At 38.2% G+C, this 131,776-nt stretch overlaps 1 protein-coding gene across 1 annotated transcript; it reads left to right on the top strand.

The window, feature by feature from the left end:
• Positions 1 to 51,534: 51,534 nt before the first annotated feature.
• SLC15A5 (solute carrier family 15 member 5) lies at positions 51,535 to 130,710 on the top strand (the record flags this gene model as incomplete). The annotated part of the gene is made up of 9 exons (XM_082742395.1): positions 51,535 to 51,895; positions 56,190 to 56,412; positions 67,115 to 67,284; positions 76,337 to 76,557; positions 80,638 to 80,824; positions 93,361 to 93,549; positions 107,577 to 107,705; positions 127,525 to 127,633; positions 130,563 to 130,710. The coding sequence occupies 9 exons, from the start codon at positions 51,535 to 51,537 to the stop codon at positions 130,708 to 130,710; spliced, it is 1,737 nt and encodes a 578-aa protein (XP_082598521.1).
• Between the last annotated feature and the right edge of the window lie 1,066 nt (positions 130,711 to 131,776).

The raw sequence follows: 131,776 nt of genomic DNA, 5'->3' as shown, positions 1-131,776 counted from the left end.
TGATATCAGTAAAATCCAAAACAGTTATCATCTGGAGTTATTTGCAGGGAGGAGAAATAATCTTGGTTCTTGTATTCATATAATGAAAACTAACTCTAGTAGCATCAGTTCAAGAGGTTTTCAAACTATTTTTTTAAGTATAATTCTGTTTTTAAATGAAATCTCACCCAGAACCTTATAATTTAAAATAATTTATACCAAGGTATGGGTTTCTCAGATGGTCCTAAAAGCCTAGTGATTAGTACAAATGTGCATTTCCTTGGTTAAGAAATCCCTAAGTCACTCTCATTCATGACTCCCATTCATTTCAGTCTTGGGGCTTATCTAGTCCAATCCTCTTACTGTACCAGAGAATAAACTGAGGCACAGAGAGGCTATAATATCTGTCAGGATAATTCAGTTGGTAACTAGAACCCTCATTTTCTAAATCTAAGGCTCTTGCTGTTACGTCATACTGCCCTAGATCCTGACTGCAATTATTTTAGAGCATGACATTTCTCTGACTCAATTCTGGATTGTGACATACATCTCAGTCTTCAGCCTTAGATAGTCTTCAGCGTCTAGAGTCCTGCTTTCATTCCAGACCTTAGAGGTTTCCCTGCCAAAAATACCTGATATTCAATGGTTATTTTCTGATTTTCCAGGCTTTGTCTTTAGTGCCAGGCCTGTTATCTGACCAAATGCTCACTGTTACATTACTCCTTTTTTGACAGACACTGAAGATTTGTTTGATCCTGAAGGTACATCTTTTTGTCTATTCCACATTTGGCCTGACTTTAAAGTTGAAAGCACTCTAGCTTCCATCTGCCTACCTCTAAACTTACACCCCCAAGCTGAGCAACACATTTAGATTTTTTCCCTATTCTGCTTTCTCTTTCTTGCCCAACCCATTGGGAAAATCCCAGAGTACATTCTGTCTTGGTCTTCTAAAAATTATTGAAGTGATATATGTCTTTCTATTTTTCTTTCATGCACACAAGTCTACAAAGCAATAGTGTAAGACAACAAATGACTAAGCTTTTCTTTAAGATCAGGAACAATATGAAGGTGTCACACCACTCTTACTCAACATTGTACCAGAAGTCTTAAAGCAGTCAGGCAAGAAAAAGAAACAAAAGTTAACAGAATTGGAAAAGAAGTAAAGTTGTTTCTCTTTGCAGACTACATGATTTTATATAGAGAAAATCCTAAAGACTCAACCAAAAAACCATTAGATATAATTAATGAATTCAATAAAGTTTCAGTATTCAAAATTAACATCTTAATGTATAAAAATCAGAAGTATTTCTCTACACTAATGACAAATTTTCTGAGAAATAAATAAAAAAATCAGTACTACTTACAATAACATTAAAAAAGAATAAAATACTTAGTAATAAATTCAACTAAGGTGAAAAAATACGTATGCTGAAAAGTCTAAGACATTGATGAAAGTAACTGAAGAAGATACAAATAAATGAAGAGGCATCCTATGTTCATGGACTGGAAAAATTAATATTGTTAAAATGTCAATACTACCAAAAGACATCTATAGATTCAATGTAAACCCTATCAAGATTCCAAAGGCATTTTTTACAGAAGTAGAGAAAAACACACCTAAAATTTATATGGAACCACAAAAGGCTCCAAGAGAAATCATGAGAAAGAACAAAGCAGACTTCATACTTTCTGATTCAAGCTATACTGTAAAGCTACAGTCATCAAAACGTGTGGTACTGGCATAAGAACAGATAAATAGACCAATGAAATAGAACCAAGAGCCTAGAAATAAACCTAAGCATATCTGGCCAGCTAATATTTGACAAGGAAACCAAGAACACTCCATGGAGAAAGGATAGTCTTTCAAATATATGATGTTGGGATATTTGAATATTCCATGTCCAAAAAAGAAACTAGACCCATATCTTACACTACTCACAAATATTAACTTAAAATGGCTTTAAGACTTAATGCAAGATCTGAAACTATGAAAATCCTAGGAGAAAACATGGTAATAAAGTCCCCACCAAGGGTCCTAGGAATTGTTTTTTTGGATGTGACACTGAAAGCATAAGTAACAGAATAAAAAACAAATAAGTGGGATTACATCAAACCAGAAAGCTTTGCCCAGAAAAAGAAACCATCAACAAAGTGAAAAGACAACATATGAAATGGGAAAAAGATTGCAAAATATGCATCTGATATGAGATTAGAGAAAAAATATATAAACAACTCATATGGTCCAATAATAAAAATAATTATAGATAACCCAACTTAAAAATGGGCAAAGGAACTGAATAGGCAATTCTCCAAAGCAGATATATGAAAGGCCAGAAAGTACTTGAAAAGATACTCAATATCACTTGTCATCAGAGAAATACAAATGAGATATCATCTCATGCCTTTTAGAATGGCCATCTTCAAAAAGACAAGAAGTAACAAATGCTGGCATAGATACGGAGCAAAGGGAACCCTTGTGCACTGTTGGTGAGAATGCAAATTAGTGCAGCCACTATAAAAAACAGGATGGAGGATCCTAACAAAAATAAAAATAAAACTACCTATGATCTAGCAATTCCACTTCTGGGAATATATCCAAAGGAAATGCAAATACTAGTTGGAAAACAAATACTGTCTGATCTCACTTATATGTGAAATCTAAAAACAAACAAACAAATAAACAGAAACCAAACTGATAGAAAAATAGATCAGACTTGTGGTTACCAGAGGCAGAGGGTGGAGAGAGGGGAAATTGGAGGAAGATAGTCAAAAGATAGGAAAGTACTAGGGACGTGGTGTATAACAGGATGACTGTTTCTAACACTGTTGTATGATAAACGGAAGCGTTAAGAGTATAAATCCTATGAGTTCTTGTCATGGGGAGAAAATTTTTTCCCTTTCTCTATCTTTTTTCCTTTATTTTTCTTTTTCTTTTTCTTATAGCTATAATGAGAAGATGGGTGTCTGAACCTATCGTGTTAATTATTTCCCAATATATATAAATCAAACCACCAAGCTGCATACTTCAGACTTAGACAGTGATGTAGGTCCATTATTTCTCAATCAAAATAGAAAAAAAAAATTTAAAGAAATACATAGAGGTTGACCTGGGTTTAAGGGGAAAAAAAGTAAAATGTTTGTAGAGGGGATTCTTGGAAGATTATTTTCCATTAGAGTTTAAGATGAATTATTTTATAGAGTATATTAGGATAATTTTAGTCACAAATCCTTCCAGATTTCTGCCTTTGATCCAACTCATGTGTGACCATATCTTTCTCTTTATTTATTAGTCATTAAGTGAGCCTTAGGTGAAACCTTGAAGTAAGCAAGAGTTCATCTGGCGATAAAGGTCATCCAGGCTTTTCTCTGCACCTAGAAATATATGAAAATACCTGCAGGGCTATTCTGGATATAATAGTCAGCTGTCCTGGTCCTTTTATGAAACAGCATGGTAGCTGCCTATGACCTGAGGCTGATGTCAAGAAGTTTGGGGTCCTCACCTGCCTAAGTTCTCTCTATACATTTGTTAGATTTTACATTCTAAGTAGAAGAATATTCCATGCGAATTCAATTAAAAGGGATTTATTAACACATAATTTGTTAGTCCACAGGTACATCTAGTTTCCTTAAGGGCTTAGATCAAGTTCTTTTTTTTTTTTTTTAAGATTTTTATTTATTTGACAGAGACCAAAAGAGAGCATGAGAGAGCACAAGCAGGGGGAACAGTAAGCAGAGGGAGAGGGGGGGTAGCAGGCTCCCCGCTGTGTAGGGAGCCTGATGCAGGGCTCGATCCCAGGACCCTGGGATCGGATCATGACCTGAGCTGGAGGCAGATGCTTAACCCAGCACCCAGGTGCCCCTCAGATGAGGTTTTATAAAATGAATTTGGAGTCTCTTTCCATTATTCAGCTTTTCTTGCTTGGTATTGGCTGCATTCCAGGCAACCTCTCCCCTCATGTTTGCAAGGCAGTCCTGGTGTCCAGAAATGTATCAAGTCACAGAGGTGAGCTTTCCTGACCCTAACTGGTGTTAATAGGGTCACGCATCCATCTCTGAAATGAGGTAGATAAAATACACTGAATAACTCACCCTGCTGTGGTGGTTAATTTATGTGTCAACGTAGAAGGTGTTTTTGGATGAGATCAATATTTAAATTTGTGGACCTTGAATAAGTAGATTGCCTTACATAATGTGAGTGGGCCTCATCCAATCAGTTGGTAAGCTAAATAGAAAAGGCCAGTCTCTGAGAGAAAGAAGGACTCCTCCAGCAGACTGCCCGTGGTCTTCATCTCCACCACCAGATCGTCTTAGTCTCTACGCTGCCAGCCCACCTGAAGACCTTGACCTCCCAGCCTCCATCATCATACAAGCCCATTATTTTTTTTTTAAAGATTTTATTTACTTATTTGACAGATAGAGATCACAAGTAGGCAGCAAGGCAGGCAGAGACAGGAATGGAAGCAGGGTCCCCGCTGAGCAGAGAGCCCAATGCGGGGCTCAATCCCCCACATGACCTGGCTGAAGGCAGAGGCTTTAACCCACTGAGCTACCCAGGCGCCCCAAGCCCATTCTTTATAATAATTCTATTTATCTTTTATTATATCTATCTATCTATCTATCTATCTATCTATCTATCCTACTAGTTTCTCTGGAGAACCCTAGAGAGCTAATACAACTAGTGGGTTGTTCTACCTCCAGAGTTGGGGATGAGAGAGAACTTTATCCAAATGTTGATTGGGAAACCAGGAATGGTTTTAGGAAGGACATTGGGAGGCGTGGCTTCTACCAAGACAATGAACAAATATCCACTAGGGTTTAACACTTTTGTTTAATATTTTGTCCTCTCTGCTTCCTTGTGTAGCTCATTCTTCAGACAAAGTGAGTAGGTTTGAATTTCAGTTCAGCCACTTATTAGCTATGTGAACTTTGGTAAGTTACATGACCACTCTGTTCCACATTTTCTTCTCTGTTTCTCATTGAGAGATAATAATAGTTCGTTCCTACCTCATAGGAATGTGATGTATAAATAAATAAACACATGCAAAATTATTAAGCAGGGTCTGGAACATAGAAAGTATGCTATTACTAATACTATGCTATTGCTATTAGGATTATTTTTTATTAATTATAACCTGCTTTGATCCTTACTTGTTCCCTATTTATCCTATTTATCCTTGGAGTTCCTAGTTTCTCCACATTACATCATTCATTTCTCACTACTGAACTTTCCTGACCTAGTTTTTCCAGTTCTTTCTGGCTCTTCTATTGTAATTAACCCATGGCAGTAAGAATTTTATCAATGCGTTCTTTCTGTAATTCATAAAACTGAACAAACAACCTAGAATTGCAGATTTTCAGAATTTGTGGAGATCATCTAGCCCAATAGTTTCCAAAGTAGGTGTACAGGAGTTTTGATTCATTCAGTTCAGGGAGAAATATGTTAGGATTTATATTTTATGTATTTTTAATAAAAAAATTTAAGAAATGAGCTTATTATTTAATGAATGGGTTCATAATAGCATGTATTTGTGTGTGTATATACATAGTATATACTATATATATAAATATATATATCTTATAATGCATATATGTTAGTGGGTAAATGCTTTTTTTTTTTTACTGAAAGGATAGTATAATCAAAAAAGCTGAAAGATCAGTGATCTCATTTGTTCCTCTTCCTTCACAGAGGGGGCAAGTGACCCCAAAGAAAGAAACAACTTACCTAAGATCTCAACTATGAGTAGAAGAATCTGGTTTTCAATGGGAGACAGTGTGAGACAACCATAGCTAAGTCATTTAAACCCATGGAGTCTCAGTGTTCTCATCCTTAAAGAAGATATTATGGGCCCTACCAAATAAAATTGTTATAAGAATTGAATGAAATGAAAGTATATTAAAGAGGGTAGCACAGTGGTTGCCCAGTGTAAGGGCTCAGTTAATGTTAGTTGTCTTCCTTTCGTGTCTCAGGACAGAGGTCTTTTCATTGACCAATAATGCCTTTCACAAACTGGAATAAGTAATACTGTGTTATTTGGTGCTAATAAAGATATACATTACTATGGAAAATTTTTGCAATTCAAAATATTTTTTAAAGGATGCAAACACAGTAATAATAATAATAATATCCTTAGTACCACAAGAGACTGGTAGCTGAGGGATATAGGGGTAAGGGTTTCCTCTGCTACCTTGTCCACAGATCAAACCATATGAGTCAACACTGTTGTTGGTACCTGAATTCTCCTATTGGAGGAGTCGTGGAGCAGTGATCTGTTTGGAAGGGGAAGCCACGGACTTGTCCTAAAGATGGTTGCATAGAGAGTACACTATTTATCTAACGTATATTTATTTGCAGGGCTATTTTTAAGGGGATTGTTCCCTTGCCCATCCTCATCATCATCACCGGGACCCGTCGCATATGCCCAGGTCCTTAGCCTAGCAGTCTTTCCATGCCTTCTCAAAATCCTGTGCAAACAATAGTAAATCTCTTTCACATTCATATGTGTTCTAAATAGCCTCTATCCTATGCGAACTCTTCACTTTCAACTTAATAAGTCTTCCCATCCCTAAATCAAAACTAATTAGCTTTGTTTTTCAAATTGCTGACGCTGGGGGTCTTTGCTATAACAAACCTGTGTGTGATTAGTGATATCACGGTTGGTGCTGAGCTTGGGCAAATATTTATAGAGTAATCATATTGGATAGGGTTGAATAACCTCTTGGATTAAATGAGAGCGTCTGCTAGGCAATGCTGTAAAATTGTGCTAATTTAATGGTACAGTCCATTGTTCTGTCTGCTGATACAACCTCCACAGACCCTGAGACAAATATAATCAGGGATATTAGGGCCCAGTATGGTTCCTTTTATTGGCACCCATGGCAGTAATATGCCAGAAGAATCCAAATACCACTTTGCAAATATAGATCATGTGGTATGTAAATGGAAGCTCACTCGGGGAGAAGATTAAATACACACGCACGTAACATAGTGACAAGCCTAAGGTAAGTAGTCACCGAATAAATGATTGTTACGTTATTTGTCTCCTAGCTACCAAAGGGACAATTTTGCTTTTATTTACTCTCAGGAACAGTAAACAGATCTGAATCAGGCAAGCCAGTTTCAGTGCTAAAGGAGGATTTCTTCTCTATCAAGCTGTACGATATTAATGCCAACTTCTCACCGGGACACAGCAAGTACATCTGAAAAGATACAGTTAATTCTCGAGAGTTGTCCTCAACCTGTAGCCTGGAAGGAGATTCAGACCTTGGGAAGGACAAAATGAAGGCAGTCATTTTTAAAATCGTACAGTTAAGCCGTGGCCAAATGGAGACTAAAATTCCCATCCCCGTGTGTGAACACACTTCCCAGTGTTTTCCCAGCCAGGGCATAGAGACTCATTAAACCAAAATACTATAATCTTGACATACCAATGACTTCAGTAAACTGGGTCATTTCCTTACAAATATGCCTTACTCGTACTGTTATATAAATGTTAATTTAGTAAAGATTCTATATTTGATATATATAGGTAAAAAGAGCTTGCATTTTTTTATTTCCATTAATTAATTGCGATTGCACTGATTTTTAAATACAGCTTAGCTATCTTTCCTAGACACTCCAACTGGTTAGCTATATTTAGATGTGAGGAGGAGGCAGAGTAATTCTTAAAGAGTTCTGTGTTTCTTACAACTGACTTGACTGACAGTCCTTAAGTGCTATTTCTTTCAAAGCAAATATGACTCACAGCCCTTAGGTAGAGTATGTGCACAGACTAGAAATATTGATCTGTCCACATCCTAGAAACATTAAGACACAATAAAAAGAATTTTTAACTTAATTCTGAATAATGCAATAGCAAATACATACGAACGGTACACAATCGACAATGGTAATGTATCTGTAATGTTTTACAATGTGAAGGATTTAATTTAAACTTAAGAAAACAGAAACCGTCTTCCCAACCCAAACTCACCCCCTTCAGCTTCACTGTGACAGTTCTTAGAACAATAAGTGTCTAAGAGGAAAAAAAAAAAAAGTTATTCAAAGATATAAATAAATATGCATTATTTAAGTCATTGGGTGCCAGGTCCCCACCTCATAGTAACTCTAGTCACCAGCTCAAAATTTAGAAATGAGAGCAACCAGGAGGCGGTCTGGTAAGACTTCCCTTTGGAGTTCACTTGATAACGGAATGAGGAAATGGACCCAGTTATTCTGCATCAACACTGGCCAGAGGTAAACGGAGGAAGGGGCAGGTTGCAATAGGCAGCCTGGGACCTGGAGGTCCCCTTCGATAGCTACTCCCCTCCCTGGTGCTTGGAAACCTCTTTTTCCACATGCCCCCGGCCAGCCTTCTTGCTGCAATTATTTTGGGTTCCCACAGAAGGCAGCAGAGAATAATCAATACTGCTGTGGGTTACAAAACATGAAGTTTTCTCAGTTTTGGCTCCAGTGGTTCTCCCAGCCCCGCGGAGGTGCCAGCTGCTGGATTCTTCCTTCCGACAGTAATTCAATGACAGGGTTGCAGGCTTTACTGCTGTCGCTACCTTAAGAGTCATGTTTTCCATTAAAAAGCGGGGGGGGGGGGCTTATTACATAGAGCTCTGTTTCCACATAATGAATGTATATAAGACTTCCCCAGGGCAAGGGAGACATGCTTACACACAAGTACATTATTTGGGGGCGCAAACGGCAATAGATGAAAGAAAAATGGGTGAGAGGCAGAGAGAACGGCTGAGGGTAGGAAGAAAAAGATGGACGTGTCACCAGAGGACAGTTTCCATGCCTGCTGCCTTCTCCTGTTTCCCGAACCTGTCTTTCTGCACATCATCACCCCAGGCTCTCACCCACTCCTTCCCCGTACCTCCCTGCAGTTTGCAATGGTGTGCTTGGCTCTCGCCCTGGAGACCAGAGCATCACTTGCAGAAATGGACACTCAGCCCTCACCTACAGGCCAAGACTTAGCCCATACAATACAACCGGCCCAGTCCTTAGGCAGAAAAAATTTAAGCGTTCATATTTGAGATGATTTATCCCCATGTTTAATCAGTGGGTTTGCTTTCATGACACTATGACGAGTGCAACCAAGTTTCTGCAGGGCTGGGTTCTCATCCCTGTGCCATCTTTATCACCTACCTGGGTTTGTACCTAGTTCGTGCCCCATTCTTGCATGAAGGCACTTGACATCTACTACTGAATGAATAGCTGTTTCTTTGGATCTCTGCCAGATGTCTCTGTAGAGGCAGGCCCCGTAGTAACTACGTGCTCTGTTTTAGGGAGGCACACAAGACCCAGTGTCATCCTACTTCATGTGCCAGATATTTTTTCTCCTTGGAATCATCTCCCAATTTCAAATTCTCTTTTCATATTCACATCCTTATCCTCCCAAGTCTAGAGCAATCGTCTGGTTACAATAGTGTTCTAGAAGCTTCCGTGTGTCTCTGGACTCTTGGTTCTGACCTTCTTTGGTCTGGTTCAACTCCATACACCCTGGAAATTCTGATCCAAACCAGTCTAATTCCAGGCAAATGTCTGTATTCCCAAGAATTTGACTGGTATGGTTATTTGAGCTTTGGCAACTTTTCCAGAACATAATTTGAGACTGACTAGAATGATTGTGGTATCTCCATGTCTTAAATGAGGGAGTAAAGACTTTAACACAGTTCCTGAACTGTAGGAAATGCTTTTGAAGAGAATAAAATGTGTGTTTCAGGCAGTTGCTGATTGTTTTAGGGGGAGGGGTACATTTCAAAACTAGAATCATCCTTTGACATCTCTGGAAAAATCATTTAAGACAGCCAATAATTAGAATAAGGCAAGATTACAGTTTAAAAAATAGGTCAAAGGAAGAGGACATAGGCTGAGAGCTAAAACAAAAAGAAGTCCATGAAACCTGGAAAGGGGGGCACCGAGTTTACTAAGAAGAATATTCTGGCTCTACAAACTATCAATTTGCCCAAAGAGCATTCCAGAATACCTTTTGCAGGACCATAACCTGTAAATTAAGAACTTAAAGGAAATTAAAGGTCCTTGTTATCTGTGGTGGCCATTGGTGCTTTTCTTCCCTGCATGCCGCCGCCATTCTGCAGCTGTGTTTTTTTTCTGGTAATGTCTGACAATATGGTTTGTTACATAAAGCATTTTCAGTCGCTTCTCTTGCTTGACATTCTCCCTCCTCTCTCTGCTGTTTGCAAAAGCTAATCAGGAAACATACCAAAGTGTCCAGAAAAGGGCAAGAATCACATATTAATTCCATACCACAGGTTTATGATGGAATTTTCTTTCTCAGGAAGGCACTGAGAAAGAAACATTAAAAAAAAAAAAAAGCAAAAGGAATGAGCAACTGTCTCTAGCCTGGTCTTATCATGAGAATTGGTTCATTAAATATTTCTGAGGACGGCAGAGTCATCTAACTCAATAGAACCTCCTAGATGCTCCTCCTGACATGTAAATCATCGACAAGCAAGAGAAACCTACAGTGGAGCTGAAATTTACTACCCCAGGACGTGGCCCGAGCTGGGTTGGTTCTCTTCCAAGTGACAAACTCTGCCAAACGTTCAAACACCTGCTATAGTTATCAGGACACATATTCCCTTAGACAATGGAGAAACAACTCATCGAATAAGCCAATACGTAAAATAAAGTGCCCAATATGTCCTCCGCAGAGGCTGATAAAATAAAACATTTAAATAAATTCGACTGAGTACTTCCAAACGGCACACCTGACAGTGAAGAGGATGCACAGTGGCGGAAGCCCCAGAGAGAAGAGCAGTACTGAGCCATCTTTCTCTGATCCTCAAAAGCTCAACCCAGATCTAACCTTCACGCTCCTCCTCCACAGAACCCGACTTCCTGCCCCCGGGGGCGGAGGGGGGGGGGTGAAGAAAAGTGAAGTAGAGGAAAACAATAGCAACAATAGTAAAGTTTAAAATTACACGTTACAAGGGGCATGGAATAAAGAATGCTGTCCGCCCTTATTTATTTAGGTGAAGAATGATGCTTTTCTCCCTTTCCTTGTTATTTTTTTCTTCCTCCCGTACTTAACACCTGTACAAAAGTCCCTGACTTAAGAGGTAGGGCTTAGCTAATGAGGTGTGTCAACACAATTGGAAGCCCATTTCTAAATGAAAATTGCACTGTGCTGCGAGCGCAATCCCTTCAGATTGGAGAGAGCATTTATAAAGCAGCAGGGGGGCTGGCTGGTGATTTTTCTGTAAGAAGGGGCCTGTAGGGTTACCACAGCTCAGGGAGAGAGAGCTTGACCTAGAGCTATGGGCGAACGTGATAATTCTCCCCCAAATTAGTCATATTTCTCCAGGTTACCTTCAGAGATAGTCAGGAAAGGCAGATATAATCCCTCTCCTAATTGTAAACCAGCACCAGCCTAATTATATTCCCATTTACCCCAGATACTCTAAAATCATAGGCTTTCTGTTTGCTAATTCCTCTTATTCATGGTTTTATGACTCCAGAGGAGGCTTTGGGGAGTACGAATTGAAAAACAGTGTAGTGAGTTAGTTCCACATAGACATTAACTATGAAAAAGTAATAGAACAGAGGAGAAAAGGGGTGGGAAGAGAAAAAGCCTCAGAAGTAGTTTCGATGGTCTCAGTCGAGGTTGGGGGAGGAGGAGAAGACAAGGCCTTATCATGGAAGCGTGGGGGTGAAGGTCGCAGACACAAGAGAGCAAAGCCGTGTTCTAGCCATCCAGCCTGTACTTCAAATCCATTCAACGCTCATTCTGGGATACACCCCACTCCCTTTATCTTAGAATGTGTTCATATTTAAGATCTACATAATTGTGGGCGCTTGAGTGGCTCAGTGGATTAAGCCGCTGCCTTCGGCTCAGGTCATGATCTCGGGGTCCTGGGATCGAGTCCCACATTGGGCTCTTTGCTCAGCAGGGAGCCTGCTTCCCTCTATCTCCTTCTCTGCCTGCCTCTCCGTCTGCTTGTGATTTCTCTCTGTCAAATAAATAAATAAAATCTTAAAAAAAAAAAAAAGATCTACATAATTGTGTTCAGGAGAGCACGTGATGTAATAAGCACTGGGTATTATGTAAGACTGATGGGAAAAAAATTAGAACAAGGTCTTCAGTTTGGTAAAAAGCCTTGTACCAGTGTAAATTTTGTCATTTTGATCACTGTTACTGTGGTTATGTAAGCTCTTAACAGGGATGCCTGAGTGGCTCAATCGGTTAAGTGTCTGCCTTTGGCTCAGTTCATGATTCCAGGGTCCTGAGATTGAGTCCCACATCCCGTTCCTTGCTCAGCAGGGAGCCTGTCTCTCCCTCTGCTTGCCACCCCCCACCCCCCCACCCCCGCTTGTGCTCTCTCTCTGATAAACAAATAATTAAAATTTAAAATGTAAATTCTTAACATGAGAAGAGGCTGGGTAGAGGGGTGTATGGGAACTGTGTACTAATTTTGCAACCACTCTATGTTTAGAATTAGTTCAAAATAAAAAATTTATTTAAAAAAAATCTATGTAACTCAGTATTTTTATTTCTGTTTATTAACATTAGCTCTGGGAGGGACCCACAGACAAAAGCTTATGGGGTGATGCTAAAAATCATAAGATGTTAGAAGCTGAGAAGCAAGACAAAGGGTGACTGTCACAGTGGTAAACAAGTTTATTTAAGTCTTTCAAGGTGCTGTTATCTCCATGCTCCTTGCCCCAGTCCTCACCCCATGTGGTAAGTGTGGTTATGTAATGATATGTTGGGAGGAAGCATGTGTGGGGGTAATGGAAGCGAGAGAAAAAGAGAGAGATCAATCTACATAGTTCTTTATTGAAAATGAGTGCTCTTAAAACTGGTTTAAATGCTTTATTCTTCTGTGGTTTTTTGATGCAAGTGAATAATGAAAACCTTCCAAGTTATTGCCAAGATCACACAACATTTATCTCTTGAGATTTCCCAAGGCCACAACAAGAAGGCGATCAGAACACCAATATTACAGGGTGCCACTCTGATGGAAGGTCTTAGACTTCAGTTGGGGAAAAGTCCATTGCTGGTTCACCAGATCAGTGCTAGCTCCAGGATAGAAAAGGAGGAAGATCAAGGTCAAACAGGGCCAAACGAGCAAACTGCCTGAAAGGAAATTTCCTTCCTTTCAGAAACGTGGGCACTTAAGGTAGAGATACATGACTACAAAACAGTGTGGATCTAGTATTTGATCCTCAACTTCTACAGCTCAAGGATTTTAGTGGTCACCTGCCCCAGATGACGGGGAGGCCCACATTTATACCAAAAGCAAGCACCCTCACTACCTTGTAGGTAAGCTGAGAACAGGGAGAACGTTCCAACCATCTTCACACCCATAGCCAGAAGAGTTCCTTCAAAAGAGCTCAAGCAGCATGGCTTGAATTGATAATCCAGTGTAAGTCTAATAATTTCCCAGGAAAATTTTTGCTTTAAAGCAGGCAGGTTGTCTGTGTTTTTGGTTTTTTGTTTCTTATCCATGCTAGGAGACACCGAGAAATTGAATTTAAAATCAAAGGTTGCTTGGTAAATATGGAATCAGAGAAATGGAAATCGCATGGCCTCAAGAGATGATATTTTCACCCAACTATGCAGCCTAGTGAGTCATTCCTCTCCACTGAAGGGTTATGTTTGCCGATTTAATCACATATTTGTGTTCTCTAGTAAAGTTACCCTCTTTCTTTTGAATGCCATTCTTTCCCTGGAAACACATTCATTCTCACCCCACTTTTTTTTCTGGATTTCATAAAAATTCTATTATTTGTATTTATTATCACTAAGCTTCCCATTTTTATTTCATCTTTTTCCCCCGAGTCTTTAGAACATTTTCCCAACTAACTTGTTGATTTTTTGAAGTCTAGCTTGGGGCCTTTCCTGCCTCATCTGCCCTGCTGACATTTTCAGGGACTTCAATATCTGTTTCAATTTTATATACACGACCATCGCAGGTAGGGCAATGGATTAAGTTCTGGAGTGTACATAAACATTTATGAGATATGGTCCTTGTTTTCTTCATGTCACGTCAATGTGGCATTGACGAGTCTTTTTGACGACTTCAGACAGTCAAGGAGTAGGGAGCCCTTGCCCATGGGCTCTGGAACAAGGACTGCTTGGATTCATGCCCTGCCCTGTCACTTGCTTACTTGAGCGTCACTTACTCAACTCCTTTGTGACTGTTCCTTCTACTCTGTAAGGTCCTAGTGACAGCTAACTGAGTTCATAGGATTAAATTTCTTGGAATAATCCCTGGTAAACAAACAAAAACTATGTGCTTGGGAGTTTTATGCTCTGCTTTCTCAGCTGCTAAAACCTTTACTTCTACTTCTTTTCAACTACCTATAGACACAGAGACACTTTGTATTTATTATCGTGTGGGTGGTCTTTGTCTCTTCATTTTCTGACACTGTTGTCCATAATTCTGACATTGTTGGGTAATATTTGCCTTTGTGTCCATTCACTCACTCATCCACTTATGAAACGAGTCTTTGTTGTGGAACTTTGTTGTGCAACTTCTCAATGCCAGGCTCTTTTAACATTAGAGATTCAAAGATAAACAAGATAGGAATAAAGCACCTAGCCTCATGAAGCCCTTAGAGAAGAGAGAGGTTTATACAAAGGAAACAATAAATAGGATAATTATCCAAAATATGTGATACAAGAGCTATGGAAAAAAAATGAAGAGGATGCTGTGGTAGCTATCAGAGCAGGAACACCACTTGTGAACACACGTTTGGAATGCATCGTAAGGTGGGAGGGGTGGCAGCAATCTACTAATGGAAGAGCTTGGAGGCCATGTTTAGGAATTTGGATTTTGATCTAATCAAAACCATATTCTCAGTATGGTCTCTATATTGAGAGGAGAACAGATGGTAGGGGCAAAAAATGAAAATCAGAGTCCATCAGGAGGCACTTCCTTTGTCAAGGCTGTTTAGATGATGAGAGGTAAGAATTTTAAGACCTATTTTGAAGGGAAAGCAGACAGTACACCTTCCAAGTAGATGTATGAGCACCATGGCAGGAGAGGCTGCTATCTCAGTGAACCAAGAAGTGAGGCAGGTGGATGAGAGATTGACTGGGGTGGAGTAAGGGGTGCTTGGAACCGATTTATTTATTGAAATTATATAATAAATTAATTAAGAGAAAAAAATTGGATCTTGAATTTAAATCCACTAACGAGTGATGATACATGATCAAAAAGGTCGTTTCCCGACAGAATTAAAAAGTAGGTAATGTTTGTCCTTGGCTTCACAATCCAGACTTCAAAAATATTATCAATAATTTTTGAGGGCTTACTATACACTAAGTGCCTTTCAACTGCCTTCTCATTTAATTCTAAATGCCTACAGGCATTTACTATGATTATGCTGAATTTTATAAATGAAGCCAAACTGAATCTCAGTAAAAAATCTTTTTCCAATATGATGGAACCAGGGGCAACACAGCTACAACCAAACCCAGGCAGCCTGAGGTCCTAACCACTAAATAGAAACAGTAAATAGAACCGCTATTTTATACCATTCATGATATCTCTGTCTGTATTTCTCTCTCTTTCTCCCCCTATCCCCTTTTATCCCCCCTCCCCCACCAAACACACACACACACACACACCTCTCTTTACAATAAAAAATCTTTCCTTGGGAAGAAACTGTTACTCTCAGTCTTTCCAAACCCACTAATGACCTACAGAGTTTTGATGAATTCCATCTTTCATTTCAATAGCACAATCACTAATTGTGAATATCAAGCTTGAACAAGGCAGTAGAGAGATACTTCTCAGGGAGACAGAGCAGCCTTCCTGGTGCCTCTGATAGCACATCATAGCCAGCACTGTGGATAAATGTGGCCTAAGCCAGGAAAGGATAAATGATACATGATTTGGAAGAAATAAATGACAGGAGTGTTAAAATGTTTTAGGGCATGGGACATTCAAATAAATGCTATTGGATGATTTATTTTCCAAAAGGTGTTATATTCTCTGCTGAAACACACCTATGTGTCTGCCAGAAATGTGGCTGTAAAAAATCTATGTGTATAAAATATTTACACTGTAGTGAGCTGACCTCAACCTTTCATTTACCAAAGCCACTGCCTTAACTCCAAGACCACATTTCCAACTTCCTCCTAGACTTCAACACTTGGCTGCCCCACAGCTATCTCAAGCAGAATGGATTCAAAATTCTGCTCTTTACCTTCTCTCCAGAGGTTTACTATTTGAACTCTCAGTTAATGCATCATTACAGTCGTCACCAATCCTATAAACTCCGGAGTTTTCATAATCGCCTCCTTTACCCTCTATCAGTCCAATCCAATGCAATAGCAAATGCAGGAATTTATTCTCCTTAATCATCTCACACATCTACCCATCTTTGCCATCTGCATTGTGACTCATGTAGTCTGAGTCTTCAACGTGTCTCAAGTGCAATATCTTAGCCCAGGTTTTTTAAAAATCAGAGTTTAAGGCAAAGCAAAAACATGAACATTTTATTGAGGAGAAGGATAAGGAGCAAGGAGAAGAGGAGGTTGGGAAAAAAGAAAAGCAAATGCGAGATGATCTATTATGGAACTGGCACAGCTTCTCAAAGAAATCCAGGGAATTTTTCATTGCGGAGGCAGAATGTAAACATTGCTGGGAAGGATCTATGGGAAAGGATAAGAAAGGCAAGCAGAATCTTCCATCTTTCACTGACCAAAGTCCACCTCTTGGACTTTAACTTTCCCACACTTCCATCTTGATTACTGGATCTGTCTGGACAGTCACTAGAGAAGTTGGAATCTCTAAGGATCCACTCAGTAGGACTAACACTACAGCTACTGTGATGCCCCCATTGCAATGGGTGGCATGACATTTGTGAGGAAGCCCAGACCTCATCTCCTGGAGAAGGTGTAAGCAATTGGTGGTGATAGAAACTAAGGCAATCAAGATTGCAGCAGTGCATGATTTGACCTGTTCCTCAAACCCACCTGGACAGAAAGTGAGGTAACTCACCAAGGTTGTGGTGATGAAACAAGCTGATGTGAGGACACAACTGACCGAGTACGATAAAGCTCACTCAGTGCAGCTCAGTTCTGCTTCCATCCTCTAATAACATATGATCTTACATGTAAACAAGGTATCCTCACTTCTTCCCCCAGAGAGATGTACAAATCTGGTTTTATCCAAGGTTGTGCCAGTTGCCATCTCTTATAACAACTTGAAGAGGTTAACATCCCAAGCTACATTTCCAGCTGCTTTGGCCAATCCTATAGCCATATTTATGTATCATACCTCTCTTCTCCCTCCATTTCAATTTTTTTCTTCCTTGACCAGAACTCTAGCTGGTCTGTATCTCTTATCAATTGGGTGACCAAGACCTTCCTTCTGAAAGGGACTGAGCTCTAATTTCCTTCTCCTTATCCTTGTCCTTGGGTTGTAGTTGCTACAATTGCCTATTCACAATTATAGGGCACACAAGCACCAAGGAAAGGCTCAATAAATCCCCTCAGTTCTACACATGTTCCTTCCTGCTCTCATGCGTAGTAGAAGCTCTGGACCCTAAGAGTAGTTAGAGTCAATCACCCTGCCCTATAGAATAATCCTTTTTTTTTTTTTTTTTTTTTTTTTTGCCTGATGGTCTACTGCATGGAAACCACATAGGAGCCAAGCAGTGTTTATAGATTTCAGTTTTAACCCCACAAAGCCCAAATTTTCTAGGATAAGAGATAAGTGTGAGAATGAAAGTGTCATTAAAATAAACAAATCCTATTCCTATCCTTTCATTCTTCATCCTAAATATTTTTGCTATCAGGGACATGGCTCCACCTACTTGTAGGTACAACAAATATACTGACCTTCCTCCTCAAAAATTGCCCCTAAGCTATTGTCCTAAATATGTCTTCAACAGGCTATGCCGTATTTTATCAAGTTTCCTACTTGTGAATTATGAGGAACACACATGGATATCTGGGGAGTGAGCCAAATATTGTACCTCCCTTACAAAAAAAAAAAATATATCTCTTAGCCCAAAGCAATATCTTGTGGGATGTTGTGTCAGTGGATAAACCTTTTGGTAAAGGACTGGAATGTAATGCCAGTATTGGTACTGCAGGGAAGAAAAATAATCCCAGTATTTTAGTTTCCTATTGCAGCTATCATGAATCACCACAATTAGTGACCTGCAACACAGACTAGTATCTTACAGTTTTGAAGATCAGAAGTGCAACATGGATTGGTCTAAGATCAAGGTATTGGCAAGGTGCATTCCTTTCCAGAGGCTCTAGGGAGGAATCTGTTTTCTTGACTTTTCCACTTTCTAGAGGCTTCCAACATTCTTTTGCTCATGGTCCTCTTCTTCTATTTTCCAAGCCATCAATGTTGAGCTGAGGCCTTTTCACACTGCCATCTTTCTGGTTCTCTTGCCCACATCTAAGCACCCAATTAACATTGGGCCATCTAGAAAATCCAGGATAATCTCTCTATCTTAAGGTCAGCTCATGAGAAACTTTAATTCCATCTGCAATTCTAATTCCCGTTTACCATATAAGCTAACATATTCATAGGTTTCAGGAATTAGGACATAGACATGTTTGGAGGTGGGGAGCATCGCTCTATCTGCCAAACCCACATCCAGAATAATGCATTTGGTTGAACCACATAAAATTGTCTTTTACATAGCACAAGAATGGTCATATATTGAAAAATTCATATGCTTCAAACTGTGACCAGTTCTGGTAAGGATGATTCACTGTCTTCTCCAAAATGGAAGGCGTTCAATGTAATTGACCTATGATCATGTGGCTGGGTCCCCAAAATGGTGGCTTATAAGGGGTGCCAGTCATAGCTGCTGCCAAATTGTACATTTCACCGTGTTAGTTGCTAGATTGCCTTGGTAAGTGGAAGACTCTACTGTTGAGCTCGTCTGAAGAGTCCATTGCTGCCACCATGGTCACTCTATTTATAGGTCTATTAGAGAAATACTGGAGTATCAAAGCAGTGCTAGATGAAAGTCGCAGTATAGCACAACTAATCCACCTTGTATTTATATCTTCTGTTATTATAGCATGAACCAATGGTACATGGAGACTTGGGCTTTGTGGGCAACTTCCCCGGGGGGCCAGGTAACACCACCTAAAGTAAATGGGAAGCAACACCCATAGTATTTTGGCCAAATAAAGACAGAAGATGGGGAAGAATTGGCAGATCAACTGTTTTCCATTTATTTTTTTTTAAGACTTTATTTATTTATTTGACAGACAGAGAGATCACAAGTAGGCAGAGAGGCAGACAGAGTGGGGTGGGGGGGAAGCAGGCTCCCTGTTGAGCAGAGAGCTTGATGCGGGACTCGATCCCAGGACCTGGGAACATGACCTGAGCCGAAGGCAGAGGCTTAACCCACTGAGCCACCCCAGGCTCCCTTGCTTTCTGTTTTTGACAAGTTCTGAGTAGAGCTGCTATTCAGCCTTGCCAGTTAGCTGTGGGGTTTTGGTTTTTTGTTAGACACTATAACCAACTCACCTTACATTGGCTTAGTTTCGTCTCCTGCTTCACTTTCCTTTTCCTTCGCTCCTACTTTCCCAGTCTCTCATGCCTCATCTCCACCTGCTCCCCCCAAAAATGAAACACCAGCATGCATATTTTGCCTCAGTTTCTGAGACAAGCTAGCTCAGCTAGATGAGGGGTAATACGAGGCAGCAGACTCGGAATAGGATTTTGCTATAGAATTGCCCACTGGTCTGAAGTGTACTTAGGAGGATCCCTAGATGCTGGTAGTTTCCGAGTTCTTAAAGCTTATTCCTGGTTAACTGGAAAAAGAATACATATGCAAGAAATGTCTGTTATACTTGAGGCATTCATAATGATGTGGACTGTTATGTAGGCTAGTGATTTCTGAGGGCATTGGAGGCCTGAATAAAAGAAAATGATAGGCGTAGGCACCTACTTACCAAGTTAAAACACACTGTTAAAGACACAGACAGCTTGAAAGGAGGTTTGTATCTCACACAGCTATGAAGGGTATGCCGGGGGCTGGCCTTGCTCCAGAGGAGGCCCAGCCAACTGGTGATGTTAGGAGATGAAATGACTGATTGTGACTGTCAAAGAGGTTCATGAGCCTGCTTAGTGACACTGCTGGGTCAGTTCAGGCCAGGGAGAGAAGCAAATAGTAGAGGTTGGGTTTGGGGACAGATGGAGCCAGGGGGATCTGGGCTGATGCATAAGCTGGGTCTAGTACAATAACCATAATATCAGCCTCCAATGGCCTCCCTTCCAGTCCATCCTTCTGGTCAGAACTGTTTTTGCCAAAACATGTCAATCTCCTACAAGTTTTTCTGAAATGTTAAAACTTTACACGCCTAGAAGCCTACTCAGGGCATCTTCCTCATCTATCTACCTTCCTTAATCTTTTCCCCCCAACTCTACTCTGCTCCCCTTGTCCTATCTTTGAATGCAAGACCTGTTCTTCCTCCTCCCTGGAGTTTCCCCCCAATCTGCCTAGTCTGATGGACTGCAAGTTTGTGATCAAAGTGGCTGACAAATGGTAGTTTTTCAGTAAAACCTTCTAGGACATCCAGACAGAAGAAGTGACGTCCTCTTCTGCGTTTTCCCAAACACTTAACATGGACCTTAAGACCCAAGTCCGAGACACCGATTCAGAAAATGCAGCTGTGATGTAGTAGAGAGGGCACAGGACCTGAGTGGTCTGGGCTAGAGGCTGTATTCCTTTGCCAGATCTACCAAAGCTAGTACCACCAACTGGGTAGCTTAAACAACAGAAAGTTATTTTCTTGTAGCTCCAGAAGCTTGAAGTCCAAAAACCAAAGTGTCAGCAGGGTTGGTTCCTTCTGAGAACTCTGAGGAAGAATCTGTGCTATGCCTCGTCCCTTGTTTTTAGTGGTTTGCTGTTCGTCTTTGGAATTCCTTGGCTGAGAGAGGCATCACCCCTACTTTGACTTCATCTTCACATAGCGATTAACCTATATATGTGTGTCTTCTCCCAGTTTTCCCTCTTTTATAAGGACTCCAGTCATAGCAGATTAGGGGCCCATCCTATTCCAGTATGACCTCATCTCCATTTAACTAATTACATCTGCAACAACCCTATTGCCAAATAAGGTCACATTCTGAATTACTAGGAGTTAGGACTGCAGGATATGAATGAAGGCAGGGGTGTAGGGGCAGAAAGTAGGGAGATAACAATTCAACCTGTAATCCCAGAATTCCAGTGACTTTGGAGAAGTCTCATAAGTTTTCTGGGCGTCATTCCACTTATCAGTAAAACACAGATAATAATACAGTTATAAAGCCTAGATGCAAAGAAGATCAGTAACTATGTTTTGGAGCTGCTAGATAGAATTGCAGAGAAAGAGAAGGGATTAAAACAAAAGAAGTTTTGCCTAACTTAGATAACAGTGTCTGTCACTGAACAATTTGCTATAGTAGAGTAGAACCTGGGGTTAAAATGTTGGTCAGCATATAGAATACAGCGAGAGTAGAGAGTAGTAAGTTCTCCATTCATACCTAGTTTTTCTTTAAATGGTGAGAGAAGAGAGAGCAAAAGCTAGAGCAAGCAAGGAAGAAAATTAGAACATATTACGTGATCTTTCTACGCCTGTTTCCACATCTAAAAAAATGCTTATCTCCTCCAGGTATGAAAAGAGCACCATGAGTAGTAAGCTAGCTACCTCTGGAAATGGGTTAGTGAATAGAGATTAGCATCATTTATTTGAATGTATGTGTTGTTCTACTTCCTCCTCATGCTTCCTTTTCCTTTTTTCATACATATCTTTCATCATACAAGTACTGAATTCAGATTTTCTGTCTGTATCCACAAATACTCTGCCATACTCCTAAATAATTTCCTTAAGATATATATGCATATAAAATATTTCTTTATAAAATTTTTATTATGCAAGTGGGGAACAAAAAAATCTTTAGGGTCAAATAATTCTCAGAAATCACTGGCATTGAAAATAATTTGCATTCATTAATTGATACTGTTGGAAAATTGTATAGTAGAATCCCTAACAAAGGCATTTTGCATTATTCACCAACGTGTAAATGAGGCTGTCAATCTCATTACACAATAAATAAGAAGGTTATAATGGTTTTGCATAGTTGCAACTATTAATGCTTTTAGCAGAGACTGCCTCATCTTAATTTAAATATTTAGAAGACCCTCAAACACACACACATCTACACACACACATACGCACGCGCGCGCGCACACACACACACACACACACACACACAGAAGGAGACAGTAAGAAAGTGAGAGCAAGAGGGATTCTTCCATCAGTCTTCTGGCAGATAACAACTCAACATCTCTCCTATCTCTCCCATCTTCTGCCTGGGATTTTCACGTCTCTCAATATCAACTCTGTGCAGCACTCAGTTTTATCTTTTGTAACTGGTATTTATGGTCTTATGTTATGCAGACTGCTGTGAGTGTAACTAATCCAAACCAGAGTCCCTCTACTCAAGGCTCAGCAAACCAATAAAAACTGACACTGAGCTTTGGCAATGAACAGAGATAGGCTATTTCTTGCTATAACGCCACCCAGGAGAAGGGGAGCTAATGCTCGAAAGTCCCCAACTCTCTGATGACTTGCAAGTGAGTTTTTAAGGGCAAAATTTGGGGCAGAGATCTTCTGAAAAGGTGGAACCCATTGATTGGAGGCCGTCAGGTCATATTAGCAGATGCTCTGGTGCTCCTTTGTCTGGTCCCTGGAGGGCTTTTCCAACTCAGTAGACCTGGAATCTGAAAAATATCTCCATCCTTTAGATTCAAGATTTCATTAGGTACCTCTGGTGACTCTATCTTTAGGGCAGTGTTGATGAACACCTTGGAAGCTAGTGGAGTTCCATTCCTATAGGTTCCTTGATTGATCCATTTGTGCCTGGATGATGTGATCTCTAGGGTTCATTCTTTCATCTAAGCTGACAAGACAGACATTGGTGAGAAAAAAAGACCTGAAATTGAGTACAATAAGAGTCTCTTATAATCAAACAGATGGAAGCATACATGTACATGAATAACAACAATGTAAAACAGAAGACACGATAGAAATCAGTTACAGTGTGGGCTCAAGTAGGGAATGATCTCCCGTAGACGGGGAGGAGGGCGGAGCAAGAACGGCGCAGAGGAGTGTCAGTAGACGGCTGTCCACGAGGAGCAGACTTTTTGAAAAAGACAAAGGCAATAAAGGAGTCAAACTTGGCTAAAGTTGAGCCTCTTTATGAAGTGGGAAGAGACAATGTTGTGTAGTTGAAACGTATAAAAATGCCATTTTTTATGAAGATTTTATATATTTATTTGACAGACAGAGATCATAAGTAGGCAGAGAGGCAGGCAGAGAGAGGGGGAAGCAGGCTCCCTGCTGAGCAGAAAGCCTGATGCGGGGCTCGATCCCAGGACCCTGGGATCATGACCTGAGCCGAAGGCAGAGGTTTTAACCCACTGAGCCACCCAGGTGCCCCAAAATGCCATTTTTTTTTTAGTCAAAATTGCATGTTACCATCAAACTGTAGAAGATCTAAAAAGCCCAAAAAGGAGACTAAGCTTAGTTTCTTAAAAAATCGGCGACCTTGGAGAGGGGGGCATAAATGGTCAATATTCTGAGAAAAAATGCACTTGATAATGAGAGCTCGGGCTGAAAATAGGAAGAGCAGGTAGGAAGCCCTTGCAATGCTGAGTGCTAAGATCCCAAGCCTCCAGCAGACCTCATACCATTCAATAAGTATCTCCTTTTTCTTACATCTACGTCCTATTCCCCTATTTAATCAACATCCTTGACCAATTCCTTTGGCTTCCCCTCCTATCCCTGTCCAGTCATAGGCTTCTTGCCTCTCCATCTGGATAAGTGAAGCCCGGCTCAGCAGGGAGATGGGGTCAGTCAGTCAAAAACTGTAATCACATTTATCCTGCTGCTTATTCCATTTAACCATAATATTTGTTCGCATGTCTCTTTCTTTTCCATGTGACCATGCTCTTCTGAAAGGCGGTCATAACTCCCTGTCTGTGTGCCTAGAACCTAGCAGGGAGATAGGCACACACCAAGTGCTCGATAAATATTAGTTCAGTCAGCACAATACCCACCGTATTGACTTAGGGGGAAAAAAGTGCTTATTGTATTAAAATTTTCCCTGACCTCCTAGTCAACATTCTGGCTCACATGTGCTTCGTAAGCCCAGGGCCCAGCTTTTTGGGGATACCCCTAATCTAAGATATTATAAGTATCTAAAGTAATAAAATATAATATAATCCCTATGAAATGTTTCACAGAGCCTTATTAATGCATTTAGGAAGTTTTCCTTAGGGTTTGTCATGCAGCGTTCTGGTCATATATAGATGTCAATAAGTATTTGTATATTGATTAATTAGAAAAGCATTTTAGAAATATTGATGACCAGTCCCTCAGAACCATCTTATGAAATTAATCTACCATGTAGTCTTACTATGTGAGACACCATAGTAGGTGCCAAGGGGACCTTGGATGGTCTGAGGAATGTACCAGAATCCCAAAAGAAGTTCTTATGGCATCAGCCTGTTTGTACCTCTAACCAAATAAAACTTGAAAATTGACCTGATGAGGTGATCTAAAAGTCTCTTTAGACTCATAATTTTCCAAGGCTCATTATACAATCTCACATTAGAGCTTTCAGCTCTTTAGATCAAAAAGTAATAGACCAAAAACAAACTAAGAGTATAAGCAATATTTAGACCATTGTAGGAAAACTCATCCCCCTCTCAACTAATTGACTGAACCAAAAAGCCTAATTAGTGCCACAATCACTTTACCCTGGAAAGCATTCACTGTACATTAGAACAATCTAATGTTAACCAACATTGTACATTAAACCTAGATCATGTTCACTAGCAAGGAAATCATTTTTAATGGAAAGAATTCAGTTTTAATGTTCTGTAATGGGCCATTTATTAGTATACAAGAGGGTCAGAAGAACTAATTAGAGACTATTTGAGCAAGTGTAAGTAATATGGTTTTCCCAGGTTGCCAATTGGGATTCCAAATCCCAGAGCAGAATACTTACATGCAGATATAATATCAGATTTTACATGCCTATGGGATTATTTGAGTGCCCCAAAGCTCACTTTAAATGCCAGGTTGTGAAAATTTGCTTCAGTAAAGCAAGTTTAAGTCACATTTGTCCTTTTGATTTTTATAAGATCTGAGCAGCTAAAAGCCTACTTACTTTTTTTTTTTTTTTAAATTAGGCTCATGGCATTCTTTTTTCATTTTATGTACTTCAGTATATAAACACAGAAAAGCAAGATCTTTTCTGTTTTTTACACAGTCCAACATTCATGACAATAATTATCTGAATTGCTCAATTCCCACTATGTTGCTGTTTGAATGCAACACACTTTACCAGTATTTCCTCAATGTGAAGCCCTCCTAACAGTTTCTTTTTTCAGCAGTTGTGAGAAAAGCTGTCTGAGGAGAGGGAGTAATTTTGGAATTTGATAGCAAGGCCCCCAAGGATATGAAAACTTGCTCAAAATGCATTGTACAACTGCCTTAGGCAAGTAAGGTATACCCAAGCTATGAACATCTGGCTTGCAACTATTATTTACATAATGAACTCATTCTTTCCCACCCTCAGTATTTACCTCAGGATCCTCTGCTCTCTCCCTCAGGGAGTGTTCCAGAACGCAGCTGAGCCATCCTACACCAATCTGGGCCAGCTGGTAGCCAGCATGGCCCCTACTGCCTTATCTCCTTCTTCAAGATCAACCACATAATTTACTCCTCATGCTTTTCCTTTATGACCTGCACTTTCATTGTTTCCATATAAGGTATTTTCTTTTCCTGAAAGTACAAATTTCTCCTTGAATCAACAACCAACACTCTTTTCCTTTCTTTTTTTTTTTTTTTTAAACCATTCTGTACTGATTACCTCTTTACTTGCTCTGTTTTATTTTGGATCAAGACTAAAACCTCTATAAAACAAAAAAGCATAAAAGTCAGGCTTATGATAAAGTTACACAAAAGAAGTGTGCTGGGTGCCTGCATGGCTCAGTCGTTAAGCATCTGCCCTGTGCTCAGGTCATGATCCCAGGGTCCTGGGATGGAGCCCTATGACAGGTTTCCTGCTGGGTGGGAAAGCTGCTTCTCCCTCCCTCTCCCACTCCCTGCTTGTGTTCCTTCTCTTGCTGTGTCTCTCTCTCTGTGTCAAATAAAAACAAAAACAAAAAATTGTGTTTACCTAAAGTTAAAAACAAATTAATAACAAAATTATTTCCCAGATTAATCTATAAGAACAATGGAATCTACAAATGCAATGGAACAAGATGACAATCTGATTCTGAAGGTAAGATAGAATAGCAAAGAAACAAGACTTTTCAAGGTAACCTTCTATTAGAAGAGGAGGAGAAGGAGATTTGTCCTATCTAACACCAACACTTCTATTAAAGTTATAATAGGAACATGTGGCATTTTCATGGGGTTCTATAAGTGGAATAACGGAAAAGAGAGTGTCCTAAAATAATCCCACACAAATAGCACGAAGCAGGAACTACAGATTGGGGGGGAATAATCGTTATTAAATCAGTGGGTCTAGGACAATTTGTTATCTACATGGAAATTAATTAAATTTGATTCTTAACCCATATCATATCCAGAAATCAGTTACTAGTTGTAGATTTAAGGAAAGTATGAAAGGTAAACCTATGGAAATTATAGAATAAAATATAGAACACCTTTGCAACCTCTGAGTCCAGAGATTTCTTAAATGATACTAAAACGGGCACCAAAACTCTTTTCCTTTCTTTTTTTTTTTTTTTAAACCATTCTTTACCGATTACCTCTTTACTTGCTCTATTTGATTTTGAATCACGATTATAACCTCTATAAGGGGCACCTGGGTGGCTCAGTGGGTTAAAGCCTCTGCCTTTGGCTCGGTCATGGTCTCAGGGTCCTCGGATCGAGTCCCACATCAGGCTCTCTGCTCAGCATGGAGCCTGCTTCCTCCTCTCTCTGCCTGCCTCTCTGCCTACTTGTGATCTCTCTCTCTTTCAAGTGAATAAATAAAATCTTTATTAAAAAAAAGATTATAACCTCTATAAAACAAAAAAGCATAAAAGTCAGGCTTATGATAGTAAAAGATTGGCATATTGCTACAGTGAATCGAAAAACTTGAATTCATCCAAAAACATAAGGAGTTAAAAAGAAAAATCACAGAGGGGTGCCTGGGTGGCTCAGTCAGTGAGGCGGCTGACTCTTGGGTAGGCGCGGAGTCTCGATCTCAGCAACTCGAGAGCGAGCTCCTGCTGGGGCTCCGTGCTCCTGTGTAGTCCGCGGGGAATTCTCTCTCTCTTCCTCTCCCTCCACCTCTGCTCCTCCCTGTGTGCTCTCTCTCTCTAAAACAAATAAGTAAATAAAATCTTTAAAAAAAAAAAAAAAAAAAAAAAAAAAGGAAGACAAATCACAGAACAGGAGACTCTCCCTAAACGCTTTTAACAAAAGATTTTATGGAGAATCAATAAGCAAAAGACAACATGATAGAAAAATCAGCAGACACAGGAATGCGCATTGTGCAGCAAAGGTAAATAGCCCCAAGCCTGTGCAAAGATGCTTGTCCTTGGATCGGTTCGGGAGAAGGCTCAGTTGGATGAGCAGGTTAAGTGTCTGCTTTTGGGGCTCAGGGCTCCTGGTCAGTATCTCACGGTAGGGGGAGGAGGCATAGAGCCCCCTATAGGGCTTCCTGCTCAGCGGGGAGTCTGCTTCTCTTTCTCTCTCTCTGCCCCTCCCCCTGCTCTTGCTCCTGTGCGTACTCTGTCTCTCTCTCTCAAGTACAGTGTTTAAAAAAAATTCCTATCCTCATTGATACTCAGAAAAATGTACATTAAGATCTCAGGAAAAAAGTGAATAATTGATTTTGTGAAAATTAAAATGATGATAAATTTAAAAATAAAAAATTAATCAAAAACAAAGTGAGAATCTCCAACACACTGCTGGTGATGATTTAAATTGTTACAGCCACTTAGGAAAAAGTTTATTCTCACAGTGCTAAGGAAAATTGAATATAGACATAGCTTATAATTCATCCATTCTATTCCTAAATATATATACCACGGTCTGAATGTTTGTGTCTCCCCCACATTCATATGTTGAAACCTAATTCCCAAGGTGATAATATTAGAAGGCAGGTGATTTAGGTCATGAGTCTGGAACCCTCAGTGATCAGTACCCTTATAAAAGAAACTAGAAAAATCTCCCTTGCCCCTTCTGCCATCTGAGGACCCAGAGGAAAGGTGGCCATCACGAAGCAGGGTCCTCATCAGACACTGACTCTGTTGTCACCTTGATCTCGGATTTTCCATCATCCAGAACTGTGAGAAATAAATGTTAGTCTATTAGCCACCCAGATGACAATAATTTTGTTACAGTAGCCCAAACAGGCTAAGACATAACATACATTGGAGAAACTCTTTTATGTTTGAGAAAGAAGACACATATATAAGGATATTCTTAGTAGCCCCAAATGGGAAATGATTTAAATGTCCTTCAACAGGATAAACCGTGGTGTATTCACATGATAAGACATAGGAATGAACGTTAATGAATTACTAGCATATGCATCAGATGAGGCCATTGGCCCAAGGACACTTGCCCCGGAATATTGTCCATGTCCTCAGGGTTGGGACAAGATTACCAGTATTATACCCATACTCCAGCACTTAGGAAAGGGGAAGAAGGTGCAGAGAACAGCAATTTCCTCTAAGGAAGTGACTGGGAAGTCACAGACATCACTTCTAATCACGCTACTAAGAACTTAGTCATTTGAGCATACAATGGCTGCAAGAGAGACTGGAAAACATAATCTCTAGCTAGGCAGCCAAGCGCCCTTTTAAATTTGGGTGAAAGTTCTATTCTTACAGAAAAGAAAGGGAGTAATATGATATTTCCGATAAAGCTATATAGCCTGTGTATAAACTCTACCCAATCCCATTCCCTCTACCCTCGCTCTGAACTTGAACTCTATCCCGAAATTCTTGTTTATCATTCCTATTCCTATGTATGCATCCATGACAATAACTTTTTTTTTTTTGTTTTTGTTTTTAAACTAAATATACATGGTGTCACACTGGATATATATTTTGCACATTTTCCCCATTCATCCTTAAATTCTTGAGGTTTTTTTTCTTTGCTACTAGTTTGCTCAATTTACCTGCTGTATAATGTTCCTATGTGAATGTAATACAAGCTATTTATTAATTCTCCTGTTGGTGAAAATTAGGTGGCTTCCCATTTTTCTCCCAAGTCCAGAGCTCAGAGAAAAAGGTGTTAGAGGTGGTCCAAGATGGGAATAACCACACTCTGAGCTATGTGCTGTGTCAGTACTATGAAAATTAAGAAGGTGGAGCATATTCAGGAAAAGGAAAACTTGATTTTAATCTCCTTCATGGGCATTTTTTCTTCCTCATTTTCATAAATGATAGTTGCCCTCAAAGTTTTGTCCTCTTATTGTTCGATAATCTCCCCCGATATAATATTGTCTGCTCCAGTGAATCCAAGTATATAGACAGCCTTGGCAGGATTTCAGACTTTCTCACCTCTTAGAACATCTCGGTACACCTTCCTTCCCTCCTTGTTCTTCCCTTCCCTCTGCCTCCCTCTCAAACCACCCCCCACGCCCCCACAATACACCAACAGAGAGCAGTTCAGCTCCCTACCCCCACCTTATTTAAATCTATCGAATTTTGGGGCTCCTGGGTGGCTCAGTGAGTTAAAGCCTCTGCCTTCGGCTCAGGTCATGATCCCAGGACTCATGATCCTGGAGTCCTGGGATCGAGCCCCACTTGGGCTCTCTGCTCAGCAGGTAGCCTGCTTCCTCCTCTCTCTCTCTCTCTCTCTGCCTGCCTCTCTGCCTACTTGTGATCTCTGTCTGTCAAACAAATAAATAAAATCTTTAAAAAATTTTCTTAATTTATCGAATTTTTCAGAGTGGGGCATATTTAAAAGCTAAAATAATAATACAATTTGAAAAACTGTATATGGTGGCTTTATTAAGTTCTTTTTTTTTTTTTTTTTTTTTTTTTTTTTAGCCTTCTTTTTTTTTTTTTTTTTTTTTTTTTTTAAGATTTTATTTATTTATCAGAGAGAGAGAAGGGGAGAGAGTGAGCACAGGCAGACAGAATGGCAGGCAGAGGCAGAGGGAGAAGCAGGCTCCCTGCTGAGCAAGGAGCCCGATGTGGGACTCGATCCCAGGACGCTGGGATCATGACCTGAGCCAAAGGCAGCTGCTTAACCAACTGAGCCACCCAGGCGTCCCGACTTTATTAAGTTCTTGACAAAGGCTCTCTGTTCCTCTAGCCTGAGTGTGTTTGCTGTTATTTGTGGCATGTCTCTTTGGGTTGGGGGGCTGGGCAGGGAGGAGTGGAAATGGAGTGGTCATGTTTCTACCTAAACACATGAGGGTATCTATTTGTGACATCCTTCTTTGTGTGTGCATGTAGGAACACTTGCTTTATGTGTCTCCTCTAAGCATGAATTAGCACTAATTGGTTTATATACCTGTTGTGTGTTTCAGCCACTTTCACTCTATGAATCATGGACTTGAATGTAGTTGACAGAGGTAGCACTAATTAATTAATGCTAACTTTATTTTGCATACCTAGAGTAGGGTCTTGTATATTAATGCAGATTTATGTAAAAATAACCAAATTAATACTGCTGTGACATTTCTTTTAATGGGATCAGAGCTTATTTCTAGAAAGAAACAAGTTAAAGTAAACATCTGCCTCTAGGAACTATTTTTCTTCAACCAGGGTTGATTTTGATCTGTCTCACAGAGTTATTTAAGGGAAAAAAGTTAGAAAACCTCTTTAAATATAACATGCAACTTAAATGCTAAGGCAGCAAAAAAACTTTTTTTGGGTGGGAAAACAAATCAGAGAGCAAAAAAAGGATGGATTCTCTTTACTGAATCATAACTTAGCTTGAAACACAATCTAGGAATCCTTGACACCACCAGGTTTTTTATAGCTCATATACTAAATACCACAATCCACTCAGCAGTTCATCTTCTCCTGAGTGTCCTATAGGACCTTAGTCAAACTGACTTCCTACAGTCTTGGCCCCCCAGACTCGTGAGAAATCCATCTGGTAAGGTTAAGGCGGGACACTCCTGCTGGGCTCCATACCACACCCACCTCAAGAGTCCAAAGAATCCATCGTCTTTTACTTATGCAACAAAGTAAGATATATAGTAACACAAAACAAATAATAAAGCTTCACATACGTCAAAAATCAGCCTCGAGGATGATGAACACTTTGGAGACAGGATCCAGTTAATTGGCATAATGCTTTCTTCTTTCACTTTTTGCTCAACGCTCCTGTGCACCCCCAAAACAACATACACATGCATACACACACACATACACACACACACACACTGCTTTCTTCAAGACCTTAGTTAATATTATTGACCGGTTGATTGTAATAAGGGGAGGGAAGGGCCTCCAGAACATATGAGATGACTTTTTATAATGATTCATGTACTTACTATTGATGCAAACCGGCAAGATGGAGATGCCCCAAATAATATTTGAGGATATAAAAGATACACTGGAAAAAAGTTTAAAGGGATTTGTTGGTGAAGAGGAAACTATTAAGGGATGTGATGAATCATGAAGTGGATAATATTAGCAGTAGCAGTAGTATCTTAAACTTGTATGGAACTTTCGATTTAATGACATTTGTAGTAATTTATTAATAATTAAACATAAACTGTACCTTGATTTTCTAACTCTATAAAATAGATTTTAAATTTATTCCAGGTAAATTTATCTACCTTTTCCAACACATCCTCATTGATTTACGAAGTAGAATAGTTTTCTTAGCAAGACTATGGGAAGGGAGAAAGAAATAAAAATTTTATTGAGTGTCTACCATGATACAGCACATAGGTTATTTCATTTAATCCTCACAACAATCTTCTGAGTATTATTTTACCATTCCCAATTTTTAAATGAGAAATCAGAGATTTAGAAAGGCAAATAACATTTTTAATGTTTCACTAGAAGGTAGAAGAATTGGGATTTGAATGAAAGTCCATCTGGTTTCAAATTCCAGCAAGCTCCCTTTCCCCTGTCTTAAACTCCTCCCTAGTGAATGTAGTATGTAACTGTGAAGAGATTTTCATGGGAAAATTCTCCCCCATGACCATAACCTAATTTCAAGAATTATTTTAATGGAGGAAACTGACATCAAGTCTCATAGCAAAGCCTGCTAGTAGCGAAAACCTTCGGAGAAATTCTTTGGAATACTGATACCTATAGGGAGTTAGGCAACAGCTTTGCATCCTACTACTAAGTCATTCTCAGACTAAAGCTTTCACTGAGATGTGGCTGATTGCAAGTGACTTCCAAATCCAAACAAGCATTTTAGGTCTATTTAATAGATCAATACAGCAATTCACTCCCAGGCCCCTGAAATCATTTGTTTGGACCTGATGTCTATGTAGTCAGATTGAGGTGTACACATTAGCATGTGCAGGGAATTACACAAATAACTTGCATTGAAAGATGTTAAACCAATTTAGATTGTGTGAAGGAGGCAGTATTTAACTCATTTCCAAGTGACTGGGATTAAATGGGTCATTATAAAGGCGATGCCTTCAATGAGCATCACAAAGGAAAATAAACCTTTTGGTCAAAAGATACACTCTATCATGTTCAGATACAACCTAGCAGAGGCTAGAGAGAAAAAAGTTAAGAAAACCTAATATAAGTTGAAGGGTTTTTTTTTCTTCTTCTTTTCCTCCTTCTTTTTAATCATTTCTATTTGAGAGTGAAAGACTCTCCCAAGGGAAATAGCAGAGGACCTGTTGCTTGATTCGCTTAAACTCACTGGACAAAACACCAGAGGGGAATAATTTTGCCTTAATTCCCCAGAGGAATGGGGCTATGCGGAACTAATAATAATTTTCCATCTCTAATTTTGATGACACAAAAACCAGAGTTATGTGCTTATTTGATCTAGTGTTGGATTGGATTTTAGCGGCAACATTTCATACCAACTGAAGTCTGTTAATTATGTGTGCTGGGACCCCAGCCAAAAAACTATTACAATAGTCTGAAGGGAATAAAGTAAAAAGTTTTAACATGGATCCTTCCATGAGGAACAGAGAATTGGCAGTAGAAGGAAAATTTCATTACAGCTGAGGTGTGACTCATTTGTCAGGTGTCAAAGTAAAAGAAGATTCTCCATGAGAGAAACAATAGAGATTCCTTTGAAACGAGAGTTAAAAGGAAGTCCTTTGCCGATCAATGAATGAGCTTGCCCATAGATGTAATGCTGATAGGAGTGAAGCCATATAAACACTCATTCATTTATTCTGTCATTCAATAAACAGTTGTCTTATCAGCAAGTACTTTGCCAGATGCTGTCAATTTAAAGAGGAGTAAGACTCCCTCCATGTCTTCAAGAGAGGACAAACTGGAGAAAGGAGATATAAATAGATAGTAATAATGTAATATCTTCAAGAACAGTGAAATAGAAGCACAGAGAAAGAGCATGTCACTTGCCATTGACCGAAGCATAGGGACATCTTCCTAGAGGACGGGAAAGCTGAAATCTATCTGGAAATGTGAAGAAAACTTGAGGATAGTGTTGACAAAATAGGAAACTTCATGGGCCAAAGGAAAGAAAGGCCATAGTTGTGTTAGGAACTGTGAGTAGTTCGATGTTGAAGCAGAAAGAGCCCTGAGGGGAGAAGTAGAGACCAGAATATGGTGAGCAAAGTGAGTCTTCTTAAGGAGCAAGGGCTTCATCCTAGAGAGTGGCTCAGTAAAGAGGAGACAATGGCAGCTAAACAGAGAAGGGACTGTAATGTCACCAAAGTAGAGACAGGGTAATCAATAGGAAATCTCTTACAATAATTATGCCAAGGGATAATAAAGGCTGACAAAGTGACACTAAGGATAAAAAAGAGGAGACAATCTGAGAAATATCTGAAGGTGAAATGGAAGCAGCTTGATGACTGAATGAGTGTGGTAGATGGTGAAAGAGGAGAAAGACCCAAACCGCAGAAGTTTAAATGAGAAAGGGTTAGGGGAAAAATGAAAGGTAACTATGCTTAGCCACAGGGCCAGGACATAAGCTAAGAAGAAAACATAATAAAGACGTGTAGGGAGAGACTACCTGAGTAAACCTGATAAAGCACGCCATTTCCCTGGGCTAATGTCTTCATTTTTACTTGTAGTACTTGCATTGATGACATTGAAGGGATTCTGAGCAAGAATCCCCCAAATCTGGGTTATTTTGACCTGAAGTTTCAAATGGAGATCTTGTGGTATTAAGAGAAACTTTTGCCCCTCTTTCCTACCTAGAGGAATATAAATTGGAGGTCTTTTCCAGATGTAGAATTATTACCAGAGATAAATTTTATCAGAGTGACCCATCTGTATGGCTGAGTGAACATCTAATCACCAAACATCTGCTCTTCTTATCACCCTGTGAATTGCCCTCCTCCCCCTGTGAAGCCCAAGGCCCTTATCCCATTCCTTAGTACAGGATGGCATATCGACCTCATTTTGCCTTTCTGTTTTGAATCCCTAATGGACGTAGCATTCCCATACACATGAAAACAAATTTGATTTTTTTTTTTTTCTGTTAGTCTGTCTCATGTCAACTTAATTCTTAGACAAGCTGGAAGAATCTTTGAAGGGTAAATGAAAAATTTTTCTCCCCAACGCCATCTTAAACACACCCAGGTTTCTTATATTTGTGTTCTGGTGTTTTGTTTTGCTTGGTTTTGTTTTGTTTTGTGTCACTAGGTAACATATATCTGTATGCTACATATAAAAGTGCCTAAGCACATTTTGGTTGATTGAATTTGAATCTCAATCTGCTACTACTTACTGTTCCATGCATGCCTTCTTTAAAGTCAGATGCCAAGCTAGTTCTGCAATGCTCTTTTAGGCCCATTATTTCCTTCTCTTTTCTTTGTTTTTCTATCAGTGTCTCCAACAGACTGAGACACACTGAAAGTTTCTATCCAATCTGATTATCCCGTAGCACAACTCTGATATGAATCAGCATTTTCATTATATAAATCTCAATTTTCAGTTCAAACTCCCTGCGTTTAAGGCATTACATTTGGAAACTCTGACTCATTCAGAGTTTACCTGTAAGTATGAGCTCGAAAAATGATAAAAATCAGAACATAATTCTGGTAGCTATTTGAACAGATGGAATATCAACATGGCCTTTCTATTCTAATTTTTACTAATCTGCCCTGACATATAAATTTTTTCATTCATTTAACAAGTATTTTTTTGAGCACTACTTTGAGGTCATGGAATGTTTCCATGGGTGGTAGGGTGGGGTGGAAATAGCAAAGCATCCTGCTATTATGGGACTTAATTCTACAATAGGGAAATATTCAGTTAAATGTGTGTATGTGCGTGCGCATGTGTGTGCACATGCACACACATGTTTGTGTGGTATCTGTGCAGATGGATGGATGGATGGATGAATAGGTTAAAAACTTAGGCAGTGTAAGGTTTATTGGGCTGAGGGGGTTTCTAGGATGTTGGACCTGCAGTGTTAAAACAGGAAAAATCCCAAGCAAACCAGGACAAGTTGGTCACCCTAATGTGTGAGTGGGGAAACAGACAGAAAGCAATTTTAAAGAGGAAGCCCTGTGCATGCTTACTTGAGAAGGTATCTGAGCAAAGTCTTGTTGGAAGTAAAGAAGTTAGACATATAGATATCTAGGGGAAAAACTTTATAGACCGGAGAAAAAGCTGAGGAAAGGGCCCTACACTGGTGACATGTTGGTGTTTACAGACACAGTGAAAATATGTATCATGAACAGACTGTGTCTATAAGGTAATAAATGTCTATAAGGCAACAAAATTAAGAGTGAGGATTGAGCCAGAAGAGCAATATTCAAATCTAGGATCTACTGCTTCTTAATACTCTGATACTGGACATCTTCAAACTCTCTAGAGGAATAATTATACATTTTTAGAAACATAAAAACAATAAATGTTAGTGATCAGACAAAATCACATTTGTGCTGAATCAACTAAATGAACTTGGACTCAAAATTCACTGTAGCTGTTTTTAATCCCCTTTGAGTCATTTAGACTCTGTCAGTATAAATAAACCCAACATGAAACCAATAGTATAATTTTTCTTCTACATATTTCTGCCTTTGCTTAATAATAAAATATAGGTGTGGAAATCCCAAAATAAATATTTGGTATGATCATAATAACCCCAGCTTTAACCTATAGGAAGACTAAGGCAGTATTTCACTCATACACACACACACACACCCTAGAAACTTGCATTTTCTCATCATTTTAGTTCTTGTTGACAGCTTATCTGGATAATTCACACTGAAGAAAATCTTTCACTGAGAAGGACTTTATATGAATTAGCGCTATTGTTTTCAGTAAACCATGCAATTATATTAAATTTCATACTCATTTTGCATGTTGTGTACAGCATTTACCTGTTCAGCTAGAGTAAATACTTCAAATAAAACTAGATTGACTAGAAAGATCCCAAATCTTTCCTTCCTGGTCATTTTCTACCCAAGGATACATTTTGGCCTAACATGAACCAAATCACAACACAAGTCTCTTTCTTTTCATTTTTTACCACATCCTAAGCAATTCCTCCAAGGACTTCCTCAGAGTTCTCTGCAGATGGGAAAGGCAATTCACAATGCAATAAAATTTATAGCTCATAAAATTATGAATAAGCCAAACGTTAAAAAAGAAAAGTTAAACTAGGTTTAAAATGATTTTTATAATATCAGCCACATGAATTGACACAGAAAATGAATTGCAAATGTAAGGGAAGGCAACAACTAAATGTTCTGTGCTCTCTGGGTGTTAAATGGAGACTGTCAGCACAGCACAAAGAGATTCAGGAAATAGTCATTGATTTCTCTCAGTAGAGGTGGCCAAAGTATGGCCCAAAGTAGATTCTTTAAAGCGAATTAACTGGGTATGACTATCGGTACACAAGCCAAAAAAAGAGGAGGTATTTGGAAATTAGGCAATGAAATGAAATGAGTCAACCCAAATCAGCTGTGTGGCTATTTTTGTTAAAAACATTAAAAATACAAGCAAATAAAGAATGAAACAATCTAAAGGTTTCTTTCTCTCGGTACTGGAAGTTCTTTTTAAAAAGAAATATTAGAATACTTAACAATCTCAGAATAACCTCAGTCTTTCACTTCACTAACCTTCTTACCATGAAGAGCCTTGGCAACAAAGACGTCAGTATCTAGAAGGATGGCTGATGAAAGCAGGTATTATCAATATCTGATCCAGAGTTGTCAAGCCCCTCACAAGGAAGTGTCCTTGGTGGTCTTTTCTGCCTATACTAACACCTTTCCTGGATCACTTTATCTATTCTCTTCACTCTAAATGACAATCTATACATTGATGATTCCCAAATCAACATCATTAATGGCTCATGTTTTTGTGCCCAGGCCCATATGTCCTCCATTGATATCGAGTGTTTTTCAGGAACTTTAACCATATGCCTATATTCAAGCTCAATATCTGGCTCCAACCTGCTCTTTCTTCCATATTTTCTATCCCAGTCAAACATCATTCACCCAAATGTGTGTGGGGACCCAGGAAAGAGGGAGTGAAGTCACCTTTTTTGCATCCTTCTGGAACCAATATCGCTGGCCCATTCCAACCAGTCAGCATATTTGGGCATCAATACAGAAGACATGTCTTTTGAGTTACTCCTCCTGTCCATCTCTATCATTACTTGTTCATTCCATGCTTTTCTCTTACTTGGCTCTGTATCACTGGGGTCTGCCATCTGAAAACTCTGTTTCTGAAGCTCCCTTACCAATTGGCTTCTGCTTCAGCTTGATTGGGGTGAGTGGCACATGTGGAAAATCGGAGGCCTAGAGGAGGACCAGGACCAGGTTATTCCCAGCCACACAGTGACCCAAATATTCCAGGTTTATCAGACTTCAGGGTTTTGCTCATACTCTGGATAGGATTCTTATTCACCATTTCCACAAGCCAAGTTCCTATTTTGTTCAGGCCCTGCTCAAATATCAACAGATTGTGTCCTGGCTTCCTATATAAGCATCTTATACAGGCATCAAGTAACATGCCCTGAGCACTTTTAAACACCTTCAGTATGGCACTTAATGTACCAGTGAAATTGGTTCCTCATCAAAGATATTAAGTCACATGTCACATTTTATCTCTTATCTAACTTGACATTTGACAATCAGTTCCTTTTACTCTATTGTGCAATCCCTCCCCTGCCACCACTCCCATTTTCTTCCTATGTTCCAATTACACAACACTTTTTCTGTCTTAAATATTAAAATTCTCCAAGATGTTCTGTATTGCCTTTGTTTTTCTCTCCCCATCCTTCTTGAATTGCATCAATCACTTTTATGTTTCCCTCTAGCATCAGTAAATAGATGACTCAATCTGTATCTCTGATCCATGTTTGCCTCCACAACTTCAGATATGAATATACTGGATATCTCTTTCTGTATGATCCATAGGCTTCTCCAAAGCATCATAACAAACTTAGTTCATTATTTTCTGCAATCCCATCAAGTTTCCCACCACAAAGTCCCTCCACCAAACTGTCTCAGGAAATATCATCGTGAAATTTCTCCAGCCAGAAGCCTGGGAATCAACAGATTTCTCCTCCCCCAGCACAAATACTTAAATCAGTCAGAAATATTTGCAAATTTTCACTTTTTAATGACTCACTAATGTGTACCCTGTTTTCTATCCCCATTAAAATTCCCTTAAACAGACACATGAAAAGATGTTCACTGTCACCAGTCATCAGGGAATTGTAAATCAAAACTACAATGAGATATCACCTTACACCTGTTAGAATGGCTAGAATAAAAAAGACAAGAAAAAAACAAGTGTTGTCGAGGATCTGGAGAAAAGGAACCCTTGTGCACTACTGGTGGGAATGTAAACTGATGCAGCCACAGTGGAAAATAGTAGGAAGATTTCTTTAAAAATTAAAAATGGAGAGGGATACCTGGGTGGCTCAGTTGGTTGGACGACTGCCTTTGGCTCAGGTCATGATCCGAGTCCCGGGATCGAGTCTTGCATCGGGCTCCCAGCTCCACGGGGAGTCTGCTTCTCCCTCTGACCTTCTCCTCTCTCATGCTCTCTCTCACTGCCTCTCTCTCAAATAAATAAATAAAAGCTTTAAAAAAAATTAAAAAGGGAGAACAGAATTACCAGAGGATCCAATAATTCCACTACTGAGTATTTATCTAAAGAACAAAATACAATTTAAAAAGCTATATGCACCCCTATGTTTACTGCAGCATTATTTGCAATAGCTAAGTCCATCCATAGATGAGTGATTAAAGAAGATATAATATATACATTCTACATCATATATATACATCATATATATCACATATATATACACATTATATATATATATATATATACTATATGTAGTATAGTGTGTGTGTGTGTGTATATATATATATATATATAGTTTGTTTAAGAACAAACAAACTAAGACTTAAATGCAGCAAACAAACAGGTGGTTACCAAAGGGAAGGTGGGTGGGGGGGATGGACGGATGAAATAGATAAAGGAGATTAAGAGTACACTAGTGATGAGCACTGAGTAATGTATAGAAACCCGAAATAAATATAAACTGTATTTTTAATAATACTTCAATACGAAAAACGAAGTCTTGGAGATCCCAAAACACACAGCTGTCATGGGTTGGAATGGGGACAGGGAGAATTTTCCACACTGAATGTTTCCACTGCGGTATCTCTCCAGTAGGTCTGGAGGAAATGAAGCTCTTTCCTCACTGAACATACACTGTAGTCCTCCAAAAGTATGTGCAGGTGCTCCCTAGTGCTCAGTAATGGTGAGTTTGCCTGCCCTCTGCTGGCTTTCAGGCTAAGCGCAGAGCACTCAGAATTCAGTATTTCTGTGGACATGCGCCCTCTGCCTTCTATCCAGAGAAGTGCAGGATGCTCTGGGTTCACCGGAGGTAGATGTGCATCTCCCCACACGCAGCCACTAATACTAATATGTATTTAATATCAAAAGAAGAAAAACACTATGCTGAAATGAAAAGCATATTTTGTATAAATAGATGTTTTAATAATACCCTTAAGTAGACTCTCATCACTTATCACCAAGATTGCTTCTCTACTAACCAGTTTCTATGGCCTCCTGTCCATTCTTCCTACTGTTGCTGGAAAAATGTTCCCCATTGCTCCCTAGAATATAGTTCAGACTCCATCAATACATAGGTGGAAACTTTTTATGACATTCTACTAATTACAGAATAAAATCTATACTCTTTATCATGACTGAAGACTCTCCACAATTTCACCCCATCTAATTTATCTTTCACCACCCCCTTCTTTTCACTGTGCTCTAGTATTATCAAAATATCTGCAGTTCTCAAACTCTCTCTTTGGTTTCACATACCGTTTCCTGTGGCTCACTCCTCCCTCTTCCCAGAATGCACCTCCCTTTTTTCTTTCTTTCCCCCTTGCTCTTCATTGAGATTTGATCCAAGCATACCTCTTCCAGAGAGCTTTTTGTATATAGTCACATTAAAGTGTATTTTATCTGTTATCCCATAGTGTCCTGTGCATACATCTATGAGAACAGTTGTCACTGTTTTCTAATTTTATTTTTATTTCAATCAGACTGAATTCCTTGAAGGCCAGATCTGTGTCTTTTTCTCTGAGTCCTCTCTACTTATTATAGTTTTTTAACACAAACAAATATTAAATAAATATTTCTTGGTTGAATTAAGTAATCTAGTCATAGTGACATATATATCTATATATATATTAGATATCCTATATATACATATGGAATATGTATATATGGAATATATATGGATATATGGATATATATGGAATATATACATATGGAATATATATGGAATAAATACATATGGAATATCTAAATGTAAACTTGTTGGGGGAAATTGAAAGTTAACGATCAGCTCTTACTCACCTTTGAATCCCTAGCATCAAGCAAAATGCAAGAAGTATTCAATATATGTTACATACAACAAGTATTCAACAATTGTTAAATTTTTATTGGTCCTAAAGGCTCTAGACTGAGTTGATTTGGTGCCTGAGTTCACTGGAAAACCATGCCAGTCCTCTGCTCTGTTGTGCTATGCCAAATGTTTGAGTAAGTTAGTCTGTCACTCTGTCCTTTGAGGACCTACGTTAGCAAACATTGTAAAAACCTTAAAAAGTTTGATCTTTGTTCTCTTGGAATCTTATAATCTAAATGTATACATAGTTGCATATAAGCGTTTAATACCAGAGTCCATAATATGGACAAGACACACATGATCTTACTGTTCCTATAAAATAGTTCAACACTCTCCTTGCCCTCCATGGATTCACAGATAACATTGTTCCCTTTTGTGGATGCAGTTTTACAATACAAAAACTTTTCTGCAATCCATATCAAGAGCTAGGAAATGAGTCAGAAAAAGACATCTCACTCTGTGAGATAACTCGCTCTAATTTCCTCATTAGTGAAAACGACATCATCATAAAGAATATCTGCCAACAATCTGATATAAAAATGTACATGCATCATGAAAAATAATTGCTGTTCAATTACTACTGAATTATAAAGCCGTCGTACAGGTGCAATAATGCAAGAGCTTTGAAAGTATGAAAAACTGCTTAGCTTAGGTAATTACATGTGTTCGAACAAAGTCCCCAGAATAAAATTTGCAGAGTTTGAAAAAACAATAAAATCAGAACCAAAGTGCTATTTATAGCTATATATTTTTAAATTTTTCTGGTTTTTTTTCCTCTTGTATAAATTTTGAAAGGCTAGGGATAATAATTTTTAACTCTGGGGTCCAGAGAAAGAGAGCGATGCTGTAGCTCTTCCATTGCCTCCCACCTTCCCCACTTCTCAAATTGGATCCACAGGGACCGTACTATGAAGATAGAAATCTAGCCATAACCAAGGTAATTGTATCTTTTAAAATAGTTAAATCTTACTTATGCCTTCTGCATAGTTTACATATACAAAAGGAAAAATTTATAGGAAGACAATTCTATTACTATTGTGAAAGGGATATATTTCTTGTAAATTTCCAAGGTCTTTAGCAAGGGAAATTAGAATCAGAGAACCAGAAAGGGCCTTAAATCTCATCTACCCCAAGGCCCTTAGTCACTACTTAAGAAAACAGAGGTCCTAAAAATTATCTTGTACACATTTGTGTAGATAGTAGAAGAGCTGGATCTAAAAGAATTTCTACAATATTATAGATAAACTCTATTGTTGCAGGTCAGTTTCTAATTTTCAAAATACTCAAACTTCAAAGCCCTAAGACATATTTTTACCCCCAGCTGCAATGTTATAAAAATAAAATTAGACTGGCAGCAAAAGGACATGAATTTATGGCAGGACAGGCTATTAATTAGTTAAAATAGCTTAGACTAGTCATTTCACCTCTCAGACCTACCATTGTAAAACACTGTGAAGCAAGGAGCTTGGCCAAAATGCCCTCTTCCAGATCTAAAATTATATAATTTTGAAATTAGAGGATAGTTGACCTAAAATTATGAGTGTCTAAAAGGAGATAACCCCAGTCCTCTCTGTGTATCCACCATCTCCAGTCCTCCCCCACCAAGGGTAAAACGTCTTCCTTAAGGGGGCCATCATTTCTTTAAAGCACGTCTGGTCTGTTAACTTATGGCCAAGCTCATATTCTAAGCAAATGATTGGTTTAAGGGCTGGGTGGGGAGGTCGAGGGGGCTTTAACATTCACCATTATTTTAAGTTTTCAAGACCAGTGCTATATGTTAGTTATTTCTTCCTGCATATGTCCCCCAAAGTTGGTGTAGGCAAAACCCAAATCTGAGATGAATGACAGGGAATTTAGTTTCGCCTTCTTGTTGATTAACATAGTACGTGATCCAACTGCTTTCATTTTCCTTTTAATGAAAATATAATCTAGAGTTAAAATAACAGCCACATTGTTTAGTTTACTCCAAGAAATAAGTGGAAGTGACTCAAAGAAATTAAAACTAAATTAAATTCATATTTTATAATTGATTTTAAAACAACTAAAGCATAGCCATTTTCTTATTTTAATAAAAACTAACTTTTTCTTTAAAAAAGGATTATTGTTGTTCCACAGCTTATGTTTAGCATTGGCTACAGTCTCCTACAGCCTCCTTTAGGCCCTGTCTTTGGGGTGGCCAAATTCTCATGAAATGTGAATTAAGAGGTGATTAACTAGAAAGCAATGTTCTAAGCTTTCTTTGCTTTGGGAATGTTTAATATTGTTACACAAAGTTTCATTGGAAGATACATTTCACTGGGGCTCAAAGCAGGAAGTAACTCTTTCCACATGCACAAAGAAAGCAAATTTGATGCCCCTCCTTCCTGGCCTATTGAATATGCTGTTGGGGCCTCAAACTCTGATCTGTCGTGTAGTAAATCAGCTTCCTTTACTCTCCAGATCCCTTCCGTTGTGCTGCGTAACCCCACTATCCACCAAGATATCTATACTAGAAAGCTGCCCATCATCCTGAATGCTCTTAGTTCTTCATGTCACACATCCAAGGAACACTAAGGCTTCGTGTCTGATTTTCTATCAAATCCTATACGTTTTTCCATTTATAATTTTTGCCTAAATTACTATATTTGTTGTCTAGGGGGTGGTGGTAAGAAAAGAAGTATCTAGAAATTATTGGGTCTTGCCAGTACCTCTTCACTCATACTTCTGATCTTGAGTAGGGGGGGAAAAATGATTTGATGTCAAAAACTTTAGTCCTTTATCCTTGCTTTTGGTAGAAATTCATTCTACTCAAATTCTGGCATACAGAAGAAAGATGACTTCGAGAACTGGTCAAAATTCCGCCTCATAAAGTCATTTAAGATCTGTTTTTGTTTTTGTTTTTGTTTTTTTTAATCTTTTCAGCTACAGCACTCATATCTCCCCAAATCCTGTAGCTCCCTGATCCAGACCTTCTGAATCTGCTCCTGCCTCAAAGCATTAGGAAAAGCTTCTTAGGTCCTTCAAGAGTAGGCATTCTGTATTACAGGGTACCTGCTCTGTGAGGAGAACCCTCCCCTTACACATTTCCCCCAAGCTAAATTCTATCCCTCAAAAGAACCCAAGCAGAGTTATTGCTTCAATGGGAACACTTCTGTGAACTTGCTGAGATTGGGATAGAATCTCTGCTGTATGCTCTGAGGCCCTTTCTTTTTTCCTCCATCATGGCGCACAGCTCACTGGACCATAGTTCTTGCTGGATTGTTGATATTCCTTTCTACATTGTAAGCCCCAGGAAACCAAGTCTGGTATTTTGTCCTTATGGGATCTTCAGGGCCTGGCTTCTACTGGGTGCTTAATAAATATTTGTTCAGAGTCAGATAAGGTCCTCTGGTATATAGGAATGCTTCCCTTCATAACATCCCAAAGACATCTCATCCTAAACCAATCTTTCATTTATTCATTCAGGAAGTCAATTACACATTTATCCATTCAAAATGTTTAAATATATAGGCTTCCAGTGGATTTTACCCAGTTATTAGAGTTAAGATCCTCGTAGCAGACTGGGAAAAATAAAGGAATAACAGTCCTTACAGAACTCTGATGGAATCAAGGTTGTGTCTGAATATGGCAAACAGAACAGCCACCCTCCGCCCTTGGACACGTGCTGAAACAACGAGTACATTCCAGGCAGTGTGCTCTGCCGTGGGCGTGGAAGGATAAGTAGGAAACTGCTCCTGTTCTCCACTCTCTCACAGTCAGTGAGGAGAAGAGTTCTGCAAGCTAATTAATATAACATAACACATGTATTAAAAGAGAGAGAGAGAGAGAGAGGTACAGTGTTTAAGAGCACAGAAAAGACTATCTGAGAATCAGAGCCGCCTTGACTAAGGATGTGATGCTTCTATTGAGTTTTAAGGAATGAAAAGAGGCTCCCTGAGTGGAAAAGCGTTCCAGGCAGAAGCGACAGCATGTGGAAAGCATGAGAAGATAAAAGAGCATAGCCTAGTCATGAAAGTGTGAGCATGTCATCCAGCGCCGTGGCAGACTGGCAAGGGAAAGTTCTCGTCACAAGGCGGCATGTTGATCATCAGAGGCCTTATGTGCCAGCAAAGGATTTTTAATTTAATCTCTTAGTCTAAAGGAGTTGTTCACAGACTTTAAGCATGGGAGCAAATGGATCAATTCCCCCCCCCCCCAAAAAAGAAAAAAAAGTTTCTGAAGGGTTTAAGGAAAAATTACATAGAAGATTGTTTCCCAATATCTTGAAAATGGAAATGATTTTAGGTGATACATAGTTTGGACATTAAATAATGTAGAATTTTGTGGGGGGGGGAGTGAATTTTTTACATAGTATCTTTCCATATTTTTATTATATAAAAGAAAAAGCATCTGTTAAGTGTAGGCTCTGGAGTCAGAGCACCTAGGTTGAAGTCTCTGGTCTATAATTAATTATCTTGAATAAGTTAATTTATTCTATGCCTCAGTTTCCATAACTATAAGACAGGATTCATGAAAATAGCATGTACATAATCAAATGGTTTCAAAGATAAATGAATTAATTCTTAGAATGGAGCCTGACCAAAAGAGCACTTAATAAATGTTAGCTATTATTTTTAATTAGGATTATTATATTTAGTTTTACCATCTATTATGGCAACTGATGCCATTTACAGTAATAATTTAAAATGTCCTGTTAAATAGACTTACTTGATTTTAAAGAACAAATTGTTCTAAATAATACTACTAAGGAAATAATATAACATGAAAAAATCAGGACAGGCAGAGGGACAAGAGAGTCCACAGGCATGGCAAATGGGTGAAAATAATGTACACATGATTGAGGTTGAGATCAGAGGAAGCCATACTGGAGTCAGTGAAAAAGGGAGAAAGGTGAAAAGTTCAAATTTATATCAGAGTAGAAAAGGTGAAGAAGAAAAAGATGGATTTGTGAAATATTTAGAAGATTGAATTGACAGTATTCCCCTGCTCTCAAAGTCTAAATAGTGCCTGGCATGTGGTAAGAACTCGATAAATATTTTCTGTGAAAAGGTAGACAAAATAGGTAAGGAAACAATAAAGAAAAAATCTAAGACATCTCATGGTTTTCCAGTTTAAATGTTTGGGTAGATGGTGATGTTAAAGAAGGTAGAGCAAGAGGAGGAGGACCTGGAAAGAAGATGACGAGTTAGCATAGGCTGTGATGAGATTGAGTTTTTCAACAGAACTCTAGATGGAGATGTCCATCAGTTTATCAGAAACTCAGGACAAAGGTCTTGGTTACACACATAGATCTGGGAGCTCTCAAGTCCATATTCTTAAGTACATCTCTGTTTCCCCTCCATGATCAAAACAGAAAGACAAGACAGAAAAAGAGGGATGGTATGGATGGTGTCTATCAGTCAGGGTTTTCTAGAGAAACAGAACCAAAAGGATACACATTTATACAGTAAGAGATTTAAGGAATTGGCTCACGTGACTGTGGAGGCTTTATGGGTCAAAATCTGACAGAGGACTCTGGGAGGCTTGAGACTCAGGAGAAAATTACAGTTCTGGACCAGAGGCAGTCTGCTGGAGATCCAGGAAGAGCCAATACAGCAGGGAAGTCCAAGGGTAATCTTCAAGATCACCTCTTGCTCAGGAGAGCCAGTCTTTTGTTTATTCTGGCCTTCAGTTGATTGGATAAAGTAATCTGCTTTGCTTAAAGACAGTGATTAAAATGTAAATCTCATCCAAAAATGCCTTCACAGAAACATCCAGAATATTGTTTGGCCCAATGATCTGGGCACTGTGGCCCAGCCAAGTTGACAGAGTCAATTGTTACAGAGCACATGTGAAAAATCACTCTCCTCTTACTTTATACAAATATACCTTCTATATAGGGTTCAGTGCAATAGCAAAATTCATAGTAGTCATTAGTGGTATGGAAGAAAATCCCCTCAGGAGTACAATGGCCTTCATTCTTAGTTATCCACAGAAAAAATGAATGGAACATGTTCTGCGTACTTGGGACTGCATGAGATATTACCTGCTGGAGTCTGAAGTGATTCTCCTTTATACGAGATAGAAGGATTGGGGTAGAAATACGTACAATTGCCAGAGCATCTGTATAATGCAAGAGAAAGATTAACACAGAGAACTTCGTTCCTGAAACAAAACTGCAGCCTGAGATGTACCTTTTCATTTCCACTTTGCAGCTTGAACAATGCGACAAAAATTTTACTCCAACAAGTCTCTGATACACCATTTTTAATAATTATAGTTAAGACCAGTCCTTCATGTTCTTGTCAACATTCAAACCAGGTTTTTTACCAAACTTCATAGTCGATGGAATAAAATGGAATTAATAGGCCTAAAAGAATAAATATCTTCAAATGACCTTTGTGCTTATCATATACAGAGAATTATTGAGCTAGAAAAGCCTGTCCCTTAAAAAGCTTATTACATGTTGAGAGGACCTATGAAAAGTCAATCCGCAAATGTACATAAAATTTGAAAGTGTTACAGTAACACATTGCAAGACCATTTTAGAAACTACTATAGTTTTCTCAAAAGTTATAATCAACTTAGAGATTATAAAAATACTTTATAATCCTTCATTACTAAAAACAGCCTCCTTAAAAGCAGGGCTTCCATTTCTGGCACATTCTTGCAGCCCTCACGGGATCTAATGCTTTCACACTCCAGATGCTTAGTAAAAACCATGGAGGATCATAGTTCATCAGATGAGCTCCTGACTAATTTTCCATATTAAATAAGATACATTTTCCAATACCTGTAAGTTTCATCAACACTATTACCCCACACATGATGACTTTTGTTTTGCCAGTGAAGAATTTTAGTGTTGGGGCAACTGGGTGGCTTAGCTGGTTGAGTGGCTCGGGTCATGATCCCAGGATCCTGGGACTGAGCCTGGCATTGGGCTGCCTGCTGGGTAAGGAGCCTGCATCTCCCTCTCCTTCTGCCCTTACAAGCCTTCTTGCTTGTCCTTACTCACTCTCTCTCTCGTCAAAATAAGTAAATAAAGTCTTAAAAAAAAAAAAAAGAATTCTAGTGTGAAGTATAGCCTTTGCATCCTAAAAACAACATACAGTTTCCAATTAAAAAACAAAACAAAACAAAACAAAACCTGAAGTTTGTATTGCAACTGACTTATGTCTGCATGCCTGAAAACTTCGTCACATTCTAACTCCGTAATACTGTTATATACTAGTCTACGAATACAACCTGGGTTTCTTAAATTCTACATAAGAGTGAAATCATATGGTATTTGTCTTTCTCTGACTGACTTATTTCACTTAGTGTAATACCCTCATCACATCACTGCCAATGACAAAATTTCATTCTTTTGATGGCTGAGTGATAGTATGTGTGTATATATAAATATATACACACACCATATGTTTATATATATATGCACACACACACATATATATATATACCACCTCTGTGTGTGTGTGTGTGTGTGTATAAATATACACATACATACCACCTTTTTTTTTTTTAGATTATTTATTTATTTATTTGACAGACAGAGATCCCTGCTGAGCAGAGAGCCTGATGTGGGGCAGGACCCTGGCACCATGACCTGAGCAGAAAGCAGAGGCTTTAACCCACTGAGCCACCCAGGTGTCCCACATACCACCTCTTTATCATTCATCAGTGGATGGACATTTGGGCTCTTTACATAATTTGGTTTGGTGGAAAAAACAAATAATCATAGGGGGAAACAAGAGAAAGGAAAACTAAGAAACAGACTCTTAATAGAGAAGAACCTGAGGATTATCAGATTGGGGGGGGGCGGGGATGGGTATAATAGGTGATGGGGATGAAGGAAGGCACTTGTAATGAGCACCAGGTGTCATATATAAGTGTTGAATCCCTAAGTTGTAGACCTGAAATGAATATTACACCATACACTAACTGGAATTTTTAAAACATGTTAAAGAATATAATATGGGAACGTGGGAAATTCATGAACAAATACCCATTCCAGCATTGTTTATAAGGATGTTTTTTTCTTTTAGATGTGCATTTATAATGAAAAGTTAAAGAACATCTGGCTTATAACTGATCTGAGACAAATGTAACCAACCAAAAATGGAGGAATAGTTAAGTGAGTGATATATCTATTAATATAACCATAAAAATTTATGTTCACAAAGACTTCATAATGGACTGTTAAATTACCTACGAAATGGATAAAAATGCATTATACAGTAGTTGCCTATAACTATATAATTTAAATATTTAAAGTCTACTAATAAAAAATAGTCATGGGGGAAAACATCAAAGTAAATTCTGCAAAAACTTTCACTTTATTTCTATTTCTAGATATTTTCCACATTGGGTCCAACGTACATACATTGTTGTTAAAATGGAGGAAAAATATGATTTTATTAACGGAGGTGGAGGGAGAAAGAGAACAAACCCAAGGTTTGGGGTGGAGGGAAGTTTGGTGAAGCTGAAGGATGCAGAAGCCCGCACTCAAGGGCTCAGGTTTGTGTAAAGATGATGGCATTCAATATTCCCTGTCAAGTGTCATTCTCAGGCAGAACCGGTAGTTGTCTATGCTCCCTCTGAGCCTAGTTTTGAGAGACAGCAGTAAAAAAGAGGTGTTTTCCTATTGTTTTAAATCCACTCCGCAACTGCTGCTGTTCTCCCTGACTCGACGGTCTCCAAACCACAGGTTGCCACTACCTGTGGTCTGTTTGGGGACAAGGATACACACTACGCTGAAGGATTCCAACATACTTAGGATCAGGCCCTGGAAAGGGTCAGGACTACCTAATTTATGATACAATCCTGCGGGAGTCCTTTGTCAGGGGCTGGTTAAATGCATACCCAGGGGCTTGGGAATAACTTTCCCTGAATCTGGGGCAAACAACAACACAAAGTATCACTTAGGGTTCTCTACCAACCACAGAAATCAAACACGGCTACTTCAGTCAATCTAGAGTTGATTGGAAAGTGAGTCCTTTACAGAGGAAAAACTAATCATGTCTCCTGAAGGATAAGAGCCAGGATGGTACTGAATGTTCCATCAGAATCTCTCGAACCATCCCTTTTCTGAGAGTTGCCATTGGAATGACTTAGCTCCCTTGTCCAAACTGGAGTCATTCTGCTCCATGATTAAAATTCTTGGGGAGAAAATGTAAGAGGATGGCCTTGCACCGTGTATTGATTCCTCTGGCCAGAAGAAAACCCCACCAGGATCCCATGGCATAGATGGAAGTTATTCCCTAAAGGGAAGACGTATGTTGGGACTTGCCCTAGATGGTCCCAGTTTATATGTGTTTTTCAGGAATAACTATAAATAGCTTCATTTTCACTCACGGAAGTGTTCGAATTTAGGTAATAAATTGCATGGTCACTCTACGCAAAGGAAAAAAATGGGACATTGTTACCAAAGACGGGGAGGTAATGCTGAGCAGATGAAAATATAATGAAACTATTAGAAGAAACTGAAGCAAAGTGTTTGCTCCCAATCTCTCAGGTCAAAAGATAAGAATCAGAGTCAAAAGCCCTTATCAGTCTTTTGCTTCTGACTCCAACATAAAATTAACATTCCTATATTCACTCCCTGTGTGTTGAATTATTATGACTTTAACCCAATAGTTCCATCTCCTTGTCTTCCTATGTCCTTGCAGCTAAATCCCTAAATGTTCAAGTGTTCTCTTTTGCTGCTGCTTTTTTAGCTTAATTGGTGCCCTCCTGCTTTCCAAAATAGAATGCTAACATCCATTCACCCAGCTGGAGGAGGGTCAGGGTGATACCAGATCCAATATTCCCCAAAGCTTGTGTAGGATGGTTGCTGTGTTCCTGCTGCTGACTAATAATAAGGACTCAAAAATCACCTTTTGATTCCGATTTCCTCCGAGAGGCTGTTCTACAAGCATGGGGTCAACTTAAAGGAAAAGGGTTTTTGTTTAATATTTTCTCCTTTCATTAGTGCACTTAAATTACTTTCTTGCAAACTCTGCTTGTTACCTAAATGTACTAGCACTTATGTTACCTAATTAGCTTTCTTATCAGAATTCCAACCAAAAATAACAAGAAATGTAATAATGATAAGGTATCCTGCCCCCTCAAAACAGATTTCCTTTCGCGCTTTATCTCTTGGTGCTGTTCTGGCTTGTTTAATTAAAGTATCAGAAATTATTAGACTCAAATTATTTCTTGATCTAGTGCTCAAATTCTCCTGAAAAACTGCTTCTTTTGCCTCAGTATTTAAACCTTTATCAGCGTGAGGCAGATGAGTTTCCACACGTATGCAACAGGATTCATGCAATACAATATAAGTTTGGAGGAAGAGCCTAATTAGCCTCTAAATAATTAGACAAACAAGTCAGATTTGGCTACACTGGGCTACCGTGAACATTTAAATACTTGTGTCTCCTCTCCTGTGCTCCCCCACGTTAATGTGCAAAAAAACCCCACGAAACTTTAGCATGGAGTTGTGAAATTCAAAGCAAAGATCTTATTTATTTTTTCATTAGAAGGGTGGGAGTAAAAAAAAAAAAAATCACTAAGTTCAAAACACTGACATAAGTTACATTTAAGGAGAGTAGTCATGTCTGTTATAGACTTTAAAACCACGGATGCGAAAGTATCTTTACATCACAGCTGCGAGAAAGAGAAAACTCAAAGACATACTGGTTATTTCTCTTCAACATATGCTGTGAAAAAAATTCGGGTTGGAATCTGTTTGCTTCTGGTGGAGATGTGTGAGAGGTTCACTTTCTTTGAAGTCGTCTGCAACATGATCCCCTTTTGCACTGTCAAGCTTGGCTATCCCAATTACCAGGCAGCCATTTTGAACTTGTGTTTTATTGGAACTTCAATAATTAGCCCTATGTTTGCGGGATGGCTTGCTGATGTCTGTCTAGGAAGAAACAAGCTGGTATGTGCTTGCTTATGTCTACATTTTCTAGGTGAGTATCCTCTTCTGACTGGATCGTTTTGCAACTTAATTGATTTGTGTTAGGATTTTTACTCTTATCCTTATCTTGCTCTGAGTATAAAATGTGAGAAATGAAGTAAGAATGTTGTCTCAATTTACTTAGTTCTCTGTATTATTGGGGGGATGCTAGTAAATGCATGTGCATGTGTGTGTGTGTGTGTGTATGTGTGTGTATCCTATATTGCTGCACTGATTATATTTTATAATAATTATCTCTTTACATATCTGTCTTCTGGACTCCTTCAAACCCCCTCTCTTTCCCCCCTCCTACCCCAAGCCCAAATTTGTGACAAATACTATGTGTAACAGGAAGTTCATCTGCTTCACAACTAAGATGAAATGTGCTAAAAAGGTTTCTGAAGTTCATGTAGAATAATTGAAGAATGTTTTCATGAAAAGGTGGTTTTTAATTAGTCACAGAGTAATTAAGATTGAATATGGAGACATGATTTCTAGATTATGAACTATGGCTACATGCTAAATAAATGAATGAATTTAAATGCTACACTAAGCTCCCTCACATAGAACAACAACAACAAAAAAGAACCAAATATATCTACAAAACACTGGGAGTGAACATATATCTACAAAACTTTGGGAGAGATGTGCTCGTGAGAAATGGGGAAAAATCAAGATTGCTTGATAAGGTATAGAAAGTAAGTTGATGAACAGTCTAGAATTTTGGGCTAAAAAGTTCAAGTTGTTCTTCTGGACATCAAGGAGTCACTGAAGATACGCTGAAACACATCTGGGAAGTGTTTTTCTTCAGTAAACAGGAGAGGCAACCACAGTGAGAGGTTCAATAGCAGGAGACCAGGAGATCCCAGGAGGATGGTCTAGGAGAAGTGTCAATCCAGGAGAGAATATATGAAAAACTTGGCAACTAAACAAGAGAACAAATATGGTAGAGAAACAAAAATTAACTCCAAGTTTCTGAGCTAAGGAACTTAGAAAGTTAGTATGTAGTTCACCAATACTATGAAATGGAGCAAAAATGAAGGTTTGGGGGGATAGGGGAGGAGATAAACGAGGAAGGGATGGATATCAGGTATTCAATATATCCCCCAGTTTCCGATGATAAATTACCATTCACCACTCATCACTTAGAGTGTGATTCAAACTTATAACTCTTCACTGTGTCAGTTTTGTTAAGTAAAAACAAAGTCTCTGTATGGCAAATATTCACTCAACATTCAACAAATACTCTCCAATGACTGCTCTGTGGCACGCATTCTCCCAGGATCTGGGAATGCAACAGAAAAGAACACAGTCTCGTCTCTGTCAAAGGTGACTTTCTGGGGCACCTGGGTGACTCAGTGGGTTTGGCATCTGCCTTTGGCTCAGGTCATGATCTCAGGGTCTTGGGATTGAGCCCCACACCGGGCTCTCTGCTCAGGGGGGAGCCTGCTTCCTCCTCTCTCTCTCTCTCTGCCTGCCTCTCTGCCTACTTGTGATCTCTCTTTCTCTGTCAAATAAGTAAATAAAATCTTTAAAAAAATAAATAAATTTTTTAAAGGTGACTTTCTGGTATGGGAAAGAGAAAATAAATGAGCAAGTGATATTATGTCAGGTGCTCAGGAGTGTTACAAAGAAATATATAGGAGGGTAAGGGGGTGGAGACAGAGCAGACTAGACAGTGACATGGTTGCTGTTCTGTATCAGAAAATGTTTTCTGATAAGGAGATGTTTAAGCAAGCGTCTGAATGATTTGCTCTTCTTGACTTGGTAACAGGCCATATCCAGGGCACTTGGCAACTTCTTATTTAACATGGCAATTCCTATCAGTCTAAATTCCCATGGAAGCCATCAGACTAGGACTGAGTCCCGATTTTAGAATTTGACAAACAAAAGACCCAAGTCAACTCCATATCCGTTCATTTTCTTACTAAAAACTATTTCCTTGGGTCCCCGCTCATGGCTGCCATCAAATTCCAACCAGTCACTGAGTGTCAGAGGTTCTACCAAAAATGTGTCTTCTGTTTCAAATGCTAATCCTTAGCTCAAAAATGAGGCTTTCTTTTTCTTGACCATTACACTGGCCTACTTACTGGGCTATTGGAGGTCAGTATGACTCCATTTCTATTTACGACACTAAGGATAAACAAGAATAAGTCTATATAGATCTATATAAGTCTATAGAATAAATCTATATGTCGGCTTTATTATCTAAAAAAACAAAATCCAATTTAGTACATAAAAATCTTTACAATCTGTCCCAAATTTAACTTTCTAGACTTTTCTCTCAGTATATGACCTCAACCCTGCTGAACTTTTGCTTGCCTCTAATCCCCTATTTCTCTACTGTTACTAATGCATTTTTTTTTCGATGCCTGAAATTGTCAACCTTCCTTTATCTTCCTACCCCATAGCCAAGACTTGAAAAATCCTGTCCTTCTTTCAAGACCCACATTGCTTAACCACATTCTAATCATACCTCTATAATTTCACTTACCACATTAAAATCTAATTTCCACCTGGTTATCTGTCCTCTTTGATGGACTTGCTAGCTCCCAGCCGAGGCTATGACACATCCTGGTGTTTTATACAAAGCTACCGAGAATGTGCGCTTAATATGCAGTGCCCAATATAGCACATATCAAAGAGGAGACTTTCTATCATACATGTCATAGACTTGTATTTTCATTACTTTAGTTTTACAAGATAAAAATAAAGTTTTGATCTAATGAAATCAATACACTATGACATTTCCTCAAAAGATGGAAGGAGTGTGTCTTTCTAATTTACACAAATGGACCACTAAAAGTGCTTTGTCTTTAAGCATATGGTTTCTGCAAGAAATAACTCTCGGCCCATCCCCTATGGACAATCCTTAGCCTCCCCAGGCCTCACATCATACTTCCAGAGATAGAGAGGATTGAGTGGCAGGGAGAAAGCAGTTGATATCATATCTGGCCAAACTTCATAGGAAATGTTTCAAACTCAGTTATATAAAGGGCCCACATATTTAACAATATGTGGTAAATCTATTTGTTACCACATATTGAGTGCATATATTCTTCAGGTTGTAAAAGCCATTGTAAGGGAGATAAAACATTAGACCCTAATTTCTGCCTTTAAGGAACTTATAGTCCAACTGAGAAAACTAACCACATACAGCCGCCATATAAAAAATCATACCAAAAATATGAAAATAAAATGGAGGACAAAAATAACAGGGAGAAGCCATTTTTGACTAATCAAATTGATCACACACACACACACACACAAGATGATTTGACCAGTTGATAGGAATTATGAAAAGTAGCAGATTATATCTGGGATACTCTATAACATTGGGCAAGTCACTTAACCTCCCTGAACCTGGGTTTTGTTTTGTTTTTATTTTTATTTTTTATTTATTTATTTTTTTAATTAATTTTTTATTTTTTATAAACATATATTTTTATCCCCAGGGGTACAGGTCTGTGAATCACCAGGTTTACATACTTCACAGCACTCACCAAAGCACATACCCTCCCCAATGTCCATAAACTTAGAAGAAAATCTATCTTCTGACATCACCAAGTTTTTCCAAGATGAAATAATATAATACATAAAAATGTTTTACAGAATTCAAAGAGCTTAGCCAAAGTATGGCATTGAATTATAATTTCTACCAAACAAGGAAAATGTTTACGTTTACTCCCTGCAAGATAAAGGGAGAAGAGGATCAACTCTCACCCCTTGTCCCTGCCTGTCTTCCCCCTCCTGCTGCCCAGTACGGAATCACCCACCTCACCTTCTCACCTCTGTGTTCGCCAAGATGGCTCTGCTCAGTGGCCTAAGAAGTGAGAATAGGCAAAGGGATCTATGTTCTTGTTACCTCTATGATAATGTTCTCTGTCAAACATTTTCTTTAACAAGAAAGTTAAAAGTTACTGACAAGTCTGATATGTGACTGAGAAAAAATAACCCTTACTAACAGTGGTTTTCTCTGGGGGGTGAGATGACAGGCACCTCTCGCTTCTCATATATTTCCCAATTTTGTTAAAACGGACATGATTTGCTTATATACCCTGCAAGAGAAGATAGGTCAAGTCTAAGAGGGGAAAAACTAGGCCTCTGGATTAATTAAAACCCATAATGAAGAAAATGTTCACATTTAGAAAAATTATCCTGTCTCCAGAATTGCAGTAACTAACAAGTATGTCAAGAAGACAATCACACAATGCTGCTCCTTTCAGAGGAAAAACCTTATTTAAAATGTGGTTTGGTGATTCAGGTGGTCTACGCCGTATTTATTCTCCTTTTTTCTCTGTCTACAGGCACTGCTTTGTTATCTGTGGTTGCTTTTCCCTTGGGAGATTTCTATATAGGCACTCACCATATGATTAACCATATACCAAAAAAGGAGCAGAAGAGGCTGTTTTACTTAGCGTTGCTGGCCATCTGCCTTGGCACAGGAGGACTGAGAGCCATCGTCTGTCCACCGGGTGCTTACAGCCTTAAGGAGCATGGATCCCAGAAACAAATGTCTTTTTTTAACTGGTAAGCACCACTGGCTAGGAGTGCAATGAGCCTTACAACATTCCTCTCCCTCCTGGGATTTCTCTTGTTTGCCCTCTGGTCCCATGTTGATGGCAGTAATTCAGTGTTTGTTATTGACTGGTCTGGGTCAAGTGACAATGTGACAGTGCCTTGGACAATGATTCAGCCAGTAAGTGTGGGAGCCCATGAGTCAGGTACAGATGAACGCAGCTTACCAGCACCTTCTGGAAGCACGCTGATACATTTACCTTCCAAATAAACCAGTGTGAAGTGGCTTGTCATACCCAACAGAAGGTGGCTTTGGAGCCAAACAGCCTCAACTCTACTTAACGCAAGCTGTCTGACCTTGGTAAAGTCGTTTATTCTCTATAAGTTTTAGTTTAATCATTGTTTTTAGATTTTATTTATTTATTAAACACACAGAGAGAGAGAGAGAGAGAGAGCGCGCGCACAAGTAGGAGAAGTGGCAGAGGGAGAAGACTCCTTGAGCAGGGAGCCGGATGTGGGGCTCGATCTCAGGACCCTGGGATCATGCCCCAAGCTGAAGGCGGACGCTTAACTGAACGAGCACAAAGGTGCCCCCTCAGTTTAATCTTTGTGAAAGCTTATCATAATCCCTCTTCATGGGTTTTATTAGAGGCAATAATATGTGTCTTGCAGGCAGAAAATCTGGCACATAGTAGGTGATCCCAGATGGCACCTGTTCCTAGCCCTGTCTACCCTGTAAGAGGAGAATTGGGCAGAGATTATAAATTCACAGGCAGTGCGGAGAAAAGATAAAAAGGACAGAAAAAATATTTTACAATTTGTGGAAACATAAACCAGCCTTCTGTCTGGAATCCACTTCACCCTTAACACCTAAAAGAGTTTGTACTCCGTGAAAATCAAACCACTTTCCTGGGAATCCGTTTCTCTCCCAGTGAGTTCTTACACAGTTTTATGCAGTTATAAGGAACCAGTTTTTATTATCAAATACAAATTCAAGAAAAATTTTTGATCTTAAGGTAGAATATTTTGTTATTATTCATCAGTGAATGTCAAGTACATCTGAGATACATTCTTTTGTTCCCTCTTCTCTGTGAAATGAGTTGTCAACATTTTTCTAAATATTCTGTCTTTCCACCAATTTTAGCAATGGAAAAAATCAAGACACAGAGAGAATCAGACAAAACGTTTAAAGAAAACTCATATTTAAAGCATTAAATGAAAAAAAAAGTTAGCATAAATAATCCCAGTATATTTAACTATCCAAGGCAGTCCGTTTCTTTCTCTCCTTCTTTCTTTCCTTCTCTCTTTCTCTCTCCCTCTTTCTCTTTCTTTCTTTTTTTCTTCCTTTCTTTCTCCACCCCCCCATTATATTAATATTACAAAGCACTCAGGTCTATTTTGGATTCAGTCCAAATGTCAGAAAATAATGCAGTTTTACCAAAGGTGGAAGGGACTCTTTACTTCCTCATAGTAAATTCTGCCTCCTTGACCTGCCCAAAGGAGAAAGAAAAATCCTTCTTTTTTATTCTATTCGGAGGTTTTAATCCTTAATTAGCAACATCATTTTGATTAAATAAGACTCTGGAGGATTAAGACTGGAGAGCAATCAGTTGTTCTGAAAGATAGCTCTGGAGAATTTATTGTACTATGGTCTTAGTCATTCAGAGTTGTGTTTAATCAAAGTGACATTTCTCAGTGTTGATTACAAAGGAGACATTATATGAATGAAATATTTCCTTTGGGAAAAGGGGGGGACTCCCAGTGGGTTTGTACTTTAGGCCTTTAAAGGGGGGGATGGGGAGTGGGGTGAAAATGAATTTCTGCAGTGCGAGCAGGACAGAATTTAGGACGAACACATTTCAATGTGGTTTTTATTATTTCCTAATTTCACTAAAATCTTTAATAAAAAGAGTCGTGAAGGGGCGCCTGGATGGCTCCGTTGTTGCGGACGTTGTTGTCTGACTCGTTTTTTCTGCTCAGGTCATGATCTCAGGGTCAAGAGATCTAGCCCACAGCAGCTCTGTGCTCAGTGGGGAATGTGTTGAGATTCTCTCTCTCTCTCCCCTTCTCTTCGAATTTCCCCACCACACTCTCATGTTTTTTCTCTCTCTCTCCCCTAAAGATAGATAAATAAATTTTTAGACAGACAGAATGAAAGAAAGAGGGAAAGAATCATGCAGAATTTTTAAAACCTAAAGTTAAATCACCTCAAAATGTAGGGTTCCTGGTTGGCTCAGGCCATTAAGCATCCCAGGGTCCTGGGATCCTGCCCCACACTGGGGTCCTGGATCAGTGAGAAGTCTGATTCTCCCTCTGCCCCTCCCTCTGTTCATGCTCTCTCTCAAATAAATAAATGAAATCTTAAAAAAAAAAAAACACCTAGAAATGTGCATGAGGAATCTAAAGTCAAGGTGTCACTCTTGGATGCAGAACTGTCTCGATGGTAAGCTTCTTAAAGGCTGAATCTGGTTGTTTCAGTTTTGGGGTTTTTTCCTAAGTTTATAGTACCAAGCTACAGGGCAATTTCTATGGGCAGCTGCTTTTTGTAATTTATGGAAAAATATATTAACTCTATTGCACTACATACTTCAGGGGTGGGTGGTTACATGGACAGAGACCTTATGGGGCAGCCTGAAGGCTGACAGGATCCTGGCTCTGTCAAAGAAGTGTTCTGCTTTTCGGCAAGTCCCTTAACCTCTCCGGGCACAAGTCCCTCATCCACAAAATGGGACTATGTGCGGCTGCATAGCTCATATATAAAGGATCCTAGCACATCATAGGTATTCAAAATAGGGTAACTATTGTTATTAAATGACAAATCAGCTAAAATCATTGTCTAAGTTCTGAGTGAGAGGGAACCCATTGAGGAGGCCGCCATCTTTAAATGGGCAGCACTTTCATTTAAAATCTATTTCTCCATGTCAGAAAAACGCCTCTAGAAAGTACAAACTTGGCTAATATAATGAATTTCCATAGTGTCTTTAAAAACAGCATACCACTTGAATCGGTAACCACTCGAAGGCTGCATCCAGTTCTATCTTCAGCACAGATGTCAGATGTTCCTAGTTACAGGACCTTTAATGAGATGTGTCATTGCATCTCTACCACCTAAAGCTTCCTAGTGATTATGTTAAATAGTATAGACTGGAAGTCTCGAGCATTGAAAGCACCACTTCCGAGTAGAGCTGCCAAGTGTAGGTGAGAAAACCACTCCCAGCCAACATTACCATCTGGTACTGGATCTTCTTCAACTATGTACCTTACTGAAAGAATAAAGCTAAACTCCCTGAAAACCAAGAGGCATAATAATCTTCCAACATCCTTGTGCCGTTATCTAGATTAGAACCTGGCTCTTCCAGCACTTTCCAAAATCTAAGGTGTGCAATTAAGAGTCACCATGCTAGAGATCATCTAGGTAAATACACCTGTGCAGAATCTTTTCTGGAAGCAAAAAGAAAGGTGGATAATTAAGTCTGTCTATAACCATAATTTTAAATTCTACTGCAATTAACTTCAAATCTTGCTTCCACATTTCTCTACTTACTTCACCTGGTAATTTGCATCCAATCTGCATATCATTGTCTGTTCCTAACTAGTTACCAGAGTGAATTATACGTGATTGAAAAGTCCAAATAGAATATTGGTAGAGTTCTTGAAAAAAAATCTAGAGACTAACTTATTCTATCCCAGAAATTTTGAATATCTGGTACTCAGATTGACTGTACACAGTATTTGTCCTACACTAAAATATTCTGATGTTAATACTTGCTTGAACTTAATAACTTTTATCTTAGGGAAACGCTAGAGGTAAAAACTTACTATCCCACGGAATGTTTTATCAGAAGCTGTTTTAATATTCAGTTGAGTGTTGTTCGAAAGCAGAAATTCTCAATCCTAGATTGACATAAAAGCCACCTGAGGACTCTTAAAAATACTGATTCCTGGGCCTTGGCATCAAAAATTCCATATATATTGGTATGAGGTGAGATCCAGAGACCAGGATTTTTTTTAATTAATTAATTAATTTATTTATTTATTTAGCTGCCCAAGTAGTCAGATTTAAGGACTACTGCTCTCAAGCTGTTGTCTGGTTTTGAGAATCATTTACAGGCTTTATTTAAAAATGTTTCCTAGGCCCCACCCACAATGGCCAAGATCAGAATATACTGGAAGCATAGCTGGGGAAGGTTTACCACTTTTATCAAGTGCTTCAGAATTTTGAAAACAATTGCAGAGATATAAGGAAAGGGGATACTAACATGGTCTAGAGATAACTTTGAAAAGAAATGGGGGGCACCTGGGTGGCATGGTCATTGGACGTCTATCTTCAGCTCAGGTCACGATCTCTGGGTCCTGGGATCCAGCCCCGTATCGGGCTCCTTGTTGGGAGAAAGCTTGCTTCTCCCTCTCCCACTCCCCCTGCTTGTGTTCCCTCTCTCGCTGTCTCTCTCTCTCTCTCTGTCAAATAAATAAATAAACTTAAATATAAAGAAAAGAAAAGGAATGGAACTGGACATCATTGGGGTGCACATACTGGATATGAGGCGGCTTTGGAAAGTTTTGACAATTCATAGCGATTTTTCATCCCACTTGGAAACCTATCTGATTGAGAAATTCCTTGTGAAGAGAAACGAAACATGAATCTACTTAATTCTGTAATAGTAAAATCATAATTTATAAGGTACATTTCAGCCAACAAAATCAAAGCAGTTCACGGAATAATTGTATTAATTCTCAAAATATCATCTGAGTTGCACACTGAGGAATAGCTTGTAAATAGCTTTAAAAAAAAATCACTAAACCTTCCAAAATTCTATTTCCATGGGCTCTACCCAAGCTTAACAAGTCCTACCCACCCACTCTAATAACAACAGACAACTCCTTCTTTACTTTTGCCAAAGTGGTAAGCTTTCAGGAAATACACTCAGAATTCCTGCCTAACATATACTTGTGGAAACCAAAGAACACTGAGGAAAAAAGAAAGAAAGGCAAATTTCTTGTGCCTTACTGCTCTTTTTTTTTTTTTTTTTTTAAGCCCCGCTTGGTCGTTTTTCAACTTGGTAGGTACATGATTACAGACTTATTTTCATCAGTAAACACGCAGTGATCTAAAGACCTTAAATTGAGGAAATAAAATTATATACAGGAATAACTGTTATGGTTGCAATGTTGGGGGAAAAAAAGAAGGAGGGAGGATCAGAGAGAGAAAGAGAATGATAGTAAGTTAAAAGAAGAAGAGGCAAGGAGAGCAAGAGAGAAAGAGTAAGACCTATTCCCAAATTTCTTGATTAAAAATTAAAAATATACCTTTTCTAGGGGTGCCTGGGTGGCTCAGTGGGTTAAAGGCTTCAGCTCAGGTCCTGATCCTAAGGTCCTGGAATCGAGCCCTGCATCGGGCTCTCTGCTCAGCGGGGAGCCTGCTTCCCTTCCTCTCTCTCTGCCTGCCTCCCTACCTACTTGTGATCTCTCTCTGTCAAGTAAATAAAATCTTTAAAAAAAAAAAGAAATATATATATACATACATGTATATATATATACATGTATGTATATATATATATCTTTTCTAAATCATGCTGTCTGTTCACCAAAACCAACACTCTTCTTTTATTAGATGCCTTTTCTTTATCTGTACTGTTGAAAAAAATTATAGATAAAAAGCATCTAGAACTGCAAAATTTCCACTTGCTTCTTTTTTCTCTAAATTCATGACCACCAGAGTATTCTTTGAAGTACTTCTATAGGTCTATAGTGATGCTGGAAGAAGCAACCATTGTCAACCATGACCCACCAGGAAGTCAGCACCCAAGTGTGTCCTTGACTTTTCTAAACAGTTCAAAGAACAGTTCAGTTCTTTTTGAAGAACCACAAATCCCCTAGTGAATTATCTCAATATTGTTCAATGCAGAGTAAAATAGTTTCCCTGAACTCTGTCCATTGTCTCCTGTTGCCATGAAGACCCAAGAGTTTGCCTTCCCTCTTGGCATCTTCTCGGGTTAAGAAAAACCAGTTTAAACCATTTTCCCTAAAATCACTGAAAATAAATTTGAAGTATGTCAAAATGAGACAGCCTAAGAGATGACAAAGTATAAGAGTGAGTTCAATCATGATTACTAAATAGGTAAAGGTGAATGTTTAAAAGAAAAAAAATCTCAAAAGGATTGCTGAGATTTGCAGCAACAAGTTTTCTTTCCCTTATTTGTATTCAATGCCATAGAATCACGAAGACCCAAAAAAAAAAAAAAAAAATTAGACTTACATGTACTCCCAGTTATTTGCAGTTCCCAGTCTGTATTTAAAAGTAGACTAAAGAAACATATTTTTACTGCTGCTTTCAATTTTCCTTAATCACTGGTATTTATTTTGTGTTAGTGCTTTGCTCTTTGACTTTCTGTGTGAGAGGTGCTTTATATACTCAATTTGCTAGTGAGCTATGAGATGAAAGGAGTCTTAATGGTGAGTTTGAAGACTGTGGGTTTTTATTTCTTTTATTTTTTTACAGTTGATACATATACAATTTCACCCTTAATTATCTATGGCTTATCCTGTCCATGGATCAATAAAGACATATATAAAACATGCCTGTACTAGGTAATTCTTCCAGAAAATTACACAATCAAATAGGTTGGATGGCATTTGTTAAAATACATTTAGTACTTGGTGTAAAATCTCTTCCTATATGAAGCTATTCAACACTATAATTCTTTTGTTTCTAACTGCCTTTTACAAGATTGAAGTCTTGGAATAATTGTAATTTTCCCTGACCCTCTTTAGAGCGATTTAGTTTACATCACCATGTGGTGTTCCGAGGAGCCACACAATGTCCTCTTGGATTTTCTCAGCAATATTGAACATTTAAGAAAAGTGTTTCGTGCCGATTGAAAGAGCTATAACATTGCTTGCAGCTCCAGCTTCTCTTAGTTGCGTGAGCCGCAACTCAAGTGTGCAGGTTGCAACAGCTCGACAGGACGACCCGAGACTGAGCCTAAGAGCTCTATCCAAATGTCCTACAAAACTCTAGCTTTGTGTCTCACTGGCACTGTGACAAGTTTCTGGTGGTGGATTGTAGTAAACCAGAGTCCTCAGCATGGCCATGTTGGATGTTTGATTACTTTCCTAGGTCAATTATGGAAAATGTTTTTATACGTTGTTGTTGGATAATGTGGTTTTTGTGAGATGCCATGTTATTCGTCAATTACTTATTTACTATCCCTATATTGTGATCCTAGAACCATGTTATGTCCTACGGAGACAAAGAACAAGGCGTTCCTGTCAGGAAGCCTGACAGCTTGTGAGAAGACAAAACTAACAAAAGTGAAATCATTGCAGAATGGATTATCTTAGAAGTTCAGAGAATTTCTATTCAAGAGAATTTTGAATAAAGGAAAAGAGACTTGACATGGCACTTTAGTTAAGTGACAAAAGGTGTAAGGATGGGGGTGCCTGGGTGGCTCAGTTGGTTAAGTATCTGCCTTAGGCTAAGGTTATGATCTCAGGATCCTAGGATCAAGCCCTATGGCAGGCTCCCTGCTCATTGGGAAGTCTCCTTCTCCCTCTCTTTCTGTCCCTCCCCCAACTCCTGCACTCTCTCTCTCTTAAATAAATACATAAATAAAATTCTTAAAAAAAAAATTTTAGAGGTGAAAATGAGCAACCATGTTTATAGGACAGAGAAGGCACAGGGGTAGCTGGGCGCATGTCTCCTTTCCAAATATACGTCACAAACCTCTCTCCCTCTCTCCCTTGACTTTGCTAACCGCAGTCCAGTTCACTTCTAACCCTCCTCCAGGCTACAGCAGCTGTGATTAGTCTTACCAGGCCCTGACCATGCATAATCTACATGCGTAGACCTCACATGATAATCCTTTCTTTTTTCCATTTAAAAGCACATCATTTCAGCCCCATGATCAATCGCCTTCAAATGGCTTCCCAGTATACTAAGAATAAAAACCAAACTCTTTACCATGGACTTCAAGGCCTTGCATGATCTGAATCACAATTAGCGCGGATCACGTCTCCAAATGGTCTTTTCCTTGCTCACCACGCTCTAGCTTCCTTGCTCATTTTGTTTCTGGAAACAAGATTGAAGAAAAGTGAAGAATATGACAACGTTAGCTTAGCACAGTGCAGCTCCAGTGTGTGCTCTCCATTCAGTCTTCACAAGACACCTGACTAGAGGGTATGATCCCTACTTTAAAGATAAAGACCCAGAAATCCAAAAAGCCTAAGACACAGATCCTGTGATTATCAGAGTTTTCACTCAAATTCATGTGTTTTTTTTTAAGATTTTTTTAATTTATTTATTCATTTGAGAAAGAGACACAGAGAGAGAGAGAGAGTGAGCCCAAGCAGGGGGGAAGGGCAGAGGGAAAGGGAGAAGGAAGCTTCCTACTCAGGTGGGAGCTCCATCTCAGGACCCCGGATCATGACCTGAGCCAAGGCAGATGCTTAACTGACCAAGCCACCCAGGTGTCCCAAATTCATGTCTTTTTGAGCATCATTCCAAGAGAAAGAAACAATATTTATAATTAATAATATATACAATTTGGCGAGAAGCATGAGTGAAAGGTAATTTCTAATGTTAAAGCTTGTATTAATGAGGAAATGGTGGTGTCATGAACTTGATGATAGGAAAGAAGTGTAAAAAAGACACATAGTCAAGTTAGCCTCTTCTTCGAGGCTGCACCAGAATGAGGGCTCCTACTCATGCCTTTGCAACAATGCAGCTGTGAGAATTCACTTGAAACCGTAAAGGTCTCCAAGGCTAAAATTTCTCCTCTAAAACAGAGATGGAAAATTTTTGTGATCTTGGGTTAGGGAAAGATTTCCTAGATACAACAATGAAAGCCCGGGCTCTCTGCTCAGCAGGGGCCTGCCTCCCCCTCTCTCTCTGCCTGCCTCTCTGCCTACTTGTGATCTCTGTCTGTCAAATAAATAAATAAAATCTTTTTAAAAATTCAATAATAAGAAAATAACCTAGTTTTATTTTAAATGGGCAAAAGTTTTGAACAGCAATCTCACCAAAGAAGATATACAGATGGATAAAAGCACATGAAGAGATGCTCAATATCGCTAGTTATTAGGGAAATGCAAAATAAAATCACAATGGGATACGAACACACATCTATTAAAATGGCTAAAATTTAAGACTGATCATACACCAAGTATTGGCCAAGATGTGGAGGTATTAAAACTCTCATACCTATGTTGTAGTTGATGCAAAATGTTACAATTACTTGAAAAGCATTTGGAAATTTCTTAAAATATTAAATGTTCATCTACTGTATCATCTAGCCCTTCCATTCCTAGGTTTTTTCCAAACCCTAATTGTGTTGTTACATGGCAAAAGTGAAGGGATTTGGCAATGTAACTAAAGTCTCTAGGGGTGCCTTGGTGGCTCAGTCAGTTAAGCATCCAAGTCTTGGTTTTGGCTCAGGTCATAATGTCAGGGTTATAGGATTGAAAACCTTGGGCTCCTTGCTCAGCAGGGAGTCTACTTGAGGCTCTTTCTCTCTCCCTCTGTCCCTTCCACCACTTGTGCACACACTCTCTCTCCCTTTCTCACTCTAAAATAAATAAAAACTTTTTTTAAAGTCTCTAATAATTTGATTTTTAAATTAACCAAAGAGGAGATTATCCTAGAATCCTGGATGGGCCTGATCTAACAAGGTTGGCCCTTTAAACCTTAGTGATAATGTTATGTTCTAAAACTTAGGTCTTATTAGTGTTTACCCAACTGAAAAATTTACCAAAACTCATAAAACTATATATTTAAGCAGATATTTTATTGTATTTAATTTTACCCTAATAAATTTTTTAAATTAATGTTACGACCCCTCCTCTGCCATGGGACTCTAACAGCATGGGCTTAGACCCAATGAAAGGATGAGAGATACAGATTATTTCCCCCAAATTACAAACCAGACTACTGCTATGGGTACGTAGTTGTAATACTATTCATCAGGAAAAGGTACTGAAAGTTTTATTCAAATGACACGCATTTCTTTGGTTTAATGCATGGTCTGGGTATAACCAAAGTATTCCTCAGTTTACCCATACTTTGAAGAGTAGAATAAATAGGAAGATTCAGCTTTTTACCCATGCAGCCTTTCCCAGATTTATTAGGCATGTTTGATTAAGTATTGTTTATGGCTTCTCTAGTGCCACAACACATAGTTGAGCAGTTGCTGTAGAGATGGTATGACCCTCGAAACCTCAAATATTTACTATGAAGCCCTTTGCAGAAAAAGTTTGTCTTTAGATAACACATTCTCTCCACACGTGTTCTAAAAGGAATGAAACAAAGATAACAAAAATGATAAGACTCCATAGCTGATATGTGCACAGTTATTAAGAAGTCTAATAAACAGGCGTGCCTGACTGGCTCAAGTGGTTAAGTGTCTGCCTTTAGCTCAGGTCATGATCCTGCAATTGAGCCCCTTGTCGAGCTCTCTTCTAGTGGAGGAGTCTGCTTCTCCACCTCCCTCTGCTTCTCCCGCTGCTCCTTGTCTCTCTTTCTCTCTCTTTCACTCTCTCTCTCTCTCAAATAAAAAAAAGAATTTTTTTTTAAAGAAGTTTAAAATAATACTGACAAATTCTAGTTCAGCTAACAGGCCACCACTTCATAGCTTACATCTAGATCAAAGCATTAAAATTAACAATTGTTCTCTGAAGTAACTCAATGGTCTTTTTATTTCTGTCTGTCTGTGTATCACAGGTTTTGCTGGATCATGAACCTGAAAGCAACTGTTGTCTTTCTGGGAATATCTTACATCCAGCACTCAGGGGCTGGGGCCCTGGTTCTACTCATTCCCTTTATGTCTACACTTATGGCTTTGATAACCCTTCATATGATGCACTGTGACTTGATTTATCAGCCAGAAAAATGTAAGTAAATCACACTTCACATTAATTATTTGATTTTGATGGTTTTCTTGATCTACTTGATCTTCTTCATCTTTGATCCCCTGTAACTTCTCTTTCAACTCACAGGATTTGTAGAGTCTGCCAGTTGCTACACTTGAGAGCAGTAAAATCTGTAAGAATATCAACAATCTCTACGATCTTTTAGGTTTCCCTTGTTCAAATCAGTTTAATAATTGGGTGTTTTAAACAAAAACAAAAGTAGGACAAAAATCCCGTATGCACTCTCCGCTTCAACTATCATCAACTCCACTCACTCTCTCCCCATCCCACCTGGTGATTTTGAAGCAAAAGGAGGGATGAGGACAAACCACAAGAGACTCTTAAAGATAGAGAACAAACTGAAAGTGGATGGAGGGAGGGTGTGGGGTCAGGCTAGATGGGTGATAGGTTTTAAGACTTGCTCTTACTGGGTTGAGCACCGGGTGTTGTTATGTAAGTGATGAATCACTGAATTCTATTCCTGAAATCTATATTGCCCTTTATGTTAGCTAACTAAAATTTAAATTAAAAAAAATATTATAGCATTTCATTTGTGTGCAAGTGTGTAAATGACATACTTTAAAAAAACCATATTCACAATGTCATTATTACATACACACACACAATGAAAGGGAGAGTAGCGGCTCACTGTTAAAATCTGTTTCCATTTTTGAAATTTGTGTATTTTGTTTACTTCACATCCAAATAGGTCCATACATTCCGAATGGCAGAAATGCCCCTTACATCATCTATATTCCTCTTTCATTTCTATCTCTTTTCACTTTTTTTTTAAAGAAATCTGAACATTCCACAGAGCATTTCTCGTAGTCTGAATTTCATGGATTACATCCACATGTTGTCATGCAAGAGATGTTCCTCTTTCTTAATTCCTTTTAATTGTCTGAAAGACCTACATGCTTGATCAGATTAAGATTTTTTTTAAACAAAATTCCTTCATAGATGGTGTTATGTACTTCAATGAAGAGGAGAGATGTCTGATTATCTGTTTTTACAGTATCAGCACCCACTCATGATTTCTGCCTAAGTCCATACTCCATTGTGGGTTACAAGGCAGTGATAGTCCATATTTATGCCTCCTTCATTAGCTGAAATAATTCTATGAAGAGAAATTTCTCTTCAGTAAGTATTCAGTTATACAGAGGTACAGTTTATATAAGAAAAAGAAAACAAATGTTTAATTCTTTTACTCTATTTTTAGACTTTCAGTATCTTCCAGAGGTAGACCTGTTGGATGATTTCTTTAGAAAAACTATTATTATTAATTTATAGACTTAAAATTTTTAGTAAGTTTCAATCCACCGCAGTTATCAGTGCTCGGATTATTCCATATTTGGGCAGTGAGGTTCTCTTTGAGTTGGTGTCTGAGTCTTCCGGACAAGCCTCTGTTTTTTTTTTCTGGCTTCCTTGTTTTCTGATATGCCAGCATATTCTATGGTCATTATTTCTTTCCCTGAAATTGGAATCATCTCCTCCAAAAAACGGTGTTTCCTTTCCACGGATGTTGGTAATTAGAGACTATAATTTTGGCCATGGGGATGCTCAATGCTACTTAGTCTATCATGGTTCCTAGACTTTTCTGTGGACAAAGCTAGAAAATGTTATTTTTTTTTCTTTCTAGAATAACACATTTTGGATTATACTAATACCTTAATCAAAACCAGTGCTAAAGGATTTTTTCTTATCCTATCAAACTCAGGTCTTTTTCTCTTATTTCCTAGGCCAAGAATCCCAGTTCTCAAAGACAACAATAATCCACACATTTGCTTTATCTCAAAGACTCAGTAATCTTAGCCTGACACTGGCACCCGCAGTATGGTTATCGAAAACAGTTTCAAGATTCTTGCACTTTTTCTTTTCTTTATCTTATAATCCCTAAGAATGTACACCAAAATTATTATGTCTTTTTTTTTTTTTTTATCAGAGAGAGAGAGGGGGATAGAGCAAGCACAGGCAGACAGAATGGCAGGCAGAGGCAGAGGGAGAAGCAGGCTCCCCGCCGAGCAAGGAGCCCGATGTGGGACTCGATCCCAGGACGCTGGGATCATGACCTGAGCTGAAGGCAGCTGCTTAACCAACTGAGCCACCCAGGCGTCCCCAAAATTATTATGTCTTAAAGTTACTCATAGTTTCTCTCTGTGTGGTTGTGTCAGTAACTTTATGTAAAATTAAATGTATTTATTCCATTTTTCTTTATACTTAGACATATTTTTAAAATTTAATTAAGTCTTGGGAATAGTTTCATGTATCTAAAATTTATGTAGAAAACAAAGTCTATTTATATTCTTATATCCTCTCCTATTCCCTTAGGTGTCCATTTACATATTTTAAAGAATTATCTTTCCATTTTTGTAATAAGGGAAACTATTAAAATTTTTTATGTGTGTGTCTTTATGTCTCCATGTATGTATTTACTTCCCTCATTATATAAGCAAGAGCGTATTATTCACTCTTCTCACCTGCTTTTCTCATTTAATGTATCCTAGGGATTGCTTCATAATTGTATATAAAAATGTGCCCCATTCCTTTTTATAGGAATACATTCCTATATGTATGGTTCTCCATTATGTAATGAACCAGCTTCATATTGATATTTATTTTACCAGCCTATTAATGGACATTCAGGTTGGGGTTTTGGTTTTGTTTGGTGGGTTTTTTTTGCCTTTTTTTTCTTTCTCTCTCTCTTTTTTTTTTTTTTTTTTTTGCTTTTGCTTTTGCTGTGTTAGGTAGTTTCTAATGAATAGCCTGCTGTAATCCTCTCTTTGTAGGATTGTTAAGTGAAAAAGTAATTATACACACAACTTTGCTATATTTCAACAAATTTCCTTCCATAGTGGTTGTATTGTTGAGTTTCCACCAAAAATGTATGAGAATGCCTGTTTTCTCATAGTCTTTCCAGCAAAGTAATTTTGTCAAACTTTTGGATTTTTGACAACTTGAGGGTGGAAAATGGCATCTTGCAAAAGTTTTAATTAACATTTCTCTTATTATGAGAAAAGTTGAACATCTTTTCATTGCTTAGAACAATTTGTATATCTTTCAGCGAACTACCTGTTCATACATCTAGTCCATTTTTTTTTTTTTTTCTGTAGGACTGTGGACTTTTTCTTTTGATTTTTTTTTCTAAGATTTTATTTATTTATCTGACAGAGAGAGATCACAAGTAGGCATAGAGGCAGGCAGAGAGAGAGCAGGAAGCAGGCTCCCCACTGAGCAGAGAGACCGATGCGGGACTCCATCCCAGGACCATGAGATCATGACCTGAGCCAAAGGCAGCGGCCCAACCCACTGAGCCACCCAGGCGCCCCTTTCTTTTGATTTTTAGAAGATTTCTTTATATTGTAGATGTTAAACTTTTATTTATGATAAAATTTGCAAATATTATTCCCCATTTGTCATATAGTTTTTAACTTTGATTCTTGTGTTTTTCTTCTACACACAAGATTTTTAAGTTTTGGTTTTTTTTTTTTTTTGATGAGGGGTTATGCTTATAATAAAATATATCAGTTGTCTCCCTAATTACGTCTAGATTTTGAATTATGTTGGAAAAATTTTCCTTACTCCCAGAATATAAAGATATTCACTCAAATTTTCTTTCAGTACTCATATTCTTTCTTTTTTTTTTTAATCTTTATATCTCTGACCCATTGGAAATTATATTAAAATAGGTTTTGGGGCACATGAGTGGTTCAGTCGGTTAAGCCTCTAACTCTTGATTTTGGCTCACGTCATAATCTCAAGGTTGTGGGATCAAGTCCTCATCGTGCTCCAAGTTCAGCACGGAGTCTGCTTGAGATTCTCTCTCTCCCTCTCCCTCTGCTCCTCCACCTACTCTCTCTCAAATTAATTAATTAATTAATTAATTAAATCTTTTTTTAAATAAAACAAAATAGGTTTTAAGAATGAACTTAATTTTATCTTTTTTCAATGTAACTGTCAAGTTATCCAAACTCACTTATTTCAAAGTCTGGATTTTCCCCACTAATACAAGATGCCACCTTCATTGTACACAGACACTTGCATTTCTGGAGCTGTTCCTTGGTTAGTCTATTAATCTATCTTTTCTAACTCTGACCTTAATTTCTCATATATTTTCTTTTTACTACTACCACTGTTTCTACTACTTCTCTATACAACTACTACCATTAAGAGTGATGTGATGAGCTGTATTTTTACCAGTTGAGGGTCTTCACCAATGTTACCTCATTTTCACCCCCAGCCTGTGAAGTAGGTAGGAAGGGTACCTTGTATCCTTTTATAGCTCGGGCTCCATATGCTTTGCTCTGCTTCTCCGGCAACTTCAGCATATCATTTATGATGTTTTTTTAAATTTAAATTAGAGTTAGTTAACATACAGTGTAACATTCTCTTCCAGAGTAGAATACAGTGCTTCATCACTTACATACAGCACCCAGTGTGGAGCTCATTTTATTATAGCACATTCGGAAGTATGGAAAATTTCATCCATAGGAACATCTGCCTCTATTTCTCAGAGCTCTGTGGTATGTGGATCACAGCTAAGCAGTACACTTCTTCCTGGCAATCTGTGGAATGGGTTCAATATGCAGAAAGTTCTATAAGCGTTGGTCTTTGTCAGCCCCACAGAGCAAAAAAGAGAAAATTGTAAAGCATAAAATTTCATGGAAAGACAAGTTTAGTCATTTCTGGAGTGTGTAATTAGCAAGTAATTCCAGGGTTTTGTGAATATAAATTCATAATTTATCTATATAAATTATTTCCTATTTAAGAATATATTTATCTGAATAAAGAGATACAATTCTTCATGTAATACAGACATATATAAGCTACTGTTCACCACCAACCTATTGTAGCCCTTATGTTACATATTTAAATATATGATGAAGTAAACTTTCTTTGGAAATTCATGAGAAAGAATTTTATAATTGTAATTAAAAGTATAATAGAAAATGTTCTGGAGTCTTTTACTCTACACAATACTCCATAAACGGAATACTTCACAGTTTTCAGTTTTTGTTTTGTTTTCTATTTCCAAGTAATAAGATCACCCAACTACAATGAAGTAAAATGCTGTCTTCCCTCTAGCCAAGTATATAATCCTTATTTTGGCTTCTTCCTCTCTGATGACTAAATTGGAAATTCCTCAAAGCTGTAATTCAAAGCCATAGGTGACCTTAAAGAAATGATTTTTTATATGCTACCTTTTATTTTAAGGTAACTTTTCAAATGTGGACCATGCATTCCATTATGTTTAGCTGTCAAGCACGGCCTTCATTTGCATTTCTTCCCACTGCTATAATTTTGAGAACTGGCAGGTGACCAAAGAAGAAAAAATGTGCATCTACCATCTAGAGTGCAATGTAGGCTTTTTTTATTATAATTAAGTAGCATAGATATTCATGATTAGATCAAGGTCAGAGGAGCAGAACATCAGAGCCAAGGACTTAAAGGTACAAAGAATAGAAAAATTGCTTTCTAAAGTTTTTTTTTTTAATAGTAATAGCTACAATCTTTAAGTATTGCAATAAAACATTTAAAATAGCTCATCTGTTTCATTTTAAAATGTACACGCCTGGTGTGTTTGCCATCCACATTTAAACTAGAGCTTGAAGTCTCAGTTGCATTTTCATCCCTTTTTTTTTTTCAACTTCCCATTTCTGCTCCTGGTGCAGAAAAGCAATTTAAAAATCATAATGACAATAGATTTTTTAAAAAGTGAAGTCTACATGACACCCCAAATTATTTGTATGGAAGTCATGAATTTTCTATTAAGTCTAATGGATTAATCCACGGAGGTGGTGTGATGTTTAGAAGGAGATGTTTTCAACAGGGTACCAGGCCCCCAGCAAACTCCAAGCTCCTTACTTCAGCCCATGAAGTCGGATCCCTGACCAACTCTGGGACCTCACCTCCTTCCAATCTTCTAACTGAGGTACTGCCTCAAATTGACCTTTATGGATACCGAACCACTCTCAGATTCTTTTTTTTTTTTTTTTAAGATTTTTATTTTATTTTATTTGAAAGAGAGACAGAGACAGGGGGTATAAGCAGGGAAAGGGCAGAGGGAGAGAGACCAGCAGATCCCCTACTGAGCCAGGAGCCTGATCCGGGGCTCAATCCCAGCACCCTGAGATCATGACCTGAGCTGAAGTCAGATGCTTGAAAAATTGAACCACCCAAGTGTCCCTCAGCTTATTTCTACCCTGTGACATATCTGGCATATGCTTCCTCCATGTCTTTTGCCTATTTCCAGTCATTCGAACCACAGTTCAAATTTCAACTCTTTCTGCTGTCTCTATACTCTGTCCCATAATGGGTGTCTATCTTAGAAGTCCATTTTGCTTTCATCATTGAGCATGTCTTATATTTTTCTGCTAAAAAGTGTCTCCCCAAACACAAGGAAAACTCAGAAATTTGTGGGTCTTGTTCACTATTATTATTCTGAGGCTCAAAAAACCTTTGGCATATAGTAGGAACTTAGTATGCTGAATGAATGAAAGATTATATATTCACAATTGTTTGGAATCAATTATGTGCCCTCCCTATCCTAGCTAAAATTTTAGACCTCATTCATGCTCAATCATTTCTTGTTCTTAACCATTGTTTTTGTTGTTTCATATCACTCTATCAAATATAACTTTATTTGCTTAAATAAAATTCACTTTTCAAAATGTGTATTTAGTTGAAGCCAGTGCTACTCAAAGCCTTATCCATGGAGCACTGCTGATCAATTAACTGTTTGTTATTGGTATGCAACAAAATAAATACAGACACTGAGAGAAAACATGTAGAAACATTTACTGAAAGTTAGATTCTATGTCTGTTGAATCTAATAATAAAAATATCAGGACTTACATTATTTATGTCTTTGTTTTATTTTATTCTTTAGGTATTATGTTTTATGATTATTTTAAAAATGTATTGACCATAATGGTTCAAACTTTTTTTAAAAATTTTTTAACACAGCTAGTTTAAGAAGCAATAATCCAAACAATTCCTCCTTAGAAAGAATATGATAAAGATATTTAAATATTTATTAAGTTTGCAGGTATCACTTTACCATGCATTAAGAGCAGATGACAATTCACCTTGCAACAAATGGTGATTCACTCAAACAAAAACAGAATGATGGGTTCAAAACATATATTCAACATAGACACCTGAATTTAAAGAAAGAGAGGGGAAATTGGGGAGAATATCTTTGGAAATAGTCTTTCATCCTATGAATAGTCATCATTTCATCATAAAGCCTATTCAAAAGCATAGAGTAAGTTGGATTAATGCCAATAATAACCCTCCATCTACACAGCACTGTTTTGCAAAAGTTGAGCAGAGAACAGACTGATGAGCAACAGAGACAAGTTCATAAAGAAATGTCAGGAAGTTAAGCCTCCTAGCCCAGACCTGTTCAAATTCAGTTTCCAGACTGTTCATCAAGGCATTCTCAGTTCTCATTTCACTAAAGTCTTAAGTAAACTAATTGAAATAGCTAGGAAAGTCTCGTAATAGAGCAGTTCCTCCTGCAATAATAAAAAGATGTCCCTCTTCTTTCCTAAGAGACACAACCACTCACTGGGGCTTCTTTTCCCTTGGTGTTCTTAGTCCCTGGGCTTTCCTCTGTGTTCTGGCAATAGTGACTAAGAAGAAGCAATAGTGACCACAGGTATGAGCCCATAGGAGATGCAATTATTTCAACATACTTCCACTTGACCTCAACATACTTCACAGAGGCCGCCAAAGAGCCACTGCTATAATCATTCTTGGTCACTACCAATTTGGGCTGGATTTGATTCAGTGACTTAGGGGTGAAAGGTTCCATATTCAATTACCAGGCCCCCAGCTTCTTCAATTAATCAAAGGCTGACATAATAGGTCTATTACAACTCTTAAAAGAGATCAAATCAATATAATCACTCTATAACCATAAAAAGAAATATTAATAAATATTCTTTATTTAAATATAAAAACCAATGCTTGACCACATTTATATGAATTTGTTAGAATGTATTTCACGTGGAATTTTATTATGGGAAATTTGAACATAAGCAAAATGACCATCAAACTATACTTTGAATTTCTATAGTGACCTTCCTTGGAGAAACTCAAACATTTTTACATTTATTATACCGTTTATCCTGCAACCATGGCTTGGTGTCTATGTAATTTGCAGAAGGACTTCTTTGGTCGAAAAAGTACTATGAAAAATTGTAACAATTATGGTGGCACAGCTGAACTGCTAACTCAAAGGGGGGGAAGTGTCACTTATCTGTCATTGTATCAGGAAGTCCTAATGGAGTCAAAGAAAAGGTGGTATCTGAAAGATCATGAAAGAAGCAACAGTGAGGTTGCAAATCACAAGCAGTAAGTGACTGCTAACATCTTAGGCAATAAAATGCTTTGGGTGCTGAAGTGACAGCTATATAAACCCAGAGGAAACTACTGGAAAAGTCAAAAGCCAGCTAATCCAATCTGAACTTTTAGTGATGCTATCAACATGTATAAAGTCATTTGAAGAGTTCAAAGTTTAACCTTACATCTGAAATTCAAGGATAACGTCAAAGCAGAGAATACATTTCACTTCATCTCCATGTCAAAATAAGAAACCACTCTCCACCTGACAAGTGAGGATTATTGATATAACCATTTATATTAAGAACTAGTCCTAGTCCTTTGTGTTAAGACTGTAAAAGAAAGTTTTGGTTGTCTCACTCATTAATGAGTTAGACTTCTAAGAGATTGTGGAATTTCTTACTTTGGTGTTTTATTTTGTCACCTTTCTTCCTTTTTTAATATGTTTCCATTGATCTTACCTTTTTCATTTTTTACATTAGCTGTCAGCCATCACCTTGGGCTGGTCACCAGGATGCCAGAACCCTTGTCAGGAGCATGTTCCTTTGAATTCAACCCCTTGGGTGCTAAAACCTTCTCAGTCACTTTACTGCCCTTCATCCTGGCAATTGTCATCTTTCTGATGGACGTCCTGGAAAATTGAAGAACAATTCCTTTACTAATACATAATATCTCAAATTACTTGCAGGTTGTTCCCTCCTGACAACCTTTGGGGTGTTTATTAATGCTCTGAAAATATGCTGTCTGCGCTATTGCCATCTTGCTGGAGATGTGACAAGCTGGTTAGACCATGCCAAGAAAAAAAATGGCGGTTGCTACAGTGAGCTCCACGTGGAAGATACAAAATTTTTCTTCACCCTTCTCCCTCTCTTCATTTCTCAGCTCCTTTACAGAATATGCATTATGCAGGTAAGGAAGGTAGTGAGTACTATCCCATGATAGTAAAGTGATTGTATGTGAGCATTACAAGTTAAATATTTATTTTCACCCCATCAAACTCTTCTCATACACTTTGTCAGGGAGTTATCCTATAAATGCTTCTCAACATTACAGGCTCTAATTTCAAGAGACAAGAGGGGTCAGGCAGAGAGAGGCATACCTGAGGAGAACCTAGTATGCTGTTTCTCTTGTAAAACTGGAAATGTCTTTCAGAAGATGCAGACGATATTTCAGAATGCATAGTCACAAGGCATTAGAGCAATGCACGAAAATATGCAATCTGTGGGCGATTACCCAACCTTTCCTTCCTCCTTCATTAAACCTTTAAAATCTAGTACTAACACGTAGTTAACATGACTGATTTAAGTACCACCTCCCCTGTACTGAAGTATATGTTCTAATGAGCAAAAGATTATTTCCCCACCCACCCTTAGTTCCTTGGTGAATCTGTCCCTGTGCTGTAGAGAAATTAGAGGGAAAACAGCAAGTCCAAAGTACCTTTTAAAACATATGTGATTAAAGAGCAATTTTAATATGATAATGTTCAAAGACAAACTTACAAAGAAATACAAGTGACTATAAAGACTTTGAAGAAATTCAGGACTATATTTGCTGCTAACTTGGAAATTAGATGGTTAATGAATGAGGTAGATTTATAAATCTCAGAGCAGCAGAGCTGAAAAAGAAACTTAGAGATTAATTTACTCAACTACTTCATTTGTTGAAGAGGAAACTGAGGCTAGAAAAATTAAGTGATTCTGGAAGGACAGCTAAGTCACACCGTTAATAATAGCAAGAGGGAAGGCAAATCTACCTGCTGACTCTTAGGACAATGCTTGCTCTAATTGGCCAGGGGTCAGCAAATTACTGCCTGCAGGCCAAATCCAGCTTGCTGGTTTTTTGTTTTGTTTTGTTTTGTTTGCATTTCCTACCAGATAAAAAAGTTTAAAAATTTTTATATACTTGAAAAAAATCAAAAGAAAAAATATTTTATGACATACGAAAATCATATCAAATTCAAAATTCAGGACCAATAAATAAAGTTTTATTGGAACATATCCATTCTTGTTTATTTGTCATACTGTTTCCTGGTGCATGAAAACAGCAGGCTTGAGTGTTTGCAATAGAATCAGTATGTGGAAATATTTTCTATCTGGCCCTCTGCAAAAAAGTTTGCCAAGAACCCTTGCTGTAAACGTCGCACGAAAACAAGGTTAATCTGGCAGATTCAACTTCTTTCCTGACTGCACTATAGCAGCCAGCACAAAAACACAAAAATATTACCTGTATATATAATCTTTAATATCATAAGGAACATCTTAAAAGGGCAAAATTAATAGTAAGTATAAAATTACTAAGTAGTCCATAGCTAGCCTCGAACCTTCTGTGAAAAAAGCACAAATTCCTGACTCTTTATTTTCGTAATGCAGTGACACTTACTATTTGTTTTGACTAAATTTCTCTTCTGAAAACTGTCATAAATTTTTTAATTTGACATAAATTACCATAAATTCCAATAGACTGAATTTTAACTATCTCACCAACTCTAGATGCCCAGGTATTGCAAAGAACAAAAATTGTTATTCATTGATCACCTATATGGTCATAACTCCTAAAAGATGACTTCACCGTATCTAATTTAATCCCCACAGCAAGCTTACAGTGGTTGTTATTCTGATCCTAAATATGCGTCTCAGAGACATGCAGGATTCTGTAATTTGCTTGCAGGCACCCCACTAATATATGGCATCCCAATTTAGTGCTGGTATAAACACCCAGAGTTTACTACCCACAATGTCTCTCTTGCAACCGGGTTAAAAATCCCTGATACAGACCTATAGGCTCCAAAATTATGCACAGTAATGTTGTGCCAGACAATCCCCCCCCCCCAAAAAAAAAGTTTAGAATGTGCTTCTCAAGAGAGGTAGAAGAAACCTCCAATGGGATAGGCTGAAAGTAGATTTTTACCTTCAGATGAAATACTCACCAGCATAAAGGCGATCAAAGTACCAAGAATAAAACATCCTTGAATTCCGTATTTTAAATTTAGTAGCCTTTATTGACCTTCAGTTCCAAGACATACATTTAAAATATGTTGATATTAAGGCTGATGATGTTACCATTTGACATTACTGGCCACTCAAAGGTGAAAATGAATCTCTATTGACAGCAATTATTTCTGAATACTCAGAGGCTTGTATGAAATAAAAGTATTTAAAATTTTAAAAGGGGATGATTTCAGAACTTGAGGCAGAAGCAGAAATGATTTCAAGCTTTCAAGACACTAGAGCCTTTTCTTAGATTAGGCAATATATTAATATTGCTTCACTAAAGATTAATAGTACATTCGCCACATTATTAAGTTAACAGGTTTCTGTGTCTGTGATTCATGCCGATAATAACTTTATTCCTATTAACAATAATTCTCATTTGAAATCAGTAACAGAAACTTCCAGGTTCTGCTGGGAGCCTTTCAGTCTTCGAGCAGATCTGCTGCCAGCACTCTTTTTTAAAAGCATCACTCATTTTCCTCTGATTGGGGGATATGTGCTTAATAATTTTACTGAAGTGAGGCAGAACTAGATAATGTTCCCTTCAGTCTTGCTATCTGCCCCCAGCAAAGCAATCCTTGTTTATAATCCTAAAGGTCACATTGAAGACTGGAAGATGAATTATCACCAAGACACATTTTGGACAGATAGAGAGAATGTCTGTGAAAATGTGGTCTTTCCCTGGGTTTAGGTAGTTAACATAGCAAGAGGCTCATTTTACAAGCGATGGGTTCATTAACTGCTGTGCTTATGACTCAGACCCTTCTTATACCCTCTCCAATTGTACGATTGACAGCAGAGGAGTCGGTGAAAATACTCGAACAGGAAGTGATCATCTGGATGTTTGAGGTGGGCAGCTCTCCCAGTATGGTAATAAGGCACAAATCCTATCGTAGTTCACGCACAGTGAACTACGGACAAGACTCAGGTTGACTTAGCAGTTTTGTGCTCCACTGGGAATTAGAGAAGTACTAGGCTCTCTGACTGATAATCACGAGTGACTGCAACCACATTCACATATAGAAAAGCAAGTAGGTGCCCTCTTTCTTGTGACCCTGTGCTTTTTAACAAGAGGTTTGGAATACCTGAAGAGTCTCCAAGTTCAGGTTATGCTTTTAGTTAGGATTAGAGTTATTTTAAAAATGAAGAAATTCTGACACTACACTGAGGATTTGGGATGTGGTAGAGGTCTTCTTTGTTTGGGCTTTTTGGTTTTGGGGGGATTCTGTTTGCTTTTCATTTCTTATCTGTTAGTTTATTATGCAAACCTTTTGCACACAGCTTCCTCTGTGGTCCACTAATGTCACACACTGAGTTTAAAATGAGGTATAAACACAAGTGTATTTTGTTTCTCTTTTTTCAATTACTTGGGTCATTTCAGAAGTGAAGCCCATCCAATGAGCCAACAAAGACAGCCTCGGACAAGTATCGTGTTTCTACCCTGGGCCCCTCTTCTTAGTAAAAATCTTTCTTATCTATTTTGCCATCACATTAGATGCCATACGAAGGATTTCTTTCTTGCCCCCAATTTTTTTTCATCGGGGTAAAAACAAACATCCTTAATACCTTCAACTGGTTTTTAATTTAGGAATTGATTCAATTAATTAATTAATTAATTCAGGAAAATTAAATTTAATTGATTTGAATTTAATTAATTAATTCAGGAAAAAGTCTGTTTGCTTATACACAAAGCTGTATTTTTTCAGTAAGTTATTTGACTTCTTAGGTGTCAACCTAAGCACAAAATGATGGCCACCTTTACTTTGCATAGGAAGACACAAGATTCCTCCATAAAGAATCAGTAGTATTGTCGATAGACTCCACGGAGACAATACTGCCCTGTGCCAGCTCATAACTGGGACGTGGAGGATCAGAGGAACATTCTGTTCATCTGTCACAGACAGAGCCCTTGCAAAGGGCAAGGCATCTCCTGCAAGATGCTTCCTCCAGAGTTAAACCACACTCTTAATGCCTGGCTGCTTTCCCCCCTCAACTACAGATTCCTTCAGGCTATTATGTGCAGACCATGAATTCTAACAGGAATTTGGATGGATCTATTCTGCCAGTTGCAGTAATGAATGTCGTCAGCACCCTGCCATTATTAATTCTGGCGCCTTGTATGGAGTATTTGAGCACCTTCCTCTTTCCCTCGAAGAGAGATGGATCATTTCTGTGGCCATGCATTAGTAAGTACAACTTAGCATCTCAAGTGAACTGTTTGCAACTTTTTGCAATAAAAAAAAACACTCTGCTAAGATCTAAGCTAGCTATATTTTCTGGAGTAGAGACCCATTTTGACAAGTTGGGAAGAAAATGACTTTGAGAGGAAGAACATCCAGCTCCTCGAGTCTTGATGCAGACACGAGTGGCCCATTTTCTTCCTACCTTCGATGCTTCCTCAGAGGACGCAGCTGATATAAAGACCCAGTGAAATTTCCAGTGCTACCAAATGGCCTATCTTTCCTCAAGGGAAGTGGTCCTTACTCCCAAGACAATGCTGAATATGTTCTTGAAAATTAACACAGGTTAGGGCATCTGGGTGGCTCTGTTGGTTTAGCATCTCCCTCCGGCTCAGGTCATGATCCACGGGTCCTGGGATTGAGCCCCGTGTCAGGCTCCCTGCCCAACCAGGAGTCTGCTGCTCCCTCTGCCCCTCTACCAGCACTGTGCTCGTGCTCTCTCTCTGTCTGAAATAAAATCTTTATTAAAAAAAAATTAACACAGGTTAATGAACCCCCAAAATAATGCCTGACTATACTTGAGAGGTATTAACTTCTGAACCAGTAGTACATTTACTAAACATTAGTACTGTGATTCAGTCCCTACATTATACTTATTCATACAGTAAGGTACATAGCAATAATTTTCAAGCATTTTTTTCCAGCTTTATTGATCTTCCAGCTTAATTAATGCTTAACATTGTGGAAATCTGAGGTGTACGATGTGACAATTTGATACAAGTATACATTGCAAAGTGTCACCACATTAAGGTTGGTTAGCACATCCTCAACCTCATGTAATTGGGGCTTTCTTGTTACGGTAAGAACACTAAAACTCTACTTTCATTGTTGAGGGGGGAAAAATTAGGTCACCTTACTCAGAACACAGGCAATAGACCATAAAATAAAATTTCTCCAGTTGCAATGGCAGAGAAGGAGTTGAATCCCATTCTGACTATACTCTGCCTCAGCCGGGCAGAGATCCCTCAGACACCACCATGGACCAGGGGACAAGTACTGGTACAGCCAAACCAGGCTCAACCCAATAATCAGAGATCTGGGCCTTAGCCTCTGCTCTGCCACTGAGCTGCTGCTGCATGACCTTGAAAAGCCACCTAACCTTCCTCATCTTCTAGTTCCCTTATTTCTTTCACTGAGGGGCATACCCTCAATCAATTTGGGGTCCCTCTATTCTGGAAGACTTTCAAAAGCATGCCGGATGACGTCAGTGCATGGAACATGGTCCAGACACGTGGTGAAAGCTCTATTATATTAATGAGTATTGAGCCATCATGTGTAGGACACAGGTCTAATTGGTAAGCATAAACAGGAAGCAAAGGGAATTTGAAACACTTAAGAAATAGCATATAATGATAAACTAATGTCTTATGGTCTGCATGAGAAATAACTCTGTTGAAATAAGATCAGGCATCTAGAAGATTCTCTCCTCTTGGTTAACCTGGTCTTATTCTTAATTCCTCCTTTTCAGAGATGAGCAGAGACCATACTGCCTTTTAGTAACCTGTTATTGTAGTTTTTTGGTTGTTTCTTTGTAGAAGTTATTTTTAGGGAGCATGCTTCTCGTTATTTACCAAAGCCATCAACCAGATCACCTCTGATCACCTCACAGGGTTGATCTGTTTTTGGAAAGAACTCAAAGTGACTAAACTTACCTCAGTGCATGTTGTTATCTCCAGTGATAGATGCCTTTAGCAAATAACATTTTTGATTGAGTTCTTAAGCCACTAACCCTAACTTTATTTATCGTAATTGGTTTAGGTAACTGTAAATCTTACTAGGTTTTGATAATCCTTAAGTCTTAAAAAGTGCTTTTTGGTCTGCCAATGTAGAAATTCTAAAACCAGTATTTAGTGAATGCCCAACACTTGGAATAAACAAAAAGCAAGGCATATTACATGCCCTCAGCAAGCACACTATTTTTTAAAAGATTTTATTTATTTGTTTATTTGAAAGAAAGAGAGAGAGATTGAGCATACATGTGGGGAGGAGCAGAGGAAAAAGGAGAGAATCTCATCCAGGCTCTGTGCTGAGTGTGAGCCCAATGCAGGGTTCAGTCTCATGACCCTGAGACCATAACCCGAGCTGAAATCCAGAATTGAAGCTTAACTAACTGAGCCACCCAGGCGCCCCCAGCAAGCATACTATTAAAACATAATAAATGAAGGACAAAATGGAAGTAATTGATAATGCAAAATGCCAAAAACTTCAGCAGTCTTGTACAGTATAATGGAAATCCAATGTGGGCTCCCAAATTATGCTTAATCACTAAATTTTTAAAAAATTGGTTCTTTTTAGGAAAATATGCTATAAAGAGTGACTGAAAGTACTACATTAGAAGTCTTTCCTGAGAATAAGGTACCTTAAATTCATTTTAAATATGAGCAACTCTCTCTTGGACAATTCTCCACTCTTACATATTTAAAATCCTTTCTATTCTTTAAAAGAGATATGTTTTTTTATGGATGGAAGAAAGTTAGGCAGAGTTACCTAACATATCTCATATATATGAACTAAATATTCCCCTTCAAGATTGGTAACAGACTTGTTGGACAGGAAAAAGGAAAAACTAGACTCATTTAAAAAAAAAAAAAAAACTGAGCTATGTTCCTCTGAGTACAGAATACTGAATTCAGTTGTGTCTAAGCCAGACTCCATTCATTTGTTCATTTACATACTTGTTCATTTATTTGCATAATATTTTGCTATGGGAGTATAAAAAAAAGTGTGATGATATGCATCTTTTAAAACTAGATGTTTGCTTCACTTCTTCATATTCCACTTATGATTATGGAAGATTAACAAGTTTTATCAGGACATACAAGCACAAACTTCAGGTAATTTTTTGGTAGTAATTTACATAACTGAATTAGTCCAATATTAAAATCTCCTTTCACTTTGAACCCAAATGCCCTGAAAATGTGAGAGAAATATATAAGTACATAAATTCATAAATTGTGAACAAATATTTATGAGTTCCTAATTTGAACCTAGGTGCCTTCTTATACATAGCCCATTTAGCCTTATCATAAACTGTCATTTAATAGGTCAAGGGTCTAAAAGAGAGTATGTGTCATTTGAATCAGGTGTTCCCATTCTCAGGCCATTGCAGCAGTATTATTATTATTATTATTATTATTATTCCACTTACCAGCTATAAGTGTTAGATGATAGCAGGTAAATAAAATATTGTTAATTTGGAATCCCTACTGTTATTTCTTTTATTATTTAAGATTGTATTTATTTACTTGGGACAGAATGAGAGAGAGAGCACAGAGGGAAAGGAAGAAGCACACTCCCCCCTGAGCAGAGTCCATTGCAGGGTTCAATGCGGGGCTGGATCCCAGGACCCAAAGTTCATGACCTGAGCCAAAGGTAGATGCTTAAGTGACTGAGCCACCAAGGTGCCCCCTTCCTACTATTCCTTCCTCTTCCTTCCCCTTCCTTCCTTCTTTCCTTCCTTCCTTTTGAAATATTTTATTTATTTATTTGAGAGAGAGAAAGAGTGAGAGAAAGACCAAGAGCCAGGTGAGGGACAGAGGAAGAAGCAGACTCTCCGTTAGGCAGGGAGCCCCATGTGGGACTAGATCCTGGGACTCCAGGATCATGACCTGAGCCCAAAGACAGATGCTTAAGTGACAGAGCCACCCAGGAGCCCCCTTACTACCATTTCTAATTAAGGCTCTGCAATTAATGAAAAAAAATCCTTTCGTCACTACAACAGGCAGTTACTGCTTAGACACCCCCCCCCTTCCACATTCGTCATTCCTCTTCCAGGGACTATCATGTTTCAGGAGGCAGATGGTGCAGATGGTGCAGATGCCTAGTATTTGACATGGATAATCACAGCCCAGGCCAAGAGTGAGGGACGGGGAAATCTCACTGAATTGGTCAAACCAGAAATTTAATAAAGGAAAAAAGAAACTTACTTTTTCTGTCTAGCTCATAAACAATGCAATGAGAGAAGAGTTTCTGACTCAAGATATGGCAGTCTTGACTTTATCACCTAAAGAAATCAAAAAGCATATCACAGCACCAACTATAAAGAATCTCCAAACCTTCCAGAACTGTGAAAGGCAAAGGCTTGATAGGCTCAGAATTGTGTATCAAGACTGTATCTTCCTAACATTACATGTGAGCTGATTTATCTGTTTCAAAGTCAACCTTAATTCACCTAGAATCTAAAATCAGTGATATTGTGATTTATCCTCTGTCGTAATTGGACATACTTCGTTTTAGCCTTTTCCAGTTCAAAAATGTTTATAGTAAGAGTATTTCTTTTCCTCAGTGTTAATTAAAATCCTGCAGTATGTGGTATTTAGTAGTTAATGCTGACATACACAAGTATTAATCTGACTAAAATTAGCCTAATTAAGATTGTTATTAAGTCTTACATAAAGCAGAAGTGTATAACACAGTAGGTAGCAATTATCTTGGCTTTTAAATAACATTTAAATTGAAATGCGGATGAAGTATATTTAAATATCTCCCAGACCTTCCTCCTTAAAATAAAAGCTTGAAGATTCAAGTTTTAACCCCAAGTCCTTTACAATAAATTGACAACCAAGTGTTGGTCACTTTTTACATTACCAGTAACTGTCGTTGTTCTAATAATTGAGAGTAATAAAAGATTCCTTTCTGAGGGCGCCTGGGTGGTTAAGCAGCCAATTCTTGGTTTGGCTCAGATCATGATCTCATGGGACATCAGAATGAGCCCTGCCTGGGTCTCCACAACTCAGTGTGGAGTTTGCTTAAAGATTCTCTCCCTCTGCCCCTACCTCCACTTGTGTGCGCACTTTCTCTCTCTAATAAATAAATAACTTTTTTAAAAAAGTTCCTTTCTTGATTAGAGCCAAAGTGCTTGATATATTAAAAATTGAGTCAGCGGTCCAATCACCTTCATTGAAAATAGGATTATTTTAGGGTGCCCCAGTGGCTCAGGTAGTTAAGTGTCTGCTTTTGGCTCACGTCAGGCTCTCAGGGTACTGGGATGGAGCCCCACATCAGGCTCCTTGCTCAGCGGGGAGTCTGTTTCTGCCTCTCCCTCTGCTCCTCATCCTCACCCTGCTTGTGCTGTCTCTCTCTGTCAAATAAATAAATAAAAATTTGAAAAAAGAAAGAAAATGGGATTATGTTAACAAAACCAGTTTTTTTGTTATCACAGTTTTAGAACTGATACATTTTTCCAAAAAAATCACAGTGCACACCCACTGAAAATACCTGATCGAAGGAACTGTAAATACTAAAAGAGGAAATGTGTAAATATCCAGCCTGAATCATTCATTCCTTCAATTGTTCCTTTGTTTCGTAAAAGCACATAAGTGTTCTCAAGTTCTCATTTTTAAAGCGGACATCAACAATGGATTAAATTTGAGGTAAAGTAGACCAGCTAGTATGCCAACTGAAGCAATCATTGTATCTGCAAGATACACTTGTTTATCTGATCTCTATGTAAATGAGTTACCTGCTCTATATTTAGAAATTAAAACACCAACCGAAGCTGACTCTCCGGAAACGAATTCTGGTGGTCTACAGAGAAACAAAAGACTGGATAGGAATAGCTCAGTTCAAATATAGGAACACACCACTAATAGGAACAATAAAAGTAAAAAGTGTGCCATTCTAGTAGCGGGTAAGTAATACCTTCTGCAAAGGCAGCAGATACATCTGACAATAAAATCATAGCTGTCTCTGTGAGAGTGGTTTATGAACACCTGCGTGTTCTCATACGAGCAAATTTCCTATTCTGGGAATTGGCCAAAATCATGGATCATGGCTCAGTAGAATTTCATACGCACAGTTGTGTTACATATCAGAGACTCGTACATCAGACTACCCGTAAAAAAACCCATAGTTTTCTCAGTCAGTAAATTTAAGCAATAACTGAAGCATCTTAACATATCTATTTTTTAGGATTAGAGTTTGCTTCAGTATGAAGTGGCAATGCTTGAATAAATTCTGACTTTCCTTTATTTCATTGTGGTCTAATTTGGAAAATTATTACATGGCAGGATAATAGAATGAACTATAAGAGCTTGAAGACTCTTATGTTCTTGGCTACAACCACACAGCCAATATTAAAACATACATTATTTATCCAAATATAATATCTCCTTTGGAACCATGTGCTTTATCTTGTAAATACAGATCTGATAGGAGTTTAAAATGTATACATTCTGATAAACTGTGCTCTGCTTTGGACGAGTTATGATCTCATAGAAGTTAAGAATAAAAGCGGAATGGATTAAATTTAGGTTGGAATCAAACTTTGTTTTGAATTTTAAGAAAGTCATTTTTCACTAGCATCAGAGTGCAGTAGCAAATAAAAAGCAAATGTAGTTATCTAGATCCTTCTGGTAAAAATATGATTTGCCCTAAAATATCTGGGTAAATGAGTTAAATATTTGTGCTTCCCTTGAAATTGTCTGGAGAACCGTTTTTCATTGGATTTTGCAAGATTAGGTCTCATGGTGCTTTATGCTGCAATAGTACTTCTCAAGTTTAATGTGTACCAGGAATCTCTGAGGCTCCTTGTTTCAATGCAGATCTGAATTCAGTCCTTCTCTGGTGGCACTGGAGACTCTGCAGGTCTAGCAAGCTCCCAGGTGATACCTGGTCAGGGACTAACTACGCTTTGAGTATCGAGGACAGAGAAAGAGGCCATGAGACTGCTGTGTCATGTTTCATGCCTGTGAATAGGCAGCAGGAGTCCAGGAAAAATTGCCATTATTTCTTTACCGGTCAGAGCTACAATTCAGGAGTAGGCACTAAAAGCTGATGGCTAAGCCAGGGCCAAATCTGACCCACCATTTGTTTTCACACTGCCCCAGCAAATGAAGAATTATTTTCACAGATGAACATTGCTCTTGAGCCGAGGGTAAGAAGCAGTAACTTTAAATACCAGTTAAGGGAAATTCCATCACTTCCCCAAAAGAATTATTATCTTGAATTCCATCCATAAAAAATTTGTAGAAGCATATTCTATCTCTTGTTGCATAAATTACCTTCATATCTTCAAAATTTTGCCCTTTTGCCTCACAAACTCAAAAATGTTCATTATTGGGCTTTTACCCAAAAAAATTTCAGGTATCTTATCTAAGCTACTGCCTCTAATGCTATAAACTTTTCAGAATAAAATACAACCTTGTTTGCATAGTACAAGGTGATAACCAAAAAAAAAAAAGGAGGGGGTGCAGGGGTGGACATGATGTTTTTTGTCTAAATTAGCCTTAATTAGTTAGGATGGAGGGCATCATAGGAGACTCTCACAGAATTTGAATTTTAAAACAAGAAAGTTTGAAAACCTGTTCTACCTACCTCAACACTTTTGTTAGAGTTCATATGACTATCATGGACAATATAGTTTGTCCAATTTGTACAACTTAATTTTTACGTAATGTCTAAACATACCTTCATCAGTTTGTTGAGGCTGCCATAACAGAATACCACAGACTAAGTGGCTCAAACAACAGAAATTGTTTTCTCACAGTTTTGGGTGATATAAGCCCAAGGTCAAGGTGTGGGAAGACTAGGTTTTTCCTAAGGCTTTTCTTCTTGGCTTGCAGACCACCATCTTCTCGCTAGGTACCCTCATGGCTTTTCCTCTGTGTGTGCACAGACCTGGTGTCTTTCCCTCTTCTTCTAAGAACACTAGCCCTATTGGATTAGCGCTTCACCCTTCTGTCCTCTTTTAACCTTAATTACCTCTCTAAAACCTCTCTCTTCAAATAGTCACATTGGAAGTTAAGGCTTCAAGGCATTATTTTCAAGGAGCATAACTCGCTCAATAGCAACAGTATATGTATGTAGAAATTCATCTCTGAAATTAGGTTACATATTGTAATGGATTGGCAACTCTTTTTTCCTTTCTCAGTGATACATAAAAACATGTTTCTTCTTAGAGTTGAATTCATCTTAGATTCAGGAAACATGTTACGTTAGTAAACAAATAATGTTGAAAGCCTTTCAATAGTAAGTAATGGTCTCCAGCTCTGGCTTTCTCTGCCATCTGCCCAGAGGCAAATCATTTTCAAATTTTAGGTTTTGTTTATCTAATTCTACTAAATAATATGATTATAGAAATATTATTTAAATTGGCAATCAATCTCTTTCTCTCCCTCTCTCTCTCTCTCACATACACACACACACACACACTCTCTCTCTCTCTCATGGCAAAACCAAAGAATTTGATTCAATTTTCTCATATAAAAATTTATTTTCTGTACTTAAAAAGTATGTGCTTTTCTCAATTATTTAATTAAAAATTGTTTGTTTTTTAAGTTTCAAACTGCTCTACCAGTTTCACCGTACTATCACTAGCTTTGTCTCAGTGCTAAAATACATAAGGTCATCTACTAGGGGCTCCTCTGCTTCGGGAGATTTTAAAGACTTTTTGGGTCTTGACCATGTCCCTCTACCCTGGCTTAGTGGTGCTCTTTGTGTTAGCTCTCTAACAACCTCTTTTTCTTCCTTAACTTGCTTCCTCTTTCATTATCATTTATTTTTTTAGCAACTTCCTAAGAAAGGGCATATGAAAAGTATAAGTTTCCAAGAATTTATATAATTGAAAATCTTTTTACCCTTTTACTTGATTAATTGATTGTACATTGAATTCTAGGTTGACAATAATTTTTCATCATAATTTTGAAGCTATTGCTCTTATTGTGATCCACAGACTTGAAGGACGGTTCAAAAGCCCAGTCCCCTTCTTCTGCTCTTTTCTGTGTTTATGACATCTTTTCCTAGCTCGAGAACTCTTCCTATCAATGTTATTCTAAGATGCCATGTTATTGTGCCCTGGTAAATGTCTTTTCAACCACTGCACTATTCACGGGTACTCTCACTGTTCTCTCAATCAGAGAGATTTTCTTTTATTTTTAAAATATAATTTCCTCTCCTTCATTTTATCTGTATTTCAACACCTATTGATTAGAATAGGGGTTGGACCCTCTTAAAATAATCCAGATAAGTCTCGTTGAAAAATTTTTTGGGGGGAGAGAGAGAGAGAGAGCACACTTGAGCATAAGCGAGTTGAGGGGAGGGGCAGAGGAAGAGGAAGAGAGAAAATCCCAAGCAGGCTCCACCTACAGCATGGAGCCTGGATAGCACGACCCTCAGATGATGACTTGAGCCAAATCAAGAGTTGGTCACTTAACCAATTAAGCCACCCATGTGCCCCCAAATAAGTCTCTTAAAAAAAAAAAAAAAACAACTCTATTGAGGTATGATTGATCTACAAAATCTGTACATATTTAATGTACACAACTTGATGAGTTTGGATGCCTTTTATTGCTTCTTCTTGCCTAATTGTTCTGGCTAGGATTTCCAGTAATACACTGAATATCAGTGGTGAGTGTGGGCCAGTAAATGTTTCAGAAGAGCAAAGCAAATGCTCTAAGGTGAGAACGAATTTAAGATAGTCAAGAAAATTTGGCTGAAAATGGTCAAGAGAGGAGAAAGTAGCAAGCAATTAGAGTGAGAGGATAAGCACAGGCAAGATCATAAAGGCTGCGTTAAAGATTTGAGATTTCATCTTAATTGTATAAAAACCTATAGATGGAATTTAAGCAGGAGAGTAACATTGAATTTGCATTTATATAAGATCTCCCTGACTGTTAGGTGCTTAAGGGGGCACAGGTGCATAAGAGTGAAAACAGGAAGACCATTAAATATGTTATTGCACATAGCCTGGGTTAAAAATATTGACTTAGACTAGAATGACGGCAGTGGCTATGAAGTGAGGCAGGTTAATTCACAATAGATTTTGAAGTAGAATTTGGATAACTTAATAATATATTTGGAGATGAGGGAAAGACAGAGGATCCCAGATTTCTGCCTTGAGTAGGTAGAGGTACTGGAGGAGATGGGGAAGAGTGAATAGGAAGCAGGGAAAGATCAAAAGTTCTGTTTTGTGTCACCACCTCTTTGAAACCTTCCCTTAGAGATTACTTATCTTTCTGACCTTTCTTTCCATGGTTTTAGCTTTCGTCTTGACACCAAATGCAAAAATGTTTAAAAGCACTGCCTAGATGTTCTCTTCCCTCACTCCCCATCATTTTTTAAATTTCACCTGCCCTTAAATTTCCATTCCTTGCAGATGACTCATTAATCTTTATCTCTTCACTCAACCCACCTTCTGACCTACGATTCACATTTTCAATTGTTCTCTGAGCACTTTTCTTTAAATTCTCTTTGTGCCTCTACCTCAACTCAAAACCAAATTCATTTTCTCCCTGTCATGGATCTTCTTTATATTATCGGCACGACCATCTTTCCAGTCACCAAGACTTATACTCAACTTTGACATCTTCTTCCTCCTTGCTTTTGCTATGGTTTTATCAGTGGAATCTATTGCACCTCATGTTTCTATTCTCTATGTTTTCTGAAAGTGGGAGCCATGATGTAACTTAAGTCCCCGGTATACTTTATCAGGATTATTTTTTAACTTCCTAACTATCTTCCCACTTCCACTATGTATCCCATTCTATCAACCAGCACATAACCTTTAGAGTAGTCATCCCAAATGACATTTCTAATCATTTCACTTGTGTCTCAAATCTTCAGTGATTCCATTACCTTCAGAGCAATTTACAAATTCCTTAAAAATATATTAAATGCCTCTTATGATCTATCTTGTCCCCCGATCCCCAAATAACTTGTTTCTCACTATTCTGAAAATCTGTCTCATTTCCTTAAGAAGTACAACTCTGTACTTCTGCTCATGACAGTGATGCTGCCTTTACCTCTTCATATGGACTCCTTTCTTTTTTTTTTTTTTAAAGATTTTATTTATTTATTTGACAGACAGAGATCACAAGTAGGCAGAGAAGCAGGAAGAGAGAGAGAGAGGAAGAGAAGCAGGCTCCCCGCTGAGTGGAGAGCCCAATGTGGGGCTCGATCCCAGGACCCTGGGATCATGACCTGAGCCAAAGGCAGAAGCTTTAACCCACTGAGCCACCTAGGTGCCCCTACCTTCTTTCTTTAAAGCATAAAATTATTTCTCTCACCTCCCCAGCTATAAATAAGTTTTTCTTCTTAGATTCCCCAATAGAGTATAAGTCTGCAATGACTGAGAACAGATATTTTTTAATCTTCTATCTCCAACTGTGCCTAACATACTGCCTTGCATGGAACAGGAAGAGAGTAAATACTAAATTGAATTGACATATTAGCTCTTTTTCTGATGAGTCTATAATGTGCCAAGTAATCTAAGTCAGTGCAATTGTGTGATGAATGTGATCTTAAAAGTAGATAATGTTGAAACTCAAATTTTTTATATAAGCTGTTTAAAGAACCAAAATCTCGACCCCGCTAATGAATGAGCCTTCCTGGAACCAAATTTCAAATAAAAATAAAAAATTCCTCAAATTTTCTGTTATTCAGATCCCCCCCCTTTTTTTACACCTTCTATTTCTTAGAGACTCAGTAAAAAGCAGACCTTACAGATACATTTAAATACTGAGATACAATCAAAAAATTTACCTACCAGTTTCTCTATCAACCAAAACAAACACTAAGCTATTTAAACATTAGATTGATTTTTTTGAATTGAAAGCTTTGCCTTATCTGAAATTTTATGCAAGTTAGCAAAATGTGACTATCTCTAAATTTCAAGTAAATTCCATCTAGCTCAAGTTTGCATCTGCTCTAACAATGGGATTAAGTCCAGTAATATGAATGATAAATTGGGAAATGGAATGGTTGCAGTGGATATAAACTGTAACAAAATCATGGCAAAATCCCTACTCATTTTCAACCAAAATTTTCTAGATAATTCCTCAAGAATAAAAGAGAAAGAAGAGCAAGATGACTTTTTGAATAATTGCTTCCATTTATACTCTTTATCTAGCTAATTCGCCTTTACTATTTTTTTTTCTAAACAAAAGTTTCTAGTCCTTAATGCTCTACAAAGATCAGAGAAATGTCCAAAAACTGAGGACTAATAATGCAGATTATTTCAAACCATTTTTAAATGATTAAAACCTTGTGAAGAGATCACTCCATTTTAAATTTCCCCCAAACTATTTTTGACTCCTATAAATCTTAAAAAGTTATCAAAAATAATTTATCTGAGGACAAAAATTCAAAACTGTGGCTTTATCTTCAATAATTGCTCCCTATTGTTATCAAGAGTTGTTATAATAATACCAGTACAGTATCTTACTTAAATCTCAGAGTCACCCTACAAAGGTAAGCATTATTAACCCTATATTAAGAGCTGAGGAAAGTGATCACTAGGTTAACTAACTTTCCAGAGGCCCTCTAAGCAGTAAATCGGGAAATAGGGAGTCCGTGCAGTTGTTTCTTAGAGACCAGAGTCAAAGCAGCATAGTCAGATAACACAGTTAGCTTGCATCTGGGTAGTCTCAGGGCAAAAATTATTGAGCAAACATCTCTGAGTGTCAATGTGTAAAAATGCCATGGACTATTACACTGATTTGGGGCTCTTTTTTCTTTCTTTTTTCCTCTGCATTGTTTTCCTTAAGTCGCTGGAAATCTTTCTGCTGCATTGTCTGTGATGGTAGCTGGCTTCTTTGAAATACACAGAAAACACTTCCCTCCAGTGGAGCAGCCTCTTTCAGGCAAAGTCGTCACCGTTTCTTCCATGCCCTGTTTCCACCTGGCTCTTCAGTATGTTTTACTTGGAGTGGCTGAAACACTGGTCAGCCCAGCCTGTGAGTAATGATTTCATCACCTCATGTAAGAACACACCAAGTCTTTACACAGAACACATCACCTCAAGCGGTTGGCGACCTATTAACTCCCTAGAGATTTCCCACAATGCTTCAGAACAAGCCTATTTATCACCCTTATTTAAAAAAGCAAAAATGTTTAATTTCTCTTCATTCCTCTGCCAGATACAGAAAAATTATTAATTCTACCTGAATGTAGATGGAAAGAAAGATTTATGAACTTAGTTAAAGGCAGTAACTATTTGGTCAAATATACAACAGGAGGAGGAAAAAACTGCTAAAACCTAGAAGACCAGTGCAGTATACCCAGATAAAAGCTCTCCTGTCTTTCTTCTTCCGCCTCCTGCCTTCTCACTCATAGATAAACTCACATATATACTCCCTCCAAAAGTGACATTTATAATGTACCCTGAGAGTATATAAACATGCAAATGAAATGAAAATTTGAGCCAATTTTCCAGATAACTCATTGTCTTTAAATTAAGTTACACTAAATTAAGTGTGATCACTTGTGTTTCCTAAGACAGGTTCAGAATAACTTTATTAAATATCAAGGGTTTTCTGGATTATCTAGATTGCTTATATTAATTAAGCCAGCCATTTTAAAATTCATCAAGATAGTTCAGTGACTTCTTGCAATACAACAGTGTGTGTGTGTGTGTGTGTGTGTGTGTGTATTTATCAGTGTAATCTATTGCATCTTATATTTTACCTTCTTTATATTTTCCTGCAGTGGGAGCCCTGATTGTAACTCAATATACTTTATAGAGATTATTTTTTAACTTCTTATCCTCCTACTTCTACTATCTCTCCCACTCTATCAACCAGCACACAACCTTTAGAGGGTTGATTCGGCTGATCTTGTTGGCTAGGCATGTATCCCCTTCCTCCCTCACTACTCCATGTGCATCCCTCCCAAAGTGGCACACTAGGTGGAAAAAGATGACTTACTCCATAGAGAAGGAACATTCTTCAGTCAAGGTATATGAGTAGCTACATTCCCATTGTAGAACCACCAAACAAACTCTCAGCATCATCTGTAGAAGAACGTAGGGTAGTCAAGTTTCCAAGACTCCAGACACATCTAAATGAGGGGCTGCGTGTGGCATTCTGCCTTTCAAAAAGAAAAAAAGAAAAAAAATCTATGGAATTATAACTATATATACCTATTAGATCTCTTTTTAAAAAATAGTTATTTATTTGGGGCACCTGGGTAGCTCAGTCAGTTAGGCTTCTGCCTTTGGCTCAGGTCATGATCCCAGAGTTCCAGGATCAAGTCCTGCATCAGCTTCCTGCTCAGTGGGGAGTCTGTTTCTCTCACTCTCTGTGCTCTTCCCCCAGCTCATGCTCTCTCTTTCACTCTCTCTAAAATAAATAAATAAAATCTTTTACCAAAAAAAAAAAACTTAAAAAAAAGAAAGATTTATTCATTTTGAGAGAGAGAGAGAGAGAGAGAGAGAGAGAGAATCTTAAGGAGACTTCCTGCTGAGTGAGGAGCCTGATTCAGGCCTCCATCTCCCAACCCTGAGATCATGACCTGAGCTAAAATCAAGAGTGGGACACTTACCTGACTGAGCCACCCAGGTACCCCTCTATTAGACTTCTTTTTATAATTTTAAATCATTCCACTCAATTCATTTTATATAAATAAATTGTCTTATGAGATTCTAAGATGGGCCTATCACTGTTTGACACTACAAGAAATATAGAGGAACTATAAAAGAATGCCACTGCACAAATCTTTGTGACTTCCCTGATGTGGTTTCCAGAATATTGTCAAAATTTTGTAGGGTAGAAGTGAAGCAAGGTAACAGTAATGTGGGTGATGAGTGAATGTAATCAGGAAATTCCCAGTTTAGCAATAGTGATTCAACATACAAAAGCAAGCAAGGGTCTGCGGCCATACTACCCTGAATGTGCCTGATCTCGTCTGATCTCAGAAGCTAAGCAGGGTCGGGCCTGGTTAGTACTTAGATGGGAGACAAAAGCCAGCACGATACTTACAACCATAGACTATTAAAAAGGTAGACCACTTAGTCTACCCTTCACTGATTTACCCATGAGGAACTCAACATCCAACTAAGTCAATTGTCTTATCTGTTATTATAGATCATGGGGTAGGTACCAGAAGACTTTGTTTTGATTCCCAGCTTTGTCACTTACTACATTTGTGACCTTGAGAATTCAGGCAACCTCTAAACTTCACCTTTATGATCTTTTAAAATGGAAATAATTACAATTCTTCCTTAAACCTATAAGCTCCCAAAATTGAACCAGGAAGAAATTGACAACCTGAATAGACCAATATCTCGTAATGAGATTGAAGCAGTGATCAAAAACCTCCCCAAAAACAAGAGCCCAGGACCTGACGGATTCCCTGGGGAATTCTACCAAACTTTCAAAGAAGAAATAACACCTATTCTCCTGAAGCTGTTTCAAAAAATTGAAGCAGAAGGAAAAGTTCCAAACTCTTTATATGAAGCAGCATTACCCTGATCCCCAAACCAGGCAAAGACCCTACCAAAAAGGAGAATTTCAGACCAATATCACTGATGAATATGGATGCAAAGATTCCCAACAAGATCCTAGCAAACAGGATCCAACAGTACATTGAAAAGATTATCCACCATGACCAGGTGGGATTCATCCCTGGATTACAAGGATGGTTCAACATTCACAAATCAATCAATGTGATAGAACAAATCAATAAGAGAAGAGAGAAGAACCACATGGTCCTCTCAATTGATGCAGAAAAAGCATTTGACAAAATCTAGCATTAAAACGCTTCAAAGTATAGGGATAGAGGGAACAATCCTGAACTTCATAAAATCTATCTATGAAAGACCCACAGCAAATATCATCCTTAATGGGAAAAAGCTTGCAGCCTTCCCGTTGAGATCAGGAACACAACAAGGATGCCCACTCTCACCACTCTTGTTCAACATAGTATTAGAAGTCCTAGCAACAGCAATCAGACAACAAAGAGAAATAAAAGGTATCCAAATTGGCAATAAAGAAGTCAAACTCTCTCTTCGCAGATGACATGATTCTTTATATGGAAAACCCAAAAGATTCCACCCCCAAACTACTACGACTCATACAGCAATTCAGCAATGTGGCAGGATACAAAGTCAATGTACAGAAATCAGTGGCTTTCTTATACACTAACAATGAAAATACAGAAAGGGAAAATAGATAATCAATTCCATTTACTATAGCACCAAGAACGATAAGATACCTGGGAATAAACCTAACCAAAGAGGTAAAGGATCTGTACTCGAGGAGCTACAGAACACTCATGAAAGAAATTAAAGAAGACACAAAAAGATGGAAGACCATTCCATGCTCTTAGATGGGAAGAATAAACATTGTTAAAATGTCTATACTATCTAGAGCAATCTATACTTTTAATGCCATTCTGATAAAAATTTCACCAGTATTTTTCAAAGAGCTGGAGCAAATAATCCTAAAATTTGTATGGAATCAGAAGAGACCCCGAATTGCTAAGGAAATGTTGAAAAACAAAAATAAAACTGACAGCATCACATTACCTGATTTCAAGCTTTACTACAAAGCTGTGATCACCAAGACAGCATGGAACTGGCATAAAAACAGACACATAGACCAGTGGAACAGAGTAGAAAGCCAAGATATGGACCCTCAAATCTATGGTTAAATAATCTTAGACAAGACAGGAAAAAATATACAGTGGAAAAAAGACAGTCTCTTCAATAAACGATGCTGGGAAAACTGGACAGCTATACGTAGAAGAATGAAACTCGACCATTCTCTTACACTGTACACAAAGATAAACTCGAAATTGATAAAAGACCTCAACGTGAGACAGGAATCCATCAGAATCCTAGAGGAGAACATAGGCAGTAACCTCTTCGATATCAGCCACAGCAGCTTCTTTCAAGATAATTCTCTAAAGGCAAAGGAAACAGAAGCGAAAATGAACTTTTGGGACTTCATCAAGATCAAAAGCTTCTGCTCAGCAAAGGAAACATCAAGAAAACAAAGAGGCAACCCACGGAATGGAAGAAGATATTTGCAAATGACAGTACAGAAAAAAGGTTGATATCCAGGATCTATAAAGAACTCCTCAAACTCAACACACACAAACATATAATCATATCAAAAAATGGGCAGAAGATATGGACAGACACTTCTCCAATGAAGACATACAAATGGCTATCAGACACATGAAAAAATGTTCATCATCTCTAGCAATCAGGGAGATTCAAATTAAAACCACATTGAGATACCACCTTACACTAGTTAGAATGGCCAAAATTAGCAAGACAGGAAACAACATGTGTTGGAGAGGATATGGAGAAAGGGAAACCCTCTTACACTGTTGGTGGGAATGCAAGTTCGTATAGTCACTTTAGAGAACACTGTGGAGATTCCTCAAGAAATTAAAAATAGAGCTTCCCTATGACCCTGCAATTGCACTCCTGGGTATTTACCCCAAAGATACAGATGTAGTGAAAAGAAGGGCCATCTCTACCCCAATGTTTATAGCAGCAATGGCCATGGTCGCCAAACTGTGGAAAGAACCAAGATGCCCTCAACGGATGAATGGATAAGGAAGATGTGGTCCATATACACTATGGAGTAGTATGCCTCCATCAGAAAGGATGAATACCCAACTTTTGTAGCAACATGGACGGGACTGGAAGAGATGATGCTGAGTGAAATAAGTCAAGCAGAAAGAGTCAATTATCATATGGTTTCACTTATTTGTGGAGCATAACAAATAACATGGAGGACATGGGGAGATGGAGAGGAGAAGGGAGCTGAAGGAAATTGGAAGGGGAGGTGAACCATGAGAGACTATGGCCTCTGAAAAGCACCCTGAGGGTCTTGAAGGGTCAGGGAGTAGGAGGTTGGGGGAAAAAGGTGGTGGGTATTAGGGAGGGCACTGGGTGTGGTGCAAAAACAATGAATACTGTTACACTGAAAAGAAATTTTTAAAAAATATGAAAAGAAAAAAAATTCTTCTTCATACCTCAGCAGCAATATAAGAATCAATGGGAATGGGGACTACTCCTCGAGAATTAAATGACAACATGTGAAGGGTATTTAGAACTGTAAATTGAAGAAATACTAAACAAACAAAAAAACAAACAAACAAAAATTACTCTTCTGGGAGGTAGTGCAGCATAGTGGTTAATATCTAAATCAGACAAATATGAGCTTAAACCCAGGGCTTTAAACCCAGTTCTGCCATTGACTAAATGTGTGACTCTAGATAAATTATTTTGCACTTCTGAGCCTTTCTCATCATCTATAAAATGTGGAATGATTGTTATCAGGACTAAGTGAAATGTTTTATGGAGAGGAAAAGGCAGAGTATCAGTATATGGACAACACTCAATAATTAGCAACTGTAATGTGTGCTGCTAGTATTAGTATTCTAATCTCTCTCTCTTTTTTTAAAGATTTCATTTATTTATTTATTTGACAGGCAGAGATCACAAGCAGGCAGAGAGGCAGGCAGAGAGAGAGAAGGAAGCAGGCTCCCTGCTGAGCAGAGAACCTGATGCAGGACTCCATCCCAGGACCCCGAGATCATGACCTGTGCCGAAGGCAGTGGCTTAACCCACTGAACCACCCAGAAGCCCTGTATTCTAATCTTTCACATGAATGAATAGGGCAAGTCTCAAGACTCAAGCACATATATCCTGCTCATAGCTCCTTCTACCACACCTACCATAAGCTGAACACCAGGGACCTGGTAGTTGAGGAAAATTGAATCTTTCTCATGTGAGTCATCCTAAATCCCCGCCTTTTTAAAGATTTTATATATTTGTTTGAGAGAGAGAGAGATAGTGAGAGATAGTGATAGAGAGAAATAGTGAGAGAGAGCACGAGTGGGGAGGAGAGGGAGAAGCAGGCTCCCCACTGAGCAGTGAGCCCGATGCAGGACTCAATCCCAGGACCCTGGGATTATGACCTGAGCCAAAGGCAGACACTTAACCAACTGAGCCACCCAGGTGCCCTCCCCCCATATCCCTTTTTTTCCCTTACTTCTCACCTCCAATCCAACAGCAAGACTTAGTCTTTACTCTGAAATATAATCTAAATCTCACCATGTCTCACTATCTTCTTCGCTCTCCACTAGTCTACACTAGTTATCTCACTAATTCTGTCAGAGCCTCCTAACTTGTCTCCCTGCTTCTTCTCCTGACCCAGGAGTCCATTCTCCAAAGCAGCCATCATGCTCTTTCCAAAAGAATTCCTACCATTCCCCTGCTTCAAATTTCTTAATAGGATTTTGGAGATAAATTCCTTAAATGGTGAATAAGACCGTACATGGTTTGGCCTCTTGTACTGCTCCAACTGCATTTTATAACATTATTTCCTCTGACCACTCCATTAGAAGTTTAATGATCTTCATTCTGTGTTTCTAAAGAGTCAAAATTATTTTCACCCCAAGGCCTTTGTGTTTGCTCTTCTCTCTACCTAGAATCCCCTTTCCTCTGTTTTAAAGTGTCTGGCTTCTTCTCAACATCAAATTTTCTCAAAGATTATCTCTTCAGAGAGGTTGTCCAGGTGAGTCTATCACTTCGACTCCATTACCCTCTTCCATTTTTTCTAATAGCACTTGTCAGGACCTGCAATTATCTTATTTATATGTGTATGTTTACTGCCTGCCTCTCACTATGAGAATGTGTCGTCTTTAAGTCAAGATTCTTATCCTTATAGCCCATCCTTATGTTCTACTGTTCTTCCTTCCTTAAAAGTGCCTGTACAGAGCAGATGACATAAATATACTGAAAAAGCAAATTAATTAATATAATCTATAGCTATTTCTTATATGAGTACAATAAAAATATATCACTCAAATTACCGACAATGTCCTACATTGATGGCATTAAGCAAGGAAGCACAGTGAGTTACTTCCCAAATTTCAGTGGACATTGTTTACCATACTAAGTCATGTTATAACTTGGAGATGATCTGTAAGAAAAAACAACACACACACACACACACACACACACACAGAAGTTTTCAAATTATGTCTTAATTATAGCACTGTATGCCCCTGCTATCTCATAATCTGTGTTTGTTTTATTTATTCAAAAGATACTGTGTTGGTATCTACAATATGCCTAACACTACTCTAGAACCTTAAGGTAAATTAATTTTAAAAAATAGATGAACTTCTGCAATTGTAGAACCTACCTTCTACCAAAGAGAGAAAGATTGACTAGGATACATCTCAATGAGAAGTAATAGTTATACAAAGACTTGAAAAAGTTGAGAGAGTCAACCACAAGGATATCTGGAAAGAACATTACTGTTAGCAAGGGAGTCATTAAATGCAGAGATGAGAGTGTATCTGGCAATGAAGGGTAAGGAGTCTCATGCAGCTGGAGGAGAGTAAGGAAGAGAAAAACTAGTAAGAGATGAGTCAGAGTGGCTGTTGTAAAGACTCTGACTTGGGCTCTGAGTGAAATGGGAAAAGGGATGACATGACATTACTCACACTTTTTTTTTTTTTTAAGATTTTATTTATTTATTTATTTATTTATTCACAAGTAGACAGAGAGGCAGGCAGAAGAGGGTGGGGGAAGCAGGCTCCCCGCTGAGCAGAGAACCAGATGCGGGGCTAGATCCCAGGACTCTGGGATCATGACCCGAGCTGAAGGGAGAGGCTTAACCCACTGAGCCACCCAGGCACCCCAACATTACTCACACTTTTAAAGAAACCTTCTCTCTGCTGTCTAGAACATACTACCCTGAAGAAAAAGAGACATTAAGAATATACTACAATAAGGAAAAGGATAGAAGATAGATGAATTAAGGGAAGAAATGATTGACTCAGACCAGGAGAGTAGCAGTGTAGGTGGTGAGAATATTATTCTGAGGAAGGAATAATAGGGTATGAGAAAAAGAGAAGACTTACATCTAAGTTTATGGCCTGAGCACCTGGAAAGTTGCAGTTGCCATCTACAGAGAGACAAACGGCTACAGGGGGAATAAGATTTAGGGAGAAGATCACCAGTTTCATTTTGGACATGAATAAGATGTCAGATTGAAGTGACAAATAGGGAATTGAATATCCAAGTCTGTATTTTCATATTGAGCTAAGAGATCTATGCAAATTTGAGAGTCATAAGCATATCAGTGGCATTTAAAGCAATGGGACTAGTTGAGATCACCAAGGGAGTCAGGGTACACTGGGAGTCAGTATAGACAAAGAAGAGGATTCAAGAACTCAACTCTGAAGCATATCATCATTAAGACATTAAAAGAAGATGAGAACTCTGCAAAGAAGAGAGAAAAGAAGCAAGAAAAAGCAAAACCAAGAGAGCAATATCTTACCACATGAAGAAATGGTATCAAGGGGGAAGGAGTGTTCATCCATGTCAAATGCTGCTAATATGTCAAACAAGATGAGGACTGAGAATTGACCGTTGAGTTGAGCAATTTGGCAGTTACTAGTGGTTTGGAAAAGAGCTTTCTTGTGTGGGATATTACAATGTAGAAAAGCCTGTTTAGAATGAGTTTAAGGGATAATAGGAAGAGAATTATAGATAATTCATCTTAAGAATTTTGCAGCACAAGAGAGCAAAGAAATGGGACAGTAACTGACAAAGGAATGGGGTTAAGAACAAGTTTTCATGTTTGAGGAAGGAAAGATAATGGCATCATACCGCATGTTGGTGGGAATAATTCAAGTGAGAGGGAAAATTTTTAAAAAGAGGGAAAATCGATGGTATTAGGAAGGGGGAAATTACTGCAAGGAGAGAGTTTGAGATCTCATTTGCAAGTTGAGCATATGGCTTTAGATAGAAGCAAGGATGGTTTATCAATGGTAACAATGTGGAGAGCAGAGTGTATAGAGGTGGAAACTCATGGGTGCATAAATAGGTGAGGAGATTCCTGTGGAAATTCTGTGCTGGCTGACTGATTATTTTCCGTGAAGTAGAGTGTCAGGCCATGAGCTCTGAGTGAGGATGGAAGAATAGAGTTGGGGGGTGTGAGGAGAAGGGAGAGGGAAGAAATTGTTGTCTAAGACAATGAAAGAGTGAATGAACTCGGGAGTTATAGAAATTGCCAGGGAGCATTAGGAGATCATTTGAGATTTGTGGTCAGGAATTTAAGGTGAGTGGTCAACATGGTTATGGTTACATGTTTATCTTCCAGAAACATTAGACTGCATGGATCTAGGAGCAGATATGGCAGGGAGTGAATTGTTGGGCCAATGAGTCTCTAAAAAGCAAGTGAAAGGCAAGGGAATGAAGATATGTGAAAGAATATGATCATAACAATTAACCACAGAATTTAAGTTGGCTAAAAAGAGTAGTAGGAATATAAAGGCATGAAAGAGGTAAGACTAACAAAAGGAGCAGAGCAGTGCAGTGGAGATCCTAAGTGAGTCTAAGCATTTTTGTGATTGAATAGCAGACAGTAAACTGGGAAGACAGCAGGTTGTAGTTAGAAGGGGATGCACAAAGTTGAGATGATGGAATGTTTACAATTACTGGGCTACAGCATGGGTTGGCAAGCTTTTCCTGAAAAGTGTCAGATTGTAAATAGTTAGGCTTTTCACATTAGCCAGACCCTGTTACAACTACTCAACTGTCTTTATAGTGTCTGAGCCATCATAGGCATATCTAATGAATGGGTGCAGCTGTGTTCCAATAAAACTTTATTTATAAACAGGTAGTGGGCCAAACCTTACCTGATCATAGGTAGTTCACCAACTCCTGGTCTGAGGGACAAGTTTCAGGGTGTGACCATGGTAATGAATGGCTAAGGTAGAGTGGAGGATGAGAACATTAGAAAGAAAGTCATGGAACTGAGAAACCAAGATCTAGCAGGATGGAGGTTTTGATGGGTGATCTCTGTATTTGATAAAATTGCCAGGAACTAAGGCAGGACTAGAACTGGAGAATGTGAAAAGGTGAGAGGAGCTGATGACTTCAAATAACAGAGGAAAATGTCCTAGAGGTTGACAGATGACTACACAAGAGAGAAGTATTAGGTGATGCCATCGAATGATATGGACGTAATCAGAAACAATTAGGTGATGCCATCGAATGATATGGACATAATCAGAAACAATAAGCCAAAGCTTTTTGGGATGAGGAAGGAATGGTGATCTGAAAATGGCTAATAGGATAAAGTTCTGTTTTCTGGGACCGGGATACTTCTTTTATACATGTTCGAAATAACTTCTCACCAAACATAATAAGCACACCAAACAGTTGATGAACAATTGGAGTAAAAGAAATTTCGGCAATGAGTCCCCAGCACCAGGGGCCTCAGGAAAGTGGCTATAGCCTCCCGGTCTGTAGATTCCACAGATGCTGTGATGGGGCATCTTTGCAAACACTAACCAGACTCCACCTGGAGGCACATTTCAGCTCTCCTTGGCAGGGCCAGCTTTCACACGTACCGAATATTTTTTACTGTATCTTCACAGTAAAATGAGAATTTGGGGATTGTGGCAGACTTGTGAATACTATCTCTGCTATTATGTGCGAAAAGAAGTACCACAGAGCCTAAAAAATCAGGTTGATGATCACTAAAGTCGAAAGAGATCAGAACATGCAAGTCGATGCCTGAAAATGGAGATCCGAGGACTTGAAAAGCTAAGTTCTCTAAAAGGGAACCGGAGGCTTTCAAAACGACTAAAATGACACCAAAGAGAGATTAACCAGCAGGCAGAGAGCTGGCAAAGTGTGTTCATGAATTATATACCGCACCAGAAGTTCTAGCAAGAGAAAAGCATAGGATTAATAATTAACTAGCAGAGTAATAATGGGCTTGTACGTTCTGCTTTTTCTCAGTGAAAGAAATCGGCCTACTTAGTCTTTCTGTCCATTGTTTGTCTCCTCATATTTATAGAAAGGAAAGTTCATAAGCCAAATCCTTTTTATAACAGTGAATCATTTCTTCCCAAAGCCTCTTCAGCATTTCTCTCATATGGTCCTCCAGATCTTCCAGGAAAAAAAAAAAAAAAGCACACACACACAAACTTGTGAGCTTGGCCTCGGGCTCCTGCGGGGTGATTTGCACTGCACAAGAGAGCCGTGGCACCCATGGCCCCTTGACGCCGATATTTGAAGCCCTTCTCCGCAGTGTTTTATTTAGCACCATCATTATCTTCACTTCCAATAAGTATTTGTGGTATTAAGAGCCTGTTAACACTGCCCTTAGCATCACACATGTCTCTCTGCTCTCTGCCCGCCCAGAGTGGAAAATCCTGAAAAGATACCCCAGTGCCTGAGCCCACGGTGGGCTCAGCCTCAGCACGCAGTCCGTTTGCTGAAGTGCATATAGAGATTTCTCTGAACTTTTATTGGAGGAGAAATAAAAGCATGTGCAGGACATGCAGAAACCCAAACAGAAATGTTAAATGAATGCTAGGAAAGTGCACGAATACATTTAAAGGATGTATTAGTAAGTTTATTCAAAAGGGCCAAACAAATGCAGTTTTTCTGAGGGAAAAGGCACGTAAGCCAGGGCTGACATTTTCCTGAAAGAGAAGGGAGGAGATAGTAAGATCTTTTTCTCGAAAAGAAAACTAAGGGGTGCCTGGGTGGCTCAAGTTGGACACTTGTCCAACTCTTTTGAGTCCAGGTCATGATCTCAGGGTCATGAGATCGGGCCCGGAGCTGGGCTTCATGCTGGGTGTGAAGCTTACTTGAGATTCTCTCTCTCCCTCTCCTTCTGTCTCTCCCCTATCTAAAAAAAAAAAAAGAAGGAGAAGAAGAAGAAGAAGAAGAAGGAGGAGGAGGAGGAGGAGGAGGAGGAGGAGAAGGAGAAGGAAAGAAAGAAAAGGAAACTGGAGGTTTTTAGCCTCTCCAGTATACTGGTTTTCTATCACCACTTTTCTTTTTTAAACGAATTTTAATGTTTATTTATGATCTCTCACTATAGACAAATTTGCAAAGTACAAAAGAGTAAGGAGAAGCAAAATTAAAAATCCAATAATTCAACCAATCAAAGCTAACACTATTCCTGTTATTTTATGTATTTTCTTCTAATTTTTCACCACACATAATACAAAACAGAGAGATTAGTGCAATAAAGTCCTGTGTATTCACATTCTAGCTTCAATAATTTTTAAGCCAGCCAAACTGATCTCATCCCCACCTTCACTTGCACACTCTCTTCCTCTTCGTTGTATAATTTTGAAGCAAATCCCAGATAACATAGTATGATAAATTTTGTAAATATTTTAGCATGTACCCCTAAGGTTGCCATGCATATTTTAATATAGTTAATATCATGTGTACAAAATCAGATATATTCATTTTCATCTATGTCTGATACCAGAAAAATTTGGGAGGGCCTTTTTAAATTAACATATAATGTATTATTTGCTTCAGGGGTACAGGTCTGTGAATCATCAGTCTTACACAATTCACAGCACTCAACATAGTACATACCCTCCCCAATATCCATCACCCAGTCACCCATCCCTCCCTCCCAAACACCTGCAACCTCAGTTTGTTTCCTGAGATTAAGAGTCTCTTATAGTTTGTCTCCCTCTCCTGTCCTATCTTGTTTCATTTTTTTCCCTCCCTACCCTCCATTGCCCCCCACCCTGCCTCTCAAATTCCTCATGTAAGAGAGAAAATATGAAAATTGTCTTTCTCTAATTGACTTATTTTGCTCAGCATAACATCCTCTAGTTTCATCCACGTCATTGCAAATGGCAAGATTTGGGGTTTTGATGGCTGCATAGTATTCCATTGTGTGTATGTGTGTGTGTGTGTGTGTGTGTGTGTGTGTGTGTGTGTGTATATAAAACTTCTTCTTTATCCATTCATCTGTTGTTGGACATCTAGGTTCTTTCCATATCTGGCTATTGTGGATATTGCTACTATAAACATTCGGGTGCACATGTTGCAGGGGGAGATTAAGTTTTTATTTGAATTTCAGTTATTTATATACACATAATATTATATTAGTTTCAAATGTTTAAACAGTGATTCAGTGAGTTCAAACCTCACCTGGTGCTCATCACAGGTGTGCCCTCTAAACCCCATCACCTATTTCACCCATCCCCCAACTCCTCCCCTCTGGTAACCACCAGTTTGTTCTCTATAATTAAGAGTCTGTTCAAAAAAGTTATTTGTAACTGAAATTAAAAAAAAAAAGATTTCCTTCTTGATTTTTTTTCAACCTTTTGCCACCATTACCCCAACAATGACCTGGGGGAAGGAAGATAACTTTTTAGGAGACCCAAAGCTTAAGCTATAGTCTCTCTTTAGGTAACCTCTCCTTAAATAGGATAATTTAAATGCATGTAAGGGACTTTGCCAAGTAGGAACCATGTGACTTGGTAAGATTATTACTGTTAAAAATAGCCAACCTGATTCAGTTCCTACAAGTTAGCATTTTACATACATTATAATATTACATATACATTATAGCAAGTAAGAGCCACAGCACCTCTGCAAGTGAGTGAAGATATTATTCCCATTTTGTAGAGAGGAACACTGAGGCTTGGAAAGTTTAAATAACTTACTTAAAATTACAGAGGTAGTGAATAGTTGACCTGGGATTTTAGCAAAATCTTGTCTCATTCCAGAACATCCTCTTAGCCTCCATGCTGACTTTACATGATAAATTCAAGTTTTCTAGGGGGAAACTAATGATTTATGTAAAAATCACAGGATCATAGACCTTATTACTAGACTGTCATATTACCTCTCACCTCAATCCAAAATTAGTAAGAAGTATTCACATTGGGGTGAAATTTGCGTGAATATATTGGGACACTTAAACCACCAAGTAATTAAATTTTCCTTGTAGCTGTTAAAGAGTATGTTTTGCCATATTTTACTCCTTTTAGAAACATGTAAACTGTAACATCATAGTATGCCTTACTGTAGTAACTTTAACGAAGTCAAACCCCAATTTTGCCTTTATCAGTAAACTTTCTTTGAGGTATGATCAACACTAATTTGAATAATATTCTATGGAAGTATTTTACAGAGAATGTTCTAAATTTTTACTTTCTCTTTTCCTTTCAGTCTCTGTAATATACAGATTTGTTCCAAGTACCATAAGAGGAACTTCTATGAACTTTTTGACACTATTCAATGGATTTGGTTGTTTCATGGGGGCATTGCTGGTGGAGATGGTGTATGTCATCTCAGAAGGTAAAAATAGGTTCATGGTATGCTTACATATATATATTGATTTGATGACTAGAGAATTGGGAGACAAAATCTTAAAAGAAGGGCTTTGCCAGTGTAGTCTTTTTTTTAATTGATCCACTTTTGCAATTAAGATAGAATTAAGATAGGAAATAGACTCTTGCTGTATTCATTAATTTCTGGGAATTGTTTTTCTTTTGATAGGAGGAGGTAATTACAGAATGTCACTTCTCATGAGACCCTGTCTGCTGTCTTTCTTTAGTGTATTATATTCTTATTAGATCTTTCAGTGAGGTCATATTCAATAATGCCTCATAACTGGCAGAGATAATCTTCAGGAAAGGTAAGTCCTGTGGAAATGTAGGCGAATGGGGTCTATGGATGATCTTTTTTCCCTGTGATTTTCCAGAAATCATGTCTATGCAAACCAAAAGAAGCTGTGAATTGAATAGAAAATGGTCTTGAAAAATTTTTCCCATAGTAATTGATCAGGAGATACACCCCATCTGAAAAATTCACATACAACAAAAAAATACTACTCATACGTGTGCTGACAGAAAAATCAACAGAATGACAATGATTAGATGTCATGGTGAAATGTCTCTGGCTGTATTTTAAATCCACAAGATTTTTCCTTTATTTGTTCTAAGATGCTAACATGGCTTAACATTTTTTTAAAATTTACTTTTGCTTATTGTATTAAAATACTACAAACTTGTTCTCTACTTTCAAAGGTATTTACAGTTGTGCACTTAAAATAATGTAAAAAAAGTGTTGGTTTGGGATCTCCTGTAACAAATTTAATTTACATAGTTTCCAACTATGGAAAAATTACCTTCTATGAATGAGAAACTCCTTTTAACACTATCTACATTCAAAAAATATTTATGGATGACCACTCTGTTCCAGGGACCATGTTGGATAGTGGGGATACCATGACAAGGAAATAAACACTCCCAAATCCTCACAAAATTTTCAGGGGCATAGGGAAGAAGTAAAATTAAGAAGGATAAATTTGATGATAGGTAGAGTAGAATTCTAGGGAACAAATGTACAATCCTTGATTGATTATTAATAAGATGAATTATTGCCCTTGTCTTAGTTAACTGAGAGAGTGGAACAAGCGTGTATTGCAATACTTCTTGTGTGCCGGGCTCTGTCCTACGTGGAATTTGTGAGATATGGTTCCATCTCTCAAAGGATGAAAATTCAAACTGTCATAATAACTCTGTGAACAGCAGCAAGTTGTTGACTGCTCTGGTGGTTAGATTCTTTATGTATAAACAAGGAACCAAGCACTGGTATTAGAGTTTTATAGGATAACCAGGAAAAGTCTTACCTATATCTCTACCTAAACATCTTTCATGTTCTGCATACATTTATTTTCTTCAATAGTACTCAATGAAGATGTTTCTGAAATTTTTTTTTTTAAGATTTTATTTATTTGAGAGAGAGTGAGAGTACACAAGCAGAGGGAGCAGCAGGCTCCCCACTGAGCAGGGGGCCAGATATAGGACTCTGTCCCAGGACCCTGGAATCATGACCCAAGCCAAAGGCAGACACTTAACCAACTTAGCCACCCAGGTGCCCTGAAAATTTGCTTTTAAGAATGTCTATAATCAAACCATATTTGACAAATTCTAGAAGAACTACAAAGTCAAATATTACTATCAGTTTATCTTTTATATGAATCTACTTTTTTCCTATGTATGTTTGAGAAACATACCCAGTTAAACTGAGTATCACAAGACTATGCTCACTTGAATCATTAGCCATAAGTTCAAAGGTTCCCCAGAACGGCCGTCACTTCTGATAAGCTGGCTATAAATGTGGAGGTCCCCCCAGACCCCCTTCGATTTGACAATTTGCTAGAATGACTCACAGAACTCAGGAAAGCACAGTACTTATGATTACAGCTTTACGGTGGCAAAAAAATACAAGTCAGAACAAGGTCTAAGAAGGTTCCAAAAGCAAAACTTCTCTCTTCAAGGATGCAGTGGCCAGCTGGTGCACCAGTGTGTTACAATATGCAGAATATGGCCAACCAGGGAAGCCTCCTTGAACTTCAGGGTGTGGGATTTTCATTGAGGTTTAATGATGTACCCAGCATTGATTGCACCATTGACCATGTGATTGAACACAGTCTCTGGGCTCTTTGCTCCAGAGTTGGGCTACCGCATGGCGCAAAGCCTCAACACTCTAATCCTGGGCTTGGTGTTCCTGGCTGGCCAGGCCCTTTTTGGGTCATTTCTGTAGAATTAACCATCAGGTGAACCTGGAGGGGCCCACCCTGTATAACAAAGGCATTCCATTTACTTAGAAAATTCAATGGGTTTAGTGTTTACCAAACAGGACCCAGGACAAAGGCCAGGCAAATTCTCTATTACACACAATTATTCGTATCATCCACTTCATTGAAAACCTACATTTTTCTTGAGAATCTGAATAATATGATAGGAACTCTTACTTACATTATTGCATTTATTGCAACAATCATATAAAGGCAATGTTATCCTTATTTTTGAAATGTAATCAAAACAGAAAAAAAAAAGCAAAGTGGTCGTGTCATCACAACTAGTATCTGACAGAGATCTGACCCTTTCAGTATTCTGAAACCAACATCAATATTGCTTTTAATACACCAACAGCTATTACGAGTCACACAGTGTGAGGGCTTTTTTAATGACAGTTGTTAGTTCTGAAAAACAACCTCCTCGGATGGGGGTCGGCATGTTGGATATTACTGACAATATTCTAAATATAATAAAAGATGGATAAACAAAAGTCTATATGATTTTGGTGGAGTTCACCAAGGACAAATGGTGAGGACATCTTAGCCACATGGTTATGAGTGGAATGCTCTGTGAACTTGTATTCAAGAGAACACCATTTACATTACTACTTATTATTTCAATTTACTTATTCTTTTAAAGCTTTTTATTGGTGGTGGTGGTGGTGTTCGTGATAATATTGTGTTACATTAAGTCTTCTCCCAATAAGTTAGAATCTTTTTTTAAAATTTAAACTCAATTAGCCAACATGTAATACATCATTAGTTTCAGATGTCGAGTTCAATAATTCATCAGTTGCATATAACACCCAGTGCTCAAAAAATATGGAAATCTTCACAAATTTGCATGTCATCCTTGCGCTGGGGCCATGCTAATCTTCTCTGTATCCTTCCAATTTTAGTATACATGCCGCCGAAATGGGCACCCAATAAATTAGAATCTTACAATTGGATGTTAACGTCAGAGGCCATCTAGTCTAACATTGTACCCAAAACTAGATGTACAGCGTCACCTAATACCTAGAAAATTTCTCTGCTTTGCACGTAACCTTGTCTGCCCATCTGCTAACAACTATGTTCCACAGAATAAGTCTAATTTTCTATCCACATACCAACTCTTCCAACATTTGATAAGTATTCAGAGAAACAATGAGGTATAGTGTTCAAATCCAGATGGTCTAGAAATGTGTTCCCAGTTTCTGTGCCGGTAACAACAATACAGAGTTCATCATGCTGTTTTCAGGATTAAGTAATTAATACACACAGTATGTGCTCCATATAGATGGCTAGTGCTATGATCTAGTACTATGGCTTCTAGGATTAATCTTTATCAGCCTGGTGTCTCTCTCCCTTTCTCTCTCTGCATGACAACAGAGATTGTGTTAACTATTTCAGTAGTTGCATTGTGCTTATGGTCATATAAAACCTGAGGCTTTTTAAAATTTTGTTATCAGTTGCTCTCAGTTAAGTTTCACTCATCCTATCACAATATTTTTTCTGATTAAATGCAAGACTTTATCCTTGATAAATGGATAACTCACCATCTTAAGTAACGGACATTTTTAAAAACTTGATTCGGTCACCCAGTGAATTACTAATCTTTATTGCTTTACTAGCTTTATGTAATCTGCAAACTTAGTAAGCAAGTTCCTAGAATTCATCCAGGTAATTGACAAAATTGGTGAATTGGACAGGACCAAAAATAGAGCCTTGTGCAAAGTTCCCACAGACCTCACTCACTGCCAGTTATCAACTAATCTTCCCCTTTTGGATGTAATCAGCTCCCACTTCTAATTGCTATCATTTAGCCCATGCTCTTCTCCATCTTTCCCTAAAAGATGTCACGAGAGACTTTGTCATATGTTTTTCTGGGAGCAGGATATATCTATGTTTGTGATAATCCCTTTAGCCATGAGAATAGAATTCATCAAGAAAGGAGATGATGTTATTTAGAGGATTTGGTTCTTGTGACCCTAACTTGGCTCACGTGACTAACAGGGCCCCTAAAAAAGAATGATCCTTTGACTTCCGGTAGGTCACCATCTTCCCGAAGACTGTTTTCTCTTATTTGAAAAAGGGAATACTGCACTCCATTTTTCTCAGAGATAACGAGAGGATAGAATTAAATAGTACATTTGATCATTTTCATACCAGAGGTTCTTTTAAATAGAAAATTAAGTCATATATGATATAGTAGCCTCTCTGGTTAAAAACAAGACCAGTCTTTCAGTCAAACAACCAGACCAGTTTTTTTGACAGAACCGACCAGAGCGACACCAGCGCTGCAACTATGTACTTAAGCCTCCCACACGCCTCTGCATTCATTTAGGATATAAGATATTTTAAACCTTTAAGGATTCATGTCAGCTGAGCATGTGTGTATGTGAGTGTGTAAGTGTTGGTCTATGATTGGGAGAGATGATCAGCTCTCACAGTCTCCCAGTCTCCAAGCCGCATTAGTCATTTTTAGCACCATGATGGAGAATGGTGTGAATGCGGTAAATTCAAAAGATTTCTCAAAACTTGACTGTGCAGACAGATAACTGTTAGAGTGACATTTTCAGTACAAGTGAGAAAACCGATCCTTCTGGGATCTCTAACTCTGAGTGCTTTAAAGGAAAAGATACAAGACTAAACCCATCCTCCTACACTAATCATTTCAGGAATAGTTTCTCTAAAAGTAGCAATGCTAATATGAGGGAGTGAAAAAGTCAGGCAAGCTGCTTATTTCCACTATATCCCATTAGCAACCAGATCAATTTTCTCACACTCATGGGTTCAAGCTTACCTTTTAACAAAAATAACAAAACAGAATTCAGTGGAAAGTGACATCTTAGTTATGGACGTGCAGGTGATTGAAAGATCCAAAGCAAAAATGTCTACGGGAAAAAGAATAATTGGGCAGAATCAAGAAGGGGAGGAGTACATCTTCTTGTCCCTGTTAGTCCTTCCTCCTAGAGTTCAGGAGAGGAGCAAAGGATTTAGCTGTTTGATTCCCATCAAGATCATTTTAAATTAAAAATGTAATCATTTAAATTCCTCATTTGAATGTCTGTGGTTATCGAGACCATGGACAGCCATGTCAGCCTGAATCACAGAGTCACTCTTGAAAGAGGAATTTACAGTTGCAGTAAACTTGAAAGAAAATATTTATACACCTGGAAAGCTATTTAACTGGATTCCATGGGTCCGTGTTTATTTTCCCAGAGAGATTTCTTTCAAATTCATGCCAGTGCCTCAGGTCCAGCCTCACCTGGATTTCGAGATGAGATTTTTAGACCTAAGTGTTAAGGCCAATTTCATGTTAAAACCTGTTTAACTATTAGGTTCTGCTTAGCCAGAGCAATTCCATATTGCCTAGGTAGCCATATTGTTGTTTACATCCACGGACTTCATTCCGGGAATAAATGCCCCAGTAGTTCCTGGTATGGTTCCGGGTATCCATTCTGGGGGTAAACACCTTAACAATAGAAGCCACGTACCGTGGGTCTGCGGTTATGCCCTATAAAACCAGCCTGTGAGATCAGGAGAGGGTCGCTCTCTTCGGAGGTGGCCCTGGCCGGTCAGTCTGACTTCTAATGCTTGGCATAGAGCAAGGCTTTGCATAACTTTAACTTTGTCTCAGTCTCATTCCTTTGATAACGGATCCCAACACTAAGCAGGGAAAGCGGCCTGCTACTCCATCATTTACCTTTAGCTAGGCCATACGCTACCTGCCTGTCAACTAGATCAACTGACAGGCCCCTGCTAACTCTCACAGGCAAATCCTGCTCGCTTCCTCAGTCAGAAGTAGATGCAGAATCTTCCTCACACAATGAGGTTATGAATCTCAGATACAACTTATCCTACACCCCCCAAACTTTGGCCGCCAGAGACCCTTGGAGCTGCTCCAATGCCTCGGGTTCATAACAGTACTAAAGCAGATTTCAAAATACCCTTAGACTATGGGAAACAACTATCCACTGCTATGGGCTCACAAGAAGAAAGAGCAGATTTTTGAGCCAGACAACCCCGAATTCAAATTCAACTCAGCCCTTAACAAGCTGTGAAATCTTGAGCCCGTTCCTTCTCTGAGTCTCAATAGCTCTATCTCTAAAACTGTGTCACTAAATAACTTAACTTCCAAGATTCCTATAAGGACTAGAGGAAATAGATATAAAGCATCAGCTTAATAAAAGTGCACAGAAATAAAGATTTATATTGTTGTTATTGTAAATTGATTGGGATCTCAACTTTTTCCAAGTGAGCTAGGATTTATCATGGATATGATGATCTGCTGTAGCACTCCAATAACTCTTCAAAAAAAGAACGTGTTCCATAAATGAGGATATCGGGTATCCTATTCAGCTTCAATTCCAGCTCTGGATTGGAATGAGATGAAATAAAGCAATACTCTGAGATTCTTCTTGGCCTCATGGACCCATGTCATTAGCGGAGCTTCCTTTGTATTGAAAACATACAACTCTAGATGAAATTAGATATGCATTAGTGCTCACTCTAAGAGTGCCTGGAAATAGTATCGACGTTGACACTAGAAGGATGAGTGCTATTTGGCTTGGTGAGCATAGGAGTAAGTATTTGTGGCAGAGACTACCTATACCAAGGCCTGGAGGTAAAGAATTACTAGGCGCATCAGAAGAACTCAAAAATCAGTGACCTGAAAATAATCAGCAAATGGGAGGAAATCGCATGAAGTCAGGTTGAGGAATTAGGTGCAAAATTATGCAGGACCTTGGGCTTATAGGAATTTTTTAAAACTTGAATGCAATATGAAATCATAAAGGCACCAGGCAAGTGACATGATCTATTTGTTTTGAGATCACTGTGAATGCATTATAATTTAGAAGGGGGGAAAGAATGGTTTGGGAGAAGCATACAATTGAACTAACCCCAGCAAGTCTAGAGGAGGGATGAACTAGGGAAGAAATAGGGAGATGGAAAGAAATGAATGGATATAAGCTTGATGTTAGAGGTAGAATCACCAGTGCCTAGTGGAGTCAAGAGGTGGTAGGATGCAGAAGAGAGGAATGGTATCAAGGAAGCATCCAGATTCTGCCAAGGGCAACGGGATGGACAAAAATTTCATTTACTAAATGGAGAACACTAGAAGACAAACGGATTGGGAAACTTGTCACCTGTTCATTTTTTAACATATTAATTTTAACATACCTGTGAGACATCCAAATAGAAATATCTAGAGCTCCGTAAAAAGATCTGCCTTAAATACATAAATATTAGAGTCCTTGGCACAAAAATAGCATTGGAACCCGTAGAAGTAAATTAAATTACCTAGCGTAAATATTGAGAATGAGAGCAAAAAGGAGCTCAGTACTTAGACCTGAAAAGCCCCATATTAGAGTTTAGTTGGAGGAGGAATGGCCTGCTGAAGAAAGAAAAGCAGCAGCCAGAGAAGTGTGCGTGTATATGCATATATTTATTTTCTGAAGATAAAGGAGAGGATTGTTTCAAATAGGAAATGATAAACCGGGTAAAATCTTACTGTGAGATCAAATAAAATGAAGAATGAAAAACATCTATAGATGTAGCCACAAACAGTATGATCACTGAAAACTTTACCAAGAGTCATTTCAGTGGTGAGAAGGGAATGAAAACCAGTTTGGAGTTGGGTGAAGAACATTTAGGAAGTGAGTAAATAAAGGCTACCACATTTAAACAACTTTTTAAAGGAACTTGGCAATGAAGAAGATTTAAGAGATAAAGCGGGAGCTAGATGGGAATGTGGGTAGGTTTGCCAGACTTAGCAGATACAAGTATAGGACACCCAGTTACATGTGAATTTCAGGTAAACAATGAATACTTTTTTTGGTACAAGCATGTCCCATGCAATATTGTGGACATACTTTACACCAAAAAATTATTTGTGCAATGTTTAAGACACGGTTACCCTAAAAAAATAATTCATTGTTGTTCTGAAGTTCAAATTTAATGGTGAGTCCTGTATTTTATCTGGGAGGTTAGGTGGGAGTTCGAGATACTTTTTTATTTCGAGACATACTTGAGCATATTTTTTAATATATATTTTTTAAATTTTTTAATTTTTTTAATTAACATATAATGTATTATTAGCCCCAGGGGTACAGGTCTGTGAATCGCCAGGTTTACACACTTCACAGCACTCACCATAGCACATACCCTCCCCAATGTCCATAGCCCCACCCCCCTCTCCCGACCCCCCTTCCCCCAGCAACCCTCAGTTTGTTTTATGAGATTGAGAGTCATTTATGGTTTGCCTCCCTCCCAATCCCACCTTGTTTCATTTATTCTTCTCCTACTCCCTTAAGCCCCCATGTTGCAGCTCCACTTCCTCATATGAGGGAGATCATATGATAATTGTCTTTCTCTGATTGACTTATTTCACTAAACATAATACCCTCTGGTTCCGTCCACGTTGTCGCAAATGACCAGATTTCATTTAATATTTCTTTTTAATTTTTTATTGTGCTATGTTAGTCATCATACAGTACTTGAGTATATTTAACTAAGGAAAACATCTGGTGATGGAGAAGCTAAAAATGTAAGAGAAAGAAATGGAGATTAAGATCTTACTGGAGGGTGGATCCCCGCACTCATACAGAAGAGAGAATGGGGAAGATGGGTGCCGGGGAAGCAGAGGTGTGGTTCTAGTCTTGGAAAGATGCTGGCACCTACCTTTCAAGACTCCTGGGTTTCTTTATGACGTGGGCAGCCAGCCATCCGTGAGAGCAAAAGGGGGTTCAGATGGAAATGAGGAATAGAAAGAGCAAAGAGCTAAGAACATGTTTCACACCAGCGAGAAAAGAGGATTTAGAAGAGAAGCGTTAAGATTGCCAGCAGTGTTGAAGGCCCAGTTGATGCTGGTAATCACGAAGAGTGATACCAAATGACCGAAAGCATGATTTTGTCCAGTGGTATTCATTCAGATGTCCAATGCAGTTATGAAGCTGTCTGGTAGATTTTTAAATGGCCTAAAGAACCCAGAACAGGAAAAAAAGTACAAAATCTTTTCTTGAATTAAAGTAATGTGAAGTGAATCTTACATGCGATTTCCCTCCAAACCTGCAAAAGAGGGGGATGGATCTCTTTTCAAATTCTGAAATAAGTCTATGTCATTAGCTGACTGAAGTTACAAATTAGAGAACACACTGTACAAATAAGCAGATATTGGGCAAAATCAGTTCCTGCTGTATCCATGGTGTTATTTAAACTCACCATTTTACTATTTTAAATAGCTCCACTTTGAGGTTGACTTATAAATTCAGTTCACAAATCCGTACTAGGTTCCTACTATGTGCCAGCCCTGGACAGATAGTGAATTAATAATACCAAGGCTGATGTTTAATTAACAAGAAGAACCTTATAGAAATATTTGACACTCAAATTAATATCAGATATATTCATTTGACTAATGCTATTACAATTACAGTTCATAGCTAATGGCATTATCGGGCTATTATCACAAAGCATTACCTCTCTTCTAAAACTCATTTCCATGATAATTCATTGAAATCATCATGAGAACACACTATCTTGATGGGTTTTTACCTCCCAATGCTCTTCAACAGAATGAACTCACCCTTATAAGAAAGCCTGTTCTCCCAAATATCACCCATGCTCATTCTTTCTGCAGTTTAGGTGAACAATGCACAGCGATTTCTCCACAGCTTTGAAAGACACAGTGTCCCTTCCTGGAAACAGCCACCTAACTTCATTTTTATCCACAATTCCCAGGAAGTACAAATGCAAATTAAAGTCTCCACATGCAGACTTGTTATGAGAGCAAGGTATCAAGCTGTGCAGATTTGGGGCCCAACCTCAGTTCACCTATTCAATCAACAAATAATTATTCTGTCTCCTTTGCATGACTCCAGGCAAACAGCTCAGCCTCTCTGTGCCTCTGTTTCCTCGTCTGTAAATTGAGGGTAATCATAATTTGGGTACTTATTAGACAAATGCGAAAAAGTGGTAGAAAAGCCAAAGTTAGCATATAGTTGTTAGATATTATTTCCTTCAGGTATCATGAAAATTAATGTGTTTTAAAAATTAACTCAGGTAGGAGAGCTATGAATCTCAAATGAAGCATTTAAATCAGGTTACTGAAAGGAAGAAGGAAAGAAATTAACATTTATTAAGTGTCAGTTATATGCAGACCTTGCTGTATGTATTTTGCAAAGATATTATTTCATTAAATCTTCACAACAATTCTTTGGGGGTGGATGTTTGTAGCCTCATCATGCGTAAGAGGAAAATGAACAGAGAAAGGTATGTCAGTTACCCAAATCTTACAGCAGGGGTGGATGCCTGATTCCCAGGCTCCTTTTGCTACACTAGAATTTATTTCCCATGGCACAGAAGCACGTCCATCCTGGAGAATGGCTGTTACACGTTTTTAATTACATACTTCTTCGCACATAGGAAGCGAGGGATAAAGTAAGGTATAAAACCCATTTCTGTTCTGTCTCAACAACTCTGGACGTTTGCTAGATCCCCAGCATTACAAAAAATAACTGAAAGGGGAAAAAAAAAAAAAGATCTAACAAAGTCTGAGGGGGAAATAATGGCTCACTGTGCCCAAAAGGCACATTTTAATATTTTCAAAGTCCCATTACATTCAAAATAAAACAGTGCTAGTGCAAAGAGGAACTACAGAAACTTCCTCCGAAAAGACAAAGCAGAAATACACCTCCCATCAAAAGCAATATGCCGTAGCCCTTAAAGTAATGTATGTATATTTGAGATATTTGGTAATCCTAGGGTTTCAGTAAGGAAATATAGGGAGCTATCATGGAAGTTGAGTGAATCTTGGGTTTCAGAATAGACTGTTTATTGTTACTTGGGATGTTGTGATTTCCAAAATGATATCTTAGGACAGTTGTAGAAACAGCACCTAACTTGCGAACTGGAGCACAAGGTTGCTATTCGATACTACAGCTGCTGAAAAAGAGTAGGTTGTGATGGAAGACTACCCTTTTCCATTGTTTTATCAAAAACCAGAAGTGAGGGGCGCCTGGGTGGCTCAGTGGGTTAAGCCGCTGCCTTCGGCTCAGGTCATGATCTCAGGGTCCTAGGATCAAGTCCCGCATCAGGCTCTCTGCTCAGCAGGGAGCCTGCTTCCCTCTCTCTCTCTCTCTCTGGCTGCCTCTCTGTCTACTTGTGATTTCTCTCTGTCAAATTAATAAATAAAAAAAAAAAATCTTTAAAAAAAAAGAAAAAAAACAGAAGTGATTTAGGGAAGTCAGCTTTTCCAAAAAGTATGCTTGATGAAATGGTTTTCAAAGATTATTTTTTGCCGTAAAGGTAATATGATGAAATAAATCCAAACTGTAAAGGAGCAGGGGAAAGACCAGTAAGAGGATGACAATTACTGTTTGGGTAAATTCTTTCCCAATATTTTTTTTAATTTGTGTGCATGTGTGCATGGGTATTAAATTTATAGAGATTTTAAATGAAATTGGGGTCTGAATAAACTCTGCTGAATTCTCAATAAAATAATTATATCAAGTTCCCGCTTTTTTCCCCTTACAAGTATTGTGAGCATATTTCCATGTTACTTCAAATTCACACACACAAAAAATCCCTCATTTTTTTCCCCCTAGAATCCTGGAAATGGGATTACTCATTCAAAAAGGATAAACCTTTTTTTAAAAGATTTTATTTATATATTCGACAGAGAGAGAGAGAGATTGATCACAAGTAGGCGGAGAGGCAAGCAGAGAGAGAGGCGAAACAGGCTCCCTACTGAGCAGAGAGCCCAAGGCAGGGCTCGACCCCAGGACCCTGGGATTATAACCTGAGCTGAAGGTGGAGGCTCAACCCATTGAGCCACCCAGGCACCCAAAAAATAAACATTTTTTTTAAAATATTTTATTCATTCAGTTGACAGAGAGAGAAATCGCAAATAGGCAGAGGCAGGCAGAGAGAGAGGGGGAAGCAGGATCCCCGCCAAGCAGAGAGCCTGATGCAGGGCTTGATCCCAGGACCCTGAGATCATGACCCAAGCCGAAGGCAGCGGCTTAACCCACTGAGCCACCCAGGTGCCCCTGGATAACATTTTAAAGACTATTGAGAAGTAAAGACAAATTGTTTTCTAAAAGGCTGCATCAATTATGCACCACTGCAGTAGAATAACACTTGTTTCAGTGTGTAAGCTGCAGCCCTGAGCATAATCATACTTTGGTTTTTGTTAATATGATTGGAAAAAATTATATTGCATTACTACTTTAATTTGTATTTTTCCAAAATGGAAATTCAAATTTTTAATGTTATGAATACTTTGATCTTTTCTCATTCATAGAATGCTTGATCATATTTTTGCCCACTTTTCTTTTTGGTCTATTTGTCTTTTCTCTTTTTGAATTTTAAACAGTTTTTTAACTTTAGGGATATTATCGTTTAGTCAAATTTATTGCTAATATCTTCCTAGTTTTAACTTAACATTTTAATTTCATAGATGAGTTTGTTTTGTGCAAGTATTGCTGATACATGTGATGAAATCTATCAACCTTTTCCATTGCGATTAATATCATTGCACTTATCTGTGGAAATTTCAGTAGTTTCATATTTCAAATATAATATTCTCATCCTTGTGGACTTTACCCTGTAAAGTGTAGTGGTGGTATAGGTACCCACTTATTTCCTTCAAACAACAAAATTTCACAGCATAACTCAATTTTTTTTTTGTGAAAAATTAGTTAATCTGTAAGTACTCCACAACCATAGGATAATCAGAATGAAACTAATCAGTAATATATACTTTAATATATTCTTAGTTCTTAGGAGATTCTTGGGCTATTTCAGGATTACCTTTGAGCTGCCTCTTGATTTATGATATATATTACCTATCAACTATTACTAATCATACTTCTCCTATGGTTAGTCTTCATTTGTAAAAATCTTATTTCCTAGGGTGTATATTTCCAGATGGATTTTAAAATCATTTTATCAGTTTTCCCCAAATCTTGTTTTTATTTTAATAAAATACGTAAAACTTGTTTGTTAACTTAAAAAAATAAAACTTTTATAATCTTTTGTGTTCTACCTAAGTATATAACACAATTTTTTCTTTATTCAATGTTAAATAATTCAGTTCAGTAAGATTTTCTTTTCTTCATATATCCTGAACATTTCTTGTTGGACTTATTATAAGCATTTTATGCTCTGCTTCTTTTTGCTGTTATGAACCGACTCCTTTTCCCTCATTACAACTCGCTGACATAATCACTATTATATAGGGGGATTATTAATATTTATGTCTGTGCCTTGCATTCAACTTCTTAAACTTTCTTATTTAATGTATGAGAGTATTTTAGCTTACCTTAAGTTTACAACAAAATTATCTAATCTTAATTATAATTTTTTTAAATCATTTTTTCCAATATTAACTCTTATGTTTTGCATCTTTACCAGGACATAGAACTTCAGAGCAATGCTAGTACCAGAAGACAAGTCACATTTTATTCTGTTCATAATCTTCATTTGAATCTCTTTTATTTTTTATTAAGCCTATCTGTAGGTTTATCAAGATAATAGTGAAGGGTATTCTTTATCAATGTACTCTTAATCCCCTTTACCGACTTCACCCATCCACCCACCTCATCTGTTTGTTCTTTATAATTAAGAGTCTGTTTTTTAGTTTGTCTCTCTTTTTCCTTATTTATTCATTTGTTTTGTTTCTTAAATTCCACATATGAGTGAAATCATATGCCATTTGTCTTTCTCTGACTGATTTATTTCACCTAGGATTATACTTTCTAGCTCCTTGCAAATGGCAAGATTTCATTCTTTTTTATGACTGAAAAATGTTCATATATATATGTATATAATGTCCACACACACACACACACATCTTCTTTACCCATTCATCTATTGGTGGACACTTGGGTTGTTTCCATGGTTTAGCTATTGCAAATAATGCTGTTATAAATGTGGGGCACATGTATCCCTTTGAATTAATGTTTTCTGTTTTTGTTTGTTTGTTTGGTAAATACCCAGTAGTATGATTACTGGATTGCAGGGTAGTTTTTATATTTAGTCGTCTTCAAAAGAAGAGTTTTATCGAGAGACAGTATTTACCAGTGAAGAATTTATGTGGATTCCCTTAGTCTCCTCCCTTTCCCTATTTTTAATAAAGTCTTCTGTGAAAGTACACCGATTAAAGCACCAAGTTACTCTGAGGAGCAGACTGCTGGGCTGGAATGAGAATTTTACACCATTTTCTGGTTGTCCAACCATCTGATCAAATGATGTGATTGTAAACTGGTCTCAAGCATACATGACTCTTGGATGCTCCCTAAAAATCACATTCATGTGTAATGTGTTTCTTGGAAAGCTATGCTACATGAATGCAGTGTGTCTTGCTGGTCATGCTCCCACTACTTCATGTCTTATGGTTTAAGAGGCTACTAGAAGCAGAGGTACTTGGCGTTGGGTACTGATTAGAATGGAATATGGAAATGCTACTTCTCCTTCCCAAAGCAGTAATTATGCATTAGAACAACAGCAGCTACCAGTATTCTCTTTAGAACTGACCTTGATTTCTGTGTAGGGGTATGTTCTGATCACCTCCTATTCACCAGCTTGGTGTAGGAAAGAGATCCTCAACCTAAATGGGCTAAGATAGCTGATGGCATATGACACCTGATGCTGGGCGATGGACTGAGAGCAGTTTATTAGTCACATATACTCATAGCTCAGGGCAGGGGAACGTGCCATGCAGGGCCGTATGAGGCTGCACTTGGGAGTAGAGTAAATGATGATCTGCGGAGGGCAGGCTTGGTAGGAACAAAGCAGTGAGGCAGCTCCTGGGTCCCGCAGGAGGATGTGATTGTTTGAATAACATTGAAGGCTGATAGGGAGGCAAAAGCTTTAGGGCTAGGACCAGTACCAGGCACCTGGTGTGACTAACAGGGGAGCTAGCCTTGTAGGGGACGGTGGAGGAGGGGGGACTTCCCACTGGGTGGGGAGGGCATCTGAAAGAGCAGAGAAGTATGTGCTTATGACTTTGGAGCCCTGTGAGGCTTCAAGACATGAGGGCAGCACATGAAATTTGGGGCCTCACAATGTAAGACATAAGGGACAAGGATAAAGTATATTCCTTTTTCATACTAGCAACTTTGTGTTGTTTACAGCAACATAATTCTATTAGCATCAATGGTGGCTTTAGCAGTGCAGTTGTAACAAGATGAGAGTTCTACCGAGCCATGCCTCTACTTATCTCTCTTGCCTTTGCTCTTTAATCCATAAAATACAAGAACTAGTCTAGATAATTCCATAGTCCTTTTGTCTTTAAAATGGCCATGATAATTTAAAGTAAGTAAAAACATTTTACTTAGTATTCTTAAGGCCTAATACTCCAGAGTAATTATCTTTTTGCATGCCTGCCCTACCAACCTCTCTGAGCTCTTTTTTCTTAAGCAATTTGGAATGCCCATCTCCTGGTACATGACAACTTCCTAGCAAATGATTTTCAGATGAACAAATAGATCTAACTGAACAAAAAATATTTGGGGAACTTCTGAGTCTTGCAAAGTATTTTGTGAATGTTCTATTACTCAGTGGCCCAATGCTCATTACTAAGTAGGCTAGATATACTATTAAACTCAACTAGGGTTCACTAAGGCACTTCCTGTCCTCCACTGTTGAGGCATGCATGTTTTCTTGTGTTTTTAACCTTCCTACCCACCCAAACTAAGATCTGGGGAAGTTTAATTTGTTCCATTCTAGACCTTAAGTCTTCTCTTTGTCTCCTTTTGCAAGGATGCCCCAGATTTCAATCAGCTACTAGAAATGTCTGATGAAAAATGGCACAAATGTGAATTACGACAATAAAAGTTTATAAGCTACTAAAATAAAGTTATAGTACCTAAGAGCTGAGTCAACTGACAATGTTAAATGGAACATTTTACAACCAGTCCTGGGACAATGATTAAAAAAAAAAAAAATGGCACATGAAGAACATGAAGAGATATCTGATAGGAAATGGGTCCAACACCAAGCTCAGGCTACAGGATTTTGTATATGCCACTTATAAGGTGTGGTGGGTGGTGATAATCTCAAGTTTTGGAGTGCCTCCTCTGTGTCCAACTCTTGACATCTATTATCTCTTTTACTTCTCATAACAGCTCGGTGAGAAAGGTGTTGTCATTTTAGAGAGGAGAAACCGAGGCTGAAATGGTCTGATTGGGCAAATGCCCCAAAACAAAACTATTAAATAATGGAGACAGTATTTGACTTCAAAAGTCTCTCTGCCATGCTCTTTCTTTGTCTCTTCACCCCCAAAGCTATCTCTTTACATAGACTGATAACTCTATATTAATAAAGCCAATTTTAGGTTTCTGGAACTATCTCTCTGTCCAGCTTGATGCCAGTGTATATTCCAGTCTATGAATTCAGATCATTTTTCTCCTTACCTTAGAGCTCACCTTGTGAATTAGCTACATAGGGAATGTAAGCTTATAGCTAAGTAAGGCAAAAATACAGAGCTAGCGGGACGCCTGGGTGGCTCAGTTGGTTAAGCAGCTGCCTTCGGCTCGGGTCATGATCCCCGCATCCTGGGATCGAGTCCTGCATCGGGCTCCTTGCTCAGCGGGGAGCCTGCTTCTGCCTCTGCCTGTGCCTGCCATTCTGTCTGCCTGTGCTCGCTCGCTCTCTCTCCGTCTCTCTCTCTGATAAATAAATAAAATTTAAAAAAATATATGGAGCTAGCATGAGGATCAGCATTAGGAGGGAAGCTGAACACTGAAAATGATATTTGAGAAAGACTATAGAATTTGAATAGGTAATATGTCAATCTTTCATTTTATTTTTTAAATACTCCACTCACGAAATGTTTTGTGTTGCTCATAAATTCCCACTGCCTTTCCCTAACCTTTCCAGCACGACATCCTCCCTTCACCCCTCATGCCCATAATTCCATCTCCCGGCACTTCTCATTTATGTCCACCAGAGCACCCCTAGTGACAGTTCCAAGCACATGGTCATGGGCAGGGCGAGCTGGTACCATAACCAGATAGGCTGGTATGTGCTGTAATTGCACAACTATTTTTTTTTTTTAGAAATATTATGTTTTACCTATAAAGATCTTACAAAATTTATATGCTTCTCCCTCATCTAACTTTGTTATAATATAAAGATAGCCTTTTCAATTACTTATTATGGACCAAAATTCATGCTCCAAGAAAAATTAATGTCATCTTAATTCTGAGGCTTCACATACTCTGTGCAAACTCCTCTTAGTCTAGCCAGAGAAACACAGTGATAAGATGGTCTAATCACATCACATGCAAAGTGCTGATGTGAAATGAAAAGGACAGAAATAAGATTGGGATATTAATTCAAGAGAAATAAGGAAATAGGACTGTTTGAATAAGCTTAGCAAGGTGGTTTAGTTCTTCCTGAAAATATGTGTGATGTCATCTCACCTTACCTTGACTTCCACCCCAGCTCCCCTCATTCAAGTACAATCAAATGTGTAGTTTCTAAACACACGTGCACACCCACCCACCCAGACACACACACACACACACACACACACACACACACACAGGCTACATAGGCCCAGACACAGAGGGAAACATTCTATGAAACTACTCCTGTCAAAGGAAGGCATTATGTCAGTATAGCAATAACACTATACATTTCTATTGTAATGGAACACAAATGAATAAAATGGGGAAGTAGAACTTACTGCATAGATTTCAGCTCAACACCACATTTCAGTTATAAGTCCAAGACACAAGCTAATTTTCATGGTTGGTCCAAAATAATAGTCATTGTTAAAGGACAGAAGAGAAACAGCTTTAAATGGGAAGTGGCACCATGAATCACAGCTGTCATACTTATGTACTTGCTGACTATCAACCCTGAACAGAGCATTTAATTCAAATTTCCATTTAAAAGTATGCACTGTCAAGGGAAAGGCCAAGAACCATTTTCTAGTTCAGGAAGCAACTCACAACCCATGTACCAAAGATAGCACTGGAGATCAAGTCTTTTGGCACGTAGACTGATTGCTCTGGGCCCACACCCCTTTTCACAACCCACTGTAGGAACTGCTCCTACAAAAAGAAGAAAATGCCAAAACCTTGGCATCTGACTGCTCAAAGAAGATTAAGTCCTGTATTCATAATGCATAATTTTTTTGGTAAATATTGTGCCCATTCAGAACTGCAATTGATTATACGCTCTCTCCGTGAAGATAGATTTGGCTTTTTGAACAATCTTTTTTTAAAATTTTTTTATAAACATATAATGTATTTTTATCCCCAGGGTTACAGGTCTGTGAATCGCCAGGTTTACACACTTCACAGCACATACCCTCCCCAATGTCCATAACCCCACCAACCTGTCCCAAGCCCCCGACCCCCAGCAGCCCTCAGTTTGTTTTGTGAGATTAAGAGTCTCTTTTGGTTTGTCTCCCTCCCGATCCCATCTTGTTTCATTTATTCCTTTCCTACCCCTAATGCCCCCCACGTTGCCTCTCCACTTCCTCAAATCAGGGAGATCATATGATAATTGTCTTTCTCTGATTGACTTATTTCACTCAGCATAATACCCTCTAGTTGAACAATCTTTTGAACATTATGTGATACTATATATCTGTATTTGTTAATACTAAGATCCCCTTGTTGTTTTAAAAGTACTGCATAAAAATAAGTGTTGCATATATAATACATTATCTCATATTATGTATTAAATAGTAATACAAACCCACTGAAGGAAAATAGAGAAATAGAGATGATACCTAAAAGTATGGATCTGGATATGGAAAGGGAGAGAGAATTATAGCAAAGATCCAAAGCAAAAGTCAAAACTTAGCAGCAAAGTAAAAGCAATTACCTTGAATCCTAAATAGTTTCATATATACTCATCTAATGGTTTTGTATAGAGCAGTTTGACATCATAAGAAAGTGGGGTTATCTTATTTGGAAGCATTAATTTGAAGGCATTACTTATCAGGTCAAAAAAATACCTTCATGTCAACAAGAGATTGCAAGTAATTTGACCAACAGGGTCTGTGATATTACAATGAGGTGAAACTGGATTTACCCAAGTTGCCAAAATAAAGTAACATCTGGAATCTACATGTATTATGTCACTAACCTTACAATTAGAATCTGCAACAGACTGTCCAGCTGTGGCAAAAAGTTTTCATTCTTTCAGTTTATATTTACTGACCGATTCTTATGTGTCAGGCACTGTTCTAGATACTAGATCGATAAGGATGAGTAAGATACACCTGCTTGGTTCCGGTAAATTAGCATAATCAGGGTTACTTTTATAGCTCAGTTCTTCTGAACTTATATTGTGTTATGCACATTCAGGTTTTGTGACCTTCAAAATATTTGGGGTGCTTTGCTTGTCATTTTACTGTTAATTAGAGAATTAAATGAATTTTAACAATGAGTTTCAGATGAGCTTTTTTGCTTTGTAGATATTACTGAAGCGAATAAATCTCTATGAATAGTGGAATGATAAAACATTCACAGAAACTTATAACTCTGCAGTTGAATAACAATTACATTTTGTTCCAAACAGGCAATTGGTTTCCAAACACATTAAACAAAGGCAATTTAGAAAGCTTCTTCTTCTTTTTGGCATCATTAACGTTGTTGAACGTCCTGGGATTCTGGAGTTTCTCACAAAGGTAAGTGTGTGGTAAGACAAGCAATTTCTGAGCCCACGAAGTATTGATCTGGGAACCATCACCGAGCCAACAGGAATCCTGTATGCCATGACTGGACAAATTAGCATATTAGCGAAATTTAACAGATTATGCAGAGCAAGAAATTTCAATTTAGGCTTCACTTTTGCCATTGATCCTTATAATAAAATAGTGTTTTACTCGATTCTAAAACATGTTCTGAAGGAAGATATTTTTTCTCCACTGTATAGTACCACTTTAGAATTAGAAATAACCATATTGATAATAAGAATGAATGAGTCATTATCATTAAAAGCAAATATCATTAAACAAATAGCTAGAAATCTAATGATGCTTAAGATTTGGATTCCATTCAGGCCTTTAAATCAGCAGTGACCATTTCAAGGTCAATAACAAACTGCCAAATCATTTAGTCAGTCACCTGAGACCATTCAGTGGCTTAATATGCATCAGCTACCATCCATCCATCGCCAGCCCACCTCTCCCTCACTGACATATTCTTGGATAGCTGTGTACTTTCGAGCAAATTATCTAACCTCTCTGAGTCTCTGTTTTTATACTTGTAAAATAAAATCAAGAATACCAGCATCTTGGGGGCTTTAGGGGTATGAATTTTGGTAAAGGGCCGAGCACCGTGTCTCCCACACTGTGGAAACGACAGAGATCTTTATTTTTCTCACTTTCCTCCAGTCACGTTTTATCTATTTAGTCAAATTTTATTCCATCATTTTCACTTCTTCTTTGCCTATTCATTGAATAAAACTCTGTTGGAACACTGGTCATGTGATGGGCACTGCAATAAACTAGAAGCACATAAAGTCAGTACGTCTATAAATGTTTATATATGCTCTTGCTTTCATGGAGCTTATGGTCCCAGCATAGGAGAGAGGCACTTAAATCTCATGCAAGGCAGAATTAATGACAAAAAGCAAAAGTCTGAATTTTTAAATTTCTTATTTTCCAAAGTATAGAAGTTATCGAATTAACCCCTCACCATGTATAGTTTCTCTCTATCTCATTCTTGGGTTGAAAACCAAAGCAGAATATCAGGGAGTCTTGCAGAAGAATTCAACAGGAATGTCCTCAGCTTTGTAGCAAAACAGAGTCATCAGTGAAAACGGAAGATGAAGGCAACTCATCTTTGCCGTCCATCCGTTGCCTCCAAACACGGAAGTGGTGCCCATCTGCCAAGTCTCATAAACCTGCAGTTTCTCAACTTTTACTTTTTCTCCCACTGTAAGATTGGACCCTTGTCTTTTCATAAAGTAATTTAAAAGGCAATCTTTCGAGTTATCCCAAGTGAATCCAGTTCTACAACTTAGCTGTACAAACATGAGCAAGGCATTTAACTTTGCTAAGCCCATTTCTTCATTTGTAAAATGAAATAGGAAGAACAGTAATTATGCCATAAAGCTGTTGTGAGGATGAAAAAATGCTCAAAAAATGTTAGCTACAGTAATAACAATGGACTTGTTCTTTGTTTTATGCCCCCTTTCTTCCTCCTTTTTAATTCTTCTTCTAGACTCATGAAGAGGTGTGGCCAAGATGACCAGGATTATGGGCTGAATTCATGGACAAAATAGCACTGGACCTAGAATCTATTAGCTCAGGGATTTACTCATTCATTCATTCATTCATTCAACCAATATACCAAGCATTGTTCCAGGCACTAGAAATGATAGAACTGAAGAAAGCAGTTTAGTCCAGTCTACATGGAGCTAATACCTAGTGCTCAAGTTAAATTATTTAAGTGTGATTCTTTCTCTGTGATTACCGAACATGTGAGTTACTATAAAGAAGGGAAAGATGGTGGAATGGGGTGCAGAGAAGGAGGCAAGAACAAAATTGTACAAAGCACCAAATATTGGAGGACCCAAAGATGAGAAGGGACTAAGTGATATAGAAAAAAATCTGATTCTTAGCGTATCTTCTCTAGTTTCCTATGCTTTTTCCTCCTTTTTCTGTATACTTTTAAGGGAAGGGGGAGAAAAGAGAGAGGATAAAACAAAGCAGGAAGGGAGGAAATCAGTTTTCCAAGTGTTGAGCACTTCTTATCTTGGGCAGCATGCAAGACAAATAACATGTAATCTCCACCTACGTCCCTGCTACCTAAACCCTATTATTTTACTTTATAAATAAGAAAACCAAAGTGAGAATCTAGGTAGGTAAACTAAGTTCACACACCTAGGATTCAAAACCAAATGCGTTTGTTTATAAACACTTTCTTGTATAGCATGCTATTTCTAAGTGCCTTAGGGGAGCACTGATTCCAAAATTAGGCTCTGCAGACTACTATTCATATAAACCCCAGGGAAGTTATGTAACCTCTTAGAACTTTAGTTTCCCTATCTGTGAAATGGGGATAATTTCATCCTTCCAGGGTTATAATGAGAATTCATTGAGTTAGGGTGGAGATAGAGCCCTAGCCTGGTGCCTGGCCCTTAGAAGACACTCAGGAAAACCAGGTGTTCCTTGGGTCAGGAGTAAAGGGCACACATTCTAGAAAGTATGCATGGACTTCTTCTTTGATAATGGTGTTTTCCATATAGCTTCAACACCGAATTTACAAATCCCCCATGCACTTGATGAGCCCTTCCTGAGTCCTGGCCTCCACAACGCTATCAAGTCGATAGGGTTTCAGACTTTCCAGTTTGTCTTTGTCACACTCATTGCAGGTTGTAAATGAGCGCCATCTAGAGGTCTTTATGAGACACCTTAACAGGTCCTAAAACTCTTTTTGTCATTTTATAAAGACTGTTCCTGGTGAGCAGTGCTCTTAAATAATCATCACTGTTGTGCCAGTATCTATGGGCCCATAATAAAAGGTAGACAAGCACAGGAAGAAAGCAAATGATTTATCAAGTCATCTACATCTGGTCCTAAAAAAAAGCTTTCTTTCTTTCTTTTTTAGGTATTGTAATCTAAATCATTTTAATGCCCAGAACATCAGTGGAAGTAATCTTGAAGAAACACTTCTCCTCCATGAAAAGTCTCTGAAATTTTATGGCAGTACGCGGGAATTTTCTTCAAGTATCCATCTTTGGGAGACAGCCCTATGAAACTATATTTGACTCTACCCATCTTATGAGCAAAGTAGTCATTGTTTTCTTCTGCTGAACATCTTATGCTTTTTAGTTTAAGAACTAATACATATGGGAGGGACTTCATGAACAGTATCTGTGTACTTTATTTATAAAAACTAATTATGACTCCTCTAGTAAACTATTGTGCCTTTTGCATTAACACATTATACATTACAGTTAATTTCAAAGTCTATGATTACTCCATGACAACAAAGTGACAGTTTCATGTGCATTACAATATTTTACAATTTTTTGCAATAATGGTTCAGCCACTAAGAGCAATAGAAATGCTATTTGTTAGTTTTAATGTGCTAATATAATCAAAATAATTGTATGTTAACATTCCTTCTTTCTATATGTTTATTGAGCACTTATTACATGCCAAGCCTTGTATCATATACTATGTCTGACTAATAAATCTATATGTCATTATATTGTATTTGATCTCGATGTCACACTATCAAGATATGAAGTAAGGAAATTTTCTCTGAGTTGAAAAGCAATGTTAACTAAAATAGAGGTCCTTAACAAAGAAAGAATATTCACATACTGAAGAAGTTATAAAATAAAGGTAAATGATAGAATGATTGAAGGAAAAAGGAAAACTGGAGAAGGTGAAACAAGTGTTGAGAAGGTAAGTGATAAATCAAATAGAGAAGATTAAAGCAATTCCCTAGTCTAGAGATGTCTGGGTGGCTCAGTGGTTAAGCAGCTGCCTTCAGCTCAGGTCATGATCCCAGAGTCCTGGGATTGAGCCCCAGGTCAGGCTCCCTGCTCGGTGGGGAGTCTGCTTCTCCCTCTGCTTGCTGCTCTGCCTCCTTGTGTGTGCGCACACACACACACTCTCTCTCTGTGTCAAATAAATAGATAAGAAATCTTAAAAAAAAAAAAATTCTCTAACCCAATTCCCGTCTTTTGGTCTTCAGTGCTACCAGTTCAGACCCATTCACAAAATCGTCTTCCAAAAGAGGTTCTTCCTATATAAACAAAGAAATGTGGAAATTCACATAAAAAATAATGAACGGGGGCACCTGGGTGGCTC

The sequence above is a fragment of the Mustela nivalis genome (assembly GCF_964662115.1).
Source record: "Mustela nivalis genome assembly, chromosome: 7".
Taxonomy (NCBI): domain Eukaryota; kingdom Metazoa; phylum Chordata; class Mammalia; order Carnivora; family Mustelidae; genus Mustela; species Mustela nivalis.
This window is presented reverse-complemented; position numbering and strand designations above follow the sequence as displayed.